Source organism: Hibiscus syriacus, unplaced genomic scaffold (assembly GCF_006381635.1).
Source record: "Hibiscus syriacus cultivar Baekdansim isolate YM2019G1 unplaced genomic scaffold, ASM638163v2 tig00116951_pilon, whole genome shotgun sequence".
Taxonomy (NCBI): domain Eukaryota; kingdom Viridiplantae; phylum Streptophyta; class Magnoliopsida; order Malvales; family Malvaceae; genus Hibiscus; species Hibiscus syriacus.
In genome coordinates this window covers 2,854,356-2,974,174 of record NW_024063482.1, presented here as the reverse complement: position 1 = coordinate 2,974,174, position 119,819 = coordinate 2,854,356, and the positions used below count along the sequence as shown (strand labels likewise).

The following is a 119,819-nucleotide window of genomic DNA, read 5'->3' as shown; positions in this document are numbered from 1 at the left end:
CTTTATATTTTTTAAGCTTCTTTAGAAGGTTTATTTTTTGTCCACAGCCACTGTTACTCCATACCTGCCTCCGAACCGGGTGTATACATAATCCAAAGAGGTAAAGGGCCTAAATGGCGGTGTATTCAGGTGCCTTCCTTGGCGCGTGGATTTTAAAGCATGATTAAGGAAAGGACAAGCATGATTAAGGTTGTAAGTGTAACTATTTTTGTTTTCTCTTTCAAATAAGCGAAGTTCGGTTTGTTAGGGTTGGCCAATGGCCCCCTTTAAAAGTAAGTTCCGGCGTGGCCAACAACAATTCTCGTATTAAAATTTTGTTGGATATTATGGTTAACATGATGAAATTTATATTAGTAATATATTATTTTATATTTTTTAATGATTAATTATGGTGAAAATTTTTCATCTCTTCAACTTAACCTGAGAAATAAGTAACGTCTCATTAAAAAATAATCAACGAAGATAAAAAAAATTATCTTTATATCTCCATTTTATTATAATCTTTAAACATTTACACATATTTAATTTTACATTCTCTCATATATTATACCACGATAATATCAAACAAATTAAACTTTAAATACTCTCACCTACCTTTTTAGGTTAAAATGGTCCGTATCTATTTTACAGGAAAAAGTTTTGTACTAATATAGTAATTTGTTATAATCTTACTCTAAATAGTAATAATTTCATTTCAGCAATTAAAACAATTACCTTCTAAGCATGGGCTGATTAAATTTAAACATGCAAAATAAAATAAAAGAAAGAGCTTTGGCCACTTCAACTTTTTATATAAAATAATTGCAACAAATTTGAATATTAAACTATTTCAAGAAAAGAAAAGAAAAGAAAAAGAAATGCTTTTAGCAGAAAGCATATAGTATATTGTAACATTTATGTTCCCTTGGTCAGAGAATTCAACGTTTAAAAAATTCAAATACTAGGTTTGGTTCCAAACCAAATAGGTCCGGATACGACCGAGGCCCACGTAGGGGCCTCCTCAAGAACCCTGGCCGGCGTTTTTAAAACTATTTATTTTTATATTCAAGGATCGGAGCTCCTGCTAAAATAACAACTGGCTGAGCATTGTTTCGAAAACAGACGAATCAGACGTCGCCATGTGGCATGATACTGTTAGTAGTTTTAAAAGAAGTTATCAAGATTACTTTTATTCTCCACGCTTTTGAAGCTAGGTCGAGTCGGTCACAGACCAACTCGCAGTCTCGCACCTTTGAGCGCGCGCAATTCATAGTATTTCCTATATCGAGTAATTTGACTCGGACGGCTCGATCACGACCCGTAACCATACGTTAGGTACGGACGGCTTAAACGTATAGATTTCATTTTTAATCAACAAATATTAATATTTAAAACAGAAATAATAGGTAGCTCCAGTTTATTAAAAATAATGTTACTTATATTCATATTTTAATTATAAATCAAAGTAAGAAGTTAATGGTTAAATTATAGTTGAAAACCAAATTCTAGGATCAAAGTGCAGTTCAAAGCTAAAGTCAAGGACCAATTTGTAGGAAAAAAATTAAGGATCAAATTGCATATCTAAACTAAAGTCAGCCTAAAAGTACACTAACCTTAATATTTTGATCAGGGTATATTTTGAGAGACGAGAAATACAATAAATATAGTGATAAAAGATATGAAAGCGGAAAGCAATGACATATTGTTAAGAGAATCAAAGTCAATAATTGGACAAAAAAATGTGAGTATTTTGGAAATCCCAAAGCAAAGCTTTAATCTAAGAATGCAAAACAAATTATACATATTTATGAAAGATAAATAGTTAGAGTTGATAATATTTGAGAGGGGGCTGATATTTTTAGGGCAGTGAATGGCTTTGTTTATTCATGTTGGCATGTTAAGTGAACCCTACAAATAGAAACAAAGGCTATGGTTTATATTGATGGATTGGAAGTGTAAGGTGGGCATCACCTTTCTGGTGCAGCAAATGTGCTGCTCCATGCTGTGAAGATGGGAAGCCACATCATATAATGCACCCACATGCCTCTCCTTATCCTCTTCAACTTCCGCTAATATTTCATGTATTTGTATTATATACAATACCTTTTTCTTCTTCATTTCATGAAGAAAAAAAAAATGGAATTCTTGCTCTTCACCCATTGTCCAAAAAGCTGTGAAAGTGGCTTTTATTGCATACAAATACATGTTCGAATAACAATCGCAACTACACTAATAATTAGAATATATCCGGACAAGACCAACACATAATGTTACTTAAACCAGAATAAAATCTGGACTCAATTGAAATATTTTGAAACTTAAACCTATTATTTAGAAACATAAAAGTAATAAAATAGTCCCCATGTTATGTTGGAAAAGTTAAAGTAGACATATGGACATGATGATCATCAAGATGATAATTGTTGTTGTTGGGTGGCCATTGATAATCATTTACCTTTTGAGAGGGGGGGAATTAGATCCGAAATCCCATCTGGAAAGCAAAAGGCAAAACCCTAATTTCTAACCACAAAGTTAAATAAAAAAAACTCCACTGCCAAAAGTAAGGCTTTGGTTCTAAGAAAAAGCAGTAGTTTGTTAACACAGGTTGTAAGCCAGTGCTTCTTTGTTGTTACAGAACATGTTTGGTTTAATAAATTCTTTATATTACTGTGAGCGGGTCTAAACAAAATCATGAAAGCATTGCACTCTTCTAATGGCCCAAATATTTTTGATGGAAAAGACAATGATGATAGGTTAAAGCGTAGTTGTTTTATCCTCGATGTCTCTTCCTCCTACATTCATGGTGATTGATGTCTTGAACTAATAATGTGGATAGCGGCACTTGCTGTTAGAGATGCAAATAGTCGGATTTAAATTCGATCCGGATCGGATAAAAATTGATCCGGTTTTTTCACTAAGCTAAAAAATCGGTTTATAAAAAAATCGGTTCGGATCATAATCGGTTTGGAGGGTCGGATGATGTAACCGGTTTCGGTTTGAAAAAACCGGTTTTTAATCCGGTAAAAAATCCGGTCATCTAATTTTTTAAATCTCAGACCGGATTTTTTTTCCGGATAAAAAACCAGTTTTTTATCCGATTTTTTTCAAACCGGTTTTTAATCCGGTAAAAAATCCGGTCGTCCAATTTTTTCTCAAACCAGTTATACTATCCGGTTTTAAAATATCCGATCCGATTTAAAAAAACCGTTTTTTCCCAAAACCGGTTTCGGATATTTTTTGCGCAAAATCGGATATTCGGATTTTTTATACACCTCTACTTGCTACTACATATTTTTCTTCTGATATAATTTGCAGCACAAATGTCAAAAAGGAGACAACTTTATATGCATAATTGTTGTTATTACTGTTCTGCATATTTTTCATGACTCAGAAGTGCTAATCTGTACCTCACAAGGCCCTCAATAATATGATGAAGGAAAGAAAATATCTAGAGCATTGTAGACGAAGTGAGTTCAATGTCTTAGCAGCTATCAGGAAGTGATGTTATTCACTGTTTAGTGACATACTATGTATTAAAATGAATTGTCTTCGAACTTTTTCGGGTGGCATAATTGTTCAAAATATAAGGAAAGAATATATGTTTCTTTTATGAATGTATTAATTTAAGCTAACAATGTATCATTTTCGTCATTATCATTGTCCCTGTAATACGTCCACACCTTCCTCGGAACCCTTGATCTCACCGGTGTAGGGTGAGGAGAATAAGATGGAATGAATATTGCTAAAAAGCTACCACAAGAATACAAATTGTGACAATGTATCACTACCAAGATGATGCAATGCTGTCGGGTCATATGCCGGGAGACAGGCTATATCCTTGGTTGAGAACGATGCAGCCTCATAACGTGTGAGGCTATGGATCAGAAGGGAAAAGATTGACAAGAAATCGATGAATCATCTCAAAGCTGGTGAAGGTGATAACGGCTGCAGGTGTGGTCCTGATTAGATTTGTTGCACACCCACGGTAGAATCCAGCAAGGCCTTCTTGCTGAAACACTTTTCTAATGCAATCAGCCACACCAGAATAGCGTTTCTCAGAGTGATGCCCCTGTTCCTGAAGCCTTGAACGTACCACCTACATCGTACAAGAATACATGACTAAGCAGAAACTAATAATAAAAACATATCTAGATGCAGCTCTCAAACATTGGTTATGGCTTTGAGCAAAAAGAAAATAATGGCAGATACCCTATCTTTTACATGATAAGTGCAATGCAGCCTTATTCAGAAGAAAGGAGTTGTCAACAATTATCCATCATACCTCATGCGGATAAGTCAATGTGGATGCGAATATTTTGGAAACTGATGACGCAACAGCAACATCAGGTGCACTGAGTTTATCGACCGGAGTGTTATCTGCTAAGAGCCCCATTAAGTTATAATATCTTCAATGAGTAGTAATAGTTAAAATATATATGTTATTAAAAAATTTAGATTATTAACCTTGATTAGCTAAATAGAATTTGATCTTCTCATATGTTGGAAATTGAATGGCAACATGACTAATACCAGCTAATGCAGGGACGAGACCACTGTTCATCACGCAAAAGTACAACATTCAATTCCGGTAAAAAAAACTTGGTTTGAAAAACAGAAGAATTTATCTATTTCTTATGAATGGTGCTACAATACCTGTATAGACCCCGAATACCCTCCTCATGAGCTATTCTCCTCAAAGCAGAAAGCGTACTCCTATAGGGAACCACTCCTGCTCTCATTCCTTGAGTCTATAAAAACAAAGTGACAGATATCAATGCATAATAGCTCTAAATCTATTATCTTTAAGCAGCATCATAATACAGTGAAAAATAGAAAAATCTCAAAACAATCTATCACCCAAAAAAAGTAAACCAAACAGCCTAAGTAACGGTTAATCGGTCATCCACGCACTTGATGCAGGCTGTTATTTCTGCTCAGTCTAAAAGGTTATTACTTGAGTATGGTATGGGCTTCCCAGTTCCTTTACATTTTTTAGAGTTGATGGCCAGTGCAGACAAAAGTATTTGTCATAAGCAACAAAAGCTACAACAGATGAAATTTTCTATATCCTGTAACAAACTACAGCTAGAACAAAACAACAGGCAATATAACTTAGAAATTTAATATAAACCACTATTGCAGCATAAAACATGCCATGCCATCTAGAATTTTAATATCTTTCATCATACGTCATTGCATAGAAAAATATAAAGTACAAACTTGAGAGACGCACTTGAAGTCTCGTCTTCACAACCCAAAGAGGATTTGTACAACAGGTTGTTGCAACTCCAGCACCAGATGCAGCTAGCATGTTAGCACCTACTGAGAGATGATGATTCTCATCTACACATGCATACAAAAGGAGAAAAATGTCGGAAGCTAAAAATAAAATATTCAGGGTAATAGTATATAAAAGAAAATCTAAAAAGCAATAGAAGGGTCTAAAGTAAGGCTGAAATTGCGGATCCTGTGCGCTTGAAACTGACCATTTGAACAAAGGCTGATTTTGAGCTGCTCATACATCGTAAAATATACCTGCAACGTCAATTCAAGCAAGCACCAAAAGTGTGAATAAGAGAACATGAAGAAAAAAAAACCAAAATCCAATGATCAAGGCACGTGTTTCACACTTGCATCAAAAGGAATACATTAATACATAAAAAACAAAAGCACCCACAGAGATCTAAACAAGTGGCTAGGCTTCCTGTTTGAATTACTTGAACCATAAAATCCTAAAATATCGAATCTGAACTTCTCCAGAACAGTGTTCTGCATAGTTGGGAACTTGCCAACTTGGTATTGAAACAGTAAGTACTAACACATCTGCAATAATTTGATTGGCCAGGCAATCAAAATTATGCACGGCGAAGGAATCCCTGTTTTTACATTTGTAACTCAACCTTGTGATTGGATACCTGACACTTCATTAGGAATAGAATTTTGCTTCTCCAGATTCAATTTAGAACAACTACTGAATCAAACAAAACAACTGCTATAAGAACTGAGGCATGCGTTTCACACTTGCATTAAGGGGAATACATTAACACAGAATAACAGAAGCATCCATGGAAACCTAAACAGGTAGCTAGTCTCCCGTTTTGAATATAAAATCCTCAAAATCAAATCTATATTTATCCAGAACAGTGTTATGCATAGTTACGATTGGAATAGCAAGTATCAACATTCTGCAATTATTATCACATTGCCTGGTGAATCATGCATGGAGAAAGAATCCATATTTTTAATTTTGTAAGTCAACCTTCTAATTGGTTACCTAAGTCTTCAATAGAATAAGACTTTGCTTCCCCAGATTCAGTTTAACGCAATTACTAAATCAAACAAAACAACTGCTAAATAGTATATACTGCTTCTTGTTTAGATAATTTACTTAAAAGTGTTCAAACAGGCAGCTTAAATTTCTGCTATCCAGAGTTACAAAGGATAACAAAAGGCGTTGATGATATAAATGTGTTGAAGGGCACTTCCTCCCAACTTAACATCCTCTCTAATAAGGCTTTCTTCATGTATTTGTGAAATTTTAAGCAACAATTTAAACCCAGCACATATCCCAGTTCCCAAATTAAAGAGAAGTGAAAAGAAAAGATAACATGCGAAAAAACTTTTAAAAATGTCCTTGGTTCTCATATTCTAACTCAACCTAGAGCATAACAGAATAAATGTACCTACATTGTGGGAAAGGTGTAACTTGTTTCAGTGTATATATGCAATATGCAACTTTACCCAATTTTTTAAATGAGGTTAAAAGGTTTAGGACAGGATACAGCTCAGAAGCTTAGAAGCCTCTATATTCAGATCAAGCTTGGGAGTGGGTACAAAAAGGGAATCAGCACAAATACATTTTCATCTTGTAATAACTCAAATTAGTAAAAGGAGGGTTTCTTTAATTAAATAATAAGCCGATCATTCAACAAAGCCCCAAAATCTATATCTTTTCTCACACTCAAGGTCTAGTTATCAAGATATAAACATTGGCATCAATAAAAACGGCAAGTAACCCACTTCTTTCATTACAAACCATTGAGATAACAAATGCTGGCCTTTGCGTTTCATGATATCATTCAAGAGCTCTTTAAGACTCTATAAACAGGATTGGAACAGCCTGAAATAGAATCAAGGAATACAGAACTTACAGCCCAATTAGGAAGTAAAGCGAGTACAGTAGGAGCAAGCCCACGGTACATCCCACGCAAGCCTTCCTTCTGAAAGATTTGTTCCAAGCTACCAACTATAAGACTACCTGATCAAATAATTAAACAAACAAAAAAATATATAAAGAAAAATACATTTTTTTCAATTCAAATGAAAGTAAATCAGTATTACATACGTCTACCGGTTGCAGCATTGAGCTTTGGCAGCCCATGAACTTGTAATCTTGTCTTTATAACATCTAAAGGACACACGAATGTTGCAGCAATAACACCTGCACGTGAAAAAAGAAAAAAAAACAAAGAGCTTCAGAAATCAGCTATTGAGATAAAAGGCTTAAGGGGGAAAAGGAACGAAATATTTGAGATACCGGCGGCGGCGCCAGCACCAGCATTGCAAAGGATACCCCTGGAATTAGGGACATGGGAATCATCGGTCATTTCTCGAACTCGTTAAATAAATCTGAAAGCAGGAGAAGGTTACAGCCAAACAAAAGGAGTCCTCTCTCGAGAGGTATATGGCCGAGAACCACGGTCGCATTGCCAGGGGATATAGATCTTTGGTGTGGAGATGGATAATAACCGAGTCGAATCGCCCGAGTTAGGGTTTCGACTTTAGTCGTTTTTGGAATTAGGGTGATCGGGTCCAGAGGATGGGCGTTGTACGATGAGATCGATAAATTGCCATGAGGTTTGGGAAGGAGAGAGAGTTTGGCTTTTGGTTAGTTTATCACATAGCCTGTCAGTTCTCAGCCGGACGATTCGCCGAATATGGGGACCCAATTGAATTAAAATAATCCCTCTAGATAATAAAATAAAAAGGCAACCTTTGCACTAAACCCCCTCCACCTTCATAATTTTACAATTTGGCCCAAACCCGGCACCTATGGCCCGTGCCTGTGGTCCTTGGTACCGCACCTAACCTTCAAATAAAAATTGATTTATTTATTTTCTTCTTGGTCTCGGTATTATTTTGACAATTTTCAATTTTTGATTTATGATCTTTGAAGATTTTTTAAAAATCTAAAATGATTATAATAATTTATTTTAATTTTAATTATTGTATATATTTTATGAATTTAATTGTTTGAGTCTAGATTTTTTACGGATAATAACTCTTCTTTTAACCATTAAAATAAATATGATATTTCTTAATCATTTATAATATACATTATGTAAACATAACTTTTTGAATTTAAAATTTAAACAAAAAATAAAATTCATTTTAATCCCTACTGGTCTCCCAATAAATCATACGATCCTTAGAATTATCTTTGAACATATAATATAGTGTCACGTATTTTTTTCTATAATTCTTGGACTTATGGTTTGATTATATAACGGGTCAACATCCATAAATTTGGGCTTGGCCCAACACCCCGAAAAACAGTGCAAGACATTCTTGACCTTTCAATTCCACCGTCGTCCTCAAAATTCCGCCCATTAAAACCTCTAAAAAAAACCAATAATCTTCTTGTTCACTTAAGCCAGCACAAACTGCAATACTCTTTTTTTTCTTCTTGTTAAATAAAGATTAATAGTAGAATTCCAAACTCCGGCGATTTCTTGGTAACCCAAACTCATACGTGAGACCCATTCTACAAGCCGCCGGCGGAGAGGCGGCACCTGCAATACTCTCTGAGGTATTAACGAAAGGAAATAATTATTACTTTTTACTTTATCTGTAACTAAATATAACTTCTGAGAATTATATTCGAGTGTTTTGGAGCAATATGAGAGTTAACGTAGTTGAATTAAATATGTATAATGTTTAGCTTGTTACAAGTTCCACCTTGTAGAGAACTGGCTTTATTAGTGCTGATTAATGGTGTGAGGTCTCACTAGACTTACATTCTTCTGAAGTGATTAAGAAGATTTACATTTATATCATTTCAAAAAACATTGCTTAATCTTGTTAATGGAAATAAAGGAAACATTAAGAAATATGTAAAACATGTATTGTGAGAAATCTTTACTAATAGTTTTCATGGCTAACCAGGTTTATTAGGCAACACTAGTAACCCAGGGTGAAGGTCCGCAACCAGCTGCTCCCGCAAGGCAAGATCGGATGCCGATTGCGCTACCTCCGGCCATGCCCAAGCAAGCTCCCAATCGAGTGGACTTAGCACGCATTGCTGACTCCCTCAAAGAAGATTGTCAAATCGGCTTCATACGCCATCAGCCCCGTCGCCGCCAGCGGTAACTCTGCACTCAAACGTGATATTTACCCGGCTATGTGATTTGTACATCGGCCAGTTTCGGGCAACCTACAGTAGCTTCAAGCATACCATTGAAGCCTTCACTGTCCCAGTTGAATCTTCTAAGGGAACCACTCAACTACAGTACTGCACAACTTCAGCATTACAGCACAGAGCAGAGCTTCGCTCAAGATCGTTATGATCCATTTCTGCATCACCTCCTATTTGTTATTAAACCAACGCATCTCTTTGGAACCACTGAAGATGTTATTTACATCCCCTTACTAAGCAACATCAATTTCGACAACTTCGCTAACCCATTCGGCATTAACAAATTCATGATGAACGCAGCTTTAGTTCAAGGTCTACTTGACTGCATGGATGACAGAAAATCGAAATGGCGCACTGTCCCGCTACCGCACGAGACATTAGGCCGTCCATTTTGGCTCCTAGATTGGAAACAAGACCAAGCTTACGCATGGAATCCACAAGAAGGACACTTCTCTAAAGAAGATCTCATTTCTGCCCAAATCCTTGGGATTCCCTGCACCCTAAGACTCGGGCCCGAGATGTTGATGACTGCCAACATCCTAACTGCAGACATTATCGCATCCAACTACAACAGGGTCACCACCCGTTGCTTTTACGGCGCTGCTGAGTATAGCACAATATCCCACCACCAATAGTTTCCTGAGCAGGCAATCATTGATGGATATTCGCCCGTTGGTTCGAAAAGGCATCAGCCAGACCCAACAACAACAAGCTCAACTGGATCCAGAAATATGGAACTCACTCCAGTCATCGATTCACACTCACAGCCACAGCAATCACCACCCAGGCCACCTAGGCCAGCATCCTTTTACCAGTATCAACTGATTGATTGCTGCTACCATGGACTAGTTGTACTCGAGCTCAACGTTCAGACACAGGAAGATGCTCTTCGCTCCTTTCTGTATACTATAACTAATTAAGCTGTAGAGCAATTTTATATCGACCGGGTTTTAATGAACTTTAAGTTGTTATTTCAAACTTTATTTTATTTAATGAATGTTGAATGATGGTTCCAAAAAAAAATCTTCTTCAACGGAGGAAAGAAGACAAATATTGGCATCATGTACTAATGCTTCAAAGACATGAAAATTATCCATACAGATGAACTAGCAAATATAAGGATAGATCATGGAAGATGAAGGAAAGAAGACTAATATTGGCATCATGTACTAATGCTTCAAAGAAATGAAAATTACGAGAATCATAGCTCTGCTGTGCCCTAGTTGATAACACTTACCTATAAAATAAATTACATTCCTAAATCTATCCTACATTTCTCCATTAAAGCATCAGCATATTCAACACAAGAAAACATGGATGATGGCACGTTTGCTAAAAGACCATCAATTCTGGGCTGTCTGGTTCATAAGTCATCATCTAAGATAATGGATAACAATAGTCGTTTCACGAACTCGCACCTCTTTGACTTCTCCGAATGCTCTTTATCCGACAAAGGTGATGGTTGAACATCTCTGTGCACCATAAAAAACATCATGCATTCGCATTTAATGCGGGAGTAAAGTTTTAAGTAATTTGTTTAAGCTCAAGAACTAAGGAAAGCAAAAAAATTTCTTTCTCATTCTGGAGACGATATCTCCAATTCGAACGAAATAAAAGGGTTTAGCTTAGCTCAACCACTGGAGACAATATCTTAAAACATAATAGAATAACTTACTTTTCCAATATGTTCTCATATGAGCCATTATCTTCTAAGGTCGTTTCACTAGAAGAAAACGACTTTAGACTTCCCGGGGAATTAGCCGGAAGTGGATACGAAATAAATGAAAACAATGGATCAGGTGCAGTATTGGAGGAAGAAAGTGAAGACCACGACCTGGAAAGGAAAGATTGATACCGAGCATCGTGTAACTCCTTTCTCAAGGAAGAAAGTGTTGAATAAGAGTCACCTTTATGGAATTTTAATTTGTGGTTACTGTAATCACAGGTTAAGGACACAAGTTATGAACCTCAAAACACCATTGCGGTCGAGCAAAAAAAGTTGCGGAATAAATTGAACACTTTCAGATATTTAATAAAAAGAAAGAGAGGTGATGACAAGACTTTCAAGCACGATGACATAATCTAGAGCATGAGAAATGAGATGAAGAAAATGAAAAAAAACTTGACTTGATGAGTAACATATCCAAGTCGGATGAAATAAAAGGATATCTTGAAAATATTCCCATGCTGCGTGGTTAAGTGGTCGACCATGTTCATCCCCACCCTCAAAGAACAAACAGGACATACCTAAAATTACAAGCAACGCTGATTAACTGATTTTAAACATCAAGTACATCTAAATTGCAATTATAACCAGTAATTCTAGGACTCATTCATGCAGTTTCCTGACCATATAAAAATCCAAGCCGGCAAGATGGAGTGGACAAAGCCAACGAACACTTATAAAGCTTTGATGAGGCAGACTAGGTCAACAAGAACATTTAACCAGAATGAAAATGTTGGCAAGTACAAAAATTTAACGAGTTCATAGAATGAGTGATACTAGATAACATGCATTCATCAATCCAATCATCAAACACCATTGGTGGTAAATGCATAGTATTAAAAGATCCCTTCTTTCCTAACCATTGCACAGGATTCTCAAATTAAAGCATATCCAAGAAGAGCAAAATCATTCCCTATTTAATAATTCTAACAATCTTTGAAAAATGACAAACTTTTAAGTCAAATAAGAAATCCAGAAGGGAATCGCGTACCCCGTAGCCAGCTTCAAGATGATGTTCATCATCGATATGGCAGCACAATCCAAGTAAATAAATCCTCAGAACAATACGGGTATGAGTATTCTGTCTTCAATTCATCATCTTCTTCGATATCTTCGAAATCAATACAAATATCTGCTTTCAAAGCACATCATGTCACAAGGCAAACAAAACCCACAAAGAAAACCCAAACTGAAAAAGGGAAAAAAAACTAACCACTTGGGGATTTAAGTATGGATTGATAGCTCCTTGATGAAGCTGAGAAAGCAGAGCTCAAAGTATCACCCTCCATTGAAACTTTGATCAATATCTAAAACTTCAGCTGGCAGAACGAAAGAATCTAACAAGGGTGGTGCTTAGATTTTCCTTTGTTCCCTTTTTATGGTTAAAAGGAGGCGGTGAACATTCTGGGAAAATGAGCTGAGGGAACTTTTGTTTCACCTTTTTGGAAGATTGTGAGTGAGTGAGCTGGATTTAGAGAAGACGAATTCCCCCACTTTCTGAAATGACCCGCGTATTTATCATGCACCACCCTCAATCAAAGAATTTAGATAGCAGTTCACGGATTTATAAAAATGTTATTTGAAACCATTATTTCAATATCATAATAATATAATATTATTGCAATATTAATAAACATAATATAATTAAAAGTAAGATTAAAATCTTAACTTAAATCTATATTCTCAACTATCATGTTATAAATAAAAATCCACGATCTATGAGTGTTTAATGTTAAATAATTTAAAGTTATCTTGAAATATATATTATTTTATATTTATCTCATATTAATAAGAATAAATAAATAAAAACCCACAATTTTAGAGAAATTTGTAATATTAGTTACATTGGTGCTTTTAATTATTGTTAAAGTCCATCAAGTTTAGAATTTTATAACTGAAAGTATCAACTTTGATTGTTATCGTTGTCATTTTCGATTTTGCTTTCTCTTTTATTGTCATGATTTTTTTTTAAAAAAAATATTTTTAATAGAGAAAATAACCTCAGTGATCAAAAATGCCTTATAATATACGATTTTAACCAACTTTTTTTGGATTTGCCAAAATTACCAACTAGATCGCAATGCTATCGATAATTCGCAACGCGATCTCCGGTATCGCAAATCAGTTTCCAGATTCGCAACGCGATTCTGACTATCGCATTGCGATTTTCCAAATTCGCGTTGCTATTTTCCGACTATCGCAATGCAAATATGTAAATCGCAATGCGATTATGACTATCGCAACGCGATTCTGACTATCGCAATGCGATTTTCAAAGCTTCATTATTATCGCAACGCGTATTTTTTTTTCAAATTCCAAACACGAATATTAATATATCGGAATACTGAACCGTCCATAGTATATTCCGTAATCGCAACTCATAACCTAAAACCCTAAATCACAACTCAGTCCTATCTCCATCCCTCACTCTCTAAGGCGACATCCGTCCCCATCTCCGACGAAATCAGTCCCTATCTCCGGCGAAATCCGTCTATCTCCATCTCTCAGAGCCACCCTCACAATCATTCACGGTCAGAAATGGAAAATCAACCACCGAGGGTTAGTTTTTTTTTAATTATTTTTATTTTGAATTTTTTACATTATTATTAGGTTTTTCATATTGAAATTGATGATAAGTTTACTGGTAATTTCAATAATAGATTAACCATTTCATTTAGATTGCTTATTAAATTCATTCGATTGCTGCCAATACTGCTAAACTGTTTAGTCTTTAAACCCTGTGAATTTAGTTGTCTTTGTTTTGTCTTTTGGTTGAAGTAATGCAATCCATTCAAGTTTCAATTTTAGTATTTGAAACCGAGAATCGCAACGCGAAATGAAAATCGCAACGACAGAATCGCAATGCGATTTTAGTTTCGCGTTGCGATTTTCATTTCGCGTTGCGATAGTCAAATTCGCGTTGCGATAGTCATTTTCGTGTTGCGATTTTCATTTTCGTGTTGCGATTTTAAGTTTCAGAAACTATTCTTCTTCTGCAAATTGAAACTTGAATGAATTGCATTACTTCAACAAAAAAACAAAGACAAATACTAAATTCACAGTGTTACAAATTTAAGTTTGAAGAATAAACTACTACTCTTTATGTTTATTGTTCTTGGTATATCTTCACAGTGTAGTTTTTGGTATATCTAACTTGGTATGTTTATTATTTTTGTAGAACTTTTATTCGGCTCAATTGACCTTAAGAAATAAATTAAGTCTGGCCAAAACAATTGCGTCGAAGCTTTCACATGCACAAAGAAAAATATTTGAGGATACTTGCTTCGGGTCATGGCTGAAAGTACAACATCCAGGTGGAGATGCTATGTTTACCCATCTGTTTCTTCAAACCATGACTAGCGATCTACCAGAGACTATACAACATCGTGATGAAGAGATATGGTTTGATTTTCCACCGGCATATACGTGTTTTGGGCGGGAGGAGTTTTGCTTAATCACCGGTCTACGCTTCGGACACGATGATGTAGGTCGGTACACTAGACATATTACCTGCTTATCATGGTTATCCCGGGTTTTTCCTGAGCTGTCAATGGAGAAGCCAAATTTACACTTGGAAGACTTGAAGAGATTATTGAATAAGAAAGATGGTTTTACTCGGATGGATGACGTCGATGTTGTCCGAGTATGCCTTTTAATACTTTTGCATGCCGGCTTTTTAGGCAGAGATGCCAGACAACCTATTCCTAATGATCTAATTAAATTGGTAGAGGACCTAAATACATGGAACATGTTTCCGTGGAGTTCGTATCTATGGAAAGCTACATGGAATAAGTTGTCGTCTACCTTTGATGATCGAAAAAGTTTGCGTGGCGATGGTTCCAAATACACTTTGTCAGGCTTTATTTGGGCCTTTAAGGTAAGAATTTTTATATAATGTTTCCAAAATTATAATTAATTATTATTTAACAATTACTAATGTTTGTTATTATATTGTTTGTAGATTTGGATATTTGAGGTCTTTCCCGCCATGCAGACATATGCATTAAAAACTTCTAATGATATTCCTAGGGCTATTTCCTGGAAGAGGAAACGGACCTTGTAGCAATGGGAAGATTTACTACCGTATACGACAATAAATAATGTAATTTAACACAAATACTACCATATGTTTATAAACAAGTTATTACTAGTACACGTTTAACTTTGTTTGAGCTTTTATATTGTTAGGAGTCCAACACTCCATTACAGAGGCTGACACCCACGGAAGCTGAGCTTGCCACTGATTGGTGGCAAGCTAGTAAGCGTTTTTTTGATGGCACAGATGATGAGCAACCTCCACTTCGAGAGCCATCACCTCACCCAAAGCCATCACCTGATCGACCCGACTATACACCTCCACAACGAGAGCCATCACCTATTCTATCACATCATAGAGCCTCTTCTCCACCATCACCTCATGATAGGCGACCGAAAAAGATGCCACGACGTTTATCTCCCTGTTCTCCACCTCCACGGGATGAGTTAGGGGAGTTACGTGATGAGGTCAATGCCTTGCGTGAGGAGGTCGGTACTTTACGCGATGACAATGGTACATGGCGTGTTGAGGTGTCTACTTTACGTGGTGATGTAGCCGTTCTATGTGAGATGGTAGCATCGTTGTAGAATGAGGTTAATACTCTACGCAACGAGATAAGTTTAATATTTTTCATATTTAACTTGATGATAAATTTACTAGTAATTTCACTTAGATTAACCATTTCACTTAGATTACTTAGTAAATTCATTCGGTTACTGTCAATACTGCTAAACTGTTTATTCTTTAACCCTATGAAGTTAGTATTTATTTTTGGTTGTCTTTTGGTTGAAGAAATGCAATCCATTCAAGTTTCAATTTGTAGAAGAAGAATAGTTTACTTTCGCAACGCGAAAATGACTATCGCAACGAGAGAATCGCAATGCGAAATGATCATTTCGCATTGCGATTCTCTCATTGCGATAGTCATTTTCGCGTTGCGATAGTCATTCGTGTTGCGATTTTAAGTTTCAGATTCTATTCTTCTTCTGCAAATTGAAACTTGAATGAATTGCATTACTTCAACCAAAATACAAAGACAAATACTAACTTCATAGTGTTGAAAATTTAAGTTTCAAGAATAAACTACTACTCTTTATGTTGTCATTGAACCTGCACTAAACCTATATGTTGTCCTTTTAAATGTTTATATAAATGATTACTTCTGGAATGTTATCTGATGCATTTTGTGAACAATGATAGAATAATAACTTGGGTGAATACCGTGCAAGTTTGAAATATATTTGTCTTTGTTTTCACTGTTTAATATCATGTCTGTTTATTTACTGATTTATGTATTAATTTATTTTTAGCGGCCCGCTAAGGTGGATGCTCTACGTTGGGTTTTTCTTGCAAGATGAAGTTCACACATCAGACGGCGTGCACATGCCATTAAGTCTCCGTTCACCCCAATAGTGCGAAGAATCCGTAAGAAAAAGCCCGACTCACATGTCATCATTCAAGAGGCCTCCCCTATCGTTCAAGAGGCCCCTATCATCCCTCAAGAGTCCCCTCCCACCGTTCAAGAGGCCACTGTCATCATTGAAGAGGTCCCTCCCAACATTCTAGAGCCCGATTCACACGGCGTAATATATCGAATTATTGAGAAACCCCCTCACGTGCCGGACATGATGGATGATTGTTGGCTTTCGTATAAGTTACCGGCCAGTACCATTCCGGCAGATGAAGTGGAGAGGAAACAACTACTGGAAACAATTCTGGATAATACCCTTTGGGCTAAGACCGCAGTTGATTTTTATCTACATGAGCGGAGCCAAGGGTGTTACGCTGACATATTCAAACTCAACGATGATATGCATTTGTTGATTGAACGGTCTTGGTGGGGTGTGTTATTAGGGGTTGAAGACAATGGCTATTTCGATGGGGGGTAAGTATTATATTTCATTTTGATTAATTTTTTTTTAAATTTATGTAATTCACTAATATATGTCTTTTTTGTAAAACAACATATTGATGCATGAGTGTCACGTCTTCTAATAGTAAGGAAATTGAAGAAAAATAAAAATAAAAAAATACGCGATATACAATTATGCCGACGACTTTTCACGTAGTTCACTTGAAGAATCAACGACAAGAATCATATGTGTTGGCTAATGGACAAGCTAAACTTTATCCTGCATGGTGGGAGATCGATAAGGTTAGTATTTATTTTTTTTAAAATATTTTAAAGGTGTTTATAAATAAGTGCGCAATTTGAATTATTACTTATGATTGCAGGTGTTTATCCCTGTTTTGGAACGTACTTATTGGCTTCTCGTCGAGCTTCAGCTCCCATCCCTGAAGACAATAGTATATGACAGCATGATAAATTACATATCATTGTCTGATTTGAGAGATATTAGTAAGGTATGGAGCTCTCATTTGGATAAATTCGTGGATGCGATTAATTATTAGACTTATTCTGGAAATAAGAAACCAAAGAAGTTCAATGTTACAGTTATCAGAGACGAGACTGCGCCACAACAAACGCTGAAAGCCAGAGGGGATTGTGGTCCTCTCGTATGCATGTGCTTGGAGCGTTTGACGACAGGAAGTACACAGTTTCTACCTCCCACCGATAAAGATAGAGTTGCAGTAGGCTTGTGGTTTCAGCATTTTATGGCTAGAGCGATATATTCGAGACGCTGCCTACCTGCATCCGCATTATGAAAGTGTCTATAAACAATTTGTAAGTCAAATGCAAGTGTTGTTAAGTACCTAGAATTCAATAATAATTTGATGTTTGTTGGTTTTAGATGTGTAGAAAGTGTTATTTGAGCAAATGTTTGGTTTCTGCAGGTTAATCCTGAAGTGAGCTGCGTGAAATTGATGTATGGGTGCATAAACAACTGTCTGGGGTACACTTTTTTTGATTGTTTAATTGATTCTTAAAAGTCTGATTTGTTTAATTGATGAGGAAAATAAGAATTATTATCATTTTTTGCTTGTTTAATTGATTTATAAAAATTGATTTGTAAAAGTTGATTTGTTTAATATTGATGTGTAAATAATTCTTATTTGTGCTTGTTTAATTGATTGAAATGTAAAAGTTGATTTGTTGATTTCAATATGCATCATATTGAAGGCAAAAGACCTGTTGGAGGTACACTTTCGCAACACTAAACTCAAAATCGCAATGCGAAAGACAAAATCACAACGCGAAAGTCAATTCGCGTTGCGATAGTCTAATACGCTTTGTGATTTTCTCGTTGCGATAGTTAAATACCCATTGCGATAATCAAATTCGCGTTGCGATACTCAAATTTGCGTTGCGATAGTCAAATTCGTGTTGCGATTTTCTCGTTGCGCTAGTCAAATAGCCATCGCGATAATCAAATTTGCGTTGCGATAGTCAAATTCGCGTTGCGATTTTTGCGTTGCGATAGTCATATTCGTGTTGCGATAGGCGTTGCGATTTTTGAGTTACGATAGTCAAATTCGCGTTGCGATATTCAAATGAATGTGTAATAAGTGATAACAACTGAACATATCATAGCAATGTTCAAACTCAAGTTACTAATACATGCCTAACTGAAAATGTTAAAAGTTTACACATAAAATACACATAATAGTCAAATTTGCGTTGCGATATTCAAATGAATGTGTAATAAGTGATAACAACTGAACAGATCATAGCAATGTTCAAACTCAAGTTACTAATACATGCCTAACTGAAAATGTTAAAAATTTACATATAATACAACGTTTGCATTTAAAAATCACCTAAGTTAATAGTCCCAAAAGGTAAAGCCGGTTGTGATTGGGATTTTGATTACGATTTTGATTTTGATTTTGATTTTGATTGCCTTTTTCTTGACATCATATGAGCTTTGAATTTTGATGAGGATCCATATTTTGGTATAGGAAAAGAAGATTGTGATGGAACTGGTGATCCACATGTCAACCTTGTATGACCACTTTCCCTGCACCAACTACATGTCGATCTCTTCTTCTCTTCACCCTGAGACGGTATACGATCGTGACTTTTTGGTCGGCCATGTAGCCTTCTGTCCATGGCTGGTGGCAAAACTGTTTGTAAGTCATCTGGTATGTCCCACTTAAAAGAATGTGGAATAGGGTAGATAATCTCGGCATAAGTCTGTCGATATACTTCTGTAGTGTAACAATCCATAGCGTATGCGCTTGAATCATCTTGGTTTAGATGAAGAGCAACTTTTATAACATGCCCACACGGATAACTAGATGTTTGCCATTTCATACAACTACACGTCTTTGCATTTAGATTGACAAGCCCATTTAAGTTATTATCCATTACTTCAAACAAAGTGTTTGAACATGGTTCAACTCTCCATGACGTTGACTTCACAACACGTTTCGTTATCTTTTTTTCAGTCCATGGTGTAACACGATGTTCCAATGTTCCTGTAAATTTAAATAAATAATACTTAGTAAAATATATGATAAGTTACGAATTTAAAGAAATAATACCTGCATGGTTTCTTTTCTTGTAGTACCACTGTTGAATAGAGGCTCGAAAAAAACTCCATTAACATAGTAATGGGTAATTTCTGGGAATTACGACTTAGAGCGTTGATTGATTCTGCACTATTAGACTTCATGAAACCATATCTTACTCCAAGTTGATGTACTCTTGACCATCTTTCAAACCCGACATCTTCTAGTGTTTGAGCACACTGAGGTAAAACACGTCTTAAACAATTTATATGCTTATTAAAATCCACTTCCCAATAAGCTTTTACAGCCTTCCATTATGTCCATTTGTGATTTTTTATACCAGCAGACCTTGATTTTAGATTTCTATATAAATGAACACCACAAAGTCCATGAAAAGCATCTGGGAAACACCTTATAACAACATTGTGAATTGAGTTTGCCCTATCGGATATGATTGTCAGATTGCTAATAGGACCTATGCAATCCCTAAGATGCCCCATAAACCATATCCATGAATCAGAGGTTTCAGATTTGCCAACCCCGTAAGTTATTGGTAGTATCCCATTGTTAGCATCCATGGCTACTGCTAATAAGTTTACTCCAAGGTATCGACCTTTTAAATGTGCTCCGTCAACTATAATAACTGGGCACATGCAAGTAATAAACGAACGAATCTACAAAATCATATACACAAGAAATATAATCATTTAAATGTGAAATGCATGTAACTAACAAAAATGAGTCAACAAAATTATATTGATTTACTAACCGCAGCACCAATGGTGATAAACAACAACTCAAAGCGTCCATCTCTATCTGCTTTTATATGAGTTACCGACCCAGGATTTTTCAGCTCTAAATTGTGACAATAAGCCGGCAGTTGGGCAAACGATGCTTCTGGCGACCCCCTCAACAATTTCAAGGCATAACATTTGGCTCTCCAAGCTTGAGAATATGAGATACTAATCTTGAACCGAGCATTCATGTCAGTCATAATTTCATGTCCCCGATATACCCTGCCATTCAAAAACATTAACTCAGCCAGAAAACCACCCAACACCTTTTTGTTTGCCTGTCTATGGTGAGGAAAAACTTGGGTTCTTGAACATGTATGTTTATCAATAAAAGTCCTAACTTGAAACATTTCGCAATCTTTTATCCTCTTTGCAATCATACGCCACGTACAGTTTTTTTCAATCATACACCTTGTTTTGAAACGATCTTTGCTTGATTTGTTAACTTTTAGTTGATAGCCATCTTCCACACATTTTGTATACAAAGCTATCTTCAAGTCTTCCTTTGTATCAAAACAATCATCTTTCTTGATACGAATAATTTTTGTGTAACAATCAACTGCTATTTTTACCAACTCTTCTTCCGGTATCTGAAGTAATTCCGATATATTCCAGTTATACTCTCATGGCATTTTCTTCGGGAACTTTTCTTTGGGGATTTATTCTTCTTCTTCTTCTTCTTCTTCTTCTTCTTCAGGGTTATATAAATTACAGAATGGATGTTCAACATGTTCATTCACAGTCGTAACTTCCTCCTCATTATCATCAACAACATCTTCCTCGGCAACGGCTGTTTCATCATCAAAATTCGGGTATTGATCAATATCAAAATCATTACACGGAAGGTCTGTTTCTTCTTCTAAAACATCATCAAAATCCGAGTATTGACCAAGATCAAAGTCCGGGTATTGACCAAGATCAAATTTCGAATACCGACTAGTACTCACAATTTTTTCTGTTGGCTCATCATCGTATAACTGGTTAATACGAAAACCGGAATTTGGTGCTGAAAGTTGATTGGGATTTGGATTAGGGAAAGGTTGTGGGTTTTGAGATTGTGTTTGGTATTGGAAATGTGGTGAAACAAAATTTGCTTGGTGATGAAATTGTGGTGGAACCATTAAATTTTGAGCACCATAAACTGGGGTTGAAAAACTTAGTTGATTACTACCCGCTACTGACCCAACTTCACTACTTCTAGGTTCAACAACATACAATGTAACATCATCTTGCGAAACACTAATGTAAGCAATGAATCGTTCAACATCTTCATTGTCGGTTAACAAATAAACTTTACCTTTTCTCTGATAAGATAGCCTAAATCCACTTAAGGGCTCTAAATTCAATTTATTTGCAACACGTAACATTAGAGTTTCATAAGTTAACTTTTTTAATGACAGTTTTAGTTGAAGATTCATGGGTAAAGGCATATATTGTAAAACACCATGAACATTCTCCCATGACCCTCCAAAACACAAATCTATCCAAACATGATCAACATTAGATGATTTCATTATTGTAAATTAATTTACTAAACAAACGAGCTGCGAAACTAAAACCTGTTGCCGGATGGGGAAGGATGTCGTTGGATATAGGAACGGATGTCGCCGGAGAGAGTGATAGATGGAGATGGAATGAGTTGTGATTTAGGGATTTAGGTTATGAGTTGCTTCTGTTGCGTAGTTATATACCCAAAACATTTGTGTTGCGAAACTAAAACCTGTTGCGAATTTGAAATTCAGTGTTACGACAGTCATAATCGCGTTGCGACAGTCAGAATCGCGTTGCGATAGTCATAATCGCATTGCGATTTACATATTCGCATTGCGATTTACATATTCGCATTGCGATTTACATATTCGCATTGCGATTTACATATTCGCATTACGATTTACATATTCGCATTGCGATTTACATATTCGCATTGCGATAGTCAGAAAATCGCAACGCGAATTTGGAAAATCGTAATGTGATAGTCAGATTCGCGTTGCGAATATGGAAACTGATTTGCGATACCAGAGATCGCGTTGCTAATTATCGATCGCATTGCGATTTAGTTGGTCATTTTGGCAAATCCAAAAAAAGTTGATTAAAATCGTATATTATAAGGCATTTTTTGTCACTGAGGTTATTTTCTCTTTTTAATATGGGTGTCATTTTACATTTCATGTGCTTTTATGTTTATCTGTTATCTTTTTGCAACATGTTATTAGGTTTATAATTTGTCTTGTAAACAATAATATGATCTCGTAACCTCTTTATTATCTAAAACGTCGATATAACTTTATGTTATATTCGTTTATTACGATATTAAAATGTCTGTACAGTCATGCCTATATTGAGATAGATTTATTATCTTCATGTTGGTCTTAGTGTGAAGATACACATGTTGGAAAGATCCATTAACAAAGAAATTACACAAAAAATGCATTGAAAGACCAATACCGTAGAGGATGCCATACAATATAATAGCGTCTAATCATAGCAACTGTCACCAGTAGTCTCTCTACAGGAATACAGTTTAACCATATCATTTATGTTATCCGACACACCAATAGCAAATATAAAAGAAATAAAAGGCAAATGTTGTACCAAAAGAAAATTTCATTGTACAAAGGAAAGAAAGAACGTTACAAAAATCATTAACGACAACTTATAACATGCCATAAATTATTGATATCAACCTAACAACTGGTAACATTCTAATAAGTAAAACCTGAGGAATAAAATTGCACGATATAGAACGAAAACAGTGTGAAAATCGTTATATATCAGGCTTTTTATTGTGGGTAGCATGTGTTTTATAAAGAAGATAATAGAATGAAGAAATATGACTTACTGTTCTTATTGATATAGGCAGTATATATACAAATTATGTGAGCACAAAAGAAGGAAACTAACTACTATAAAAAGGAAACAAAATAAATTGAGTAACTGCCGGATACTACATATAATTACAAAGAAATATTCAAACGTGAAAATCTCTTGATTTTCTCATTTGACTTTCTCAACTTGATTGTATATCCTTATCAAATCCCTTGATTTTCTCCTTTGACTTTCTCAGTTTAATTGTATATCCTTATCATTTTATCTCCACCTTTAAAAACTGAGAAAGACACTTTGGAAAGGTGGCTCTAGAAGACATTTAGACCCTAAAAATTATTCCAGCACATCTTAAGTTTGACATCCAAAAAATAACGAGATAGGACTAACAACCATCGTGCCAAGAACCCAAATATAAGACCAGGGTATGATTTTAGGGAGAATGATGACCTTGACCCATCAATCGTCATCTTAGGTATCCTGCCTCCGACTGCCATGTCACCCACCTGGTGAAACACAGAAAGCAATGGTTTATAGAGAACGAAAGGGAAAAGCTAGTAATGTTCTTAGGAACGAGATGAGCTACTTGAATGAATTAAGGAAATTGTACATGTGAAAATCCATAGCAGAGGAATAATCAAGATAAAACTTGATTCTCATTTTGGTATAACAAGGGGATTAGGGATTGAATTCATTCTTTTGTACAGGGGTTCTTTGTTTGCTTGTACCAGCTTGTTGCTTTTATTTGGATATAATACATATATTTTATCCACACTAAAAAAGAAGGAGAAAAGCTACTCATGTTGGGGTAGGGTGTAAATGAATAGAGCGTTCGGTGAACTGTTCGTGAATTGTTCATTTATGTTCGTTTGTTAAGCTAGATAAACGAGCATAAACAAAAAAATTTATGTTCATTTAATAAATGAACGAACATGAACAAATGTATGTTTGATTTGTTTATGTTCACGAATAAGCTTGTTTATGAACTCATTTATAAGCTCGTTTATGAGCTTGTTCTTTTATGTTCATGAACAAATTTGTTTACCTGGTTCTCTTTTTCCCTTTGTTTTTTTTTACATTTTAAAAATTGGAGAAGGTAGAAATTGTATTGTACACGTGGTAAAAGTTAAAATTTAAACTATGAATTTTCAGCTTTCAAATGAAAGGGTTGTAGAAAGTCAAAAATAATAAATGGGTTGGCACCGAAAATTAGGTGCATACTTTTTATTATTTTTTATATGGTCAAATTACAAACTCTAGTCATTAAAATTTAGGGTATTTATAAGATTAAGTCCTTAAGATTTAGCTATAAATACCCTATCTCATTTAGCTTCAAAACCATCCCAAAGCAATCTAGCTTTCTTCCAATACTAGAGAGAATTTAGAGAGTTTCTTGAGAGTTGTTTTCTCATTTTTTATCAAGAGAGAATTATCATTGTTTTCTCCTTGGTAGATCGAGAGAGGTTGTAATTCATATTTTCTCATAGTGAAATTCTTCTATCGTTGCCTGTGGTTTTTACCCTAAATTTTTTAGGGGTTTTCCACGTAAATTTTGTGTCTCTTTTATCTTCATTTTTATTTTCTCAAATTATCAGTTGCGATTTTGCTCTATCCGATAGTCGTCTTCCGCAATAATTGGTATCAGAGCTAGATTAGAGTGTGTAATATCTGCTTATTGTCTTTGTGGTAGTCACCAAAAGATATATCCTCCAACATAAGAAAATAAGAAGTTATTACTCATTCTTTGAAGGTTCCATAGAACTATTCACGATAGTGAAATAGTGGGAGCTATCCGTAAAAGAAGATATGGAAACAAAATTTGATATTGAAAAATTCAATGAGAGAAATTTCTCATTGTGAAAATTGAAGATGAAGGCCATCCTGAAGAAAGACGGTTGTCTAGCAGCTATCAGTGAAAGGCCGGTGGATTTCACAGATGACAACAAATGGATCAAAATGGACGGGAATGCTATGGCAAACTTTCATCTAGCATTAGCAGATGAAGTATTGTCAAGCATCGAGGAGAAGAAGACAGCTAAGGAGATATGAGATCATCTCACCAAATTGTATGAGGCTACATCGCTGCACAATAAAATTTTCCTTAAGAGGAAATTGTACACTCTCCGGATGCCAGAATCTACTTCAGTGACGGAGCACTTAAACACGCTGAACTCTTTATTTTCTCAACTTACATCCTTAAACTGTAAAATATGAGAACAAGAACGTGCTGAACTTCTACTTCAAAGTCTATCGGATTCGTATGATCAACTCATCATCAACTTGACAAATAATAATATCACCAGTCTAGTCTTTGATGACGTTGCAGCAGCTGTTCTACAAGAAGAAAATCGGCGCAAGAACAAGGAAGGCAGACAAGTAAATCTGCAACAAGCAGAAGCTTTGGCAACGATGAGAGGGAGATCAACAGAACGTGGCCAAAGCAGCAGTCACAAATATGGTAGATCGAAGTCAAGAAGCAAAAAGAATTTAAAGTGCTACCACTGTGGAAAGAAGGGTCACTTGAAGAAGGATTGTTGGAGTCTAAATAAAAACTCCAATCCACAAGGCAATACCACAAACACTTCAGATGATGGAGATGCTCTATGCTATGAAGCGTCAACCACCGTGGAAGGTAGAAAACGATTTACAGATATATGGCTCATTGATTCGGGAGCAACATATCACATGACCTCAAGAAGAGAATGGTTCCATCATTATGAACCTGTCTCAGGAGGATCTGTGTATAGTTACAATAATCATGCCTTAGAGATCATTGGTGTGGGAACCATCAAATTAAAGATGTATGATGGAACAATTAAAGTTGTTCGAGATGTGCGACACGTGAAAGGCCTAAAAAAAATTTATTATCCTACAGATTGTTGGATAATAATGTTAGCAAGATTGAAACACGGAAAGGAATCATGAAGGTGTTTCGTGGAGCGCTTGTGGTGTTGAAAGGCGAAAAGATAGCATCAAACTTGTACATGCTGAAGGGAGAGACTTTGCTAGAAGCAGAAGCCTCTGTTGCCTCATGTAGTTCAGATTCTGCAATGCTATGGCATCAGAAACTTGGACACATATCAGAATGGAGCAAAAACTACTTCCAGGCTTAACGAATGTATCACTTACTTTGTGTGAGCATTGCATAACAAGTAAGCAGCACCGGTTGAAATTCAACACATCAAATTCTAGAGGCAAAAGTGTTCTAGAATTAGTTCACTCTGACGTATGACAAGAACCAGTTACATCCCTAGGCGGAGCAAAATACTTTGTCTCATTTATTGATGACTACTCCAGGAGATGTTGGGTGTACCCAATTAAGAAGAAGTCAGACGTGTTTTCAACTTTCAAAAACTTTAAAGCGCGGGTGGAACTTGATTCTAGAAATAAGATCAAGTGTTTCAGAACAGATAATGGAGGAGAATACACAAGCGAAGAATTTGATGACTTTTGCAAGAAAGAAGGCATCAAAAGACAGTTCACAGTGGCGAACACTCCTCAACAAAATGGAGTGGCAGAGCGGATGAACAGAACCTTGTTAGAAATAACAAGAGCAATGTTGAGGGACGCAGGCCTAGAAAAATCATTCTGGGCAGAAGCAGTCAATACCGCCTGTTATTTGGTGAATCGAGCTCCATCAACTACAATAGAGCTGAAGACACCAATGGAGATGTGGACTGGTAAACCAGTTGATTATTCAAACCTCCATGTATTTGGAAGTATTGTGTACGTGATGTACAACGCCCAAGAAATTTCAAAGTTGGATCCAAAATCCAGGAAATGCAAATTCTTGGGGTATGCTGATGGTGTAAAGGGGTATCGCTTGTGGGATCCCACTGCCCGCAAAGTGATCATCAGCAGGGATGTTATCTTTGTAGAAGATAAAATACAAAGAAAAGAAGATGATGATAGCGCTGAAAAGTCAGAGACTACACAGATACATGTGGAAAAGGAGGTTGAACAAGGAGATTATTCTGAAGCAGAACCAGCACATGATGAACAAGAACCAGAGAGTTTTGAAACTCCAACAACTCGTCAATCAGATCGTGTGAAAAGACTTCCCAATTGGCACTCAGATTATGTTATAGAAGGTAATATTGCATACTACCTTTTAACAGAGGACGGTGAGCCATCAACATACCAGGAGGCAATAAACAACTCAGATGCTTCACTGTGGATGATGGCGATGCAAGAAGAAATTGAAGCCCTTCATAAAAATAATACATGGGACCTTGCGCCACTACCACAAGGAAGGAAGCCAATTGGTAACAAATGGGTCTTCAAAATCAAGCGAAATGGTGACAATCAAGTTGAGAGGTATCGTACAAGACTGGTGGTCAAAGGATATGCTCAAAAGGAAGGTATTGATTTCAATGAAATATTTTCTCCTGTGGTTCGACTAACAACAGTTCGAGTAGTTTTGGCAATTTGTGCTACATTGAACTTACATCTAGAGCAACTAGATGTTAAAATAGCTTTTCTTCATGGAAATCTTGAAGAAGAGATTTATATGCTCCAGCCTGAAGGTTTTGAAGAAGACGAAAAGAAGAACTTGGTTTGCAAGTTGAACAAATCTCTGTACGGTCTAAAGCAGGCACCGAGGTGTTGGTATAAGAGATTTGATTCCTTCATTATGTACCTTGGATACAACAGACTTAATGCCGACCCTTGTGCTTATTTCAAGAGGTTTGGTGATAACGATTTTGTTATATTGCTGTTCTATGTGGATGACATGTTAGTTGCAGGACCCAACAAAGATCATATTGAAGAATTGAAGGCACAACTGGCTAGGGAATTTGAAATGAAGGACTTGGGATCAACAAACAAGATTCTAGGGATGCAAATTCACCAAGACAGAAGTAATAGGAAGATTTGGCTTTCACAAAAGAATTACTTGAAGAAAATCTTGTCACGATTTAGCATGCAAGATAGAAAGCCAATTTCTACCCCTCTTCCTATTAACTTCAAATTATCCTCCAGTATGAGTCCTAGCAGTGAAGAAGAGAGGATGGAGATGTCTCGAGTACCGTATGCATCAGCAGTGGGAAGCTTAATGTTCGCTATGATATGCACAAGACCAGACACTGCACAAGCAGTAGGAGTAGTTAGTCGGTACATGGCGAATCCAGGCAAAGAGCATTGGAATACAGTAAAGAGGATCCTGAGATACATCAAATGGACCTCAAATGTTGCATTATGTTACAGAAGATCAAACTTACTAATCAATGGGTATGTAGATTCTGACTATGTATGGGATTTGGATAAAAGCAAATCTACTACAGGATATGTGTTCAAAGTTGCTGGTGGAGCTGTAAGCAAGGTTTCAAAATTACAGTCAGTTGTGGCTACATCCACAACAGAGGCAGAATATGTAGCAGCTACACAAGCCAGTAAAGAAGCAATTTGGTTGAAGATGCTATTGGAGGAGCTTGGGCACAATCAAGAGTATGTCTCTCTGTTTTGTGACAGTCAAAGCGCCTTGCATTTAGCAAGAAATCTAATATTTCATTCAAGGACAAAGCACATACGAGTTCAGTACCATTTCATTCGTGAAAAGGTGGAAGAATGGACGATAGATATGCAGAAAATCCATACCAAAGACAACATAGCAGATTTCATGAAGAAGACGATCAATACTGATAAATTTACTTGGTGTCGATCCTTCTGTGGCCTGTCAGAGACGTAAGCAACATGATGGTACAAGATAGAAAGAATGGTGTGAAGATATGATTGTTCCAATCAAATCTTCAAGTGGGAGATTGTAGAAAGTCAAAAATAATAAATGGGTTGGCACCGAAAATTAGGTGCATAATTTTTTATTATTTTTTATATGGTCAAATTACAAACTCTAGTCACTAAAATTTAGGGTATTTACAAGATTAAGTCCTTAAGATTTTCCTATAAATACCCTATCTTATTTAGCTTCAAAACCATCCCAAAGCATTCTAGCTTTCTTCCAATACTAGAGAGAATTTAGAGAGTTTCTTGAGAGTTGTTTTCTCCTTTTTTATCAAGAGAGAATTATCATTGTTTTCTCCTTGGTAAATCGAGAGAGGTTGTAATTCCTATTTTCTCATAGTGAAATTCTTCTACCGTTGCCCGTGGTTTTTACCCTAAATTTTTTAGGGGTTTTCCACGTAAATTTTGTGTCTCTTTTATCTTCATTTTTATTTTCTCAAATTATCAGTTGCGATTTTGCTCTATCCGATAGCCGTCTTCCGCAACAAGGGTAAAACTAAAAATTGAACATATAAACAAACGATAAACGAACACAAAACGAACGTTAAACGAACATGTTTATGAACATTAAATGAACACGTTCATGAATAAATAAACAAACATGTTTACCAACATTAAATGAATACGAATCAAACATGAACACTTTCTAAAATAAACAAACGAACACGAACATATTCTTATTCGTTCAAACTCAATTCATTTACAATCCTAACTAGAGAACTCGTTTTACCTTTCCCTCTTCCCGTCAAACAAACTCGGTTATCTCACCAAATCAAATTACTTCTCTTAATAAATAATATTAATTATAATCGTTTTCGAATGACTTTCCACCCAAAGTAAAAAAATATACCATACTCAAACAACATCAGCCTTCCTCACCCTAATTGCGCATCAACAAAAATAGAGTTTTATAATTGAATAATTAAAATATATACTATTTTCTTTTCACCTGTTATCTATAATTATAAAGAAAATTAATACACTCAGATCCTGCCGACTGAGTCTGAGTAGTGTAGCTATTTCTTATTAAAAAAAATAAACAATGAATTCAGATCCAAATTAACTGAGGCAAAATTTTGAACCGGTCGAGCCCATCAAATTTATGATAATATTTTATTTAATTAGACCGTTGGAAGTTAAGAAAGCATCCACTTTTTGACTTCACTCTTCATTCGGGTCCCCTACAAAATAAAGCAACCTCGACCGTTTCGATTTTTTTTTAAAAAAATAGCCGTTTGATAATTTTAGAACAAGGGACTAAATTAATCGACCGTTGTGATAAACCTTTTAGCCTTCCCAATCCTTTCCCTTCAAAAATTGAAATGCTCCGAATTCATTTCTCTGTTCAAAAAAAAATTATCTTTCCTTAGATTCTATTAGTTTCTGGTTATTATTCATTAATTTCCTTCTTTTAAAATTCGAGGGTTGTTTTCTTTTTCTTCTTTGGAGAAGCCAAATTCACAGTAAAGATGGTGAAATCGGCTTCTTCTCCAGTGACGATAACGGTTTCGTCTGCCGGAAAAGAAAGTGGGAGTAGAAGCATGGGATTAACCAGTCCAATTCCACGCCGTGCATCGATATCAAGCAACGCAAGTCCGCTCGGCGGTGGAGGGAATAGGAGGGCTTCCAGTGGAGGAAGGTACAGCTCTATGACGAAAGACGATCCCATCGAAGAGATTAACTCAGAATTTGTAAGCTACACAGTCCATATACCTCCAACACCTGATCACCAATCCATATCAGCCTCACAAACAAGCCTCAATGAAGGTGATAAAGATGGGTTGAAGCTGAAGCCCGAAAGGAGTTTCATTTCGGGTACTATTTTCACCGGAGGGTACAATTCGATTACTCGAGGCCATGTCATCGATATTTCCTTGGAGAAGCCGGAGACGATGAGATCCGGCTTGATTTGTGGAATGAGAGGGTGTGATGAGAAAGTAGTTCAAGGAAAGTGTGAATGCGGGTTTAAAATTTGCAGAGACTGTTACTTGGATTGTGTCGGAAGTGGCGGTGGTCGTTGCCCTGGATGTAAAGAGCCTTACAAGGATGCTAGTGATGGTGATGATGAAGAAGATGAAGTTAGTTCTGAGGAAGAAGACGATCGAGCTTTTCCTTTGCCTTCCATTGCCGATTTCAAGCTGGATAAAAGGCTTTCACTTGTGAAATCATTCAAAGGGCAGAATCATCAACCGGATTTCGATCATACCAGGTGGCTATTTGAGACTAAAGGGACATACGGCTATGGAAATGCTGTGTGGCCTAAAGATGGTTATGGGGCTGGATCCGGAACTAATGGCTTTGAGCATCCACCAGACTTTGGAGAGAGATGTAAGAGACCTTTGACTAGGAAGATTGGAGTTTCTGCTGCAATTCTCAGCCCATACAGGTAAATTTCAATTCTTTTCGTATGTTATATTACTTCGTTAGTAGTGCTGATTGCGAGGGAGAAACTAATTTCAAATATGAGAAATTTTTTACATGTTTGCTTGTTTGCAGATTGCTTATTATGCTCCGTCTTGTTGCCCTGAGTTTCTTTCTTACATGGAGGATTAGGCACCCAAACCGCGATGCAATGTGGCTATGGGGAATGTCCATTACATGTGAGCTGTGGTTTGCCTTTTCATGGTTACTAGATCAGCTTCCGAAGCTCTGTCCTGTAAACAGAATAACTGATCTCTCAGTTCTTAAGGAGCGTTTCGAGTCCCCGAACCTCCGTAACCCAAAAGGGAGATCCGACCTTCCAGGAATTGATGTTTTTGTTTCCACGGCGGATCCCGAAAAGGAACCGCCTCTTGTCACAGCAAATACCATCCTTTCGATCCTAGCTGTTGACTATCCGGTGGAAAAACTTGCTTGTTATCTCTCAGATGATGGTGGGGCTCTTCTGACATTCGAAGCTTTAGCGGAGACGGCTAGTTTTGCTAGAATTTGGGTTCCTTTTTGCCGGAAACACGACATCAACCCTCGAAATCCCGAAGCATATTTCGGACAAAAGCGTGACTTTTTGAAGAACAAAGTGAGGCTTGATTTCGTTAGGGAGAGGAGGAGAATGAAGAGAGAGTATGATGAATTCAAGGTGAGGATTAACTCATTGCCAGACTCCATTAGGAGGAGATCGGATGCTTACAATGCTCACGAAGAGCTTAGATCAAAGAAGAAGCAGATGGAAATGGGAGGCAATCTTTCAGATCCTATTAAGATTCCTAAGGCTACTTGGATGTCAGATGGTTCTCACTGGCCTGGAACATGGGCCTCTGCTGAGTCAGACCATTCAAAAGGAGATCATGCTGGGATTATTCAGGTATATTTCACAATTTAACTTTTGCGATTAATGGTTTATTGATTTTCAAATGCTAACATTTAGTTTTCTCTAAAGGCAATGCTGGCTCCACCGAATGCCGAACCGGTTTATGGTGCAGAAGCAGATGGGGAGAACTTGATTGACACAACAGAAGTTGATATAAGATTGCCTATGCTGGTTTATGTATCCCGTGAGAAACGACCGGGTTATGATCACAACAAGAAAGCTGGGGCCATGAATGCACTGGTTCGAACCAGTGCTATCATGTCGAATGGGCCATTCATCCTCAATCTTGACTGCGATCACTATGTTTACAATTCTTTGGCTATCAGGGAAGGAATGTGCTTTATGCTTGACAGAGGCGGTGACAGGATTTGTTTTGTTCAATTCCCACAAAGGTTCGAGGGAATCGACCTGAATGACCGATATGCGAATCATAACACAGTGTTCTTTGATGTAAGTATGAGAGCTCTTGATGGTTTACAGGGTCCAATGTATGTAGGTACAGGTTGCATTTTCCGGCGAACCGCTCTCTATGGTTTTAGTCCTCCTAGAGCCACCGAACATCATGGTTGGTTTGGTAGAAGAAAAATCAAGTTAGCTTTAAGGAAGCCCAAGGTGACAAAGAAAGCCGACGATGAGATGGTACTACCCATTAATGGGGATGATGATGATGATGATGCAGATATTGAGTCTTTGCTTCTTCCTAAAAGGTTTGGGAACTCTACTTCTCTCGCAGCATCGATCCCGGTTGCCGAATACCAAGGAAGGCTGCTCCAGGATGTCCAAGGAAAGGGGGAAAAAGGCAGGCCGGCAGGTTCTCTTGCAGTGCCGCGTGAGCCTTTGGATGCTGCAGTTGTCGCAGAGGCGATAAGTGTCATTTCTTGCTTCTACGAGGATAAAACCGAGTGGGGGAAACGAGTAGGATGGATATATGGCTCTGTCACAGAAGATGTGGTGACAGGTTATAGAATGCACAACCGTGGGTGGAGATCGGTATACTGTGTGATCAAGAAGGATGCGTTTCGAGGGACTGCGCCTATCAATTTGACCGACCGGCTGCACCAAGTCCTTCGCTGGGCAACTGGTTCTGTTGAGATATTCTTTTCAAGGAACAATGCCTTATTCGCTAGCCGTCGAATGAAATTCTTGCAAAGGGTAGCCTATTTCAATGTGGGAATGTACCCTTTCACTTCAATGTTTCTCCTAGTCTACTGCATTCTGCCTGCAGTTTCTCTATTCTCCGGACAGTTCATAGTCCAATCCCTCAGCGTGACATTCCTGATATTCTTGCTGGCCATCACGATTACGTTATGTCTGCTCGCGATACTCGAAATCAAGTGGTCGGGAATCACACTTCACGATTGGTGGAGGAACGAACAGTTTTGGTTGATCGGCGGAACCAGCGCACATCCTGCAGCCGTGCTACAAGGACTCTTGAAGGTCATAGCAGGAGTAGACATTTCATTCACATTAACTTCCAAATCCGCCACCCCGGAAGACAGAGACGACGAGTTTGCCGAGCTCTACGTGGTGAAATGGAGCTTCCTGATGGTTCCTCCGATCACGATAATGATGGTGAACATGATTGCAATTGCGGTGGGTGTAGCGAGAACCATGTACAGCATGTTTCCACAATGGAGCAAGCTAGTGGGAGGGGTGTTCTTCAGCTTCTGGGTGCTTTGCCATCTCTATCCATTTGCAAAAGGTTTGATGGGAAGGAGGGGAAAAGTTCCGACCATCGTGTTCGTGTGGTCTGGGTTGCTATCCATCATTGTTTCATTGCTTTGGGTCTACATAAATCCTCCATCTGGTGGAAGGCAGGATTTCATGAAGTTTCAGTTCCCTTGATGTGTTTACCTGTAATTAATGAAGTTCCTCTACTTCATCATGTAGCTTTATGTTATGTGCCTTTTCACATTCAATGTAATTTGGCTTGACATTATTTGTTCATTCTAATATAGCTTTTTCAAGATAGTCCTATGTACCTTCTCACATTCATGTGTTGCAAAACATAAATATAATGACTATAATTAATATATCATTATAAACGATTACAACTATAAATATGTGGGTAAATTATCTCCAATGTCACCGGGAAGATTTTATCTTGACTATTGAACTAATTTTTCTTCTTCTAATTATGTTATTAAACTTTTAATTTGATTTCAATCAAGTTATCGTTTGTTAAATGTTAACATGTTTAATACTCATTGTTTATATATTTTATCAATTTGATTCGTGAAGAATTTCTCGATGATTGTTTCTTCACTTACCAAACTACTTAAGAAAGATATATCATTTGCTTAACTGAAAATACCAAGAAAGCTTTGATACACTGGCACCGGTATTAATGCAGCCAGAGTCAGACAAAGATTATGTAATATACAATAATGCGTCCCATAATGGTTTGGGATGTGTTTTAATGCAAGAAGGTAAATTGGTAACCTATGCTTCAAGGTAGTTAAAGGCACATGAACGGAATTATTTGACACATGATTTAGAGCTGGTTGCGGTGACGCCATTACTTATATGGTGAGCGATGCTACATTTATTCATATTATAGGAGTTTGAAATATTTGTTCACTCATAAGGAATTAAAATTAAGGCAAAGGAGGTGGATTGAACTTCCAAAAGATCATAATGTGATTATTGACTACCATTTGAAGAAAGCTAAAATAATAGTTGACGCACTTAGATGAAAAACATTCTATGTCATAAGCGCTTTAAATATTTAGTTTTCAATGAAAAATGATAATATACTTGTTGCAGAGTTGATGTTAAGATCGGTATTGTCAGATTTGATTAAATGTCTAGGAGATGATAAAGTACTTCTCAAAATTTTACCTTAGAAAAAGGTTCTGAGACTCAAGCATAAAAGGAAGTTAACTCCGAGATTTATCAATTGTATGAGATTGCAAAGAAAGTTGGTCCGATAATTTCCCAAATAACATTTCTCCTGGAGAGGGATAAAATATATAATGTGTTCCATGTATCGATGCTTCGAAAGTATATATTAGATAATTTACATGCGATTATACAAAGGAAATAAAAAAATTTAGCCATATTTGTTATATGAAAAGAAACCAGTAAAAGTTTTAGCATATGGAATCAAAGAATTGAGAAATGAGGCAATTCTGTCAGTAAAAGTTTTTTAGCATAATCATAAAGTTGAAGAAGCGACTTGGGAACGAGAAAAAGATATGAAGAAAGAATTTCTTTATCTATTTATTGCAGGTATGTAGATACGTATGGAAAATTCTTCCTTTCTTTAAGGTGGAGGAATTGTAATACCCCACATTTTGACTAGTGACTAAAATATAATTTTTAAAAGTTTAGTGGTTAAAGTATAAAGTTTAAAAAATTTAGAGACCAAAATTTTTATAATGTAATAAATTTAATAATTCAATAAGATAATAACACGTGTCACTATCTTATTAGTAAAAAATAAAGATTGTAATAAGAGATTTCAAACCTATAAAAATAAATTTAGGAGAATTTGACATAATACCTAAGTATAACTAAATAATTAAGTGGTCGGAAATTAAGTAGAACTGAACTGGAAGTCTGATGTATTGAATTTAATCCTTTATATGAACAACAGATAGTGAAATCTTCTATTTATTATCCATATGCTTTGAACTTTTTGACGAATAGCAAAAGTGTAAAAAAAAAGGAAAACTCATCAACTGCGTGAGATGATTTGAAAATCCGAGAGATTTAAATTCCATTTGATGTCCCCATGAAACCCGCCGACGATTAAAAACAAAGGGATTAGGAAGTGATTAATAATTAATTGAGATCCAAAGTTGTCGGTGTCATGAGTTCACCACCAAAAAGAAGCATTGTGGGCCCAACTGCGGCTGTCACTATGTCCACCTCATGTTTTAACTCAACTTTTTTCTTTCCTTTTTATTTCTTCATACTTCAAATTAGAGACTGCTTACGAAGCAAAGCAGCCGCATGAAGGTTGATGCCACATCTTAGCCAGATAGCCATAAATAAATTAAGAACAATATGATGATCTCCGAAAGGAACAAATCATGCGGTGCTGAGATGAGATCATCCGTTCCAACTACTACTACAACAACTGGCCACGTGTGTTGCCAGGGCATCTCCCATGTCCACCTTTGGACAATTCTTACGCTATGATTGTTTTTTATCAAATTAATTTAATCGATTTTTATCTATCAAGTATGTTTGTATGTATATGTATAATGCATGTACATGTGCCACTCTATTTGGGGTATTAAAACAAGAGTGAAAATATTAATAAAAAAATACCAGAAAAAAATTACACACAAGTCTGCAAAAAATGGAGAATATCGCACCGATGCCATCAAAGCACAAGACCGCCAAAAGTAAAAATAGAGAATATCGCACCGTCCCTATTGGCATTTGGCTACAAGCCACCAGCAATTGAAACATCACATGGCATTTAAAACGGAGCCTGGTCGGAAATTTACCGGCAATTTATCCCTTCAAGCGGTGTTCCAATGTGCGTGTCCGTACAAGTCGTAAGGCGCCCATAATGCATCGAGCGGGCACGGTCGTCTGGAGTCGAGCCTATCCCATGGTTTACCTTTACCGGACCAATGCAAGAGGCTAACAGGACCGGGATGCAAGTCTCGACAACTTCGCCTTACGTTGTCCCCACCCAACCCGTGTTGGTTCCATCTATGCTCTATGGGCGCCACGCGTCCCGCAAAAACCAAAAGGAACGGCGGCAACGAACCCAGCTCGTAGATCCGTCGGGTTTTCTGGATATCCATCCACCGTTCGATCCGTTTCGTGTACCCGACCCTCCTCCATTTTACCGGATCGATCACCATCACCCCCGTGTTAAAATAGCACGGCTTCCTGCCCATGAATGTCCCTGGAAACCGTTCGTCCGACCAAAAACCGACGGTGAAATATTTCGTGAAGTTGGCGTGGCAATATTCCGGCACGCCGATTGTTCGTGAACCCAGGTTGATGCTCCAGAGTTTAGTGATGTCGTCAACGACGACAAGATCAGAGTCCAAATAAATTACTCTTCGTACGCACGGCTCAAGCAGATTCGCTAAGTAATTCCTCGCATAATTCAACGGCTGTTCGAGCGCTTGCCTAACGGAAGTCGATATCAGATTCAGTACAATCTCGGGGTCGAAATAATATACCTTGAACTTCAATTGAGGGAACGTGGACCGAACTAGGGTTTCCAGATTGGTGTCGGTGACGAGGAAATGGAAGAAGACGTTCTCTGGACATAGCGAATGTTGGAGAATGGAGTGAACGGCGGCGATAGAGCCACGGAGGTAGTCGACATCAAGAGTGATAGCCACGTGGACTAATGAAGGATCACAAACGCTGGTGATGTTGTGACCGGCGGAGCGACAATTCTTGGCATTGCGAAATTGCGAGGCTTTTCGAAAAGAGAACCGGTCATTTAGTGACGGCTGCTCTGAAGGTAACCGGAGATAGCTGTCTAGTTGAGAGGACCTAATGGCTTCAGCTGGTGGAAATGACTGGAACGAAGGAGATAGAACAATCATCGCCATTGCTGCTGAAAAGAACCCAGAGAATCGCATTACCCAAACCATATTAATACCGCTAATCCCCTCCTCGGGCATCTCCTTTTCTTTCTAGACTTGAAATAAAGACAATCTGCTTAAATTATAGAGAGGGTCGGGAAAATGATAAAGAGTAAAGCAACAAGAAAAAAAGAATATGCCGTGGGAACGAAGCGACCTTTCGGTAGGAAAGAAAACCCAGAAAGGAACCGCTGGAAAATGAAGCAGTGCTATGGTGTACGCCGGTGAAAAAAGCTTCCAGTCCCTACACTTCTCCCCTCTCTCCGTCGAGTCCCCTTTTTCTCCGAGAGAAGGCGACAAATAGCGGAATAGAGAGATCGGAGGCAGAGACTAGAGAGAGAGAGAAAAGAGGTATAAGAAAAGCCTTTTTTTCCCCTTGTTTTGATTCTTAGCTTCGCGTTTTCCGCCATAGAAAACCACGGAAAAACATAATTATAGTTTCAAAGGGTATTTATTATTAATTTATAGTAATATATAATTCAGAGTGATTAAATTTGGGAAATAGAAAATATTTGGTAAGTGTTTTTCAAAAAAAAAATTAGCAAAGATGAAAGATTTTAGACGACTAATGAAATAGTAGTTATGGCAACGCTTGGAAGAAGGAAAATCAGGCAATTTAGGTATCCTTGTGTTAATGCTGCGCAGCCATGATTGTGGCTGTTTTCTCCTAAAATCAGCGCTCTCCTCACTCAAGCCAAGCATACACTTCCTATGACCTGCACTTGCTTTTTGACTTATAGTAGATACATAAATGGTTAATGTTCTGTCTTTTTAATACAATTAATAATATTTATCACTTATATAAATAGTAAAATATATTTATCATTAAATTAAATTAAAATTAAGATTAATTTGATAAAATATATAAATAATGATGAACAAATATAAATTATGTAATTATCCTAGTTTAAATCTCGTAAACAGTTATAATTTGATTGAAAGTAAATTAATCTGGAAGGGTTTGCCTTTATTAACCATAACAATCAAGTCAAACACAGGCCATTTCATAGCTGTTTTCTTTATAACCACATTAATTTCATTTTATTCACTAATTATTGGTAAAGCTACAGCACGCCTTGTCCTCACATTTTGCTGTTTAATTTGTCCCTCATTTAACATATGGATTTTAATTTAAATAAACCAAAATGTGAGTCACAGAAAAGGTATCAGAGACTTCGTAGCTAAGACCAATGGAGTGATGCCACGCGGATCAACGGCAACAGGAGGTGTATGGCAGTACCGGGTACGGCGCTGCCAACCTCAGCTGTATTCTGTGCTGCCACTGTCAACGCAGTTCAGCGTGTTCTCGGTGATGCTGTGCTTATTGGCGCCATCACCACAACTCCTAACAGTCTTTGATTTCTTCGGCGGGTTTCACCCCGCAACTCTATTTGAGATATTCTTTCATGAAATTTTATGAATAAAAAAAAATAGTTTCAGTTTGACTTTAAGTATAAACAGAAAATTTTTATCGAATTTTTAAATAATATTTTAAAATGTAAGATTTAGTTATTAATTTTGATTAAAATTTTATATTTATTTTTAGGAATAAGTTGATCACAACATCTCTAGGTCGTTTATTCCTTTTTGACATGAACTAAAAAAATCATAATTAGTGTTCAAACAATCGTTGTTCGATATCAAAGTTTTTTTGTCTCCATAAGGTAAAAATAGTCTTATACGAATTCAATATGTACGACGTGGTTTATTTCAAATCTGCTACCTTCACCTCACATATCCCAATCTAGCAGTTCTATTATATTTCTTTAACAAGTGAGTTGTACCACAAAATTTTTAAACCAACTCAAACGAAATTTAAATAATAAAATGCTAATAAATTTTGTAATAAATTTTGAATTGATATGTAACAAACCATAATAAACTGTTAAATTACGATTTTTGCATTTTTTTACCATACTCGAATTTAAAATTTGATTTATATATTTTAATTTGACATAGTTCGATATTTCTAGTATTTTAATAGTGTTAATCAAGTCAAATAATTAATATCATTAATTATTTTGATAAAAATGTTCTCGTGTACTATTTTTTATATTAAAAACATCCAATACAACTTACCATGCTAACATTTTTCTTTGTACTTTACAGCGAACATTTTAATCGGAATAGAGAAAGAGCAGAGAAATCAAATTACACTAAATTAAAATATGGGAATTAAATTATAAATTTGACATACTACGGGGATCAAACCATCATTCGACCTAAAAAATGGTAAAATTACGTTTGGGGTCAAATGTTGTAATTTCTAGACTTGTAGTTAATTGAATTAAAACCCAAAAATGCATGAAAGGTGATTGGAAGAAAACGGCTGCAGCAGCAGAAAATCTGAAAGGATGGAGCAAAGGCAAGAACCATGAAGCGATTAAAGGCGGGAGATGAAACGGTCAACTTTAGTAAATTTAAACCTCAATATAAATGGAGGCAGGCGTCGCCGCCACACGCGTCGCTCACCAAGTATAATCAGATTAAGTGACGTTCATGGAGTTAGCCGTTGAAACGAATCATTCGCCTTAGGTTGACATTTCTATAACTTTCTTTTTATATTTATTTTATTATTTCATAGCCGTTGGGTGAGGTAGTGCTCTGTTACGACTCAGGAAAAAAAGGTGCCTTCTCCCTTAAGATTTAGACCAAGTTTTTCTCTTCTTATGACTATGAATAGAGTTTGATAATCTTTATTAAAATTATCCTTCGTTTTCAACGTGTTCGTTAATCGCATGCGTTTCATATATGGGAGATTTTGTGATAAATATATATTCTAATCAAAGTATCGGAGTTTGGTGTTGAAATATACTGCTAACCAAACGTTAGAAAATATATTGGGGGCATGGTGGTGTTTAGGGTACGTTTGGATAGAGTATTTTAGGATTCCTGGCAGGAATATTTTTTCTTGACCAAGGATACCCATGTTTGGTTGGGTATTCTTTCCCAAATGAGGGTAATCTTTCTTTCCCAACAACAAATATTCCCACACCCATTAGGTATTCTTTTATTCTGTGTGCCAAGGGCTAAAATATCCTTCTTTTCCCATTTGCCTCTACTATATCTTCTTCTCCCAATCGTGTGTTGTTTGAATTACAATCCTGTATTGACATGCCATAATTGAAAAAGTCACAAAAACTCAAAACATTACATGAAGACAAACGACTTTGACGTAGAATTGCACCAAAGTGCCGCGTAGAAATGCACCGTAGTGCCATATAAGATGTCCCTAAGGACCACGTAGAAAATTCCTTAAGAATCATATACATATGTCAATGACCAAATATGTGTCTCAAAAGACCTCATACATGTTCCAAAGAATACATATATGTCCCAAAGGACCGCGTAGACCCTCGACTCTTGGCATGCCAACTATACCCATAGCTCTCATGACACATATCATGTGCATTATCTTTTATCTTCTCTTTTTTTTTTCCATATTCATGTAAACATATCACATATTCATATAAACTCGTAGCTTCATTTACATATACATGTAATCACGCAGTTCATGTAAATTCTCATATCATTTCATATTCATATATCTCATAGCATATAACATTTCTCATGTGTTCCTATAAACATGTCATACATATCAGGCATGTTTACACAACTCATTTCTATATAACTTACATAAATCTATATTCTTTTTCATATACTCATATAATCATATAATATAATATTTCATATAACCTCATATATCACATCACATAGATACATACTCCAATACTCATAGTTACCTATCACTTAAATTATTCATATTTACATAATTCATGGTCATATAACTTCTATCACCAAGTCACTTATATCTTATTCTCATATGTTCATATTTATCATATAACACATAAGATTTATTGCATATTTATATCGCATTCCTACATCACTAATTCATAATATAATTTATATCGTATCATCTATCTTATTCTTTATTTCTTAGTATGCACTTACATTACATAACCTATATTATACTTATAAACATATATATATATATATATATATATATTACTTAATTTACTTACACGTGGATCATTATCATACCTAAATCATATAACATCCAATTATTCCTCATAAAGTTATACTATATATTCATATAATCTCATATTATCCTATAAGTAAATACTTATCTTATGGTTTGGTATCATCATTTATACTCAATTCCCTTCACTAATATATTATTCTCATATTACTCTATAGTCTAATCTTATTTAACTCATCACCTTTCTCATGTAGTCATATAAGTATATTATATTGATTCCTATAATTGATCACGTATACTATGTAACATATATGGTCACCTATCACATAACCTATTTCACATTCCCATGTAATCATATAGATCATTTATATTAATTCCTATAATTTATCACAATACATATATTCACACAAATCATTTAATACATACTGTAATATATATCACATATACCCAATCAAACATATGCATATGATCATAAATTCATGCATTCTAATATAGGAAATAGACTCGTCGCAAGTCTTATTTCCATTAAATATCATAAACTAACTTGTATACACTCACCTTGGCCTCACTAAGTTCCAATCCCCTTTTATGATTTCCTTTCTTCCGATCGAATCTTAACTTGATGGTCATCCCGTAACTTGTTCGTGCTCGATATCTACATGTTTATACATTGATACATATCAGTATTCCATGGATATACTCTAATCTATCATTTCTTAGATCAAAAGAAATATCTATTTCAATTTCCCTTTGAAGTGCATCGATGCATTCTATAGTGTATCGATGCATCCCTTAACATGTGCATCGATGCACTCCTTATGCATCGATGCATTAATTGCATTCGATGTTTCCATTTTTAAGGGTGCATCGATGCACTTCCTGTGCATCGATACACACTGAACAATTTCTGGAATTTAACCCTTGATGCATCGGTACACATTGAATGTGCATCGATGCACATAGCCCATAACTGCCATTTTAGCACAAAAATCATCAACTCTTCCCTTAATTATTCTATTTTAAGCCCCTATTATGTCATTAAACTCAACTACCATTACTTGAACAAACTTATATCCATGTAAATCATCTTTAACCTCAAAATCCTATCTTCCTTATGAAATTCAAGAATCATACTCAATTTCTAACATGTTCCAAATTCCATTTTATTACTTCATATCTCTTAATTAGATTGATGACAAGTCAAATTTAACTTCCAATTGAAGTTATGAACTCTATTCCAAGATTTCTTCCAAGAACCTCAAATCTTTAATTCCTCCTAACTCCATCATACTTTGATTTTAAGATAACTTAAGCTTTCCTTAAGCTTAGTTATCATCTAATAATCAAAAACCAATCTTAAATTTAACCAAAACCCAATAATCAGAAAACTCACCTTTGACTCTTGGTTTTCACGCATGAAGGAAGAAGAAAGATGAAGAGAAATCTGGAACTTCTTTTCCCTCTTCCCACGTGGTTTCATAATCTTATAAGGGAAAAATAAAAATCTTCCTTATCAATTGACCATTTTGCCCTTTACTTAATCTAATAATTACTAACAACTTTTATGATTTATTTTCAAATAAATCATTGAACTAATCCATTGTTCTACTCTAGTCACCAAATTCTAAAACTTTACAATTTGATCACTAACCCGATATTGAGGATGTTACAACTACATTACCATGTTTATTGCTTTGAGTGTAGTATATTGAATCAAAATGGTTTCCTGGATGAATGTGAGATTGTTTTTCTATACATTTTTCTTTGATTGCTAGATAGCTGGTATTAGTTTGTCATGGACCATGATGTTCCGTATTAGTTTGTCATTAATTATCGACATAGGGCCCATTTCATGTGTAATGTTTTGCATGTTTCTCGAGGAAGAAAAGTGAACGTGCTGTCTGTGTCTTGCATATACCTAGTTTGCTGATTTAGTTTAGTTAATATTGTTATTTATACGACGATCAATCAGTTTCACAAAACTCCCAACAGGGAATGGTTTGAAACAGATGCGGTGCTCAGGGTCAGCTTGGGAAATTTTCTGTTTTTCACTATCCTTTCATTTTTAATGATTGATGTGAAAAATCAGAAAGATCCTCGTGATGGATTACACCATGGTGGATGGATGATGAAAATTATCTGCTGGTTCATTTTAGTTATTTTGATGTTTTTTGTTCCTAATGAGATTATCAGCTTTTATGGTATGTTACACTGCTTTTGTATCAATCCACTAAATTAAGAATGTCATTATTTTCATTTTCACAAAAACAAATCATTATTTTGAAAGTCTTTACATGCTATAGCCTATAGGTGATGATTTCTGACAGAGCATTCACAAATAATAAAAGGAAATGATAAATTATCTAAAGTCACTTCTGATTTTACTTCATCTAAAACTTAAATGTTGTATTTACAGAGATGATTTCAAAGTTCGGCTAAGGACTGTTTCTTTTGGTTCAAGTTGTTCTTCTACTTGACTTCGTTCATGGATGGAATGACAAATGGGTTGGATACGATGAGCAGTTCTGGTTAGTTTTTCTTTTTAATGTTTTTATGATATTTCTTCATTGTATTCTTCTGATTCATTACCTGCTTGTTTTATATGTATAGGTACATTGCTCTGTTTATTGTTTCACTTGTTTGCTATTTGGTGACATTTGACTTTTCGGGACTTCTTTTCCACTGGTTCACTCGTGGTATTTATAAATAACTATGTTTTAGTTGTTTCTATTGCTACGCATTGTGTTCTTGTTCTTGTATCGTCGATGCGAACATTCAGTGTAGAGTTCAATAACTGTAACCCCTTCTGTTTCTGGTTTCTCCTGAAAAGTGGAACCAAGGAAACCCCTTCTGTTTCTGTTTCTGGTAACCCCTTCTGTTTCTAGATTGCATTTCAATAAATCAAGGAATGATACCATAAGGGGCAGCAAAACCATCAATGGTTATGGTGCCATTCGCATTTTCAAATTCGCAAAAGCTTCTCCGGTACATGTTATTGTTGGATACATGTATGTGTCGAACTCATTGCTATTTGGTTGATGCTCTCAACCAATTTTGAATGTAACGTAATTATCATGTGGGTTGCTAAAATTTTAATGTCGTAATTCGACCGATTGAACCAGTTCAATCGAGAATCGGCTGGTCTGGGGGTTCATCTGTCTAAAATTGGAAATTTGAAGAATTGTTGTGATCAACTTCAAAACCAAAACCAAACATTGAAATAGGAAAAACTGGATGAGCAAGTTCTTTTTAGGTTCTTTGTTAATAGGGTCTTTAATTCGATCAATCAAACCAATTTAATTGAGAGTCGGCTGATCTAGTGGTTATAAAATTGGAAATCCGAAGAACTATACTTAAAAACCAAAAATTGAAATAAAAAATACGGATGAACAAGTTATTTTATGGCTTTTGAATTTCTTTTTAGGTCCCTTGTTAATATGGTCTTTAATCGAACCAATTTAATCGAGAATCGATTAATGTAGTGGTTGTAAATCATTCATAAATATAAACAAATATAAGAGCATACTTTATTAAAAATATTTGTCCGAAACGGTGAATGCCAAGGGTTTATGTAATGAACTTTCCTGTTATCTTGAGTGATAATAGTAGAAGAAATAGAGAAAAGATGATAAAATAGAAAAGAAATATTTGAATTATAGACAATATGATTTTTAGTGTTATATTTTCTTACTTATTTGAATTATGTTTTTGTAATATAAATTAATGAGATAAATAATAATGATAAAATATACAAAATTAAGTATAAATATAAAAGACAAATAAATAAATTATTATATATAGAAGATATAATAAATTTTATATCTTAGGTAACAAAAATAATTTATATCTTTTTATTATTATGAATATCTATGAAGAATTTCCACAATGCAAACATTTAGTTAAATGTTGATGTAAAATTTTAATATATTTTTACATAAATTATGTAAAATTTAATATTAATTAAAATTAAAATAATACATGATATATTTAAATACTCAAGTAATATATTATCAACAAATAGAATTTTTATATAAATAATTTTTATTTAAATATTTAGAATTTCACTTGTTAAAAAAACAAATATAGAACAAGGACAATTTGGTAAAATATACATTCCAGTAATCTTTTATTCCTTCAACCAAACACTGTAATCTTGCATTCCTGCCAAACGAACCAAACACAGTAATGTAATATTCCCAGTAATCCTATTCCCAGGTAATCTTTTATTCCCACTGATAATCTTATATTCTTTGAACCAAACGCAATCTTATAGTCTTAATAATCTTATTATTGTTAACTTGTGTTTTCTGTTATCATATATAGTAAAATATGATTAGATTGCGAGGCAGTGCATGGAATTGCAAAAGTGATTCTAAGAGCATGCAACCAAGCAAAGCACTCTTTGGAGTGCCTAGAGCAAAAGAAGCTTTTCAATGAAAAGCATTATTTTATTTGAATCTATGGGCTTCTTATCCTGCTTGTTAAGTGCAAGTGGTTCATCTTTTCTCCAACATTTTGACATGATAATTGGGCTGCATTACAATTCTTTCTCCTCAATACTCTAATTCCATCCTTATTATTAATGCGTTCCTCCAATTCCAAACTTTTGATTGTAAAAGAAGTTAAAATTTTATCATTTTTATATGTTACACAAGAATTTGGTTTATGTTTTGTTTTTAATTTGATCACTTTAAGTTCATATAATTTTGTCTATTGTTCCATTTGAATTATGACTAAAATCATTTATTTTGTGGTAGTAATAATATTTTTAAGAAAAATTATGTAGTATAATTTAGGCTTAATTATAAATTAAGTGTCCAAACTATAACATTTTTCACGAATAAGTGTGTACAATACTTTATGTGCCCGAGCCGTAAACGCCGTTAATTTTCTCTCAACCTCACCTACCCCCACCGATCAATACCCCTATGAAATCGTGACTGATCAACGGTCAATCGACGTTTTGTACCCTGCGAACCCTAGGATGAAAATTGCGATCCCAAACGATTTCGACGGTCGATCGACGACCAATCAACGTTTTGTACCCCGCAAACCCTAGGATGAAAATCGCGATCCCACGCGATTCCAACAACCAATCGGCGGTAACTATGGCAACTTATGACTAGGAAAATGGCAGGGACTAAGTCGAGGCAGTGGTCATGACCGAAAAGAGTGGCAGCGACATGTTAGGGTTAGAATTTAGGACTTTTATGAATTTGGTTTTTTTTTTGTAATTTAAGAGAAATTAGGGCTTTTTATAAATATAATATTTTTTAATTTAAAAAAATTTAAAATTATCAAAATGTGACACGTCATTTAATTGACAAAATTAACTGCAGTTACGGAGGACACCTAAAGTGATGAAGTTTATAACGTTAGGTATCAAGATCATTAAAAAATATTGTAGGCACCTATTCGTGAAAAATTATATAGTTTAATCACTTATTTTATAATTAAGCCTATAATTTAAATATAAGTTATGATGAAACTGCCCTAACTAATATGCCTAGCCTAGCGGTTAAATGTTTAGGATTGATTCCCAATATCCTTAATATTTTAAATTTTCTTTAATTTTATTTTCATACGGTAGTTATATGTGTCACAATCTTATTGGTTAAATAAGAATAATTAAAAATATTATTATATTGCTGCTGATGAAAGAAAAAATGTCGTGTTAAAGAAAAAAAAAATCACGTCAACATTATCGTTAAAATATTAACGACGGGTGACTAAAACAGAAATAAAACATAATGTTAGATATGATCTTGAAAAACTAATTAAGTGACTAAAACAGAAACAAGAGAACAAATGGGTGACTAAATAAGTAGTTTACCTTATTTTTAATTAGTTAAAATATGCTCCAAGTTCTTGTATTCTTTGTATATTTGAAATTTAGGATTCTTGCTTTTATTTCCTTGAATTTAGTTCTTCTGCTTTTTCAGATTTATATATATTTGATGAAAAAGAGAGCTACATTAGCTCAATAAATCAAAGCGTGGATACATAAAAGATGTATTATGATACATAAAAGAGAATTAAGTACATACGAAAAAAAGAATATTATTACGATAGAAGAATTGTTGTTTACATACCGCAACCCATAGACAAATGATTCTACATTTCCCAAACCATGAATGCAAGTGATACTACGAAAACAAAGGCATAATCACTACTGGTAGTAAGCAGGCTAAAATGGATGACTTGTTCTTGTTTTCTATTTGAAGAAATCTTGATGAAATTTCCAAAATCGGAAATAACCATAGGCTAAAAGCTGTTGATCTCTTCAATTCACATCCCCAGTTTCTCTTTCTCTCCAAGTTTGTGCTGGTAAAATAGACTGCTGCAAAACGAGGCGTTAGCACTGACTGGAAAATATTAAATAAAATAATCAATCAGAATGATAATCGTGTCGTGGTAATCCACTGCCTTAGAAGCAAATTCGCCCCGATGTGTGCAATCGCTACAATGGACGAACATCCCCCTGAGGTTAACACGGCTCTCCATGAATTCATACACCCGAAAACTGGAGTGAACTTGGTGGTATTGCTCTTCTCTCAACTCAAACAACACTCAAAAGAGATGAGTGTTTCAAAGCAAATGTTTTGCTTGGGATGTCACTAAATGAATGAAATTGCTCACTATTTATAGGCTACAAAATGGTCACTTCCAATACTAGTGGAAATACTTAATTTTGAGCATATACTAGTGGAATAACCTAACTAGCATATTTCCAATATTTAATTGAGCATTATCAACACTAGTGGAATAACCTAATTTGAGAATATACTAGTGGTATAACCAAACTAGCATATTTCCAATATTTGAGCATTATCAATAGTTTGGAACAAATATCAGCTACGAAACCGAAGCAAACTCCGACGAAACGAAAAAGCCACACTAATATCAACAATGCCCAGTCCTGGAATTTTTTCTTGGAAAGTGCCCTCTATCGAAGATAAGCAGTGCCTTATACACAGCTTCAGTTAAGGCATAGGCGGACACTGAATCGGCTTCTTCCGCAAGAAACCCGTATTCTGTAAGGCATGCTATGTCGTAAACTCCATCGATCTTCGATATGTTCAGATATTCACATATCATCAGCCTGCAATCGATCCGCTCTTCCGTGGATAACAAGACACCACGTGATAAGATCAAAACAAGGTTTTCATCTACAGCCACAGAGGATTTAAGAATGCACATGGTATTCTCCATTTGTTATTATGATTGCAACAATTAGAGGAAAACTTACTGCTTTTTCTCAATGCAGGGTGGCAAAAGATCTGTCCGGTGGACTCTAATGGCTTCGAATCGCCTACTGTTAAAGCTTTGTAAATCCCTGCCATGTTAGCTACCACCATCACAGAATTCACTCTTCTCTGCACGAAGTACTCCGAAGACAATTTCGTGACCTTGTTTCCCATTTCATTGGTCATCATCGTGTTGTAGTCGTGGTATCTCAAGCATAGCTGATTATGATGAACCACTTTGCTCATCCAGCTTGACAATTCCTCCAAGGCGTCCATTATTTTACCATAAGCAAACCCTCTCGAATCGTAAACGCAGAAACCGTTTCGCATCGATCTCAGGACGTTGTGTTCTTCCATGTACATGGTTGTAATTATGTACCAGGGTTTTCTATTATAAATAGAGATGTAACCTAAACCTATGAGACATTGAATAAAATTTATAGCGCCGCCTAGGCACCGAGGACGTAAGCACATTGCCGAACCTCGTTAAAATTCTTGTGTTCTTTCTTTTACTTTTCCTGATTCTTCAACAATTGGTATCAGATGTCAGGAGAAAAATTCGAAGTTACGAAATTCGATGGTCAGGGTAACTTCGGATTATGGCAAATGAGGGTGAATGATCTGTTGGCGCAACAGGGGATCCTGAAGGCTTTGCGACCTACAAAGCCGACGTCGATGGAGGAGGAAGATTGGGAAGAATTGTAACAGCGAGCGGCAGGAACTATATAATTATGCTTGGTGGACGAGGTCATGTATCACGTCATGCATCTATCGTCTCCAGACGAAATTTGGAGGAAGTTGGAAAATCAGTTTATATCTAAATCCTTAACGACAAAACTGTATCTAAAGCAGCGACTTTATGGGCTAAAGATGCAGGACGATCATGATTTGACGCAACACGTGAATGTCTTCAATCAAATCGTTTCTAATTTGGCTCGGCTTGATGTGAAAATTGAGGATGAAGACAGAGCGATGATTCTGTTGTGTTCGTTGCCTCCCTCTTACGAACACATTGTGACTACTCTTACATATGGGAAAGAGACTATCAACGTTGAGGAGATTACTGCAGCCTTGTTGGCTCACAACTAGCGGAAGCAGAATGCAAGGGAAAGCTCTCAAGCCGATAGCTTATATATCAAGGGTAATCGAGACCATGGACGAAAGACAGAGAAGGCATGGTCTGGCAAGCGGAATTCCAGATCCAAATCTAGGGATAAGAAGACAATTCACTGTTACAAATGCAAGGAGACAGGACATATGAAGCGAAACTGTCCGAAGTTGAAAAAGAAGATTGATGAGAAGCGTGATGATTCATCCAACTCTGTGAATGTGGTCGAGGATGACAATTCTGATTGCAGTGAGGGTAATATGCTTTATATTTCAACGACTCAATTGACGGATGTTTGGATTCTTGATTCAGGATGTTCTTATCATATCACGCCAAATAGGGAATAATTTTCGACATACATGTCGGTTAATTCTGGTTCTGTTTATTTGGGTGATGATCGATGTTGCAATATTGTTGGTATTGGTGAGGTCAGAATTAAGATGTATGATGGCTCTGTTCGAACATTAAGTGGTGTTCGACATATCCCAGATTTGAAGAAGAATTTGATTTCTTTGGGTACTTTGCACAAGAATGGTTTTATCCCTAAGACTGATGAGGATAGGGAAACCATTTGGATTGTTAAAGGTGCTTTGACTGTGATGAAAGGCAAGATGACTACAGGGAATATTTACAGATTGTTAGGGAGTACCGTTGTAGGTGGAGTTTATTCTGTTGAGTCCTGTGATGATACAACCAAACCGTGGCATATGCGTCTTGCTCATCTTAGTCAATGTGGTATGGCTGAATTACATAAAAGAAATATGTTGCATGGTGTTAAAAGCTGTAAGCTCGATTTTTGCAAGTATTGTGTTCTTGGTAAACAGACTAAAGTTCGTTTCAAGACTACGAAGCACACAACTGAAGGGATTCTTGATTATGTGCACTCTGATGTATGGGGGCCTTCCACGACATCGTCTTTGGGTGGATCTAGGTATTATGTTACTTTCATTGACGATTTTTCATGGAAAGTTTGGGTGTATTTTTTGAAACACAAGTCCGATGTTTTTGAGAAGTTCAAGCTGTGGAAAGCTGAGGTAGAAAACCAAACAGGACGAAAAATCAAGTGTTTGCGGTCTGAAAATGGTATGGAGTACACAGATACACAGTTTCTAAACTTCTGTAAGGAGCACGGGATTAAGAGGCATTTTACAGTGCGCAAGAAACCACAAGCGGAACGGATGAGCATGTCATTGAATGAAAGAGCCAGATGTTTGCGGTTGAATGCGAAGCTTCCCAAACACTTCTGGGCTGAGGCTGTTAACATGTCGTGTTATCTTATCAATAGATCGCCAAGGGAATCATTGGCTGGGAAAGTTGCAGAAGAGGTATGAACTGGTCATGAAGTTAGTTTTGATCACTTACGGATTTTTGGTTCTCCTGCTTATGTGCATGTACATGCTGATGAGAGATCCAAACTTGATGCAAAATCGAAGGAGTGCATTTTTCTGGGTTACAAGAAAGGTGTCAAAGGATTCAAGTTCTGGGATCCAGTTGCGAAGAAAATTGTGATCAGTAGAGATGCTGTTTTTGATGAACAGCCCATGTTGCAGCAGAAGATAGGCACAACAGTGGTGGATTTCGAGCAGTTTCCAGTTGAGAAAATAGAAACTTCTCAACCGACTTCTGGTGGTTCCGCTACGGATGATTTGCATGATTATAGTCTCGCCAGAGATAGGGTGAGACGGACGAATATAAAGCCTCCGAACAGATTGGGTTTTGAAGACTTGGTCTCTTTTGCACTTATTGTTAGCAGTGATGATCCATTTACTTTTCATGATGCAGTTACTAGTCAGGAAAACGACAAGTGGATGGCTGCCATGGTTGAGGAGATGGAGTCTTTGAATCACAATCGTACATGGGAGTTAGTTCCCCTTCCTGAGGGTAAGAAGTCGATTGGTTGCAAATGGGTATATAAGAAGAAACCAGCAGTAACAGAAAAAGAGGGGGAGAAGTTCAAGGCTCGTTTGGTAGCAAAGGGTTTTTCACAGCAGAAAGGAGTTGATTATGATGAAATTTTTTCTCCTGTGGTCAGGCACACTTCAATCCGAGAAATACTTGTATTGGTGGCTAGTTGGGATCTGCATTTAGAGCAGATGAATGTTAAAATTGCTTTGTTGCATGGTGATTTAGAGGAGCAGATCTACATGCGGCAGCCTGAAGGTTTCACTCAACCTGAAAACAAGCATTTAGTTTGCAGATTGAAGAAATCTTTGTACGGGTTGAAACAGTCTCCGAGACAATGGTATAAACGATTTGACTCATATATGATCACGATTGGCTACAATCGATGTGAGTATGATTGTTGTGTCTATGTTAAGAGCCTTGATGATGGTTCTTTTATTTTTCTGTTACTTTATGTTGATGATATGTTGATTGCTGCGAAGAACATGGAAGATGTTATCGGTTTGAAAACCTTATTGAGTCAAGAATTTGATATGAAAGATTTAGGTGCTGCAAAGAAAATTCTTGGAATGGAAATTTGCAGGGAAAAAGACTCAAGGAAACTGTAGTTATCTCAATAGGGTTATGTTGAAAAAATGCTAGAAAGGTTTGCGATGAGCAGCGCAAAACCAGTTAGCACTCCATTGGCGAATCACTTTAAGCTCTCATCAGAACAATGCCCGAAGATAGATAAGGAAGCTGAAGATATGGAAAAGGTCCGTATTCTAATGTTGTTGGCTGCTTGATGTATGTTATGGTATGTACTCATCCTGATTTAGCTCATGCTGTTAGTCAAGTTTGTAAGTACATGTCTAAACCTGGTAAGCAATATTGGGAAGCAGTCAAGTGGATCTTTCGATACTTAAATGGTACTATGGGACATGCTATTGTTTTTGGTAGTCAGTGGGATAATCCTTTAGTTGCAGGATATGTGGATTCAGACTATGCAAGTGACTTGGATAATAGAAGATCTACGACAAGATATGTTTTTACTCTTGGTGGAGGACCTATTTGTTGGAAGTCTACTGTTCAATCTGTTGTGGCACTATCTACAACTGAAGCTGAATACATGACAGGGGCTGAAGCTGCAAAAAGAAGCTTTATGGCTCACTGGTCTAGTGAAGGAGTTGGGTGTTCAGCAAGGTGGAGTTCAGTTGCTTTGCGACAATCAAAGTGCTATTCACTTGGCTAAGAATCAGGTATATCGTGTTAGAACTAAGCACATTTATGTACGTTTTCACAAGATCAGAGAGTTGGTTGCATCTGTAGAGGTTTTGTTTCAGAAGGTACATACTGATGAGAATGCCGATGATATGTTCACCAAGCCAGTTACAACAGACAAGTTCAAGCATTGCTTGGACTTGTTGAATGTTTCGAGTTGTTAAAGAAGTAAGGTAACCCAACCCACATTGAATGTTTCCTAAAGGGTAGGATATTCGCCAAGGTGGAGATTTGTAAGGTATGACTCATAAATATACCGGTAAAGAGGATAGGGGATGGAGTGAGCGAAGCGAACATCAACTGTCCTTACAAAGAAAGTCTTGTAGTGGGGGTTACGATTATGTGGGTTGGGGGTGCGCAGTCCCTGCGGTATGGTACAAGGTTAATTTTGTAATTATGTACCAGAGTTTTCTATTATAAATAGAGATGTAACCTAAACCTATGAGACATTGAATAAAATTTTTAGCGCCGCCTAGACACCGAGGACGTAAGTACATTGCCGAACCTCGTTAAAATTCTTGTGTTCTTTCGTTTAATTTTCCCGATTCTTCAACAATATACATGTCAGTTATTTGATTATCCAACTTACCTTATGATGTTTGAGCAAAGGGTTTTAAGCCAGACCTACCGAGAATACTGTACATAAGATTTATAAGTGAGCTCTTTCCGGAACCGGAGAATCCAACCACAAGTATAGTGTTAACACGTGGAATATCTGTATCTTCCTTCTTGATGCCACCAACTGGTACCCAGAAATCACCCGAACGATACCCAAGAAGCTTGTGTCGAAGCTCGTTTAGTCTGGTGCAATTAAAGGCAATCTCTCCAATTCTCTAAACAATCTTAGCCTAGGCGTTAGAATGGAAACGTCAGGAAATTCGAGCTTCAGCTTAGCACATTCATTGAATTTTGCGGACGTTCTCCACCTACAGTATGACATACTACACGATTCCCAGCCGTCTTCATCGGCAAATGATGCTTGACTCTTCATCTCTCTTTTGTATCAAGTTCGTTAATTCAAAGCAGACAATGATGGTTTGCCAATAAGGGTTTAAAGTGTACATTATGAAACAGTGCTTCAAATCAAAATGTGGATTCATACATGTACAATCTGGTACCTTTAATTTTCAATCCTTGTAATTATTTTTACCAAAACATTCTAATGATCATTCATTGACATAGTTCAATGAGAAGCACACTTTTGAAAAACCAACACTCAAATCAGAGGTGTGTGGACTACTAGAACATTAATGTAATGCATCATTTGTTGTCTGATTGAGACACAAACACGAAATATCAAGCTAGCCAGACATGGGATAGCACCAGTAACTTCTATAATAACATATCAGATCAGATTTCTTACCATGAAAGACAAATAACGTCAAAGTTGGTAAAAGAGAGAGATGTTCAATCTCCTTTGGCAGTAAAAGGGTTTGCTTGTGCCTCATGGCCAGCCTGAGATTCCACTACCGTCATCTGGGGTAAGCTCTCATAAAGACATATATGGGCTCTTTAATAAGCTCTCTCCTTTTTTGCAATATAAAACCAATCAGATACTTGCCCTGTTTCCTATTCATCTTCCACCTGCCTTACCTTTCTTTCCTCTCCAGAACTCTTACTGTCATTGAGAAAGGGAAGACATCAAAATGGCAACTACCAATGCTGATCAGACCCAGACTTACAACACCCAAGAGAATCCCATTGAGCGATCAGTATCGGCCCAGGATTCGGATAAGTTCCACTTCAGCAAAGCACTTGCACATAGAGCAGTTTACGGTTGGAGCAGCCGTCGCGGTACCGGAAAACAGGAAGGCTAGAGGCAACGACGCTAGAGCGTTACCGAGTAGGCTAAGTAAGGATTCGTCGACTGATGATGATTCTGAGAACTAGCTAGGTTGATAGAATGCTGCTGTGTTCCATATTAGATGTAATGCAGCTCTAAGTTCGATGCTAAAGTTTCATTTTGTGCCCATGAAAGTGCTGATGAACTTGGACTACATTTTATTTCTTTGTTTGTTTTGTGAAGCTAAAAGTAGGGTGCTGCAACATTTACAAACTCTAGTTCTTGGTGAAAAGCTAATGATTTAATAGTTCTCTCTCATTAAGATAAAGATTGGTATATGAAAAAAGATTGAAACTTGATCCAGCAATCCATATTAACATAACAAAGTGATGCGTAGAATAATCTGCAGAAAGAGGAAGGAAAAAAGATATATGAAGGAAGTTATTAAAGCTGCGAGAGGAGGTTAGGAGTTTGTTCTGTCCTAGTGCTAGCTGGGCTCAGATTAGAGGAAGTTGGATTTGGGAGAACATTCGGATTAAGAAGGATAAGGTTAGCTGGCATCGCCTTATTTGGTTTCCTGCTCATATTCATAAATTTTCCATTGTTTCTTGGATGGCCTTTCTTGACAGATTGCCTACCAAGGACAGACTTGTTCGTTTTGGTATTATTACTGATGGTGTTTGCGGTTTGTGTGGCATTGGGGTGGAATCTTGGAACTACCTCTTTTTGGATTGTTTCTATGCGAGGGATGTTTGAGGTGCTGTTTTGCACTCTTGTGGTTTGAGACAGGTCCTACTTTGTTGGGAGGACACTGGAGGTAACCAATTTAAAGGGCAAGTCTCTTTTGGTGCATATTCTTAAATTGGTTTGGACTAGTTTTGTGTATTTCATTTGGGAGGAGCATAATCGGAGGCAATTTAGATGGTTGGCTCATTCGATTGATGAGATTGTTAAATGTATTAAGGAAGCTGTTAGAATTAAATTGTATAGATGTTGCATGAATAGGCTGGGTGGTGTAAATAGGCAATTGTGCATTGAAGGGGTTGATCTAGCTGCTTTGTAAGTGTCAACTGTAGCAGCTTGCCTGCTTTTTGGATGAAATATAATTTTACTTATCCAAAAATATATATATATATATATGAAGGCACCCAAAGCCATAGACAGAAGGGGACCTGCTGGTTTAACATGCTTGGTATGCTTTATGTAATGATGTAGTGACAAAAATATCAGGATCATGTGATTTGTCTTCGAATCTTTGGATAAATGTGTGTAAAGGACCATTCACGATCCCACTAACAACTAGAGTGCAATCCTTGCCGACGAATGTGATACACTGATTGCTCACCAAATGCAGTAATAAACATACGTATCTATCTGCTTAATTTATTTATTTTCATTTTGAAGGGGAAAAGATATACTTTTGTGGACAAAAGCAATGCAGGGTCAGCTTTGATCTCATAATATCTTGAAAAAATATTGAGGGGGCAACCAAGTCGAAATGTGGATATGCACCAAAAAGCAAACCAATGGTGAGCGTTGTTGACCGTTGCCGTTTCGGCTAGTTAATCCACAGCCATTTATGGAACACTTGGTGCTGCTGCATCATTCAACTGCAGACTGCAGTTCCTCAATACAGGTTGTTCATTCAAGTTTATTTCAAGTCATATTTGAAACCCCCCCCCCCCCAAAAAAAAAAAGTTATACCTACTCGAAAATGACAAAAAAAGAGAGATTAAAGTGATCATACAGAGTGCCTATCGTAGGCCATTTATGTTGGTTCAGCATGATTAAAACAGCGCACCCTTTTTAATACTAGGCAATTCTTAACCATTATACTAGATTACACTTACTGTTATAGCTCAACCATAACGATCCAGAAATATTTTTGAAGGGGGCCGGGACGTTCCTGTACACGCAAGTGGCAGGCAACCTTTCTCGTCCACGAGCCAATATTGCTTCAAAACATGTCGATATACATCAACAGTCATAGCATGCCAAAAGTACAGCAAATGTTTTACTTTCTTTTCCTTCCGTGCCATGCTTTGTTTGTCCCTTCCCAATCCCAAAATACCCAATTTTTTTGTAAAGATCAAACAGGATGTAATTTAAACAAAAAAAATAGTTTTCCAAATGTCACCCACAATTAACCCCAAAGATAGCAAAGAGGGATCACATTAAGATAGTGGTGGATCCATAAATTAAAAAATGGGGTTATTTTTTTTATTTTTTTCTTTCAATAAAATGGGTATGTATTTTTTTCTCTTTAATATATTAGACTATATTTAAGAATTTATCTAAAATAATATGTATACACTTGGGGGTTGTTTGATAAAATAAAATGATTAAGTGCTGAATGATTCAATGACCTGAATGATTTAAAGGCTCTGTATGAATTGACTCTGAATGTGACACGTTGTTTGATAATAGTTCTGAATGTACAATCTGAATTATTAATATTTTCATTTTTACCTTCATAATGATTTATTATATTATAAGATATGATTATTTAATAAGACAACATGTGAAAAAATAGGTATTATGATAAAATACCGGGTGCTTAATGATTCAGAATGTACTTTAATGTTGAATCATTCAGCAGTGTTTTGCTATTTCATTCAGTATAGTCTTCATTCAAAGGTGAGAATCAAACACACTGAATGCTGAACAGTTCCATTAAATGCTGAATGGTTCCATTCAACAATAAACAAACTATCCCTTAAACTCGTAAAGGGCCGAGTGTATCCGCCCATTAAGGTGACATCAATGTCAAAATTTTGCCATAAATATATGTATGATTTTTTTCACTCAATCCTCTTTTGTCTGTGTTAATCGTATAGGTAGAAGCTATATAGAAAGAAAATAGCTTGCGACTTTTTGAGCTTTCTTTAACCATTTGTCCTATGACTATATTAGATTAAGGCTTCATCACTGTATACTTTACGGACTTTTGGTGCCAACAAGTCTATGGTTGATTTGTTGTAGCAGCTAGTATATGGCTCGTCGTTTGTGCAGAATTCCTTGAATCAGGAAGTCCTTGGTGGAGGTGTCATCGATGCTAACCTATTTGCAGCATGCTCTATAAAGATCTCAAGCTAAGATTATGAAAGGACCATTCAAACTAAACAGTTGCTCCATGTCTAATCTATTTATCACCAACCTAGTCCGCTGATTGCTTTCTAGAACCTGGTCAATTTTGCATCAAAATATACCATTTCTATTTGGACCTCCTAGGCTATTTCTAATTTTATTGGCATCGTTGCTTGAATTATTACCATATAGCATCAAAATTCTGTACAACAATCATACATACTTTGTCGGTAACAAACGAATCTCGGCTATAAATATAGGACATTTACTTTGATAATCACACTCATAATTGTAGACTCTACTTACTGCATTTTAAATGGCAGAGAGCTCAATCCCAACCGGTTCATATTCGGCTGATATGGCACCAGATAAACAATCATCACTCAAGCTGTTTGGTTTTTCACTTACCGAGCAAGAGCAAGAGCTTTTAGAGAAAGCTGATGATTTCGGAGAAAACAGGAAGTTCGAGTGTCCGTTTTGCCACCGAGTGTTTGCCAATTCTCAAGCATTAGGAGGCCATCAAAATGCGCACAAGAGAGAGCGTCAAAGAGCTAGGCAAGCCCAGTTTCAAAGCTATCAATGGTTCGTAGCAGCTGCGCCCGTTTTAAGCCCCCATGCCGTAAGGTCGATGGCGCCGAGGTTTCCCAGAGAGTTCACCAGAAACAGTGCCGGTAAACTTGTGCCACAACGGCCGGCTGGTTATTGTCCATCACGTCCACTGCTGCTTTCGTTGACTCCTTCTCAGAACCCTCCTCGAATTCACATACCGCAGCCATTGCATTTTACGATGGAAGTGCCGGATTCTAGTGAAGTTCCTAGCAAATTGCCAGAGGGGGAGATAGGCATTGATCTTCATCTTAAGCTCTCCCCTTCCAGATTTTAGATCACATATTTATGTTTATGTATGTATGTACCATGGATATGGAGTTTAATTAATCAAACTTTCGGATTTAGTATTTCTTCTCTGTGTGTTTAAATTTGGTCGTGAAACATCTTCAATAGTTCTAAAGAGTTTGATGTTTCAGAAGCGTCCCGTTGTTTGAGGCATAGGAGTCGGGGGAGATGCTTTCAATTCTTTCTTGCACCTGCAATTGTTCTGACGCCTTGCAATTGTCTGAAATCATTTCAAAATAATAATAATAATAATAATAGTTGCCAGCGCCGGCTTCTTCTCCTCTCTTACACTCTAACGATCTTAAGCTTTAAATGCTTGTTAATTACAATCTTCAATCTTCAAATCAATTGATATTTGACGGTTTAATTATAATTTTAATCCCTCTACTATGCTGGAAGTAGAGATTTATTCTATACGTTTTCATTTTATATAATTTGGCCTCTCTACTTTTTGTAATATTATTACTATGACCACCAAATTGATAATATCATTTTGAATGTTAACATTAAATGCTTAGGTTGTTTTTTTTGGTCAAATTTTGTAATTAGTTTCTATATTTTAATCATCTTTTATTTTTTTAGTTTTTAAAATTTTAATCTTGACCAAAATGATATAGAGATATAACTTATTTATAATATAAAGACTGACAATTTCTTTTTCTACTTAATAAATTTAACGGTTCATGATTGAATTTTTAAATTGTACTATAGTGAATAAATCCATAATTTATACATAGTACATAGACTAATAAAATAATTTTAACCATTTTTTGTTAATTTTATTTGATACACAATTAGGATCATGTAAAAAGAAATTATTTATATTTAACTAATAATAAATTTATTTATTATTTGAATGCTTGAAATTATTTTCTTTAAAGATCTACATCATTTTTTTAACATATAATATATAGCTTAATCAGTTTAAACCAAATGCTAACCATTGATGACAACAAGTTTATCTCTTCGATCATTGGTGGTTTACGCCTAATTTAGACAGAGAGTCGTAGTCAGTGAGAGTACTATTATTGATCAATACTTAGATGAAGAAGAGAATGTGTCATTTTGAGAAAGGAGATTGCATATGTGTTTAGAAAGGGTTGATCGTGCTTGTGACCGGTTCATCATTCTCTCCTATTTTTAATTGAGATATTTATAATGATATTTAGTATGTGTCAATCATAGAATCGTTATGACTATTTGTAGACTAACAATTATAACTATCACTTGGACTTGTAAGAAGTTTGTCTACAGACTAATTAATTAGAAGTCTTTATTTGGAGAAAATAGGTTAATTAAAGACTCTGATAGATGAATAGACCCAAAAATCTTAACTGATAAAGAGAGCAAACATCATTGACTTAGATATGAAGGTTTGCAGAGACTATTCCGGAGGCATAACACTTAACGCTATGAAAGTAAAGAGATGAAATTAAAGTTTAAATTTTAGTACAGTAAAGGGAGTAGTAGAGCATATTTGAGAAGATTGTGAGCTGTGTGGGACCTGACAGTTTGGAACAGGTGGCACTACCATTGTGGCTTGTGAAATTGGCTTTGTGATTGTCCCATATAAACAAAAAAAAGGGTTACGCAGCTCATAAAACAATAATAAAGGAAAAGAGACGTGGTTAGATTTGGATAAAGAAAATAAACCGGAGACAGCTAGATTATGTCACGCGAAACCCTGTTCCCCACGAGTTTCCGCTGCCACTTCTTCACACTTCTTACCACAAATCTATAAACAAAAGGCTTAATCCCACATGATATCCTCAAACTTGTTTTCTTCTCCAAACGCTCCAATGAAATTTACATTATACGACTCCTTATATGATATGATACAAATTAATATAAATACCAAACCTTCACTTCTATTCCCCAGAAACCCCAACATCATGAATCCCAATATTTCTCAACACGAAGATTCAACAAAATCATAGTAAAAACAAAGCATTTCCTGGTGTTTTCTCGTACCAAATGGCGAAGATGAAGAAAAGTGATGTAGCTGAAAGAGCATGGAATCTCCTGCGTCTAGCACTGTTATGGGGAAGAAAAGGAGGGGTTTTCAAGATACGGCTGATGATGGAGCTACGATTGGTGCCCAAGTTCCTCAAGGGTCTTGCACATCCGTCCACTCGTAATGATCACCAAATGATCAGCAGCCATTATATGGAACGCCGGCTTTCGTTGGACGACACACCCATTTTTCACCTCAAGATGCACCACCACCGTCCCACTTCCATGAGATTCCTTCTCCCTTGCATTAGCGTTGAGGAAGTCGATTTCGATTACGATTTTGGCGTCGAGGATTATGATAATGGAAGAACGAGTTACTCAACGGGATCCGAGACCGACGTCGAAGATCAAGAAGTGGAAGAGTGTGGATATGAAGGGTGTGATGAGAAAGAAAACGGTCCGTATGTGTGTTCATACGAAACCGAGGATGAAGGGATTGATTCAAAGGCTGAGAAATTCATAGCAAAGTTTTATGAGCAATTAAGGTTACAGAGACAGATTTCTTATTTGTAACACGCTGAAAGAGGCTCAAAAAGTTAGAATCTTTGTCATATGTGTTTTGTTAGTAATCTAACGTTTTGAACAAACAATGTGAAAAGAAGACGAATAGTTTTCAAATATGAAAAGAAATTAATAATAGACTTGTGCGCATTCACCATGTCACTGCATGAGTAAAATAGAAGGGTTCATGTTTCCAGATTGAACAAAATGGAGAAGATAAAAATTTATTCCGAACCGCATATTTTATTAAATATGAAATCTTTAGTCCATACATGAGATGGTTTTATTTTCCAGCGGTTACCTCTTCTCGATAGTGCAATGAGCATTTTATACATTTAGTTCTCCCCAAATGTCCACTCCAAATAATCTAATTTTTCTCTTGATTTCAATTCTGAACTGTTTCCTGGGTCTTTCACCTTCGTCTTCTCGGGGGATTTCGATAAATGTCACTTCATCATCCACTTTAAGTCCTTTCTCCATCGAAAATTGTGGCCAACTAAAATACACGTAATTCCCCAACTCATTTACATGAAATATGCCGACAAAGGTCCACTCTTTCCCCAAACTGTCTTTAACATCAATGGAGAACAGCTCACCTTCTTCATACTCGAAAAAGGCCCCCACAGTGACAAATGAGAAAAGTATCATGCGTTGCTCGACTTCCCTCTGGGTTAATCGACTTGTGAACCTATCCCGAGATTGCCCTTGGAATTCCATGCCTCAAAGGTGCTGTAAATCTTGAAATATAACTTCGGATTAATCTGTGAGGATACTGTGAGAATTAACACTAATACAAAAGCCATTTATATATTCGACGAAGAAATATGCCTTTCTAACGTATAGGTAGATACCACTTCGATAAAGAAACATGCAATTTTTAATCAATGAATAGACTAAACCTCTCCCTCAACTAATGAACAAACAATACTTTTCATATCATTCTTTTAAATTAAACGTCTTGATTCATCAACAAGTGTGTTCATATAGAATTTTGGACGTTTAATTAATCAAATCATAACAGACACTACCCATCTGATATACAGATTCCACATTCTCTTTTTCGATAATCAAAATTTTACTTTATTCCACAGTTTCATTTCCAATGTTTTTTCCGTACAATAAATGTAATTTTACTAATATAAGTCAAATTAGCCAGAAGTCAAAAGATTGTCAATCCATACTTCAATGAAGCATAAATACAAAAGCAAACACCGAATTATACGCTTAAGCACAGACAAACCAATATTATAAGAAGATGATTATGGTAAAATTGAATTTGAGTTACTGAAGTGATCCAGATTTTCTAATAAAAAAATATAGGAACTCAATGTCGTATGATTAAAGTGTGGGGTTAAAATTTAAATTTTAGGATAAACTATGTTAGTACTCACTGAACTTGTAGAGTACCTTCACTTTAGTCACTCAAATAAAAAAAAACTTTCATTAGTCACTGTCGTTATAAAAAAAAATTTATTTCAATCACTCGATCATTAAAATATTAACAACAGCTAACGTGGCATATCTACATGTCAACACCAAAAGAGTCAACATAATCACATGTAAATACAATAAGAGTTAATATAACCACGTGCCATTTTCTTTAATAAATACGTGTCACCATTTTATTAATGAAAAATGAAAAATGCATGGGAGGCTTAAAAATATTGAATCTAAAATCTTTTAAGATTGTGAGAAACACTTAACCACTAGGATAATTAAGGAAATTGTAAACTTTAACAAAATATATGATGCAAGTAAAACTAAGTTTGCTTGAAAATTAAGGGAAATGCTATAGGCTAAATGAGATCAAACCTAGGACCTCTGAATATTGTGTACAAGGTCCAAACCCTTAAGCAAAACATTTTTTGATATATAAACCAATTCATTATATAGTTGATAGTTGATAATATTATATATGTTTATCTAATATGTACAAAAGAGTATATATTTTTTTATAGTTGATAGTGATATATTAAGGGAAAAATGAATTATTTTCTCGTTTATTTAGATGAATAAAATATTTATTTAAACAAAAGATATATAGTATTATTTTACTTTTTAGCCAACATATTAGATAAACGAGGGTATTTTTTTTGTATAACGTGATGAATTCTTTTTTTCCATCTAAGGTCTTGAGGGAATTGTTTTTTTGATCTAGTGTGGTTGTTACGGTACTCGTCAGAAGATGTTCGGACGACACAACATTTTTTAGAAGAAGTCCAGAAGATAAGATATTTTTGACTGAACTGTAACGTTACAAGCTTTCAAGTATATATGTATCAGTTAGGGGGAATACGTCGTGTCGTCTAGATGTCTTCCAAAAGATATTATTGTATAGACGTCTTTTGATCGATATTGTAGTAACCACATTGTCTGAGAAAATAATTTCCTGTACACCCTACGTGGAATTTTTTCCATCACAATATTTGTGTAATTTTTGCGAATAGACGTGAGATTTTTGAGAGTAGGAATTTTTTAAGTTCTAAACTATGTGTATTGTTGTACAAAATTAATGTCTACCAATATCTACATGATGTTGTTGTGCAACTAGTACAGATACTTTAGTATTTAAATCTGAGGATGAAAGGATGTCTCCTATAACCTATAGTTCTGGAAATTCACTCCATTCTGTTAAACCTTTTGTTTGGACTAAATCCACCCCGTAATGTCTACCTACTATCATCAAGTCAAAGTCATCCACAACTGATTGAATGGTCGTCACAGTTTGCATTCCATCATTTGAAACTTGTCCTATATACTTTATGTGACTAACTTCATTTTGCTTAATATCTTTCAATATCTCAGCATCAAGCATTGTGTCCCAGTCCTTGACATTGTCGCGCTATTTTTTAGAAAAGAGATGGATCACCGTCAACTTCACTCTAGGGTCACGGGCCATGCGTTTGGCTAATGTTAAACCCTCTCGGTCATCTTTGCCGCCTATGAAGAGCAAGCCAATGAAGTAGGACGATGACTTGGACGATGATAGTTTTCTTCTACGGTCAACAAGAATCCCTATAGAGCAAGGGGCTCGATCCAGGACGTTGCGATTCAGATTCCTTATCACATTGTTTTCAGCTTCAAAAGATCCTTCAATACACCATTTTCTATGGAATGGAAGAAATATGAAAGATATTTCGTTATCGAGGACCATATTAAAGATATCCTCATGCATGAGTTTTGGCGGAGAGATAGCAGTGAATGCGTTTACTTTGACCAATCCCCAATTGTTTTGCTCATAATGATTGAAAGCAACAATGTTTTCAAAGGAATCCACCGCTCGATTTTCATTGTGAGCTATAAAGATCGGAGAAACACGACCTGCAAGTTGGATGAGGTGAAGGGCGTAGACAAAATTAGGTTCTCTTTTGTAGGGTATGTGATATCAAGCACATCTATCAAGGCTTGGACATGTTCAGGTCTATGGATACATGTGAGAATTCGTAGCTCAGCATCAGGTTTTAAGTGCATCAAGTTTCTTTTCTGTTAGCCTGTATATTTTCTCGAAGTAGGATCGTAAAGGTACTTCACCAGGATTGGGATTATAGTTTCCTTTACGAGAATGAAAAGGGCCAACACACTAAAAGTTTCTTTTGAAATCATCTGGGGAAGAGATGAAAAGAAAATTAGCCCTTATTTATCTCGATTCAACTGAGATTTTAATTCTATACTGACCTTATTGTCTCTGAAACAAGAGAAATACGCGAGCTCCACCCCGCCTTTGCTACACATAATGAGAGCGCAAGCCAACGAGTCCCTCAATGGCATCATGTTCCAAAATGAAGCGACAAAACAGATTAAAAACTTGGCAAGGAATGTCAAAATCGGAAAAATGATAGAAAACTTGCGTGCATACGGATCAGCGACCATCGCAATTGGATCAACTCTCATTGTTGATGTGGTTACGTAGATAGGTAGAAAGACACCATTGACGAAATATTCAAACTTGTCTACCAGGGCAGTTTCTAACGGTGGTCCGTCGGGGACAGCACAACCGAAGAGAAAAACCCCAACCAAAGGAGATTCATTGTGCCGATGGGCAAATATACCACACCATAAAGCTAACATCATGATGATTACAATGTGTGCTCCCTTGATTGGCCTTCCTTCAGGTGTTACTTAATCATCCAAAACATCAACGGACGAAATCCCAAAAAAACAACAACAATGAAAAGAAGCATTATTACTACATGCACTACCGCGAGTGAAGGTGACCCAACCCAAATTTTTACCAAGGAAGTGATGTAAACTAGAAATAAGCTGCCCAAATCACTGATGGTTGCCGATGATAGAGCCAGTCATCCCAGTTCTGAATTTACAATCTTGAGCTCGCTGAGAAGGCACGCTTCGACCGAGAATGCCATTACAGATTCAATTGTTAATTCCCATTAAGTGTTCCATTCTTAAACCGATACTTTCATCAGGTTGTTTGTAGGCCTCGTAAACAATTAAACCAACCACAAAAGGAAATAAAAGGGATACAATGCCTATCACTGTGGCTCTCCTTGTTGTCTTAAATGCCATCTTGAAGTCCATTTTCACTCCCATCACAAACAAAAATATGGCGAAACCGAACGTTGCTGCAGAATCGATAATTCCAATACCTAATTCCTTAGTAAACAATTTTCCATGGACTACTTCCACTCTCCTAAGCATTGCAGGTCCCAACATCATGCCCGCCTAGTCCAAATCAAACAAATAAATCACAGAACAAGTTAGGGTTGCGCTTACTTGACATGCAAGTTAACCCGACAAATACATATACATAGCAGGGAAAGAGGTAATTAATCAACTTACAAACATTTGTGAGGAAAAGAAGGTGACTCCAAGAGGCTTGAGGATGGCATAAATGAGATGTGTGACGGCGAACACCGCGAGCATCTCTATCTCCAGAAGCGGTAACGAATATTTGAAAATTTATGACGGAGAAGCCGAGTTTTCCCATATACCGACAGAATTTACCTTGGGAGGGAAAGTTGTGCAAACTTTGACTGTTTCATTCCTGTAAGGAAGAGGATAGGGTGATGGTGCTTCAACCATGGACGCTGTCGTTGTTTTCTAGATTTTTTTCTTATTCTTTATTTATATATTTTCTGCAAAGAATGAAAATTCTAACTGAAAGTTTAAAGTTAGAACAAATTTCTCAATTTTTGTTTTCTAGCTAAAGCTAACAATTTGTAGTCATTAACGTTAAAAGGTTTTTAAAAATAGAAATTTAGTTGTTTTAATTTATTTTTAGTAGGTTTTTTTTATTAGATTCGGTTTTTGATTCGGTATTTTTTTCCAATACTAATTAGATGGAGGAAATATTTTCTAATAATGTGAATGAAAAAAAAATCATAAAATAATACGGTTCTGAAATTATATGTTTGAATAGGGTATTTGTTATAGTAATTATGGGAGATGCATGGACCACCATGTGACCTTCAAACTTGAATATAGAAGATATCAGGATTGCAATGCGTCTCCCCCAACATCAGTATCAAAGGCAATATAAATCATAAAACCAACATTTTCAAAATATAAGAACATGTCACCCAAAAAAAATACAGCTCGGAAGATAAATACATTACAACAAAACATCACTGTACTAATGTGTTGATCCTCCAAAGGACTGGTTCGGAGTGCCTATACAAAAGTATCTGAAAGAGAGAAGTTTGAGGGAGTGAACTAAAGAGCTCAGTGTGTTCCAACATTGCAGAAATAAAACATATAGTTTAGATTTCAAAATCAGTTCATCAATAAAGTCATGAAACGTCGGTAGAGTTTCCAAAATCAGTTCAGTTCCAAACTGTGAAAATGTCAGTAGTGTTTTTAGCTTAAAAATACAGAATCGCCCTCCAACCAAACACCATATGCAGTTTCTGTAAAACTGCATCCATAAGGACTTACCCTAGGCCCAAAGGGCGTAGGTGCCAACCTAAGGGAGCACCTTGGGTCCATAAGGTCTTACCCTAGCCGAAGCGTAGGTGTCCACCTGAGGGGAGTGCCCTCAGGCCCATAAGAACTTACCCAATACACATAGCAGAGATGCTATCCAAAGGGAGTACCTTAGGGTCCATAAGGTCTTACCACTAGGCCCATTAAGCCCAAGAGTCGCCTTAGGTCCATATGGATTATCAGTTCGATCAGTCTGAACCTATATAAGGAATTACCAGTTCGATCGAAGTTGAACATGCAGAGACTTCATACTAGATCCCAGAGTACCTCGAAGCAAAACATTTTTCAGACAATAAGTAGTGGTAGCAGGAAATCAAAGTTTAGAAATATTTATTTATCAGTAAAAATTGTAACCAGAGAACAAAAATTAGACAATTAGGCTTAAATCTTTGTCAATTAGAAATCAGACTTTAAATCAAATAAACCATACAGAAACAAGTCAAACATATAGTTAAGGTTGTTCATTCGGTTAATTCGGTGGTCGAACCGACCGAACTACCAATAACCGAATTAACAAAACTTTTTTTTCTTTAACGTTAACCGAACTGAACTTTTTTTTCGAAAATATTAATTGAACCGAATAAATTTCGGTTAATTTTCGAATTAGAAAAATTTTAAAATTTTCTAATTTATATAAAAATTAAATATTTTATAATTAAAAAAACAGTTTATAATTAATTTAAATAATATATAATTATAAAATAAAAATTTTATATAAATTTTTTAATTAATTAATATTGATTTAGGTTTAAAAGTTATTGGATCTTAAATTATTAATTGAGTTTTAAATGGTTTGGGCTGAACCCATATGTTATATATAATATTTTTAATATTTTTAATTCATAAAAACAGTTTACAATTAATTTAAAAAATATATAATTAAAAAATAAAAAATTTATATAAATTTTTTAATTAATTAATATTGATTTAGGTTTAAAAGTTATTGGATCTTAAATTATTAATTGGGTTTTAAATGGTTTGAGTTGAGCTCATATGTTATATATAATATATTTAAAATTTAAAATTTTATTTCGGTTAATTCGGTTAATTGACCGATTTCGAACTGAATTAATCATTAACCGAATATCCAAAAAAACCTTAACTGTTCCCCGACCGAACTAATTCGGTGGCCGACCGAATTAACCGAATTAGTTTGGTTCGATCGGTTAAAACCGAATTTTGAACACCCCTACATATAGTCACATTGCAAATCAGATAAAACAATCATGTGTACATGGTATTTTAAACATATATTTAAAACATGTGTATGGCACACAAGGAATACACCTCGCAAAAAGAATCAGTCTGGTAGATCTACTGAGCACTGGCTTCACTACGCTCTTCGACGGTACGAGAACCTAGGTCATAACAGTACATAGTTATTATCAGAGTAGTATACTAAATTGAATATTTAACAGGGTTATAAAATTAAACGAGTATTCACGGGATCTTGCAGACGAGCGGATCGGGAGGAACCAGGTTGAGCAGACGTACGTTCAGGAGATCCACGAGTATCTTAAATATATCATAACATTAATTAGTCATTGACCCTCTAGTTAAATTAGATGCACTGAAATAAATACTTAATTTACATATGCACATTCAGGTTTTTCGAAGGCTTTCGGGTTCGAATTTGGAAAAACGGACTTCATATTCAAACTCAGAACTTCAGAAAATAAAAAAAATATGACTTTTAAACAATTTTGATTTTTTTTTGTCAAAGTCAACTGTCAAAGTCAAAGTTAACGGTCAGGTCAACGGTAATGGGTCATGCCAAATTCAACAATTCGAGTCAAGGTCAACATGTCAGACCGGTTCGAGCCGGTTCAGTCCGGTTGAACCATTTCTAGAAGGTTTTTGGGGCTAGGACGAGCCCCACGCGCACGCGACGATGCATGGTGACGCGTGACGACGACCACGGGTCGGGGGACGATTGTCGAATACTCCACGATCATTCAAACCACAATATCAAGCCATAATAACACCTAATTTTAGCTAAAACCACCGGAAACAAAAGAAAAAGGGTTGAAACATTTATCCACGCCGGTGACGAGGAAAACGACGGCAATGACTCGACTCACCAATTGGGTCTTGACTGGAGTGGCATGGGAAACACAGTGGTGGTGGCGGTGAGGTAAAACAGTGGCTGGAACGACCGGAGTCGAAGCAAAAGCGAGGGAGAAATTTGGTTTTTTGATTGGCTTTTCGAACTCTTGTCCACGGCGGACGACGCGAGGTTTCATCGATTGGGACCCTGAGTTACAATCGGACTGAGACGACGCTTCCAATGGTACAGTCGGTGCACCACGACGTTGGCCGGGGCATAGTGAATCGGTGAAGGGTAGTGGCGGCTAGGGTTAGGAATTGGGGACTTTTGGGGTTTGGGAATTTCACGCAGAGGTTTTTTTTCTTTTTGGTTTTTGGGTATATAACCCTAGTTCAACATTTAAATAAAATATTTATTTCAACAAAACAAAATTGGTGCCTAGCATAAATGGTAGAGGCGTGGGTAGTCTTTCTCGGGGGACATGCGTTTCAATCCTTTCCTATCACCCCAATTTTTTTGTATCAGATAGATTGTGGGGAAATTACAGGACTAGTCCTTAAACTTTCTAAACCTTGGAATATAACCCCATAATTTTCAGAAATTTCTATTTTGGTCCTTTAATTAAATTAATTATATTTTAAAATTAAAATTGGGGTGTGACATAAATTCTGTATATCTTATGTATGTTATGATGATCCAATTCTAAATGAACATCCCAATGTAAATATTTGGTTCCTCACTAATATCATTAATAATGAATTAAGAATTTGATTAAGTCATTCGGAATGTGGTCATCCCTTATTCTCTCTCTAGTAAGATTATCTAATTGGTTATTATTTTATGAGTACTCTACCGTGACTTCGCATTAGTCAAAATCAATTAATTAATAATAATAACACTAAAGAATTTGTTAGGATAAAGCAAATTTGTCATATAAAATCTTTTATCTATTATAGTATGTGAATACTTGTATTTATAAGACATATGGATCTAGTAAATCATAATTTAAGTTTTTGTCTTGAGCAACTCACTTCCTGAGTAACAGTAACAAGGTTTGGATACTAATAATGATATATTTCTATTCAAAATTCCTCGATTAAGTTTATCTGTATGGTAATTTAATCAATACTTGTTATTTTCAGTCCCAACATGTTAAAATTTATCTATTTGATCATTAATATTTGATCATTTATCTCGTAACTCAAGTAATCTTTTTGTAAAAGTCTTAGACTATTTCGTTCATTAATATTTATGTTCTTGTGTTGTTTTGATCCTATGGACAAGATTAAGCTTCTATTACTGAATAGTATACCTTGAGAGAACCATGTTATGTATGATGTATATCTGATATAGGCCCAATTACCTTTGTACTTTATACAATACTTTTATCAGTTGTATACAATACTTGCTCTATCCTAATGATTGAATATAAGTGCATGACGACAAGTTGTACAACATGATTGAAGTTGTATGCTCTGTGAATGCCTGAGTGAGAAAGAGAAGAATAAGCGTATTCATATAGTTTTTTGAGAAAGAAAGAAGAACAAGTTTATTTATGGCTCCTTGATTGATTGCAAATTCATTTTTTTATAATGGTAAATTTTAGTTTTCAAATATATACATTTCAATTTATATTTAGGACTATTAACAAATTAATAATAATAATTAATTAATTTATACACCTCGTCATTAGCATGAGTAAAATATAAAAGAAAAAAAATTATTGAATAAATATTACAGAATGTAATTTAATATAAAAATAAAATTATTTTTGTTTTATATTTTTTAATAAAATAAAATTACGTTTATTTAAGATTAACAAAATTGAAGAAGATAAATATTTATTTGGAACCACATACTTTATTACATAAGAAAAGTTTAGTCATAAATGACATAATTTTATTTTCCTATGGTTCCCCTCTTTGAAAAGCAATGTGCAGTTTAGACATTAAGCTCTCCCCATATGTTCACTCCAAATAACTTGATTTGTCTCTTGATTTCAATTTTGAACATGCTATGAGGCTGTTCATCATCTCCTTGAGGCATTTCTATAATCACCACTTCGTCATTGACCTTGAGACCTTTCTCTATTGAAAACTGTGACCAACTAAAAGACACGTAATTTCCAAATTGTTCGTCTGCATGAGATGTGCCCAGAAATGCCCATTTTTTCCCCAGACTATCTATAACATCGACAGGGAACAATTGTCCTTCTTCAAAATTGAAATAGGCCGCAACAGCAACGAATGGGAACAATATTATGTGTCGGTTCATTTCCATTTGAGTTAATCGCCTAGCGAATCTGGCTCTGCCTTGTCTTACGTTTTCCATATTTGAGAACTGATGTAAAGTTTGATATATAACTTTAGATTGATCTGTAAGATATTATGAGAATAACACTCAAAGTTCTTTATATATTTGACGAAGAAAGATGTCTTTTCAAGGTATAAGTAAATACCACTTGGATGAAAAGACATGCAATTTTTCATCGATGAATAGATGAAATATTCCCTACTAGTGAACAAACACTACTTTTCATCATTATTTTTTTTAAATTAAACGTTGAATCAAACACTCTCCCTGCAGTTTTTCTTTTTCACGTCAAGCCCCAACGATCTTTTTTTTTATTGGAATTTAATACCTCGTACATTAGATCAAGCTGTTATAGGTTTTATTTTTAATTTTTTCTCTGTGTAATATGTTATTAATTAATATACAATTTAAATAAATATTGTTATACTCTCCGCTTATATTCATAGAATGTCTTCAGAGGAGGTGATTCCTCCACAAAAGAGTCATCTGATTAAAAACCCAAATGTCAAGTGAGTGATCTTAGGATAAATGATGATTTTAATTATGTAGGACAAACACCATTGATAAAGTTTCATGTCAATTGTTATCTACTATCAGTCAATCAACACGTGTCAGCACCACTTCTACCCCTAAAAAACTAGTTACCATCGTCAACCCAGAACAACCCCTCAAAACACTGCCAAAACCTCTTTCGGTTTTCTAGCTCCTTCAGTGAACAACCCAATTGTCGCTCAACAATACAATTGTCATGGGCAAACATTTTTTTTTGTCGGGATTTTATGCCCTTGGTGTATATTTCTTGTCGACATTATATCCTTAATAGAATGGTCTCAACCCTAGTTAGGGTTAGGCTAGGTTATGCAGCCCATTCAACCGGCCTACTTTGAGGCCTAGTCAACCAAAACCCATAGATGACCAAAAGCCAATGGGTTTGTTTATGCAGCGTATTGACTTTGGTCAACTTTTTATTGGCCTGTTGCCTTGATCTGTCGGCTCGATTTGACCTAATCTGGTTTAATTCATCATGTTGATTAAGTTGACTTGATTTATTTGACTCAGTTTAATCGACCCAACCCGTTAACTTAATTTGATTAAGTTGAGTCAAGTCAAATCGAGTCAATTTGAGCCTTTGATCGACTTTGAGTTTAACTGTTTATCAGTGTTCACTTTGACTAATGATTAATATTAACTTTTTTTTTTGGTGAACAAAAGAAATAAATTGCAGTAGATTAAGCTTTTGCTGTCAAAATGCAGTCGGCAACTTCCTGTTGAACTAATTCAACCACTTCCCGCGGTGGAACGGAGAATACCTTATGAACCTCTCCTCTTGTTATGACAATCTTAACTAGTCGATCTGCCACCTTATTTGTAGTCTGGCTTATATATGCCTCAAAATAATATTTCAATCTCGGTTAATCAACTCAAAAACGCGGTCAAGAAGTGTAAAAATCGAGTCTCTCTTAGAATTTACATTTAGCATTCGGACAACTTCCAAACTATCTGCTTCCACTATGTTGAGTTTGACTGATTAGTTGGCTTTATACGTAGAATTATCCTGTTCGATTTATTTTATTTGAATATTGTGCATATTTTCCTCTTATTAATATATAACCTTATTTATGTATATTTAAAAATATTCGATTGAGAATCTGTATTAATAAGGAGCATGTCATCATCTCAAATAGAAGGAAAATATTATCAAAGTCCGGTAAATAAGGTGAGTACACCTCAAATCATAAAATATTTTATGGTTTTCATAATTATGATGTTTTACATGTCATGTTTGAACGTTCAGTTAAATATTCAAGTAGAAAATATTTGAGCAATTATGGTTTTCAAATTCTCTTAAAAGAATAAAAGATAGAAAAATAGATAAAAGGGTCTTTTTTTTTATTTTCTCAAGAAAATTATATATATATTCTTTATATGATGTGTCATGTGATAGAATGAGGAAAGAGATGACCCTAACTAATACTATTGAGATCATAATGATTCTATTTTTTAATTTAGTTATCTAATCTTTTTAGAGTATTATTCTTTAGTTACAAGAATTTAGTTGACACTTTTTTTTAGTTATAAGTTTAATATTCACTAAGAATAAATTTTTCATCCAGTAATGGTATAATTGAAGAGTGATTTATATGAATAAAACAAATTGTTTTAGAGGTAAAATGATTCAAGATGTCAGGAATTATTCATTATCTAATAAATATATCAGGGAATAATTAAATAATGGTTTACAAATGAACGTGATAATGATTTTTTAGAAAAGATTATTATCTTGTAATAATATTTTCTATGAATCATATATATTTTTAATCTTTTTAATAAAACCACTATTCAAGTGATTTTAGTGGTTAAATGATTTGTTATTTCTAGAGGTTCGATTTATCAAAAAATATTTTTTTAATAAAAACCCTCATAATTTGAGATTTAAAATAAAGTATATATAAATTTGTGATTTCATTTCGTTAGTTTGAATCAACCAATTAAAAGGAAAAATAATAGCGAGGAATGCGATAGTTTGGAAGTTGTTATTAGTCTAAATGGAAATGTTGCAGTGCCCAACTTGTTGAATTGCTTTCTTCAAAATGAGCCATCCTCAGCTTGAACGTGTTCCCTCAAATATTCTTTCCCTTGCCATCATTGCCTGCAAATGTTTACGAGCAATTAAGTCTGTGAGGGATTTCGTTTCCAGGAAAAAGAAAAACATATTTCCATCAAATGAACAACTAAAAAGAAACCTGTTTTTTCCAATCTGTGAAAACAGCTACAAATGTGAAGAGAATTCCATCTACAGTGGACCCTGTTAACATTCCAATCCAAAGGCCTTTCCCTCTCAATTTAAAGACAAAAGCACATAAAATCCCTGTTGGAATTCCTGCAAGATAATATGCCCCGGCATTTATATAGGCTCCAATGTGCTGCCACCCAATTCCTCTAACAACCCCTGCAATCAAACCAGCTTGGACTGAGAATTCTCATGCAAATATCAGTAAATTTGATTGATTGCATGAATTCTAGAAATGGGAACTGACCACCAAGAACTGCATGGCAGCTATTCACGATTATTGAGAGGCACATTAAGGGAACCATTTTGATTACACCATCTATAACTTCCTTCTCGTTGCTGAAAGCATATCCAAATACGTAGCGGCAGCAGAAGATAATTGTGCTCGCGACGACTGATTCCGCAACAGTAAGAGCCATTATCACCAAAGAAGCTAGTTGAGCGGCCTGTGGATTTCCGGCACCTAACTCGTTCGAAACTCGAGTGCTGGAAATAGTATAGGATGCTAGGAAATTCAACTTTAAACATATATATAAGCATTAGTAAACCTGTAAATCAATAGAAATGGCAAAGGTCAAGAAACCTTGCAGCAGCACTAATCCCCAATGGTATGTAGAAATGCACAGTTACGGTTGTGAAGCTGCAAATTGGATGATAGTCAAATAGTTAGATCCAATTTAATGAAAATGATAATCCTTCTTTTCTGGAATTAAAAACAAAATATAATATTCGAGATCATACCATATAGAAATAATTGATGTTTCAAGCTTTGAATTGGGTAAATTTCCGGATAGTAATATAAGAATCTCAAAAGACCACCATTCTAGACTGTTATTCGTCTCCAAGCAAAGAACATGATTAGGAAATGAAGCAAAATTAATTACTATTATACATATATATGTATGTATATATATATTTTCATGTTAATAAGAAAGAAGGAATAAGTTGCCAAAGCATTAAAGCAGAAGGAATTCCGAAGCGAAATAACTCCTTGATGCAGGCAAAAACGTCCTCCGGAACGAGAATACGAGTTTTCTCGCACGACGATGAGTATCTCATGTATATTCCGAGCAATATCACATTGAGCCAATAGGACAAGCCAATGGCCAAAGCTGCCCCACAATTTCCCAAGCCTGATTTAAATACCAAAACCCAACATATAGGAACATGAAAGCCTAGTGTTACCAATGTGATAAATACGACGGGAAGAATCAAGCTCTGAGCTAGAAAAAATCGAACTTGTGATTGAAGTATGGCATAGGCAAACAATGCTGGTATGAGCCATCTTGCATATCTGCAAGCTTCCATTGCAATTCGAGGATCTTGGCCTATTAGAACTAATAGCTTGTCCATGAAAATCCAAACCAGGCACATCGGGAAACAGATTGGAAGAATAGAGATTATTGCACAGTACGTGTAGCTTCCAACCTTTTGATATTGTTGTGCTCCATAAGCTTGCCCACATAGTGTTTCTAAGCCGCTTGCAAACCCCAACTGCATAACATGTAATACATAGGTATCAATTAACAATGTTTCGAATCCTGCATATATATATTTGTTGCAGCTATGTCACTCAAAATAATATTCATATTGATTAGGATGTCGAGAGGAAGAGAAGTTTACGAGGAGGCTAAAGCCGGAGACATTGCAGAAAGAGGTGGCCATTGCAACACCAGAGAGCGCAAGTTCACCGAGGTGTCCAGCCATCATCAATGATACGACCTGCAGAAGGTACTGTAACAGTGCCATTGCTGCTATGGTCACTGCCATGGAGCTCACCTTCTTAACCTCTTTCACAAGGACAGCTCTTGTTATCATCCCCCATATTCTCCCTTCACTCTTTTGCACTTGCTCTTCATCCATTCTTTTCTGATCTCTTGTATTCTGGTCTCCTAATTTCAAGCAGCAAGTGTTTCCAAGTATTGTATGTCTAGTACTCTAGGTTTCCATCTCCTAGCTTCTTCATCTTGGATTATAATGAATTTAGTTGTTTTTAATAGGTTTAGACTCAGATAGTAAATTATTTTCAAGATAAATGTAATTTCCTTTCTTAAACTTCTGTTTTTGTTTCTTGTGTACGCTTCAAATAGAAGTCCACGTATTAGATCGCATTTATGTAAGTAAGATTAATAATAGTAATAATATGGCCTGTAAATCATGAAATATGATATTAAATTGTATATTTAATTTGATGAAGACAACCTATGCTTCAGTTCAATGAAGACAAATTTGATTGTACATGTGTCAAAGATTTCATCGGAGATATATTTTTTATCGATGTGTTTCTTGAGATTGTCATTCACGTTAGATATGCTTAGACTACCACTAACATAAATCTTATCATAATCTCTCATTCACTTTGTTATGAGACCAACAACCCATTCGTTTGTGAAGCATGGAATCTGAATTAACTTAATTGTTTAGTCTGTTTAACACATGCAACTTCAACATTGAATCCGATTGTGAAGCATGGAATCTGAGTTAACTTAATTGTTTAATATGTATATATTATATATATATATCTTCAAAAACATTTATGAACAGTGATAAATAACCTATATGAAATCTGAATTAACTTGGTCGTTTCCGACTTTCGCATTCCTACTCTAGCTGGCCTCCATATATTAAAAAAACTAGCCTTAAATCTGAATTGATGCTCACAGCTAAGTTAAAATCGGTTAAAATATTAAAACTTCAATTTCGATGCTCGCAACTTGAGCATTGATTATAGCATTGACTCGTATATATTATTTTTTAATTCTAACATGTTTTTTGGTATGTCATGAATCTTGATATTGAATTGTATTAATCTATAGGATAAATTACACGTTTAGTATTTAAATTATCAATTTTAGTACATAATTTTTTATTTTTTTCAAAATTATACCTAATATTTAATTTTTATTTCACTTTAATACCCACCATCAAAATCATATAAAACGACTGTAGACGCGGCAGACGGCAAACCCGTCCGTTAAATTTTTAAATTTCAAATTTCAAATTTCAAAATCCCAATTTCCAAACACCAAACGTTTTAACACTCTAGATTTTTGCTCATTTCTCAGGTTCACAAAGGTCACTTTATAACCTCCCCTTACATGGGGGCAATTGTTACTACCTGCGAGCCTATGACCTATGTGAACCTATGACTCATGCAAACCTTTAGATATACGGAGCATACTCCGTGAATGACCATCAACAAACACATGTCGATCACCTACGACTCCCACGAACACATCTTGCATATGATTATCAACGATCACGTGTTGATACACGTAGTCTCATTCGATGATAAGCCTATCAAATTATCACTTTTTAAGACGTCCAATCAATATCAATATCAAAACAATTCTCAATCAACACCTATCTAGAACATTATAAATAACCATACAATAAATGTACGTACAAACCTCTCTTGAACCTCTCCACAGAAGAATCAAATCAATACTGTCATAACCACCATCTACACCTTCTATGATTATTGTCTACTTTTCCGGTCAACCCATTCATTCTCTTTACAAGAAAAATGCTTATTTATGCGTAATATTTATAAAAGGTTTGGTAAACGGAGTAAAAGATAAAAGAGAAGTCCCAATTTAAATGCTTTCTTTAAAATGAGCCATCCTCAGCTTGAACGTGTTCCCTCAAATATTCTTTCCTTGGCTATCATTGCCTGCAAATATTTACAAGCAATTAAGTCTGTGAAGGATTTCGTTTCCAGGAAAAAGAAAAACATATTTCCATCAAATGAACAATTAAAAAGAAACCTGTTTTTTCCAATTTGTGAAAACAGTTACAAATGTGAAGAGAATTCCATCTACAGTGGATCCTGTTAACATTCCAAGCCAAAGGCCTTTCCCTCTCAATTTAAAAACAAAAGCACATAAAATCCCTGTTGGAATTCCTGCAAGATAATATGCTCCAGCATTTATATAGGCTCCAATGTGCTGCCACCCAATTCCTATAACAACCCCTGCAATCAAACCAGCTTCAACTGAGAATTCTCATGCAAATATCAGTAAATTTGATTGATTATTTTCTCAATATGGGAACTGACCAGCAAGTACTGCATGGTAACTATCCATGATTATTGAGAGGCACATTAAGGGAACCATTTTGATTACACCATCTATAACTTCCTTATCGTTACTGAAAGCATATCCGAAAACGTATCGGCAACAGAAGATAATTGTGCTCGCAACGACTGATTCCACAACTGTAAGAGACATTACCACCAAAGAAGCTAGTTGAGCGGCCTGTGGATTTCCGGCACCTAACTCGTTCGAAACTCGAGTGCTGGAAATGTTATAGGATGTTAGGAAATCCAAATTGAAACATATATATATATATGTAATTGAATAAACTTGTAATTGAATAGAAATGGCAAAGGTCAAGAAACCTTGCAGCAGCACTAATCCCAAATGGTATGTAGAAATGCAGAGTTGCGGTTGTGAAGCTGCAAATTGCATGATTATCAGACAGTTGATCCAATTTAATGAAAAAGTTAAACTACACCTGATATAACTGAATTTTTCCCATTGACTCATTTATATCATTGAACTTTCAATTTAATGAAAAAGGTAAACTGCACCAAATATCATTGAACCCTCTAAAAATCGACCAAATTTTAAAAGTAATCTACCATTTTTTAGATGCTGAAGGTTTTCTTAGATTTACATGATTTTGAGTGTTTGTTTGAAAAGAAACACTAGTTCGAGAAGACAAACAATATACCTCAAAACTCGCCTCATCGAACGGTTATTGAAAGATATCAAAATATTAATACATCAAAATTCTAAATTGATTTTCATCGATTTTGAGTGGGTTTCATGGAAAAACAATCTTAGGAGAAGAAAGAGGAGTGAAATGCAAACGTTTTTATACCAATCTTGCCACAAATACGATTGGTGATAGACAATGATTGATTTCTGACGATGTCGAAAAGTGTAATACCAAAAAAAATAAAATTTTAAAAGTTTAGTGACAAAATCGATATAACTATAAAATTAAGAGCCTAAAACGACGTCGTTTTGGGTATCTATAGTCATCGTCAAAACGATGCAATTTTGGTGTGGAAGGATACGTCATCAACTATTAGCCACGTCATCATCCCATAATTGATTTAAGGACAAAGTGACATAGTTGAATGTAAAATTCAGTGTTATAATTGACAAAATTAAAATTTTAGTGATATAAACGAGTTAGCAGACAAAATTTAATGGTATATGAGATAATTTACCCTAATGAAAATCATAATCCTTTCGTGTCTGGAATTAATAATAAAATATAATATTTGAGATCATACCATACAGTAATAATTGATGTTTCGAGCTTTGAATTGGGCAAATTTCCTGATAGTAATATAAGAATCTCAAAAGACCACCATTCTAGACTGTTATTCGTCTCCAAACAAAGAACACGATTAGGAAATGAACAAAAAATTAATGACAATTATATATATATATATATATATATATGTATGTATGTATGTATGTGTGTGTGTATTTTCCTGTTAATAAGAAAGCAGGAATAAGTTACCAAAGCATTACAGCAGAAGGAATTCCGAACCGAAATAACTCCTTGATACTGGCAAAAACGTCCTCCGGAACAAGAATACGGGTTTTCTCGCACGACGACGAGTATCTCATGTATATTCCGAGCAATATTACATTGAGCCAATCCACAATTTCCCAAGCCTGATTTAAATACCAAAACCCAACAAATAGGAACATGAAAGCCTAGTGTTACCACTGTGATAAATAACACGGGAAGAATCAAGCTCTGAGCTAGAAAAAATGGAACTTGTGATTGAAGTATGGCATAGGCAAACAATGCTGGTATGAGCCATCTTGCATATCTGCAAGCTTCCATTGCAATTTGAGGATCTTGGCCTATTAGAACTAATAGTTTGTCCATGAAAATCCAAACCAGGCATATCGGGAGACAGATTGGAAGAACGGAGATTGAAAATCCATAAGCTTGCCCACATAGAGTTTCTAAACCGCTTGAAAATCCCTACTGTATAACATGTAATACATAGGTGTCAATTAACCATGGTTCGAATCCTGCACATATACTTGTTGCAGCTATGTTACTCAAAATTATATTCGTATCGTTTATGGTGTCGAGAGGAAGAGAAGTTTACGATGAGGCTAAATCCAGTGATGTTGCAGAAAGAGGTGGCCATTGCAACACCGGAGAGTGCGAGTTCACCGAGGTGCCCCACCATCATCAATGATACGACCTGCAGAAGGTACTGTAACAGTCATTGCTGCGATGGTCACTGCCATGGAGCTCACCTTTTTAACCTCTTTCACAAGGACAGCCCTTGTTATCATCCCCCATATTCTCCCTTCACTCTTTTGCACTTGCTCTTCATCCATTCTCTTCTGATCTCGTGTTATAGTCTCCTAACTTCAAACAGCAAGTGTTTCTAAGTATTGTGGATATGCTCTAGGTTTCCATCTCCTAGCTTCTTCATCTTGGATATAGTTATTTTTAATCGGTTTAGACTCGAATAGTAAATTATTTTCAAGAAAAAAATTGTAATTTCCTTTTTTAAACTTCTGTTTTTGTTTCATGCACGTTTTAAATAGAAGTCCACGGCATATTGAATTGCCATTATTGTATAAAAGACGAATAATAATTATAATATGGCATGCAAATCATGAGATCGGATATTAAATTATCTTGAAAATATTTACGATTTCAAGGAAACAGATGTTCAAAAAAGTGTCCAGTTGAAATTACTGAACCGAAGTTTTAATTCGTGTTATTTTATAATTAAATTAATAGGTTTAGACTCGAATTGCAATTTTGTTTCCTAATCGATTTGTTGCACGTTCTAAATATTACTAAACAGAAGTTTAAAAACGAACCGCGCCTTCTTTTAGTGATGGGATTGCCTCGAGTTCTTTGAAACGTGTCCGGTTGTCTTCTGGTGATGCATCCTGCTCAACACTTCGGTGTCTGACTTTTCCCATTTTGATGTTATTCTAGACAGGATATATGAAAATTTGTATGCTGAGGTGAATTTTAAAAATTTTAAAAATTAACTAATTTATAAAATTTTAAAAGAACGAAAATAAAATTTTAATAAAAATACATTAAAAGATTATAATATATATAGTCATTTTAAATTTTTACTAGATAATTATCTCCATCCACCCTCCTTGAGTTCATCCTTGATTCTGGAGGGAATTATGGATTAACCCTTCCTACCATAATAAAAATGTTATATTGGAATTGTTAGAGCCTGGGAATCCTCGAACAGCTCACTCTTTGAAGCAATTTATTACTCGGAAAAATCTTGATATTATCTTCTTCACGTCAGATCATAATAGAAAAAGTTGATAAGTGAACTAATTATACTTTTTAAAAATTTAAATTTTCATATAATTTATATTTTTTTATTAATAATTTAATTTTATCTTTTAAAATTTATAATAATTTATCTCGTAACATAAAATCTTATATCCTATGTAAGATGTGCTTCGCGATCGCTCATTATTAAACATAAATGCCGTCATAATCTCCGATTAACTTTGTTTATCAAGACCAAATAACACTTTCATTTGTGATGCATGGAATCTGAATTGAGTTGATCGTTTCCGACTTTTGTATTCCTATACTCTAGCAGATCGGTTAAATTATTAAAACTTCAATTTCGGTGTGCGCAACTTGAGCATTGAATATGAATATAGCGTAGACTCGTTCAGCTTATAGTTAAAGTTTTTTTTAATAGATTAAGATAATTATAAGATATTATTTATTATAATTTTTTTTAATTTATTGACAACGTACATACAATTTATAGACATGACTACTTAAACTTAAAATCTTTAGGTGAAAATTTTTGTATGTTTTGATACTGAATTACATTAATGTGTAATATATTGATATACAGTAGAATGTCCCTCACTCCAAAAAGTCACCAATCCCCACTTCAAAATGTTTGATCATTCGGACTGCTACATCTTGCTGAAAATTTTAATTCACTCTTTTAAATTTAAAGATTTTTTCAAGATATGTGAAAAATGAAGAATGAGTCAAAATTTAACGTCGTCTGTTTTTCTTTTAAATTAAGACTTCATAAAATATTCATGTACAAAAATATTTTTAAATTGTATTTTTATAACAATAAAATCATTTTAATAAAAAATCAAAAGACAAAAAGGTTAGAAAGTTTTTAATGTGCCTTTGTTTTAATAAAAAATAATTTTCTTAAAATGTTTTCAAGAAAATTATCAAATGTATGAACCAAGTTACTTCATTGGTTAAAGGGACGGTTGTTATCCTTAAGTATCTTAAGTTCAAGCACCAGTAACTGGAAGGGTGTTTGTACTTTCATCGTTAAATAGTTGAGAATCTTTAGAACATATAATATCTTGATAATGAAACTAAATTAATTAAAAAATTTATCAAACATCATAAAATATTTTATACATGATCATTTAAACACAAAAAGGTAAATTAACTTCTTTTTAAAAAAATCACTTTAAAAATATTATTTTTCAAAGGTTGCTTTTAGTAAAAGTTCATTGTTAAATAGTTGAGACAGTTACAAATATATGTCACTCATATTAATAAAAAAATGTGGGATTTAAACAACTAAATCTCTTTCTAAAATTGAATTCATCTAAATACCTCAATGATTAAATGTAATGTTTTTTTTTCTACAGTTCTTTGTAAATTTTCAAACCCCCTACTATCTTTTGCTCAAACAAGAATATTTAAAAAATAAAAATATTAATAAAAATAATTGTTTTCTCAAAATTCTTTATCCAAACACAATCTTAAAAAATTTATTAAAACAAACGTTATAACTACTATTAAAACACTAGACAACAACAATGGTTTACATCAAAAGATTTAATAATTTAATTATTTATACATCACACGAGTAAAATAATTAGTATTATGTATATATGATTTATGACTTATATTATTATAGTAGATAACCATGACAATTAAATAAAACATACGGATGGTCTAACAACCATCTAGAAATGCAACATGGCATATTTAAATATAATTGTGCATACCGATATAAATGTAACAACCATCTGATGGACTTAATTGGCTAAAACCTGAAATCTAAGGGGCCAAAATGAATAAAATTAGATTTTGATGACTTAATTAGAAGGTTTTAGGAATTTAGGGAATAAATTGAAGTTTATGGTATATTTTATTCTCTCCGCTGGCGAAAGCAAGCCGAGAAGCAGTCGATGATTACGTATCCAGTGTCACTGTTGTTGCATCATCAACATCATGATTTCTCATCTCTTCTTTTTTATTTTCTTCTTCTGCATTTATATAGGCTCCACTGCCACCCAATTCCTCTAACGATCCCCACAATCAAACCACCTTGGGGTGAGTTTATTTTCACGCAAAATATCAGTAAATTTGATTGATTATTTTCTCAAAATGGGAACTAACCACCAAGTACTGCATGGTAGCTATCCATGATTATTGAGAAGCACAGTAAAGGAACCATTTTGATTACACCATCTACAATTTCCTTCTCATTACTGTATGCATATCCGAAAACATAACAGCAACAGAAGATAATTGTGCTTGCAACGACTGATTCCGCGACTGTAAGAGCCATTACTGCAACAGCAGTCAGTTGAACTGCCTGTGGATTTTCGGCTCCTAACTCGTTCGAAACTCGAGTGCTGGAAATATTATAGGATGCTGGGAAATTCAACTTGAAACATATATATAAGCATTAAATAAACTGGTAATTCAATAGAAATGATATCGGTTAAGAAACCTTGCAGCAGCACTAATCCCAAATGGTATATAGAAATGCACAGATGTGGTTGTGAAGCTGCACAATGGATGATTATCAAACTGTTAGATGCAATTTAATGGAATAGGGGAATCCTTTTTGTCTCAAACAAATAACAAAATATAATATTCGAGGTCATACCATACAGAAATAAGTGACGTTTCAAGCTTTGAATTAGGCAAATTTCCTGATAGCAATAAAAGAATCTCAAAAGATCACCATTCTAGACTGTTATTTTGTCTCCAAGCAAAGAACATGATTAGGAAATTAAACAAAGAGTGATATGTACAATCATGTTAATAAGAAAGGAAGACTAAGGTACCAAACCATTACGGTAGAAGGAATCCCGAACCAAGAGAACTCCTTGATGCTGGCGAAAACGTCCTCCGGGACAAGGATACGGGTTTTCTCTCACAATGATGAGTATCTCATGTAAATTCCGAGCAGTATCACATTGAGCCAATAGGACAAGCCAATGGCCAAAGCTTCCCCACAATTCCCCAAGCCCGATTTAAATACCAAAACCCAACAAATAGGAATATGAAAGCCTAGAGTTACCATCGTGATAAATACGACGGGAAGAATAAAGCTCTGAGCACGAAAAAATCGAACTTGTGATTGAAGTATGGAATAGGCAAACAATGCTGGTATGAGCCATGTTGCATATTTGCAAGCTACCATTGCAATTTGAGGATCTTGGCCTATTAGAACTAATAGCTTGTCCATGAAAATCCAAACCAGGCATATCGGGAGAAAGATTGGAAGAACGGAGATTATTGCGCAGTACGTGTAGCTTCCAACCTTTTGATATTCTTGTGCTCCGTAAGCTTGCCCACATAGAATTTCTAAGCCACTTGCATATCCCATCTGCTTAAAATGTAACATGTAGGTATCAATTAACCATGGTTCGAATCCTGCATATATATTTGTTGCAGTTATGTTACTCGAAATAATATTCGTATCATGTAGGATGTCGATAGGAAGAGAAGTGTACGAGGAGGCTAAAGCCGGTGACATTGCAGAGCAACACCGGAGAGCGCGAGTTCACGTAGGTGTCCGGCCATCATCAAAGATACGACCTGCAGAAGGTATTGCAACAGTGCCATTTCTGCAAATGTCACTGCCATGGAGCTTACCCTTGTAACCTCTTCCATAAAGACTGCCCTTGTTATTCCACTCCTTATTCTCCCTTCACTCTTTTGCAGCAGTTCTTCATCCATTCTTTTCTGATCTCTGTGTTCTATAGTCTTCTAATTTCAAGCAGCAGGTGTTTCCAAGTATCGCAGTCTTCTAATTTCAAGCATAAATGAACCCTACATTTGAATTAAGATAAGATAATAATTGCATTACATGTCCTCAAAGTATGATGCTCATTTTAAATTGGTCCCTAAACTTTTAAATGTTCTAATTCATCCCTAAATTATGACTATCATTCTAACTTAGTCCTCAAACTTTTGAACAGATCAATTTCATCCCCAAACTATGACCTTCATTCTAAATTATTCCCCAAATTTTTTAACATTACAATTTCATCCCAAACTATATGTATATATTAATCACATCCCTTGTTTAATAAAATCATGGTTTAAGTTAAACTATGATTGAAACTATAATTATATTTGGATAAATTTGAGGATGAAATTGAAATATTCAAAAGTTTGGGACTAATTTAGAAAATGGATCATAGTTTAGGGATAAAATTAAAATGTTAAAAAGTTAAAGACTAATTTAAAATGAAAGTCATAGTTTGAGGATAAAATTAAAATATTTAAAAGTTTAAGGACTAGTTTGAAATCAAAATTATAGTTTGAGGATATATGACGTAATTACATATAAAAATGTAAACTTTTTTTTTTCAATTTTACCTCTTTTCTACATTTTAAATCGACGTCCATGGTATTCATATAAATAAAATGGTAAAGTATATAACTAGTCACTGAACTTTTCTGATGCTTGTATTTAGGTTCCTCAACTTTTAAAACTTACAATACAATCACCAAACATTTAGTTTGTTTGCAATATAGTCCCCAACGTAACAGTCGTTTCATTTTTGTTAGGGTAAATTATATAAATGATCACTGAACTTTTCAGATGCTTGCACTTAGGTCCCCCTAACTTTTAAAACTTACAACACAATCATCAATTACATTATAAACCTCAAATTCTAAAATACTTCAATTACATACCCAACCCCAAATTCACAGTCCATTCTCAAAATCTGCGATATTAAACTAAACTTGAAGCAGCAATCCTAAACCCTCAAAACATAATGGTTCTAAAAAATTTAACCAACTATAAGTGAACAATAAGTGATTATGTTGGACCTAAAAATTCAATTCAGTTTATGAAATAGATGACTCGAAATTTTTTCGATTTTAGTTTATAAAATTTAAATAAAGTCAAATTGAATTGAATTTTTGAGTTTATGTTTAAATTTAATTATAAATATTTATCATATTATAATATTATTTTATTCTAATTCATTTAAGTTTATAAAATAGTTGACTCGAAATTTTTTTATTTGAGTTTATAAATTTAAATCAAATCGAATTGAATTTTCGAGTTTCTGTTTAAATTTAATTATAAATATTTATAATACTATAATATTATTTGATTATAATTTAAATAGTTTTTTAACCATATACAATACATATATTTCTTCATTTATTTTCATATGTGATATACATATATCATACAGAGTCAAGGGACTTAACTCAAACTTAAAAATTAATCCACTAATTACTAAAAATTTTGAGATATTCGAGTTGTATTTAACAATTTGATTTTAACTTGAAATTTTTTTAAGTCAAGTTTATGAAATTACAACTCAAAGTCAATTTGTATAAATTTTTTTTAATCAATTCAAGTCGAAAAATAATTTTTTTGAATCAAAATGAGTATTGTTCACTTATAGTTAATTAAATCTATCTTTTAAATCCTAAACCCAATATAATCACTTATTGTTATGGACCCAAAATGAACTAAATGTTATTTGATTATGTTGGGTTAATTGGTGGGGAAATATAGTATTTAGGGTTATGTTTTGAGGGTTTAGGGTTACTGCTTCAAGTTCATTTTGTCATGGTAGATTTTGAGAATGAATTATGAATTTAGGGTTGGATGTGTAATTGAATTGTTTTTTTGGAATTTGAGGTTTAGAATATAATTGAAATATTTTGGAATTTAGGGTTTAGAATGTAATTGATGATTGTGTTGCAAGTTTTAAAAGTTGGAGAATCCTAAATGCAAGTGCCTGAAAAGTTTAGTGATCATTTATATAATTTACTTTAACGGCAGTGAAATGGTTGTTATATCGGGGACCATATTGCAAACGAACTAAATGTTTGGTGACTATATTGCATGTTTTAAAAGTTAGGGGACCTAAATGCAAGCATCTAAAATGTTTAGTGACCATTTATATACTTTACCCTAAAGAAAATAGAAGTACATGGTATTGGATGCACATTAAATTACATTAACATATAATACTATGGATAATATTTGTCGGTTTCATCTTTTATTGTATGCGACAATATATGCCTTCAAATTATGATATTAAATTGTATATTTAATTTAATGTCAGATACTGAAAAAAAGAGTAAATTCTATTTTAAAAATAAAAATTATATATTATTTAGAATATGTTTATTTCATAAAAATAGATTTCGAAAAATGATTTTCATAAAATAAATTATATTTTTTGAAAAATAATTTTTAAAAATCATTTTACAGTATTTGGATTATATTGTGTAAATCATTTTCTATTGGTTAATAATTTTTTTAAATTATTTATTATAAATAAATAATAATATAATAAATAATATTATTTATTTGTAAAATTAATAATATTATTTTTAACTATTAAATAATTTATTTAATATTATTAACGTCAATATTATTATTAAAATATTATTTCTAAAATTATATATATATATATATATATATAAATATTAAGACTATTATCTTTTATTAAAATAAAAATATTTTAAATTATATTAATTATTTATTAAAATAATATTACTATATTATTAAAATAATAAATATTATTAATTATATTAATTATTCATTAAAATTAGAATATTTTATAATATTAAAAAGTATAATATTAGAATAAAAATATTATATTATATTTTGATAATTATTATTAAATATATTTTAAATATTTAATAATTTAATAATAATATATTTATGAAACTAATAAATAACATTAATTTTATTAATAATTTAATATATATATATATATATATATATATATATATTATCAAAATAAAAGTATAATATCATATATTATTATAATACAATTGAATATATTATTATAATACTGACAATATAATATTATATTATTTTTTAATAGTATAATATTATATTATTTAAATCATTAATAAATGTATTTAATGATTAATATTTTTTATAAAAGTGATAATAAAATATAATATTAATATTAAATACAAAAAAAAAATTTATTTCGAATATATATGCTTTGAAGTGAAAAGTTTAGAAAATGACTTATAAAAAATCAATCTATAAGTCATTTTTTCAAAAAATACAAAGGAAATTATGTTGATCAGAAAAAAAAATTAAATTGATCAATCTGTTTTCCACTGACCAAAACTGAAAAATAAGAAAAATATTTTTTAAAAAACCAATTACAATGAAACAAACAGAAAATTTATAAATGCTTATAATACTTTGATATTTACTCATGTCTCGCAACTTCTTTATTTTGAATTTTAGTGGATATAGTTATTTTTTTAGTCTTACATAGCTTATTGTTTAATCTAAAATGTTTAAGTGTTTGTTCGTTTAATTAATATGAGTATATAGTATTAACTTATATAAATTTATTTTGTGAAAGATCAGTGACAACCATCAAATAAAAGTTCATGTACAGTAATACTATGTATGGAACAAGTACTAAAAGCTCAAGTGGCTTATGATTTGTTGCTAGTGAAATAATGTTTTCAAAATAGATCAAATCGATTAGATTTTGTTTTACTTTATATTACCTGTTTAATCGTTTATGGTAGTAAATAACGTAAACTAAAATCGCGGCAATAAAATAATGTAAGGAGCATTTATATATGTCATATCCATTGCCACTTCGGATGAGTTCTGCTCCCAACGACAAGTGGAATTGGGATTATCATATGCAACATATAACGAGCCATTTCCCGGCAACCCAATATCTAATGAGTTAGATGGCTCAATGAATCACACATTGGGTCAACAAACAAATATGATAGGGTCGAAATAATCCAACTTGAATAAGTGATCTCTTGACCATTACACATTCAGAATATATAATGTAACTCTTTTAAAATAAATAGAGATTCTATTCAGCCTCTTCTCCTTCCTTCTTTGAAAGATATCTTTTTTTCACTTGGATCAAATCAACCAATGTTTCTCCACTCAAACCAAAAGAGATAAATTATAAATCGTCAGTAAAAATCATCCTATTTTTCAACGTCTAAACCACCTGAATTGTCACCCCACTTGTACTTTATCATTGATATGGTGAGCATGGACCAACCAACAACTAAAAGAATCATTAACGATGCAAAAACCTCAAACATGCAACTTCGCCCGTAAACTCCAAGTCAAAAGAAAATTAGATCGGTGCAAGGAAAGTAAGCTATCCTCGAACCGGATGGAGAGCCAGAAAGGAAATTGGAATGAAGATATTTTTTAGGCAAGAATCAATGAGACGTGAAAAACAGTACAAAACGTAAAATCGATATGCAACCACCGTACTGAATAGAAGATGATAGGGAATGAACAAAAAACACAGTCTAAGAAAGACACCATTTCAGAGGAGAACAAGATGAACACATGAAAATTCAGTCCAATCTAGAAAAGTGAAAGATGGATGTACGCAACCCCAACAAAAGATCAAAGAGATATGAGAAAAGACAAACAATCTCAACAACGCATCAACGAGTCATTGTACAAAGCTCCATAGATAATATAATGATAATTATGGTTAGCATGAGTATATTGTAGATGTATGTAAATAAGATAGTGTAGTAATGTGAATGTTTCATCGGAAGTAAAGGTAGACCCTCTGATCGCCAGGATGTGATCCTCGAAAAAGCAAAATTATTCAGGTAGGCAACACACTCATGACCAAAGCACCATTAGACCCATATCTTAACGCTTAACTAAAAAAATACTAAAAGTCTGATATGTATAAACACGACATATGTAATCATACTGAGATTTAGGAGGCAAGCTGTAATAATAACTAACATTTTACAAATAGGTAGTTCACCAAATTTGTGTAAAAGTTAATTGTCAATCAGCCATAATAAGTCACAGGATATCACATGATGCTTAGTACGGGAAATTTGTTCGGTCCAGGCTTAACTAGAAGCTAGATCATTAGGGGTCAACTAGTTTTTCATGTTAGCCTCGGTAAAGCAGCTCTCAGATGTGCACAAAAGACAGTTATGGTGCCTCTGGAAACTAATGATTTATACCAGACAATTTTATATTTTGATTAACTGTTCTACAGTTTCCTAAGAAGCTGTTGAATCAACAAATTAGGCGATTTGACTAAACTGACACCTTTTAACCGAAATTTTTCCTTTCTAACACCATTTGACCAATATTTTCCGAAGTAGCACCCTTTCGGCTGAGGTGACACAAAGGCGCATCATCGGGGACACGTTTTACCTAGTTTTTGATGTCTCGGATGCCACGCGTGTAAGGCACATCCCCGGGGATGCGCTTTATATGGGATCTGCTGAGTCGGATGCCACGTGGGTAAGGCGCATCCTCAGGGACGCACTTTCACCACTATGCCTCAGAAATAATAGGTACTGACATGAATAGTTCTCCGGGGGACATGAGTGACATAATAGGTCAATGATAACATATTCTCTGACAAAATAATGGAAGGCGCGCCCCCGGGAACGCGCTTTCACCACTTTGGGTACTGACATGAATAATGCCCCCGAGGGACATGAGTGACATAATAAGGTAATGATAACATGACCCCTGAGGGACATGAGTGACATATTAGGGAAATAATAACATATTCTCTGATAAAATAATGTAAGGCACGCCCCCGAGAACGCGCCTTCACATGAATAGTACCCCGGTTATAGACACTATTATATGCAACGTATTATGGACTTTCAAAACAAACTTCAGTTCACAAGCTTTCAAATTCTCAAACTCTAAATTTCTCAAAAAATCTCAATCCTCTATTCTCTGAAAATGAGTTGTCTTTCTGCTGTTGTTTTGTATGATGGAGAAATTAAGGAAGCTGAAGAGGGGGTTGTTTTTGAGTCAGATCATTATATCCCCTTAACCTTGAAGAGAAACATCACTCTTGAGGAGTTAATCACCAAAATTTCGTTAAAGATTCGTGTAGCTGGCCGGAAAAGACTATCTTCACTTCAGTATAGATTTCCTACTAAACTTTTTCCACTCACGTATACATCATTTCAGCTTTCCAACGATGATGATGTTTCTATGATGGTTGATGCTCATATGGGGAGTTCACAATCTCTTATTGAAATGTATGCCACTTTTATTGAGGTTCGTTCTTCTCGTGGTCTCTCATATTCCTCTCACTTTGGCATTGCATATCAAGTTGATAGCCCGACGCAACTGATCTGTAATGATTTCACATCATTAATGGCGGATCTAATGCCAGATGCTATGCCATCAAGTTCAATAGGAAAACATTTATCAGCAACTGCTTATGATCTCAACCCACGTGGCTTCACCAATAATCCATATGGCATCATCTCTTTTACTTCAAGGGGCAGACATTCATCTGCTAATGTTTTCGACTTGCATATGGAAATGCCATCAAGACGACAGTCTATTCATATCTCACATGATACAATGGCCTCAAGTTCAAGGGGAGGGCACGCAAGCAAGCAGGAACTTATTTGACCTCAACATTGGATTATCGGAGGAACCCTCATCTCCACCAGAAGAACCTCTTAGGGAGCCAGGTGCAGATGGTGCTGAAACGGGCTTATTCGTTGAACCTGACTCACCACAGTTTAACGTACATTCTGATGATGATGAGGATGGCGTTCCGATAAATACAACACCAGCCGAACTTCCTGCACATATGTATAGTGCTGATTAAGATGCAATGTACGAGCCTGAATTTTTGGATCTTCCTGATGTTGGCAACTATGGACTTCAGTCATCTGTCAACGACGGTGATTTACATATTGGAATGGAGTTCGCATCGAATGAGGAAGCAATGATGGCAATAAAGAGTTACAATATTTGTAACTCAGTTCAGTCCCAAGTTGATCTATCTACCACGGAGAAATATGTATGCTACTGTGTCCAACATGACAACGGATGTCAATGGATGGCCCGTGTATCACAGAGGAAGAGGAAGAACAACTTAGGGGAACTAATCAGATACAACGATCCTCATACGTGTTGTGCAAGAGGTATAAACCAGGATCACCCCAACTTGGACTCCAACATTATTTGCCAAGCAATCATGCCCATTGTGAAGCAAAGCTTTCATATAGTTGTTGCAGTGTTGATTTCTGCTATACAGTCACAATATGAGTACACTATCTCCTATAAAAAAGCTTGGTTGGCAAAACAGAATGCCATTTGCAAACTCCATGGCGAATGAGATTCCTCTTACAAGGAGCTGCCCAGTTGGTTTCATGTTGTGCAAAGACTCAATCTCGAGACAATTGTTGAGTTCGAAACTCAACATCATTACGTGAATGATCGAATGGTTCGCGATCGTTGCCAATTCTACCGTGTCTTTTGGACTTACCCTCAGTGTATTAATGCAGTCAAGTATTGTAAACCAATTGTCCAAATTGATGGTACTTTCTTGTATGGGAAATACAAGAAAGTTTTATTATTGGTTGTGGTCCAAGATAGAAACCGTAATATTCTTCATGTTGCGTTTGCTTTCGTTCAAGGAGAAGACACTAAGTCCTGGGTTTTTTTCCTTAAAAATTTACGTTTACATGTTGTCACCAGGAAACAAGTATGCATTATTTCAGACTGAGGAGTCGGGATAAAAGCAGAAATGGAGTCTTTGAGTACAATGTATAGACCTCCACATGTTCAATATCGTTATTGTGTCATATTGCTGCAAACTATTATGGAAAATACAAGAAGAACGATGAACGTCAGTTAGTCGTGCGGATGGGTATGTTACTTTTTCCCAATTTTTCTATCATTTTCATATTACTTATTTATACTTCATATTAACTATTACATATTCCTAATGGCTTAGGTTACGAACTCTTACCTTAAAGGTTTGAGTCTATACTACAAGAGTTGTTTGGCAAAAATAAGAAGGGGTGCGAGTACATTATGGACATCAGCAAAGAAATGTGGACAAATGCGTATGACGGGGGGTATCGTTATGGTCATATGACAACCAACTTGGCTGAAGCAATAAATTCAACCTTAAAGGGGCGTGCCATTTACTAGTCACGGCGTTGGTCAAAACGACTTATTTTTGTTTGGGTCAACTCTTTGCAAAGCTCGATGGACAAGCTCTTACTTGGTTGCAAAACGACCATATTTACCACCCAAGACTAGTAGCTAATTTACAGAAAAAAGTGGTTGCATCAAATAGGATGTTGGTTACAAATTTTTCTCGCACCCGTGAATTGTTTCGTGTTAACGAAATGCCACGTCCGCTGCAAGGGATTGAAGCTGACTCTTTCAGAGTTAATCTGCAAGAGAGGTGGTGCGATTGTGGTTTCTTTCAAGCACTCAAATATTCATGCTCTCATGTCCTTGCAGCTTGCTCACATTCACATTTAGACTACAAAAATTATGTTGATCTCGTATACTAACTTTCACAAATATTCAAGGTATATGAATTTGAGTTTCCGCCCATAGGAAACAAAAGAGACCCAGATGAGATTCAAACTTGGCTTACAATTGTACCAGATCCATTGCTATTGAGAGACTCATGTCGTCCAAAATCTACTAGAATACATTGTGATATGGATATTCGGGAGAAGTCAATAGAATAAAAACGATATGGGCATTGTAGAAACATCGGGCACAATAGAAAAAAATGTACAGCTCTGTTATCATCACATAACCGTTAACCCTTATGTAATTAATATTCTATTTAAATGAATGCTTTTGTTTCTAATATTTAAATGTAATTACATTTTCTATAATTTCTCAATGTATGTACACCTAACTAATTTTTTTAAAAAATTTTTATTTAAAATTATTTTATTATATTTATTTACTATAATAATTAATATTATTTATTATAACAAATTAAATATTAATTATTAAATATTAAATATTATAATAATTTCACCTTCTACGTAGAGAAAAATATTAAATTAAACAAATTAAAAGTTATAAAAAAATTTATGTATACGATGACACATTTTCTGATTGGATGATTAAATTTATTAAATTAAATTAAAAGTAAGACTAAATTGATAAAATATGTAAGTATTGAAGATTAAATGTGTAATTATACTAATTTTATTAATTTATGCATCAATATTTTCGTTAAATATTGATAACATATTACTAGATTGATAACATTTAAATAATTAAGTGATAAAATTAATAGATCGAAAATCAAAATAAAAAAATAGATATATAACCATACGTGTAATATTATAATTTCATATATTTTTCCTATAACTACAATAAGATCAAAGTTGGTTTTGATCTATTGTTCCATCCGATTAATGTCGCGTGGAATGAGTAAATATCAAAATCCCTGAAACATATAACACTAAAACCTAAATTCACTCTACCTTTAACACACATTTAAAAAATACATTCGATAATTCTTAAATTATAACCGAAACACTTTACATAATATATTAATAATTTATAATAACAATAAAAATAATATTTTTATTATTAAAAAGAATACTAGTGTGGCATCCGCCTCAGCAGATCCCATATAAAGCGCATCCCGGGGATGCGCCTTACACGCGTGGCATCCCAGACAGCAAAAACTAGGTAAAACGCGTCTCTAGGGATGCGCCTTTGTGCTACCTCAATCGAAAGAATGTTATTTCGGGAAATATTAATCAAAGGGTATTAGAAAGAGAAAATTTCGCCTAAAAGATGTTAGTTTAGTCAAATCGCCAACAAATTATACATCGATTCTCATGAAATTATGATAACAAGCAGAGGGAGCAACTCATTCTTAGAACCTTTATAGGGAAAGAAGATGGGTTGATAGCTGGGTGCTTGCCTCTTTGTTTTCCGTGTCCCCTCTGGTATTTGTCAATATTGCTATCTTGTAAAAAAAAAGTAAAATTGAATTGGATTCCACCAGGTTTGGAGGGAGAAAAATATCTTGAAGCCAGCTCCTGGTAAACGACGGTGTAACTGCAGAAATGAAATCCATCATAGGCAAATTGGTCCAGGGATGTTCCAACAGATGACCGAACAGGTACAGTGGTTTCTGGGTTTTGTTAAAAGCAGTTACTGTAATATCCATGTTTTTCTTTTTCTTTCTTGTTACCTGGGGTCTTCTTTGCTGTCAGAATTGTCATGTCGTATGTCACTATGATTAAGCTTTTATGACCATTCTCCATTTTTTTCCTCAGGTTTGCGAGGAATGCCAAAATGTCAAATATGAACGAGAAGGGTATATAGTCACGGTTGATATTGAGAAAGGAATGCAAGATGGACATACAAGTTTGTAGAATTAGAAGAAAAAAAATTCTTTTGTGATTTTATCAAGGTGCATTCTTGATCTCTTAAAACGTCAGTGATATGCTATCAGAAATAATAATTCAGTACCAGGGTGTTCCTGACTTTTTGGCCTGCTTTATTGTTCAGCGTTACATCAAAATAACAGACAGAGGAATGCACTAAAGTAAATTGTTTCGAGGATTCTTTGTTGTCGTTCGTAAATGGAATGCTTTTCTTTACAGACTTATACATTTGACAATTTTGTTAGCATTTCTTATTGTATAACATCTACAGGATGTTGTAATCTTCATCATCTTGTAGTAGTATTTCTAGTCTATACCAGGAGTAGAACAGTAAGCTAGTGCTTATTGTTGTTGGATTTAAAATAATATTCACTGTGCATTTTACAGGAGGTTGTTTTTTATGATGACGGCGAGCCTATAATAGATGGAGAACCTGGAGATTTGAAGGTTAGTCTTTAAAAACAGTGAATTCAAAAATTTCCGGTCCTGAATAGCCTAGTTATTGTGAAGTCTATCATGCCCACCCTAAAATCCTACCAGAACTTGAAGATTGCCAATTCTTGCTCGCATAACAATCACATTTCCTGCAGTTCCGCATTCGCACAGCACCCCATGACCGATTTAGGAGGGAAGGCAATAAGTTACACACCACTGTCACCATAACACTAGTCTCATTTTGTATTAATATTTGTGTCTATATCTGAATCCGTCTCAACAATCCTTCTTTACCGTTTGGAACTAATTATCGGTCCTCGACCTGCCCCAGGTTCAAGCTCTTGTTGGTTTTGAGAAGGCCATTAAGCACCTTGATGAACATTTAGTGGACATTGGATCTAAGGTAAGCATCAGAACCAACAGCTAAAATGATCCCAAAATTAGAAATAAACTTTAAAATACGAGGTAATGAATTGCATTGCATGTACTCAGGGAATTACTAAGCCGAAGGAGGTGAGAAAGGTCAAAGGAGAAGGGATGCCATTGCATTTCAACAACAAGAAAGGAGACCTGTATGTCACTTTTGAGGTCTTGTTTCCCTCGAAGCTCACGGAGGACCAGAAGGTCGAAATCAAGGCGGTTCTCCGCTAGGAATTGATGGTACGAACATATATATATATATTATTGGGTCCTAATGATGTTCTCATTGTAAGATGATGAGATTACATAGAAACTAGGAATATCTGGAGGGTTTCTAATTTTGCTAGTCTCCTGTTTTTTTTTTTTTTACCTACTATTCCCTCCATGAACAATTTAGGTTGCAATATCTGAATGTCTTTCCTCTGTAACAAGTTTTAAGTGTCCAACAATTTGGAGAGGCTTGTTTAGCATAATATTCCCTTTTGAAGATCGAATTACATTGTTACAAAACTACTTAATTTTATAAATCTTATTAACTTTAGCATATGATTAACAAACAAATAATATTATCATATTTCCCAAAAATGTTTGTGTTCATAATTGTTTTGTAAATTGGATCTATAAAGGAATTAATGGAACAAACAGGCAGAAGAAAATACCATAATATGGCTCATAACTCATAACCATCGTTAGGGTAGAGTCAGAATTAGATTGTTATGTTAAAATTTAGAAAATTAATGCAGAATAGTTGAGTGACCAAAACGAAATAAAAATAGTATTTGAGATACTAAATGTGTAATTTACCCTAAATAAATCTAGCGGGATGTCAGAAGGTGTCATCCGTGGATAAACAAAACCAGAGAAAAGAAAAAAACTAACCAGATAAGAGAGATAAAAGAATTAAAAAAAACTTTGTTAGCTTCTCCCTCAATTTTGATTTTCCCTCACCGTACTCACAAGTAATACTATTTAGCGCCAATGTAGAGATAAGATTAAAAAAAACAACTATTTTATTGTAAAATAAGTATTTTTAATTTTGATGTTCTAAATAATTTTAACAGTATGGGAAACAATGAAGATTTATTTCTATACAAGTAGCGGTAGATATAGCATACAAAAAATTTATCGACAATTGTCACTAAAAAATTGCAAAGAAAATGAAACAGAGATTCTTCTTCTGCCCTTTTGCAATCAACAGCTGAGTGCCTCGTATTTCAATTGAAATGGACGATTGAACCCCACTTGTGACAATAGGTTCCCAACTGCAGCCAGATCCCTGCAAAATACACCTTGGAACACGTTCGTGTTCGAACTAATTGGGGTGCTCCTGTTTTCACTCCCATTCAAACTTGTTGAAGAACCCAGACATGTTTAAGGTTCCGATTTAGAGTTACAATAATGGGTTTGCTTCACTTGAATTGCCGCAGCTTTCTTCCTTTTCTTCTCGGCTGCTTCTTCATCCATGATCGTACACATAACGCTGGAATAACTCTTTTGAAGCAATCTGTAAAGGATTGATTGGTTTAAAAATATGTGCCTTAACCACATTTCACCTTTCACGTGCCGCACATCTCGAACAATTTTAATTGTTCCATCATACATCTTCAATTTGATGGTTCTCACGCCAACGATCTCTAAGGCATGATCATTGCAACTATACACAGATCCTCCTGAGACAGGTTCATAATGATTGAATCATTCTCTTCTTGAGGTCATGTGATATGTTACTCCCGAATCAATGAGCCATATATCTGCAAATCGTTTTCTTCCTTCCACGGTGGTTGACGCTTCACAGCATAGAGCATCTCCATCATCTGAAGTGTTTGCGGTATTGCCTTGTGGATTGGAGTTTTTATTTAGACTCCAACAATCCTTCTTCAAGTGACCCTTCTTTCCACAGCTGTAACACTTTAAATTCTTCTTGCTTCTCGACTTCGATCTACCATGTTTGTGACTGATGCTTTGGCCACGTTCTGTTGATCTCCCTCTCATCGTTGTCATCGTTGTCAACACTTCTGCTTGTTGCAGATTTACTTGTTTGTCTTCCTTATTCTTGCGCCGATTTTCTTCTTGTAGAACAACAATTGCAACGTCATCGAAGACTAGACTGGTGACATTACTGTTTGTCAAGTTGATGATGAGTTGATCATATGAATCCGGTAGACTTTGAAGTAGAAGTTCAGCACGTTCTTGTTCTCCTATTTTACAGCTTAAGGATGTAAGCTGAAAAAAATAAAGTGTTCAGTGTATTTAAGTGCTCCGTCACTGAAGTAGATTCTGGCATATGGAGAGTGTACAATTTTCTCTAAAGGAAAATTTTATTGTGCAGCGATGTGGCCTCGTACAGTTTGGTGAGATGATCCCATATCTCCTTAGTTGTCTTCTTCTCCTCGATACTTGACAATACTTCATCTGCTAATGCTAGATGAAAGTTTGCCATAGCATTTCCGTCCATTTCGATCTATTTGTTGTCGTCTGTGAAATCTACTGGCCTTTCGCTGATAGCTGCTAGACAACCTTCTTTCCTCGGGATGTCCTTCATCTTCAATTTACACAATGAGAAATTTCTCCCATTGCACTTTTCAATATCAAATTTTGTTGTCATTGCTTCGTTTACGGATAGCTCCCACTATTTCACTATCATGAATAATTCTCTGGAACCTTCAAAGAATGGGTAATAACTTCTTACTTTCTTATGTTGGAGGATCCACCTTTTGGTGGCAACCACAAAGACAATAAGCAGATATTACACACTCTAATCTAGCTCGGATACCAATAGTTGCGGAAGACGGCTATCGGATAAAGCAAAAATGCAACTGATAATTTGAGAAAATAAAAATGAAGATAAAGAAGACACAAAATTTACGTGAAAAATCCCTAAATAAAATAGGGTAAAAACCACGGGCAACGGTAGAAGAATTTCACTACGAGAAAAATAGGAATTACAATCTCTCTCGATCTACTAAGGAAAAAACAATGATAATTCTCTCTTGATAAAAAGAAGAAAACAACTCTCAAGAAACTCTCTAAATTCTCTCTAGTATTGGAAGAAAGCTAGAATGCTTTGGGATAATTTTGAAGCTAAATGAGCTAGGGTATTTATAGTTGAATCTTTAAGGACTAATTTATAAATACCCTAAAGTACAATGACTAAAATTGAGCTTTTATCATTGTCAAAAAATCAACAAAAAAACAACCCATTTTTTGGTGCATTTAATTATTTGCACTTTCGATGGAAATGTGCAGCCAATTTGGACTTTGGAATTTCAACAGTTTTAAGTGTTCAAAGTTGTGTAAACAGTCCGGTAAACAACGGATGGTTTCCAAAAGGGAGGCTCTGGTGTCGAGCGCTTCGATGCATGTCGGGTCAAGAGCGAGGGTTTTGTTACAATCAGAGATGGACTCAGTTATGCGACCCGAGGCCTTGTAAGTGTATTCTCGATGCATGTAACACTCGACAAGGAAGCCTTGAGGGGCACGGCGGTGACCGTCTATGATTTTCGAGAAATGGCGGATGGTTTCGGAGTATAGGCCGGCATCCAAGGTGGCCATGGCGGCGGTTCTACGGCGGATGAGGAGCTTGATGTGGGAGAGAAGCTGGGAAATGTTTTCTAATTCGGAGGGAGAAGTGGGGTTCTGTGGAGGCGTTGTGGCGGCGGCAGATATGTCTGATGATGGTTTCATAGCGGATTGGAGGGAGAAGCTATCGTCAGACCAACAAATGCTTTCACAGCAGAATGCGGCGGAAGCCAGGCGCCTCCCCGTTTGGAGGAGAACCATGGCATCCTCCATGAATCCTATATGGTAACATGCTTGGCCTAGCATGCACCAAATACCTCTATTTCCCTTCTTTCTTGTTGTTCTTCCACCACCCGACCATGAGTTTCTTCTTTAAAATCGAAACAGAGAAGCATTTAAAAGATGGGTCGGGACTCGGGACTATATGAGTCCGAGGATGAGTCACTAGAAGGAAGAAGCATGACTCCCTCCCTCGAGAGATGTTGAGACGAGTTATCAGAGGAAACCGAGACAGAGTCGTCGATTGACATTTTCAGACTCGGAATATAATCCTGAAGCATATCAACAACATCCCTAAAATGCCTAAGATACAACAACGATCTGGCTTTGAGTTCAAGAGCAATCTCGAAACTAGGCGAAAGTGCCAAAGCGGCGTCAAGAAGATTGAGAGCTGAAGCAATCTCGTCTTCTCCTTGCGTCGCAACGAGGCGCTTTGCATCTTTAATGTACTTATCTACAAGCTGCATAAAAACCCCATTTCACAACCTTTTTTTAGATATAAAAAATGAAACTTTGGTTTGAAGACATGATCAAAGTTGAAGGCTTTCAAAAGTATTTTACCTTTCTTTTGGTGAGCCACCAGTGTTTCTTCTGATCATTACCGCTCAAACATGGAGAAACAGCCATGGGTTGTGTTTTTTAAAGGCTATTATCCTTGTTGAGGAAGAAACAAAATCAATCAATCATGAACCTTCCTTCTCTTTTTGCTTTCTTGCTCTTAAATCATAGACATTTATATATATAGAAAGAGAGAGAAAGGGAAATGAATTGGGGTGGGGGAATAGAGTATGTGAGGAAAATGGAGGAAAGTGTTGGTTTTAAATGATAAGTTGATACAAAGAGTAGTAAATAAGGGAAGGCTGGGGAGAAAACAAACAACAGCCTTGAGTGAAGAAAAAATAAATAATGGTACTAGTTTGATTATACGGTAATATATGTTTAAAAAAATTAATTATAGACAAGTACACATTTTTTATAAATTGATACAAGAAACTAACCACTTGAGCAATCATAGTTTTATTAAGAATAGAAAATATACATAATTACAATGAAAGTTTATAATCATAATTATAAATTAAATAATTAAGACATTTTTTATAATTATTGATACAAGAAACTAACCACTCAATGACCATTTAAGGAAAAAGTTAAAAATTAAACAAAAACTTGAACAAAAGATAGAAACGAACATATCTGACTACATAGACAAATGAGAGATCAATCTATTGAAAGACTACCGAAAAAACGTAAATCATAGTCGATGGACGTGAGAAAATTATCCACAAACATAAATAGGGTATCTAAATCCAATTCGAGGGTCCAAAGAAAGGAAGATCAACATGATAGCAAATAAGTACTTTCTTAATCAATTGAGATGATGTCAAATTCAATCATGTGACAAAGATAAACAAAAATAATGTAACAACCCGACAAATTTTTTTTTAAATAAGTGTAATTTAGTGAAATTTAGTGACTAAATTAAAATTTATGAAAATTTATAGGTCACATTAGAAGTGAAGGAAATTCAGGGACCAAACCCTGAATTACTCCTTTTAGTGTCGGCAGGAAAGTTGATATATACGAATGAATGATTTTCTGTTTTCAAAACAGAAAACACTCTACTTTAAAGCCCGATTCCGACGCCGTCCGACCTCCGATTGTCAAATTAAAACCACCATTTCATCTTCGACCCGTGATCAAAATCCAGTAAACCAATTATAGCGAAACGCTGCCAAACGACGTGAATTTCGAGTCAAAGTCTCGATGTTTTTTTAGCACCACCGCCGGGAAAATCTTAAATTCATTTCCGATCGTTGATCGGTTTTCGACACCTCCCGCACTATCGTGTTCTTGGTGTCGTTCCGAGTCTGACGGTGTCCTCCTTGTCTCCGTGGGCGGCGGCGCGTGAGGGAGGTGGAGCGGTCAAAGTTCCGATCGAAGTGAAATCGAGCTCTCCACCGTTAAAAAATTTGAACCGAGGTTGGTAAGTGACCCAAAATCGTTAAAAAGAATTTTTGGAAATTTTTGCAGGAATTTTTGGAGGCCAGAGGCAATCTCACGCGCCGCCCCTGCGCGTGGGGAAGATTCGAACTGGGTGTTAATTGGTTGACCGGCTTGACCGGTCCAAACCGGTCTGAACCGGTTTGACCGATCCGAACCGGTCTGACCCGACCCGTTGACCGACCCGAACCGTTGACCCGACCCAATGCCATTTTTGGAATTATTTTGAAAATCATGACATTTTGGGAAATATTTTGAAAATGGTGACATTTTGGGAAATATTTTGAAAAAAGTGACATTTTGGGAATTATTTTGAAAAGGTGACATTCTGAGAATTATTTTGAAAAAGGTGACATTTTTGAAATTTTTGAATGTGGACTATTGACCCCTTTGACCATAACTTTGACCGGCTTTAAATGGCCATTAAACGACCTTTGATTTTGTTCGAGTATACCTATTCTGATATTTTTCGACGTGCCGAATCCGTTTCCGAAGTCCGTTTTGCCAAATTCGAACCCGAAGGCCTCCAAATCATCCGTTAAACCCGTTGACTTTGATTTTAACCAAGATTTTTAATTTTCGAAAAGCCATACTTTATGTTTTTCGACGTCCTGATTCCGATTCCGAAATCCGTTTGGTCAAATTCAGACTCGAAATCCTCTAAATTGATAGTCAAATCTGGAAAATGCTTATATACTTAAGAATTTTAGCTTTGATCAATTAAGTAAGACTTGGAGTTGATAAATTATTATTGTTTGAAGGTACAAGAGACTCTCCGGATCGTTTGACAGCTCGACCCATCTCTTCTAGATCAGTTAAACCACGTGTGCCAGAATTCACCCGTAAGACCCATAAATTTTATGATTTTAGAGATTAATTATTTTACCCATTAGTAATATAGTGTTATTATAAATTAGGTTCGAAAACTGTAGCAGAGCGTGGTGAGACCAGCAATCAATAGATCTATTATTTGAACTTATTATCGAGGTGTGTTCCCTATTTATTACTGAACAGTTGATTCAAGGAGCGGTCAGAGCTACTGGTGCTGGATCTGAGGTGCCTATTTCTCAAACTCTTATCGCCAATGGGGTCAGGACTTTTGGAGGACAACTTGGAGGAATTCCTACTGAAGCAGAAGATTAGCTTCAAGATACAGAAAGACGCATGGATCAGTTGGATTTAGACCCAACTAAAAGATATTTGGGGGCAGTAGCGATGTTAAATGGCAATGCCCACACCTGGTGGGAGTCAGTGATCAGTAGTGTTCCTACCGATCGTTTGACATGGGATTTCTTTAAGGAGCGCTTTCAGAGCCGATTCCTGGGGGAGCGTTACTTAGTCCAGAGACGACAGTAGTTTCAGGACTTGGTTCATGGTGATATGACTGTTTCAGAGTATGAGATAGAGTTCTTAAAATTGTTAAAGTATGGACTCAGTCTGGTGCCTAACGAGAGAGATCGATGCCGTAAATTTTCCCTCGGACTCAGATACGAGCTACGTAGGCAGGTGGTAGCCCTTCAAGATGAGATTTTTGATGTGCTGGTGAGCAGAACCAAGGATGCTGAGGAGATGGAGGCTTTAGCTTCTAGTAGAGAGCTTGTTGATCAGGAGCGATCTAGGAAACCTTTTGGCCCTACTGAATCATCCGCACAGTCTGGTAAGAGGACTCGTACTTCAGCCCCTCAGGGGAGCAATACACGCTTCAGGCCTGCAGCATCATCACCTTCAGCTATTAGTAGAGGTGGTTCTTCGGTTCCGTTTCAAGTACCTCATTGTTACTTTTGTGATAAACGGCACACGGGAGAGTGTTATAGGAAGACCAGAGCATGTTTTCATTGTGGATCTAGTGGTCATTTTCGGAGGGATTGTCCTCAACTAGCTTCGTCTGAGCAGACCGCTACCCAGACTCCTTTGCGTTCACAGACTACAGTACATACACCAATTAGATGTCATAGCCAAGTAAAGGCTCGTGGTTCAGCGTCCAAGATAGACAGTAGAGCCCGACCTCAGCAGAATAGAGGGCCAACAGTTTCTGAGGCTAGACAACCAGCTTTGGGTTACGCCACTAGACGTCGGGATGACAGAGATGAGCCTGAGGTTATTGCAGGTACATTTACTATTTATTTTATTCCATACTTTGCATTATTGGACAATGGCTCCACCCACTCTTATGTATCGAGCTCAGTATCTCGAAACCTTCAGATTCCAATCGAGAACACTGATAATATTGTTACGGTTACGAGTCCAGTAGGACATGCAGTATTAGTGAATAAAGTATTTCGGCGTTGTCCTCTGGAGGTTCAGGGAGAAATTTTTCTCGTTGATCTTATGGAGCTTCCTTTAGAGGAGTTCGATCTAATTCTTGGGATGGATTAGTTGAATAAACACAAGGTAAATCTGGATTGCGAATACAAGCGAATTACTCTGAAGACTTCAGATGGTCGGACTGTTGTGTTAATTGGTGACCGGCGTGACTATCTCTCCAATATTGTTTCAGCTATGGAAATTGATCGTATGATCAGGAATGGGTATGAGACTTTCATTGCCTGTATTTTGAACACTAAAGGTTCCTTGTCCACAATCGAGGAAATTTGTATAGTTAGAGAGTTTCCTGATGTTTTTCCGGAGGAGTTGCCTGGGTTACCTCCTGATATAGAGGTAGAGTTCTAGATTGAGACTTATCCGGGATCTTCACCTATTTCTATGACACCATATCGCATGGCTCCAAAGGAACTTAAGGAGTTAAAGGTCCAATTACAATAATTATTCGATCGAGGATTTATTCGGCATAGTACCTCACCCTGGGGAGCTCCAGTTTTGTTTGTGAAAAATAAGGATGGGTTGCTAAGGCTATGTATTGACTATCGGAAGTTGAACAATATGACGGTCAAGAATAAATACCCATTACCCAGGATTGGCGACTTATTTGATCAGTTGCGATGAGCTACTGTATTCTTTAAGATTGATCTTCGTTCGGGGTATTATCAATTGAAAGTTAAGGGGTCCGATGTTGCAAAAATAGCCATTCGCACTAGATATGGTCATTATGAATTCTTAGTAATGCCTTTTTGTTTGACGAACGCTCCCGCAACTTTTATGGATTTGATGAATCGTGTGTTCCGGCCATATTTGGATCAATTCGTGGTTGTCTTTATTGATGATATTCTGGTATATTCTCGGACGGAAGCAGAGCATGACGAGCATTTGAAGATCGTTCTGCGAACCTTGAGATAGCATCGTCTATATGCCAAACTAAGCAAGTGTGAGTTTTGGCTTCAAGAAGTGTAATTTTGGGGGCACGTTATTTCTGTACGAGGTATTCAGGTCGATCCAAGTAAGATCGAGGCTATTGTGAATTGGAAACGATCCAAGAATGTCTATGAGATCCGTAGTTTCTTGAGCTTGGTTGGATATTATCGATGTTTTGTCGAGGGTTTCTCGATCATTGCTGCTCATTTGACAAAGCTGTTAAGGAAGAATGTGTCGTTTGATTGGGGCGAGGCACAACAGGAGAGCTTTGAGAAATTAAAGGCGGTTTTGACTCAAGCACCAGTGTTGATTCAACCAGAGTCAGGGAAGGATTTTACAGTGTATAGTGATGCTTCACATTCAGGACTTGGTTGTGTTCTAATGCAGGAAAGTAAGGTGGTGGCTTATGCATCACGTCAACTGCGACCGCATGAGTGTAATTATCCTACTCATGATTTGGAGTTAGCAGCAGTAATTTTTGCCTTAAAGATTTGGAGACACTATATTTATGGAGAGAAGTGTTACATTTTCACTGATCATAAGAGCTTAAATTATCTTCTGACTCAGAAGGAGCTTAATTTGAGACAACGGAGCTGGCTAGAGCTTCTAAAGGATTATGATTGTGTGATTGATTATCACCCTGGTAAAGCTAACATTGTGGCAGATGCTTTGAGTCGAAAGGCGGTATCGGAGTTGAGGTCTTTAATGGCCAAGATGAATTTATATGACGATGGCACTCTGTTAGTAGAATTGCAAGTTAAACCGACTTTGGTTGATGAGATTAAGGCTAAACAATCTCTAGATAGCTCATTATTTTCCATCTTTGAGCAAGTAGAGCAGGGGACAAGCTCAGATTACGCCCTTGATCAGGATGAAGTTTTATGCTTTAAGGGTCGATATTGTGTACCTGATGATGCTGAGTTGAGGCAGATTATTCTTAATGAGGCTCACAGTAGTCCATATACTACGCACCCCAGTGGAGATAAGATGTACCAGAATTTGAGGGAGAGGTATCATTGGGTCGGCATGAAGAAGGACATCTCGGATTTTGTGGCTAGGTGTTTGACTTGTCAGCAAGTTAAAGCAGAGCATCAACATCCATCAGGTTTGTTACAGCCTATCAAGATTCCTGAATGGAAATGGGAGCGTATTACTATGGATTTTGTTACCGGATTACCGATGACTACTTCGAAAAAACATTCAGTTTGGGTGATTGTTGACAGACTTACAAAGTCAGCTCGCTTCATTCCTGTGCGGGTAAATTATACTTTGGACAAGTTGACGAGATTGTATATTTTGGATATTGTCAGATTGCATGGTGTTCCATTGTCTATTATTTCTAATCGAGATCTGAGATTTACTTCGAGATTTTAGAAGACGCTACATACAGCTTTGGGAACAAGATTGGATTATAGTATATCTTTTCATCCATAAACTGATGGTCAATCTGAGAGAGTGATTCAGATTCTGGAGTATATGTTGCGGGGTTGCGTAATTGATTTTCATGGTAGCTGGGAGAACTTTTTGCCATTGGCTGAATTTGCTTACAATAACAGTTATCATACCAGCATTCATATGGCACCCTACGAAGCACTCTATGGGCGTAAATGTCGCACTCCGATATGTTGGACTAAGTTGCGTGACCGGAAGACTTTGGGACCTGAGTTATTACGCGAGACGGAGGACACAATCAGATTGATTCGTGACCGTCTGAAAGAAGCATTTGATAGATAGAAGTCTTATGCATATCAAAGGAGGAAAGATATTCAGTTTGAAGTTGGAGATCAGGTCTTTTTAAAAGTATCACCTTGGAAGAAAGTATTGAGATTTGGGCGTAAGGGTAAATTAAGTCCAAGATTTATTGGACCTTTTCGTATATTGAAGAGGATAGGACCTGTCGCATATCAGCTTGAGTTGCCTCCCCAGCTCAGTCGTATTCATGATGTCTTTCATGTATCAATGTTGAGGCGATATTGTCCAGATCCAGGTCACATCATTCAGGTTGAAGAGGTAGAGTTGAGACCTGATTTGTCATATGAGGAGGAGCCCATTCAGATCTTGGAAAGTGATGAGCGAGTTCTTCGGAATAGAAATATCCCGATGGTAAAAGTTCAATAGAGTAATCGAGGCCCTTCTGAAGCTATTTGGGAGACATTGGAGTCAATGGAGGCTCAATTTCCTCAACTATTCTCATAAGGTAAATTTCGATGACAAAATTTCTTGTAGAGGGGAGAATTGTAACAACCCGAGAAAAAAAATTTAAATCGGTGAAATTTGGTGAAATTTAGTGACTAAATTAAAATTTATGAAAATTTATAGGTCATATTAGAAGTGAAGGAAATTCAAGGACCAAGCCCTGAATTACTCCTTTTAGTGTCGGCAGGAAAGTTGATATATACGTATGAATGGTTTTCTGTTTTCAAAACAGAAAACAATTGTGAAATTCCTCCTCCCGCACTCTACTTCAAAGCCCGATTCCGAAGTCGTCCGACCTCCGATCGTTAAATTAAAACCACCATCGTGTTCATCTTCGACCCGTGATCAAAACCCAGTAAACCAATTATAGCGAAACGCTGCCAAACGACGTGAATTTCGAGTCAAAGTCTCGATGTTTTTTTAGCACCACCGCCGGGAAAATCTTAAATTCATTTTCGATCATTGATCAGTTTTCGACACCTCCCACACCATCGTGTTCCTGGTGTCGTTCCGAGTCCGACGGTGTCCTCCTTGTCTCCGTAGGCGGCGGCGCGTGAGGGAGGTGGAGCGGTCAAAGTTCCGATCGAAGTGAAATTGAGCTCTCCACCGTTCAAAAATTTGAACCGAGGTTGGTAAGTGACTCAAAATCGCTTAAAAGAATTTTTAGAATTTTTTGCAGGAATTTTTGGAGGTCGGAGGCGGTCTCACGCGCCGCCCCTGCGCGTGGGGAAGATTCGAACTGGGTGTTAATTGGTTAATCGGCTTGATCGGTCCAAACCGGTCTGACCTGACCCGTTGACCGACCTGAATCGTTGACCGACCCGTTGACCCGACCCGACCCGGTGACATTTTGGAAATTATTTTGAAAATTGTGACATTCTGGGAAATATTTTGAAAATTGTGATATTCTAGGAAATATTTTAAAAAATGTGACATTCTGGGAAATATTTTGAAAAAAAGGTGACATTCTGAAAATATTTTGAAAAGGTGACATTCTGGGAATTATTTTGAAAAATGTGACATTTTGGGAATTTTCGAATGTGGACTATTGAACCTCTTTGACCATAACTTTGATCGGCTTTAAATGGCCATTAAACGACCTTTGATTTTGTTCGAGTATACCTATTCTGATATTTTTCGACGTGCCGAATCCGTTTCCGAAGTCCGTTTCACAAAATTCAAACCCGAAGGCCTCCAAATCATCCGTTAAACCCGTTGACTTTGATTTTGACCAAGAATTTTAATTTTCAAAAAGTCATACTTTATGTTTCTCGACGTCCTTATTCCGATTCCGCAATCCGTTTGGTCAAATTCAGACTCGAAATCCTCTAAATTGATAGTCAAATCCAGAAAATGCTTATATACTTAAGAATTTTAGCTTTGATCAGTTAAGTAAGACTTTGAGTTAATAAATTATTATTGTTTGAAGGTACAAGAGACTCCGGATCGTTTGACAGCTCGACCCAACTATTCTAGATCAGTTAAATCACGTGTGCCAGTATTCACCCATAAGACCTGTAAATTTTATGATTTTAGAGATTAATTATGTTACCCATTAGTAATATAGTGTTATTATAAATTAGGTTCGAAAACTGTAGCAGAGCGTGGTGAGACCAGCAATCAGTAGATCTACTATTTGAACTTATTATCAAGGTGTGTTCCCTATTTATTACTGAACTGTTTTATTTGTTTTAATATGTGGTACACTGAATTCTTTGGTAACTGTTTTATTGATGCACCGATTTAATGTGATGGTTTATGGATTATGACTGCTATCTGATTTTGTTTTGAAATGGTATATGAATACCATGTTTATGGATTTATGGAATTTATGTCACGATGCAATTGAATTTTTGGAATACGAATTTATAAAGTACAGCCCTGATCAAGCTGGAAAATTTTACGGACCTAATGTGACTCTTAGGTAGGCTCTGCGGCCCTGAGATCATTCTCGGGTAGGCCCTGCGGCCCTAAAATGTGTTCTTAGGTAGGCCCCACGGCCCCGAAATCTATCTTGGGTAGGCTCTCAGGCCCTAAGATGTTCCTTTAGGGTAACTCTTTTATGGGATTTACTACAGCATAATTTTATGAGATTTATTGGACTATAATTTGTTTAGTGTACCTATCATGATTTTATAGTAATGTTGGGACATACTGAGCCTAGCTCACTTTTCGAAAATGTTTTCCCCTTTCAGATACTGTTGGTTAGATTCACCTGATTGAGCACTTGGAGAATCAACATATCTCTTGAAGTATATCGTATTGTAATGTTTTATCTTTTAAGTTGACTCTATTTTGGTAACATGTGTCTTATTTTAAAGTATTGGATTTTATAAAGATTACTTCTTTGCTACTTACATTTGGTTTATCGAAAATTTGGATTTTTAAAACATGTTTAAATTAATTTGTTTTTTTTCATTATATTTATGAGTTGTATTTTTATAATATAAATTATTATAATTTCATAAACGTCATTTATAATGTGATGTTACCATGATTGAATAATGGTTTCGGAATAATATCTTTAAGAATCATGAATGTGATTCATTAGACTTAATCGAAACGCATAGACCGGGTCTAGGGGGTTACAAATAACATCCAAATAATCGACAACGTACTAAAAAACAGAGGAAAATGTACCAAAGGGAATAAAACAGACATAAAAATAGAGTTATTAAAATTTAAAAAATAAATAAACAAAATAATATAATATAAAAAATAAAAGAAATATAAGCGATTGATCATCCTTAAAACTAATGTCCACGCTTATCAATCAATATAGAAAAAAAGTAAATGATGGGAGAAAAAAACCTAAAAAGAACAAGCTAATATTTTAAAGACTTAAATATTCCTATAATAATATTTTAAACACTCATATAATCAAAGATGTTATTATAGGAAAACAAGATGTAAAAAAGGAGTCACTCTTGTATGCTAATCCACGAGAAATCCAGAATGATGCTTTTTTTTATCTTTTTTTAATTTCAGCCACGTTGATTAGTGAATGCAGATGTAGATGTGGCACATGTGTTTGTCTTAAAGGGCCACTTCTCCATCTCCTACTTTAACTGTCATTCGCCCCTATAAACAACTGCAATCTTCTTCCTCCACCTGTCATCCCTCCCCCCACATTCTTTGCCTTCCATTCCATCTCAACCATATCGGTAATAAGACAAGGAAATACCAAGGTCCTACAACAAGTTTGCCTTTTCCGTTAGTGGCCGTGTTGTTTCATTCATAGTATTATATTACAGCTATAACGTAATACAACGATTATACTATAACGTTTTCTAAGACTATTATAATATCGTAAACTACATCCACAACCAAAAAATGTAATTATTTTTATAAAGATTAAAGTCCGTAATAATATTCGCAATACCCATAATCACGATACTACAATCGTAATTTAATATTATAGTTTCATGTTGCCATAAACGTGGGACCATAGGACCCAATGGGGGACAAGTCAGGATCTAGTAGTAAAAGGGTTTGGTTCCTTTCATAAAACATAACATGCACCTGTTGTACAGCTAAGAAATTCCAGGTTGTACACAACGTCTCGAGCTAGCTAGAACCAGGGGACCCTCTTATCTGCTCCGAATTCAGGGCCTCCATTTCAGTTTCTATATTTAAAGTTGGTTGTTGTTTTCTCGGATAAAATATATCAGATACCATAAACTTTAGGTGGTGTATCATTTATATTATTGAACTTTCAATTGATTCAGTTATAACATTAAACTTTGATTTTAACTTCAATTATGCCATTGAGACGTTAAAATCTAAACAATTTGATTACATGAACAAAACAACATCATATTTGTGCAGCTATTGATGCTTAAAACTAAAACAATGTCGTTTTAAGCACTAAACTTTAAGCCTAATTTAGACAACCTTTGAAAGAGATTGGAGCATTAGCACGTCGAATATTTAGATGAATTTTTGTCGATTTTGAGTGAGTTTCGTAAAAAACCAATCCTAGGAGAAGAAAAAGGGTGAAATACAAACATTTTGATATCAATCTTGTTGTGAAAGGCGATGTAACCCCCTAGACCCGGCCTATGCGTTTCGACTAAGTCTAGTGGATCACATACATGATTCTTAAAGACATTTTCTGAAACCGTTATCCAATCAATGTAAAACCACATTATTCATGACATGAAATTATAATAAATTATACTATTAAAACTCAACTCTTAAATATAAAACCAATCAGTAATAAATTAATTTAAAACATATATTAAAAATCAAAACCACGATAAACTGAATAGTAATAGCAAAAGTATCATCATTATAAAATCCAAAACTTTAAAATAGATCCATGTCACCAGAATAAAGTCAACTTGCAAGTTTAAAATATTACAATCAGATATACTTCAAGAGATATGTTGATCCTCCAAGTGCTCGAACCGAGGTATCTAACCAACAATATCTGAAAGGGGAAAAACATTTTCGAAAGGTGAGCTAGGCTCAGTGTGTCCCAACATTACCATAAAATCACAATAGGTACATTAAACAAATCATAGTCCAGTAAATCTCATAAATTCGTAAAAGAGTTTAACTTTTGAAAATCATAGTTTAAACCCTTTTCTGGTACACCATCAGTAGTTCCCAAAATTATTTTCTATATAGCTTACTTTATGCACATAGCAAAAAGAAAGCCGACTTAAGGATAGGCTATGAAGCTTGTATCCTTAAGCCCAAGTCAATAAGTCCATATAGCTTACCCTAAGCACACAGCAAAGAAAAGCCGACCTAATGAAACATCTTGGAGCCCTCAAGAGTCACATTAGGCCCGTTTATTAGCTTGATCAGAGCTATTCAATTGTAGTTCAATCCATCCCAAAATCAATATCCATATACCAGTCATCAAAGTCCATAAATCATCAACAATAAATCGGTGTACCAACAATAATAATCCATAGATTTCAATGTACCATATTTCAAAACATATAAAACCATTATGTAGTAAACAGGAACACACCTCGATAATGGGTTCAGATAGTAGATCTACTGATTGCTGGTTTTACCACGCTCTGTTACAATTTTCGAACGGGTGAATATTGGTATACGTGGTTTAACTGATCTAGAAGAGCTGGGTCGAGCTGTCGAACGATCAGGAGAGTCTCTTGTACCTTCAAACAATAATAATTAATCAACCCCAAATCTTACGTAATTGTTCAAAACTAAAATTCTTAAGTATATAAGCATTTTTTGGGTTTGACTATCATTTTGGGGTATTTCGAGTCTGAATTTGGCCAAACGGATTGCGGAATCGGAATCAGGACGTCGAAAAACATAAAGTATGACTTTTCGAAAATTCAAATTCTTGGTCAAAGTCAAAGTCAACCACTTTGACCGTCGATTTGGAGGCATTCGGGTTCGAATTTGACAAAACGAACTTCGGAAACGGATTTGGGACGTAGAAAACTATCAGAATAGGTATACTCGGAAAAGATTTACGGTCATTTAAGTGTCGATCAAAGCCATTTTAAGTTTTGGTCAAAGGAAGTCAACGGCCACGGTCAACGGTCAACGGTCGGGGTCGGGTCAGTCGGGTCGGGTCGGGTCAGTTGGGTCGGGTCAGACCGGTCAAACTGGTTCGGACCGATCAAACCGGTTCGAAACAGGTCAGAACCGGTTGAAAACCGGTCAAATCGGTTTACAGCACTCCACTCTCCCTGCGGCGGCGCGTGAGGCCTCCTCCGGGGGTCTAAAAATTCCGGAAAATTTTCTAAAAATTATTTTAAGCGATTTCGAGATACTTACAAAGTTCGGTTCAAATTTTTGAACGGCGGAGAGCTCGATTTCAACTCGGCCGAATATTTGACTGCTCCACCTCCTCACGCGCCGCCGTCTACGGCAAACAAGGTTGACACTGGCGGACTCGAAACGACACAAGGAACACGATGGTGCAGGAGTTGTCGTAAACGGAGCAACGATCGGCGATGAATTTAAGATTTTCCCGGCGATAGAGCTAACAAAAACGTCGAGACTTTGACTGTAAATTACCGACGTTTGGCAGCGTTTCGCTTCAATTAAATTGAAGGATTTGTTCCACGCTCGATGATGAACACAACGGTGGTTTTAAAACGACGATCAGAATTTGGACGGCGTCAAAATCGGAGTTGGAAACTGCGTATGGGAAAGGAAAATTGGGAGCATTTTGGTTCTGAAAATCAGAACCAAATGCACGCTTATAATCAAAGCTGCAGACAGTTTTAGGGTAAATTCAAGGCTTGGTCCTTGGATTTCCTTCACTTCTAAAATGGCCTATAAACTCTCATAAATTTTGATTTAGTCACCAACAATTTACCAATTTTCACAATTAACCTCTAATTTCAATTAAATATTATTTTGTAAATATTCGGGTTGTTACAATTCTCCCCCTCTACAAGAAATTTCGTCCTCGAAATTTACCTTATGAGAACAGTTGAGGAAACTGAGCCTCCATTGACTCCAATGTCTCCCAAGTAGCTTCTGAGAGGCCTCGGTTACTCCATTGAACTTTGACCATTGGAATACGCCTATTCCGAAGAACTCGCTCATCTCTTTCTAAGATTTGAATGGGCTCCTCCTCATATGATAAATCAGGTCTCAGCTCTACTTCCTCAACCTGAATGATGTGACTTGGATCTGGACGGTATCGCCTTAACATAGACACATGAAAAACATCATGAATACGACTAAGATGGAAAGGCAACTCGAGCTGATAAGCAACAGGTCCAACTTTCTTCAAAATACGATACGGCCCAATAAATCGCGGACTCAGTTTACCCTTACGTCCAAATCTCAATACGTTCTTCCAGGGTGAAACTTTTAAAAAGACCTGATCTCCAACCTCAAACTATATATCTTTCCTTCTCTTATCTGCAAAAGATTTCTGCCTATCAAATGCCTCTTTCAAACGGTCACGGATCAATCTGACTGTGTCCTCTGTCTCCCGCACTAACTCAGGTCCCAAAGTCTTCCTATCACGCAACTCAGTCCAACAAATCGGGGTGCGACACCTACGCCCATAGAGTGCTTCATAGGGTGACATACGAATGCTGGTCTGGTAACTGTTATTATAAGCGAATTCAGCCAAAGGCAAAAAGTTCTCTCAGGTACCATGAAAATTGATTACACAACCCCGTAATATATCCTCCAAAATCTGAATTACTCTCTCAAATTGACCATCAGTTTGTGGGTGGAAGGAGGTACTATAATCCAATCTCGTACCCAAAGCCATATGTAGCGCCTTCCAAAATCTCGAAGTAAATCTCGGATCTTGATCTGAAATGATAGATAACGGAACACCATGCAATCTAACAATCTCTGAAATATACAACCTCGCCAACTTGTCCAACATATAATTTACCCGTACAAGAATGAAGTGAGCTGACTTTATAAGTCTGTCAACAATCACCCAAATTGAGTCATTTTTCGAAGGAGTCATAGGTAAACCAGTAACAAAATCCATAGTAATACGCTCCCATTTTCATTCAGGAATCTTGATAGGTTGTAACAAACCTGATGGATGTTGATGTTCCGCCTTAACTTGCTGACAAGTCAAACACCTCGCCACAAAATTCGAGATGTCCTTCTTCATGCCGACCCAATGATACCTCTCTCTCAAATTCCGATACATCTTATCTCCACCGGGGTGCATAGCATATGGACTACTATGAGCCTCCGTGAGGATAGTCTGCCTCAACTCAGCATCATCCGGCACACAATACCGACCTTTGAAGAATAAAACTTCATCCTGATCAAGGGCGTAATCTGAGCTTGTCCCTTGCTCTACGAGCTCAAAGATGGAAAGCAATGAGCTACCAATGGGCTGCTTAGCTTTGATCTCATCAACCAAGGTCGGTTTAACTTGTAATTCTGCTAACAGAGTGCCATCGTCATATAAATTCATCCTGGCCATTAAAGATCTCAACTCTGTTACCGTCTTTCGACTCAAAGCATCCGCTACAATATTAGCTTTACCAGGGTGATAATCAATCACACAATCATAATCCTTTAGAAGCTCTAGCCAGCGTCGCTGTCTCAAATTAAGCTCCTTCTGGGTCAGAAGATACTTTAAACTCTTATGATCCATGAAAATGTAACACTTCTCTCCATAAAGATAGTGTCTCCAAATCTTCAAGGCAAAAATCACTGCTGCTAACTCCAAATCATGAGTAGGATAATTACACTCATGCGGTCGCAGCTGACGGGATGCATAAGCCACCACCTTAACTTCCTGCATTAGAACACAGTCGAGTCCTGAGTGTGACGCATCACTATACACTGTAAAATCCTTCTCGGACTCTGGTTGAATCAACACTGGTGCTTGAGTCAATACTGCCTTTAATTTCTCAAAGCTCTCCTGTTGTGCCTCACCCCAGTCAAACGGCATATTCTTCCTTAACAACTTTGTCAAAGGAGAAGCAATGATCGAGAAGCCCTCAACAAAACGTCGATAATAACCAGCCAAGCCCAAGAAACTGCGGATTTCAGAGATATTCTTGGGTCGTTTCCAATTCACAATAGCCTCGATCTTGCTTGGATCGACCTGAATACCTCGCGCAGAAATAATATACCCCAGAAACGACACTTCTTGAAGCCAAAATTCACACTTGCTTAGTTTGGCATATAGACGATGCTCTTTCAAAGTCCGCAGAACGATTTTCAAATGCTCGTCATGCTTTATCTCATTACGAGAATAGATTAGAATATCATCAATAAAGACCACCACAAATTGATCCAAATATGGTCGTAACACCCGATTCATCAAATCCATGAAAGCTGCAGGAGCATTCATCAAACCAAAAGGCATCACTAAGAATTCATAATGACCATATCTAGTGTGAATGGCCATCTTGGCAACATCAGATCCTTTAACTTTCAATTGATAAAAACCCGAACGAAGATCAATCTTAGAGAATACAGTAGCTCCTCGCAACTGATCAAATAAGTCATCAATCCTGGGTAGTGGATATTTATTCTTGACCGTCATCTGATTCAACTTCCGATAGTCAATACATAATCTTAGCGACCCATCCTTCTTTTTCACGAACAGAACTGGAGCTCCCCATGGTGAAGTACTATGCCGAATAAATCCTCGATCGAATAATTCTTGCAATTGGACCTTCAACTCCTTAAGTTCTTTTGGAGCCATGCGATAAGGTGCCATAGAAATAGGTGCAGATCCCGGATAAGTCTCTATCTCAAACTCTACCTCTCTATCAGGAGGTAAACCAGGCAACTCCTCTAGAAAGACATCAGGAAACTAGCTAACTGTACGGATCTCTTCGATCGTGGACAATGAACCTTTAGTGTTCAAAATACAAGCAATGAAAGTCTCATACCCCTTCCGGATCATACGATCAATTTCCATTGCTGAAACTATATTGGAGAGATAGCCACGTCGTTCACCAATTAACACCACGGTCCGACCATCTGAAGTCTTTAGAGTAGCCCGCTTGTATTCGCAATCCAGATTTACCTTGTGTTTATTCAACCAATCTATCCCAAGAATTAGATCGAACTCCTCTAAAGGAAGTTCCATAAGATCAACGAGAAAAATTTCTCCCTGAACCTCGAGAGGACAACGCCGAAATACTTTATTCACTAATACCACTTGTCCTACTGGACTCGTAACTGTAACAGTATTTTCAGTGTTCTCGGTCGGAATCTGAAGGTTTCGAGATACCGAGCTCGATACATAGGAGTGAGTGGAGCCATTGTCCAGTAATGCAAAGTATGGGATAGAATAAATAGTAAATGTACCTGCTATAACCTCAGGCTCATCTCTGTCATCCCGACGTCTAGTGGCATAAACCAAAGCTGGTTGTCTAGCCTCAGAAACTGTTGGCCCTCTATTTTACTGAGGTCAGGCTCTACTGTTAGTCCTGGACGCTGAACCACGAGTCTTTACTTGGCTACGATCTCTAATTGGAGTTTATACTGTAGTCTGAGAACGTACAGGAGTCTGAGTAGCGGTCTGCTCAAACGAAGCTAGCTGAGGACAATCCTTCCGAAAATGACCACTAGATCCACACTGATAGCAAAGACCCATCTTCTTACGACACTCTCCTGTGTGTTGTTTACCACAAAACTCACAGAGGAACACATGATAATACGACGAGGAACCACCTCGACTGCCAACTAACGGTGAGGATGCTGCAGGCCTGAAACGTGTATTGCTTCTCTGAGTGACTGAAGTACGAGTCCTTTTCCCGGACTGTGCTGATGACTCCATCGGGCCTGAAAATTTCTTAGATCTTTCCTGTTCAACACGCTCTCTACCAGAAGCTAAAACCTCTACCTCTTCAGCATCTTTGGCTCTTCCCACCAGCACATCAAATATCTCATCCTGATGGGTTACAACTTGCCTACGCAGCTCGTATCTGAGTCCAAGGGCAAATTTACGACATCGATCTCTCTCAGTAGGTACCATATTGAATCTATACTTCAGCAACTTCAAGAACTCGATCTTATACTCAGAAACAGTCATGTCTCCCTGAACTAGGTCTTGAAACTGCTGACGTCTCTGAGCTAAGTAGCGCTCTCCCAGAAAACGACTCCGAAAGTGATCCTTAAAGAAATTCCAGGTCAAACGATCGATAGGAACACTACTGGTCACTGACTCCCACCAAGTGTAGGCATTGCCATCTAACATCGCCACAGCACCCTGATATCTCTTAGTTGAGTCTAAACCCAACTGATCAATGCGTCTCTCTGTATCCTGGAGCCAATCCTCAGCTTCAGTAGGAGCTCCACTAATCTGTCCCCCAAAAGTTCTAACTCCATTGGCAATCAAAATCTGTCCCTCGTCCACGGCTAGTTCGACGACCACGTCTAGCACTCATTTTGATGGATCTCAAGTTTACTACAGAAGATAAAACTTAGGGTTAGATAAGCACTTGGAGTCTCAAACACAATTTAAAAATCTTAATAATTTTGTGACATGGCCTTTGTAACATGTTTTGTAAAATATTTCAAAACCGTATTTTCAATATGGACTCATACACGGTCCGAGGGTTAAAAACCAAAAGCTCTGATACCAATAAATGTAACCCCCTAGACCCGGCCTATGCGTTTCGACTAAGTCTAGTGGATCACATACATGATTGTTAAAGACATTTTCTGAAACCGTTATCCAATCAATGTAAAACCACATTATTCATGACATGAAATTATAATAAATTATACTATTAAAACTCAACTCTTAAATATAAAACCAATCAGTAATAAATTAATTTAAAATATATCTTAAAAATCAAAACCACGATAAACTGAATAGTAATAGCAAAATATCATTATAAAATCCAATACTTTAAAATAGATCCATGTCACCAGAATAAAGTCAACTTGAAAGTTTAAAATATTACAATCAGATATACTTCAAGAGATATGTTGATCCTCCAAGTGCTCGAACCGAGGTATCTAACCAACAGTATCTGAAAGGGGAAAAACATTTTCGAAAGGTGAGCTAGGCTCAGTGTGTCTCAACATTACCATAAAATCACAATAGGTACATTAAACAAATCATAGTCCAGTAAATCTCACAAATTCGTAAAAGAGTTTAACTTTTGAAAATCATAGTTTAAACCCTTTTCTGG

General features: G+C 35.7%; 9 protein-coding genes, 3 long non-coding RNA genes and 2 pseudogenes across 13 annotated transcripts; 5 read left to right on the top strand and 9 right to left on the bottom strand.

Annotated features, from left to right (window-relative positions):
• Nucleotides 1-3,584: 3,584 nt before the first annotated feature.
• LOC120188701 (nicotinamide adenine dinucleotide transporter 1, chloroplastic-like) lies at nt 3,585-7,885 on the bottom strand. The gene is made up of 9 exons (XM_039192113.1): nt 7,517-7,885; nt 7,325-7,420; nt 7,131-7,237; nt 5,466-5,514; nt 5,213-5,322; nt 4,633-4,727; nt 4,444-4,532; nt 4,262-4,356; nt 3,585-4,075 (listed from the first exon to the last, which is right to left on the bottom strand). Exons 1-9 carry the CDS (start codon nt 7,584-7,586, stop codon nt 3,854-3,856), a joined length of 933 nt encoding a protein of 310 aa, XP_039048044.1. The 5' UTR covers nt 7,587-7,885; the 3' UTR covers nt 3,585-3,853.
• Nucleotides 7,886-10,523: 2,638 nt separating this feature from the next.
• Nucleotides 10,524-12,635, bottom strand: LOC120188702 (annotated as a pseudogene).
• A 17,596-nt stretch (nt 12,636-30,231) lies between these two features.
• LOC120188911 (cellulose synthase-like protein D5) lies at nt 30,232-34,155 on the top strand. The gene is made up of 3 exons (XM_039192287.1): nt 30,232-31,311; nt 31,422-32,226; nt 32,302-34,155. The coding sequence occupies exons 1-3, from the start codon at nt 30,395-30,397 to the stop codon at nt 34,075-34,077; spliced, it is 3,498 nt and encodes a 1,165-aa protein (XP_039048218.1). The 5' UTR covers nt 30,232-30,394; the 3' UTR covers nt 34,078-34,155.
• Nucleotides 34,156-36,688: 2,533 nt separating this feature from the next.
• Nucleotides 36,689-37,899, bottom strand: LOC120188913 (probable galacturonosyltransferase-like 7). Its single transcript, XM_039192288.1, has one exon. It carries the CDS (start codon nt 37,836-37,838, stop codon nt 36,708-36,710), a length of 1,131 nt encoding a protein of 376 aa, XP_039048219.1. The 5' UTR covers nt 37,839-37,899; the 3' UTR covers nt 36,689-36,707.
• Nucleotides 37,900-43,780: 5,881 nt separating this feature from the next.
• Nucleotides 43,781-44,284, top strand: LOC120188730. The gene is made up of 2 exons (XR_005522435.1): nt 43,781-43,979; nt 44,195-44,284. It is a non-coding gene; the product is annotated as an uncharacterized LOC120188730 (long non-coding RNA).
• Nucleotides 44,285-48,535: 4,251 nt separating this feature from the next.
• Nucleotides 48,536-54,286, bottom strand: LOC120188995 (annotated as a pseudogene).
• A 4,181-nt stretch (nt 54,287-58,467) lies between these two features.
• LOC120188829 (zinc finger protein 6-like) lies at nt 58,468-59,217 on the top strand. The gene has a single exon (XM_039192219.1). The coding sequence runs from the start codon at nt 58,482-58,484 to the stop codon at nt 59,046-59,048; it is 567 nt and encodes a 188-aa protein (XP_039048150.1). The 5' UTR covers nt 58,468-58,481; the 3' UTR covers nt 59,049-59,217.
• A 1,816-nt stretch (nt 59,218-61,033) lies between these two features.
• Nucleotides 61,034-61,585, top strand: LOC120188994. The gene has a single exon (XM_039192348.1). The coding sequence runs from the start codon at nt 61,034-61,036 to the stop codon at nt 61,583-61,585; it is 552 nt and encodes a 183-aa protein (XP_039048279.1).
• A 2,830-nt stretch (nt 61,586-64,415) lies between these two features.
• On the bottom strand, nt 64,416-65,644 carry LOC120188993 (cation/H(+) antiporter 3-like). The gene is made up of 2 exons (XM_039192347.1): nt 65,245-65,644; nt 64,416-64,894 (listed from the first exon to the last, which is right to left on the bottom strand). The coding sequence occupies exons 1-2, from the start codon at nt 65,642-65,644 to the stop codon at nt 64,416-64,418; spliced, it is 879 nt and encodes a 292-aa protein (XP_039048278.1).
• An 8,801-nt stretch (nt 65,645-74,445) lies between these two features.
• LOC120188681 (protein DETOXIFICATION 3-like) lies at nt 74,446-76,494 on the bottom strand. The gene is made up of 7 exons (XM_039192093.1): nt 76,288-76,494; nt 75,614-76,158; nt 75,406-75,492; nt 75,248-75,304; nt 74,912-75,150; nt 74,618-74,823; nt 74,446-74,523 (listed from the first exon to the last, which is right to left on the bottom strand). Exons 1-7 carry the CDS (start codon nt 76,480-76,482, stop codon nt 74,476-74,478), a joined length of 1,377 nt encoding a protein of 458 aa, XP_039048024.1. The 5' UTR covers nt 76,483-76,494; the 3' UTR covers nt 74,446-74,475.
• A 2,013-nt stretch (nt 76,495-78,507) lies between these two features.
• Nucleotides 78,508-85,572, bottom strand: LOC120188682. Of its 2 annotated transcripts, XR_005522433.1 has the most exons (6): nt 85,452-85,572; nt 84,780-85,324; nt 84,599-84,685; nt 84,440-84,496; nt 84,103-84,341; nt 78,508-78,637 (listed from the first exon to the last, which is right to left on the bottom strand). It is a non-coding gene; the product is annotated as an uncharacterized LOC120188682 (long non-coding RNA). The 2 variants fall into 2 exon arrangements; XR_005522432.1 differs by having other exon boundaries at nt 84,599-85,324.
• Nucleotides 85,573-92,570: 6,998 nt separating this feature from the next.
• LOC120188992 (dnaJ protein ERDJ3B-like) lies at nt 92,571-97,227 on the top strand. Its single transcript, XM_039192346.1, has 7 exons — nt 92,571-92,630; nt 95,742-95,858; nt 96,016-96,102; nt 96,514-96,573; nt 96,717-96,794; nt 96,893-96,964; nt 97,054-97,227. Exons 1-7 carry the CDS (start codon nt 92,571-92,573, stop codon nt 97,210-97,212), a joined length of 633 nt encoding a protein of 210 aa, XP_039048277.1. The 3' UTR covers nt 97,213-97,227.
• Nucleotides 97,228-98,170: 943 nt separating this feature from the next.
• LOC120188869 lies at nt 98,171-98,489 on the bottom strand. Its single transcript, XR_005522450.1, has 2 exons — nt 98,343-98,489; nt 98,171-98,293 (listed from the first exon to the last, which is right to left on the bottom strand). It is a non-coding gene; the product is annotated as an uncharacterized LOC120188869 (long non-coding RNA).
• A 1,705-nt stretch (nt 98,490-100,194) lies between these two features.
• LOC120188991 lies at nt 100,195-101,535 on the bottom strand. The gene is given in 4 exon segments (XM_039192345.1): nt 100,195-100,806; nt 100,808-100,917; nt 100,949-101,240; nt 101,341-101,535. Coding segments are annotated over 4 exon segments (1,080 nt in total). The 5' UTR covers nt 101,407-101,535.
• Between the last annotated feature and the right edge of the window lie 18,284 nt (nt 101,536-119,819).

Coding starts and splice junctions, on each gene's coding strand:
- LOC120188994 (XM_039192348.1), top strand. CDS start 61,034: ATGGCGAAGATGAAGAAAAGTGATGTAGCTGAAAGAGCATGGAATCTC.
- LOC120188701 (XM_039192113.1), bottom strand. CDS start 7,586: ATGACCGATGATTCCCATGTCCCTAATTCCAGGGGTATCCTTTGCAAT. Junction 5,515..7,130: donor CTTTACTTCCTAATTGGGCT/GTAAGTTCTGTA, acceptor TTGACGTTGCAG/GTATATTTTACGATGTATGA. Junction 4,533..4,632: donor GGTATTCGGGGTCTATACAG/GTATTGTAGCAC, acceptor CGTGATGAACAG/TGGTCTCGTCCCTGCATTAG.
- LOC120188911 (XM_039192287.1), top strand. CDS start 30,395: ATGGTGAAATCGGCTTCTTCTCCAGTGACGATAACGGTTTCGTCTGCC. Junction 31,312..31,421: donor GCAATTCTCAGCCCATACAG/GTAAATTTCAAT, acceptor GCTTGTTTGCAG/ATTGCTTATTATGCTCCGTC. Junction 32,227..32,301: donor ATCATGCTGGGATTATTCAG/GTATATTTCACA, acceptor TTTTCTCTAAAG/GCAATGCTGGCTCCACCGAA.
- LOC120188993 (XM_039192347.1), bottom strand. CDS start 65,644: ATGATGTTAGCTTTATGGTGTGGTATATTTGCCCATCGGCACAATGAA. Junction 64,895..65,244: donor TTTCAGAGACAATAAGGTCA/GTATAGAATTAA, acceptor TCCAACTTGCAG/GTCGTGTTTCTCCGATCTTT.
- LOC120188829 (XM_039192219.1), top strand. CDS start 58,482: ATGGCAGAGAGCTCAATCCCAACCGGTTCATATTCGGCTGATATGGCA.
- LOC120188913 (XM_039192288.1), bottom strand. CDS start 37,838: ATGCCCGAGGAGGGGATTAGCGGTATTAATATGGTTTGGGTAATGCGA.
- LOC120188992 (XM_039192346.1), top strand. CDS start 92,571: ATGTACGAGCCTGAATTTTTGGATCTTCCTGATGTTGGCAACTATGGA. Junction 96,103..96,513: donor AAGGAATGCAAGATGGACAT/ACAAGTTTGTAG, acceptor TGCATTTTACAG/GAGGTTGTTTTTTATGATGA. Junction 96,795..96,892: donor CCACTGTCACCATAACACTA/GTCTCATTTTGT, acceptor GACCTGCCCCAG/GTTCAAGCTCTTGTTGGTTT.
- LOC120188681 (XM_039192093.1), bottom strand. CDS start 76,482: ATGATAACAAGAGCTGTCCTTGTGAAAGAGGTTAAGAAGGTGAGCTCC. Junction 75,151..75,247: donor GGGATTAGTGCTGCTGCAAG/GTTTCTTGACCT, acceptor TACTATTTCCAG/CACTCGAGTTTCGAACGAGT. Junction 74,524..74,617: donor TCACAGATTGGAAAAAACAG/GTTTCTTTTTAG, acceptor AAACATTTGCAG/GCAATGATGGCAAGGGAAAG.